This window comes from Adiantum capillus-veneris, chromosome 25 (genome assembly GCF_014529385.1).
Source record: "Adiantum capillus-veneris isolate H3 chromosome 25, ASM1452938v2, whole genome shotgun sequence".
NCBI lineage: Eukaryota > Viridiplantae > Streptophyta > Polypodiopsida > Polypodiales > Pteridaceae > Adiantum > Adiantum capillus-veneris.
The window spans coordinates 58,597,499-58,741,677 of NC_140955.1; the positions used below are offsets into that span (position 1 = coordinate 58,597,499).

General features: G+C 42.7%; 2 protein-coding genes and 1 pseudogene across 4 annotated transcripts; all 3 read right to left on the reverse strand.

The window, feature by feature from the left end:
* Positions 1-9,087: 9,087 nt before the first annotated feature.
* On the reverse strand, positions 9,088-10,843 carry LOC147424950 (zinc knuckle (CCHC-type) family protein). Its single transcript, XM_086500483.1, has one exon. It carries the CDS (start codon positions 10,729-10,731, stop codon positions 9,559-9,561), a length of 1,173 nt encoding a protein of 390 aa, XP_086356609.1. The 5' UTR covers positions 10,732-10,843; the 3' UTR covers positions 9,088-9,558.
* Positions 10,844-62,821: 51,978 nt separating this feature from the next.
* On the reverse strand, positions 62,822-109,415 carry MAG1 (Calcineurin-like metallo-phosphoesterase superfamily protein). Of its 3 annotated transcripts, none has more exons than XM_086499679.1 (4): positions 109,100-109,415; positions 108,874-109,011; positions 65,228-65,543; positions 62,822-63,156 (listed from the first exon to the last, which is right to left on the reverse strand). In XM_086499679.1, the coding sequence occupies exons 1-3, from the start codon at positions 109,229-109,231 to the stop codon at positions 65,250-65,252; spliced, it is 564 nt and encodes a 187-aa protein (XP_086355805.1). In that variant the 5' UTR covers positions 109,232-109,415; the 3' UTR covers positions 62,822-63,156; positions 65,228-65,249. The 3 variants fall into 3 exon arrangements, with proteins under 3 accessions (XP_086355805.1, XP_086355804.1, XP_086355803.1); XM_086499678.1 differs by having other exon boundaries at positions 62,822-63,203; XM_086499677.1 differs by lacking the exon at positions 62,822-63,156 and having other exon boundaries at positions 65,015-65,543; positions 109,100-109,413.
* Positions 109,416-114,090: 4,675 nt separating this feature from the next.
* LOC147424952 (uncharacterized) lies at positions 114,091-115,235 on the reverse strand (annotated as a pseudogene).
* Between the last annotated feature and the right edge of the window lie 28,944 nt (positions 115,236-144,179).

Here is a 144,179-nt window from a genome sequence, read left to right on the forward strand (position 1 = left end):
GGAGCATGATGCCTTCATCCTATTTGATCATGGCTCTGCTCACAACTTCATATCAATGGAGCTAACCACAAAGCTGGGCATACAAGCTTTCAAGATGGGAGATATTGTAACTGCCAATGGGGCTTTCAATGGACAGCAAGCCTTCGTTACTCCCTTGATTGGGAAATTGAGGCTTCATGTCCAAAGCTATATCGACAAAGAATACTTTTTCATCCCTCCTCTCCGACATGAGGATGTCATCCTAGGGGCACCACATTTCAACAGCATGGCTGCCAACATGAAGTTCCCTTAAAGGAGAATCTACTTCACCTACTACAGGGAAAAGAGCATGTATATAGATGCTAATGAGCTTGGTCGTACTATACCACTTGTAAACTCACTTGTTTTTTATAAGTCAATGAAAATCTTGATTTCCTCGTACATGATTTTTGTCAAAGAGCCTCTAAATGATGCTAATGTTTTAACAAAACAAAGTGGTAGAAATCGAGAAGAATTAGACTTGTCTAGTTTTCTAAATAGATTCCAAGATGTATTTATCGATGACATCCATATGGATTTACCTCCAAAACGAGGGGATGGTGACCATAAGAAAGAGCTTCTACCTGGGAGCTCACCGCCTAAAAAAGTTCCTCAAGCTCAACAAGAGGAGATTATGAGGAAAGTGCACGAATTGGTAGATAAGGAGATGGTGAGGCCTAGCTCCTCTCCCTTTTGTTCACCATTTCTTTTGGTGCAAAAGAAAGATGGTACATACCGTATGTGTGTTGAGTTGCAAAGCTTTATTGGTATGTGTGCATACTCTAGACGCTTCATAGCTTAATTCTCCCAAATAGCAAGATCACTACATGACTTGACCAAGAAAAATGTTAAGTACATATGGACTCCTAAAGAGAAAAATGCTTTTGAGAAGCTTAAAGAAAATCTTACCTCTCAACAAGTGCTTACACTACCAGATCTCTCAAAACCATTTGAGGTCCAATGTGATGCTTGTGGAGATTGCCTTGGAGCAGTTTTCCTTCAAGAAGGGCATGCCATAGCATATGAGAGTCAAAGACTCAATTTTGACGAGCGCGTATTGGGCATCTACGAAAAGGAGCTACTAGCTATCCTACATGCCCTCGACACATGGAAGCACTATATTTTGGGAACTCCATTCATCCTACGCACGGATCACCAAAGTCTTAAGTACTTCATGATGCAAACCAAGCTTTCTGATAAACAAATAAGGTGGGACAATTTTCTTTCGCAATTCAATTTTCATATTGCTCACATTGCTGCCAAGCACAATCAAGTAGGCGATGCACTATCACGACGGCCATGTGCCAATGCGGTGTCCATAGAAACTCACAATGATCTATCTTCTATGATAGATGAGTACAGATGTAATTTCAACGCTTGCCTTAGGGAAGAAAGAAGAATCATTCACCTTGCAGGATGGTTATCTTCTCCATGGCAATAGGCTATGTGTTACTCACTCTCTTTGTGAGAAAGTGATGTATGAATCCCATGCTCCTTTCTATGTGGGGCATAGAGGAATTCAACCTACTCTTTGAGGAGTAGAGACATACTTCTATTGGCCTACCATCAAAATGGACATACAAGACTATGTGTCAAAATGTGTGGTATGCCAAAAGACAAAGTATGATAGGGGGAAGCAACTTGGATTGCTCGAGCCTTTGCTAATTCCTAATTCACCATGGAAGAGCATATCCATGGATTTTATCTTTGGATTGCCCAAGTCTATCCATGGAATACGGGAATATGGACTTGATAGTAGACAGTTTTAGCAAACAAGGACATTTTATACATGTCAAAAAGACTATTAAGGCACCCTCTTTATATCTCAAATATTTAAGCACCATGGCTTGCCAACATCAATAGTTTCGGATAGAGATCCTCGAATGACCAGTAATTTTTGGAAGGGTCTCTTTGAGAATCTAGGTACTAGGCTCAATTTCTCTTTGGAGTATCACCCACAAACGGATGGCCAAAGTGAAATAGCCAACCTTACGATTCTAGATCTACTTAAGACCTTTGTTACAAAAGTAGATCAACTTTCACAATGGGAAAATTACCTACCTCTTGTAGTGTATGCTTACAATAACATTGTCCATACTACTACGGGGAAGGCACCTTTTGAAATTATTGAAAGAAGACCTAAAAGTTCCTTGCTACTTAAGGTACATGGGAAGATCTTCAATGCCAATTGGTATAGCCGAGACCTGCAAGAATATTTCCAAGAGAGTAAGGAGGTTATATCCATCTTGCAATAAAGGCAAAAGGATGCTTCTAACAAGCATAGAAGGGCCTTAGCTTTCAAGGAAAATGATTGGGTCCTACTTAAATTTCCCAAGGCTCAATTGAGGCAAACTAGGGGAAAAAAATCCTACGGTCCACCAAAAGTATTATGCTAAACTAGCAAAAAGATACGATGGTCCTTGTCAAATCCTAAAACCAATCAATGATATGGCCTATCAACTCAAGTTGCTCAACCATTGGCTCATTAACAATTCTTTTCATGTGAGCCTACTCAAGCCTTACAAAGGAGAGCCACCACAACAACCAATCATTGAGGACCCGACCGAGATCAAGATCAAGAAGAGGTGCTTCAGCCCGAATCGATACTTCGACTAAGACATGGTAAGGTTATCTAACGGTATCTAATTAAGTTTAAAAACTATCCTTTTGAAGATGCTAAATGGATGCAAGGAACACAGCTTAAGGATAGTATGAACCTTGTCAATGCTTACAATGCTACATTAGAGTAAGCAAATGTAAATACTTTTTAAATGAAATTTTTTTGTCTTATAAGACTAGTTCTCTTTTTATTGTGCATGAATTTAAATAGTATGCATGCTTAGTATCACGTTTGTGATGACGACGTTCTCTCAAACACCAAGTAGAATTTGTCACTCTACTTTGGAAACGTGATATGGACTCAAGAGCAGACATGCTTGCAACAGCTAAGTCTCCCAAGCACCAAATGGATTATTCATCCATTCTAGAATGCTTTCGTAGAGTAAAAAGGGATTCTCTACCCGCTAAGAAACTCCGACTAATGACTAAGACTTTTTCTCTACCTCATAGTCAAGGACGACTATGATTTTAAGAGAGAGGTAATGTCATAAAATCTAATATCCAACTAATCTAACTGATTTTCTCATATTGAACTGATCATTTAATGTGGGAGAATAAATGGGAACAAGAGTTAGAATATAGACATGTGCTTATGGATCTATCTCAGCATGAGATTAAAGTCAATGGGTCCAAATGGGAGATGGTCTGTCAAAGAGCATTGCTAGCTAATGGAGCTTGAAAGACCTTAGAGTTAGCTTCATTAAAGACCTCCAAAGGTTAGAGTTAAAATTCCTTAGACCTAGGACCTTAGGTTAAGCTAGGCTCATGTTTTAGGTGTTAATAATTAAGGTTCTTTGACATGCTTGATAGCTAAGGTCCTTGGCCAAGCTGGCCCTGTGCGAGGTGTCCAAGTCCAAGTCAAAATTGAGCCCTACAAAGAGGAGGGTGAGCCTACAAGCTAGGGATATGAGAGAGAGAGAGAGAGAGAGAGAGAGAGAGAGAGAGAGAGACCATGCTCCTACTAAGTCTATGCTTCCATGCTGACTAAGGTGCTTGAGAAGCTTCCCCATGCTTGGAAGGTAAGGGCTTGAGGAGCTAGGTTCATGTTTTAAGTGATAATAATGAAGGTGCTTGACATGCTTGATAGCTAAGGTCCTTGGCCAAGCTGGCCCTATACGAGGTCTCCAAGTCCAAGTCAAAGCTGATCCCTACAAAGAGGAGGGCGAGCCTACAAGCTAGGGATGAGAGAGAGAGAGAGAGAGAGAGAGAGAGAGAGAGAGAGAGAGAGAGACCATGCTCATACTAAGTCTATGCATGCTGACTAAGGTGCTTAAGAAGCTTCCCCATGCTTGGAAGGTAAGGGCTTGAGGAGCTAAAGTCAAAAAGGGGCCCTACAAAGGAGGGGGCAAGCCCCAAAGCTAGGGACATGCTCGACTTAACCTTCCACTCGCCCAAAGGGCACCCCTTCTTCAAGGGGCACAAGGACACATGTCAGGTTCTCCCTATGCTTAGCCACATGGTGTGCTTGAATCCTATTGGCTAGGCTAAAGAGGGGTCCAAAGAGCATTTAGATTAATTAATCAAATATCTAGGTATTATCAAGCCCCCTCGCTCAAAGGGGTAAGGAGGACACTTGTCCTAATGCTACCCTTGTTGCTTGATATGCTTTATGCATGTGATCGGCTAGGCTTAGCTTCAAGCAGAAGAAAGTCATGGATTTCACTGATATCTATTCTTGTGTGTCATGCAATTTGTGATTTGGGAGATGCAAGTCATTTTTTTGGTATGCGTATCAAGAGGGATAGGAAATGTGGAATATTAGAGTTGTCTCATGAAACGTATATCCGCAAGGTCTTGCAACGTTTTAATATGCAGAGGGAGAAAGGCTACATTGAGTACCCCAATGCAAGCATATATAGAACTTATCAAGCATGATTCTCCCAATTCTGATGCTGAGATAGCAAAAATGGCCAAGGTGCCATATTCTTCAACAGTTGGCAGTCTTATGTACGCCATGGTAGCCACAAGACCGGACATTGCTTTTGTAGTGGGAGTGGTCTGCAGATTTATGGCAAATCCTGGTAGAAAGCACTAGGAAGCAGTGAAGCACATCTTGAGATATTCCGCGGTAGACAATTGGTTATGCTTTGGGAACAGTGATGCATCCACTATGGGTTACACAAATGCAGATTATGCGGGTTGTGTGGATAGTCAAAGATCCACATATAGCTATGTTTTTATGTTTGTTGGAGTAGTCGTGTCATGGAGATCATGTCTCCAGAACTGTGCGTCATCTTCCACCACTGTGGCAGTTTTTTATGCTAGCAAGGAAGCTATATGGTTAGCTCGCCTAGTGGGAGATCTTGGTGTTACTCAGACACTAGTCTTGCATTATGATAGTCAGAGTGTGATTGCATTAGCAAAGAACTCAGTGTTCCACTCCAAGTTGAAACACATAGAAGTCCATTATCATGTGATACCTGACATATTGATTACCAAACACATTGACCTAGTCAAAGTTCATACGGATGACAACCCTATAGATACTCTCACACAAAGAGACTACCCTCAAAGAGTTTCGCACATTGCATGGAGATTATGAGTGTAGGGTGTAATAGAAATGATGAATTGTTGTATTTATTGTTTCTTGCAGTTGACAAGTGGCAAAGGCATAGATGCTTTATGGAATGTACAAAGGATACCCAATTATTATCATTGTATTATTAAAGTGCTCTGAATGAGCTATGGCCAATTAATGTCCAGCCAAACAGTGTGTATTCATTTTGAGCATTTAAAAATCTATAAAGTAAATACGTGCAAGAGAAAAATGGTCACTCTTGCACGAGGAGAGATTGCATCGTGTGTCTGCGTTGTTCTTCTTTCCTCTCCACTCTTCTCTCTCGCCGTGTCGGCATAGCACTCCGCTCTAGGAGGTGCACCTACACGTGCTCTCGATCGCTCTCTGTCTATCTCTATTCACGTATAGTATCTTTTTATGGTTTGTATTGTGTTATTTTGAGTATTTGGCAGGGCCACCGCGTTCTCCATTTGTAGCAGTGGCATCAGAGCGAGGTGACGGCGTTCCTAAGGATACAAGACAATCTATGGAGAGCTTCGAGAGCTAAAGCTAAGTCAATTCCTAATTCTTATGCATTAATTTGTTTCTTTTTTCTGCCTAGCATGGTAACTTGCTTTTAGAGAAGGGACTAAGATATATTTGTTATGAATTGTTCTTTTTTCTTTTCTTCTTTCATATTTATTATATAGATCATCTTGCCTCTTGTTACTTGCAATAGCATATTGAGAATTGGTATCAATGTGTTTAATAAATCCCAATATCGGATTTTATTATGTACCAATTAGTACAATTTAGTATGAGAAATGAAAGATGTATCTTGAATATCGGAAAAACAAGGGGATGCTTATAGTATATATATACTAGAAGAAGAGATTTTGGGTGAGAAAAGATTCAACAAATTTCTATCACCAAAGATACAGGAAGAAGAAAGAATTAGGAAAGTTCTGTTTTTCACTGTCATGGGAAAAGCACCACTTGACTGCATGGAGTACTTCCAAGCAACATGCCCAAAGATCTTATTAAGATGGAATAGCAGAAAGCCTCCATACGAACGACCCCCTTTAAACTTCCCACAATTGTTTTGAATAATAATAACAATAAATACAATAATTTATCATTTCCATTACATAGGTTGAAGCCACAGGATTGCTTCACGATTGTACAGATGTACATACTTACACCTATAACCACTTGGGCCATGTTGGCCTTCAAGTGGGAGATTGTTAGGGTTCATGCCAACTAGTCGGACACCCATCGTACGAATCGTACTAATTTTATCTCTATCCATTAATAACGTAAATCGATAAGGAGTAGTGAGGGATTCCAATCTTCACCAAGAGCTCCACCCAAAACTCTCTACGTTCTCCTTCCTCGCACAGCATGTCGAGCATGCATGCATCCGTGCACGCACTCTTCAGGTTGTGCATGAGTTTTTAATTTTCAAGGAAAAAAAATCGCTTATATTTTGTTGAGGAATGTGAGCCCTCTAAATGGTTGAAAAAAAACACTACCCATTGGACATGCCGAGTGTAGCCGCTAATATGGAGTGGGGACTCTTTTTTGACACGTTGCTAATCTTTGGGTAACTAACTAAGTTGTAGGGTCTATGGACCATATAATGTAAAGAGGGACCCAAGGCTACACCAAAACCTACCTACATACTCTTTATACTACATGCTGATCTAATGAAAATCGTGTTGCCTTCTGGTTTCTCATTTTTCTTGCGTACAGCAACTTCTAACTCAAACATCAAGTACTATAGTTTTGTGTCTATTTGTAGTTAGTAGCTTTGCCTTTGCTCATGTATAGTGTTGCTCATGTAGTTAGTAGCTTTGCCTTTGTTCATAGGGTGTATATACGCTTTCACGTGACCAACATGGTAGTCTAGATGGCTAGAGTGGTTTTCCATAGATTGAGGTTCACACCCAACTCTTTCAATGATCCTATGTAAATGTAACTTGTCTTTGTGGATCTCATGCAACGATGGGAAATTCAAGGATTTGAGGTCTCAAGAGGGCTCTCTAGCGAGATCCTTACTTGTCTTTGTGGATCTCATGCAACAATGTGAAATTTAGGGATTTGAGGTCTCAAGGGGACTCTCTAGCATCTTGTAAAAATTTTGGCAAAAGAGCTCCAAATTTGCGGAGATTGAAGATTTAAATTTTACTAATAAAGAGATATCTTGTGATATTTGGGTTGATTGGATTAGGATTGTGGGGCAAGGAAGAAAAAATTCCCTTCCTCTACACATGTTGAAGACTTTAACTGGATTTGTTTTATGATTTGAAGAATGTGTTCAAGTTGTGCAGGTCTTTCACTCTGAGATTGCATAGGCTTTTGTAAATATAAGAGCATTTGTAGTCCTCATCCAAAACCAGCATTCTCTCTTTACGATTAGTGTGGATGTGTTATTTTTGTGCTTTATAGAATTTTGAGCACCGTGAGGAAATAAAAATCCTCTAACTTGTTTATCACAATGAGCTAAAGTTTTAGCTCTTTGGACATAAACTCGAATTCCCTCATTATTCTTGTATGGTGTCATATCAATGCCTTGATACTATCCACCATGTGCTTCACTCACTCATTCATGATGATATTTCCCTCTATGATGATAAACTTGAATTCCTTCATTAATTCCACCAATGCCATGATACTATCCACCATGTGCTTCACTAACTTACTCGTGATGATATTTCCCTCCGCAACTTACTCATTTTCAGCTATTTACTAGTAAGTGGTATATGTACATCTTCCTTGTTATCTACTGTTGATCTACTAGTGACAATTAGTCCTTTGGAGATGCTATGAGCCACGAAAATTTGAACTTTAACAAATAAATAAATAAATTCCCTAAAACACAAACTCAAGACACAACAGATAACAGGCAAGACTAAATCCTTGCCTACCTTATCTTCAAAACCGAAAAAAATCCACAGGAAAAACTTACTACCATACCTTCATAGGGTTTATATAGTCTGGACGTACGAACTAGAGGGGAACTCAAATACTTGCACAACATCAAGGCATGTGAAAAAATAAAGGTGCAAGTTTGTATAGTCCATCTATACTCGCTCTTGGCAACTAATCCTTGTATCAGTAATTTTATTCCCCACGATTGCAGCACCTACTTTATTTCCCTCGCAGGTTAAGATGGATTACCCCAATTGTAGCTCTTACTTTGGACTTCTTAGATATGAAACTATGTCCTACCAATTTCATTAGCCACCGGCCTGTGAAAACCTCCTAAGCCTGACTCGATAAACAAAATTCGGGGCTGGATTTTGTTACTGGAAAAACGTATACGGCTCTTGAACCAAATTATAAATTATCCACCAAAATGGATGTCAGCTAAGTTAGTGCAAGGGGCAAGGGGGGCTACCCACTTGTAGCTGCCAAAGGAGAATCAAATATTTAAGCCCCAATAGTCCTCCTTGGTAATTGCCTTCTATCAAACCCAACATAATTTACATGGCTACTAACACGATAATGCCCACTAAAATGTGAGGCACAATTTGTTCTTTGGCTTCAGCATTCTAGCCCATGTAAAGATTCAAATTTTCACACACACTCCTTATCCAAGACCTTACGCTACCTTATGCACACAACCATGTGTTTCTTAGCCAATCAGAAAACACCATCAGTTAAACGAATAAGCTATAATTCATTTCCATGCTTAACAAGCACATCATACAACTATACCATACAAAATTTGCTTTATGATCATCATATTACACCTAGAAGGAAGTGCATAGCGTGTAAGAGCATAAAAACAAAAACAATAGCACCAAAATGTCAAAACCTACAAACCAGTTTATAAATACAACAATCCATTCGCAATTCACATGTATCCTAAGAAGAAAAGTATATCCTTGCACAAATAGGACCAAACCCATTCAGGCCATGACAACAAGTGCCCCTAGATGAGGCTGATAAGAAGAAAATTCAACGTTTCTGTCCGATCTGCAATCTTTTTTACACATTTCGGTCCGTAACATTTGCATGTAACCGAGCTCTTGGGCTTTCCGGCCTTAACACCGAGGTTTTACTTTACTGGAAATGTCATCACAAACCCCTGAAGTGCATCCCTGTCATAAGTACCACAAAATACCCTCAGAGGGCCAAGGATTGCCAATAAAATAAATTGACAATAATTTGTAAACAAACTTTTGACCACCGTACAGAGTAACATCATCAATCTGAACCAAGCATACAACAATACACCCTGCCATCGTAAACAGAGCCACGCAATTATTGTGGTTAGAAAACGGGAGGCATCCACACACATGTAGCCAGCTTCTGAGGAGACATACAACAACCGGAGAAATATAGGCTATCTTCTCATGACTTGAAGTTTATGATACACATGTTCTTCCATTCTAGCGGCATGAAAGGAGCAATGATAATCATCTCTTTCGATGGCCATTCCTGCCAGAACCTGAAAATTTAGTCTTGCCATTCACCTTATTGGCCGCATCACGATGTCCATTCCTGCCAGAGCCTAAAGATTTAGTCTTGTCATTCGCCTTACTGGCATCATCAGAGCTATACGAATCTGAGGAGGAAGACGATGAATCAAACACTGAGGATGAGCTCGAGCTTCGTGCTCTTCTGGCCGTCTTGTCCCTCTTCCTGTTCCTACCTCTATCCATGCTATCTGAGCTGGACTCGGAATCATAATCTGACTCAGAAGAAGATATATAACCCCTTTTCTTCTTCGACTCTCGCCGCTGCTTCTGTTGCCTTGATTTCCCCTCCGAATCTGAACTAGTCTCCGAATCATAAACACTGCTTTCACTGTCGTATGAGCTGCTGCTCTCTGAATCATACTCAGAGCTTGAGAGAGAAGGAGATCGAGAGGCTTTTCTGCTTGAAGAATATTTTCGCTTCTTGCTTGTGCTGATCCTCTTTTTCCGAGGGGCATCTGACTCTGAAGAGCTGGCATCACTTGAAGAATCCTCACTTGTTGATGATGACGATAAGTCCTCAGAATCGGATGAGGTTTCTGTAGACTCTGACTCACTTACGCTTTCGTGCTTCTTGCTGCTCCTGCTTTTCTTCTTCTTTCTCGAGGAGCTTTTCATCCCCTTCTTTGTCTTAGCTTTCAGCACAGCCTGATCACGGAGAGCGTTGCGATCAAGAACCCTGTGGTCAAGCTCCGATGCATCCATGAAGGGGGAGCGCAATTTTGGGTTTTTGAGCTGTTGGGTGCGGGAGGGCCGGGAGACATAGACCTTCTCGTTCTTACATTCATAGGTCCAATGGCCAGACTGCAAACATTTTTGACATTGTTGAAGGCCACCAGCAAGCGTACCTGGTTTGGAGTCATCCTTGCGTACGCCGAGCTTGACAGCCTTCTCTGTGCTCATGAGGTACATCTGGCGCTTGGCCTCCTTGCGTTCCTGCCATTTGCTAGGGCCTTCCTCCTTCTGGCCATAGGCGTTGACGTTGCGGGCAGCAGCAGCCGCAGCTCGCTCGGCCTGAGCACGGCTCAACCCCTTTGCAGCATTCAAAGTCGCGGCTTTGATGCGATCTGCAGCAGCCGCCGCGGCATCCGCGCTCTCCTTCTTGGAATCCATCAAGAGCAGGCAGGCTATGGCGTGGCTGCGAGGTTAGGGTTTAACAGCAGGCTCGTCGGTTACTCAGATTTCTCAAACCTCTCTTCTATTATTGTGACACGGAAAGTCACCCGAAAGCTTTAAGTGCTTTTCCCAAAAGCAGATTACCAAAATACCCATGCATTTAGAAATTCACAAGTAGGCCTAAAGCTTTGGGGGTGAGGATTTTGTAGGGTAGCTTCAACTCACTCCTTTGAGTGAGTATGGCCCCCAAAAAAAAAAAAACACAAGTAACCCTTGAAATTCTCAAAAAAATTAACTAGTAGCGCACGGGATGGGACATTGCGTAGAGAGAGAGAGAGAGAGAGAGAGAGAGAGAGAGAGGGGAGCCATGACACTTTGTGCCATGAGGTCTTAAATGAACCTCGAGTTGTGGGATCGACGGTGGGTAGGGCTTGGGGGGATCTCGAGGAGGGACATTGAGAGAGAGAGAGAGAGGGGGGGCGGGGCCATGACGCTATGTGCCATGGGGTCTTAAATGAACCCCGGGCGGTGGGATCGATGGTGGGCAGGGCTTTGGGGGGATCTCGGGGAGGGTGGACAACCTACAAAAAAGGGTGAACTGCCTACAAAAAGTCTGCCTTGACTTCTTGGCTAGCGACTCGAGCCTCGAACCCACAACCCCTATGATGGCAAGCAACTGCTCTAACCATGCGTCTACATGGGTTTGCTTGTCCAACCTTCCAATTCACATCTATATAAGCTAAACCGACGAAGACAAAGTAAACAAGGACATAAAAAGTAAACATGGACCCGATCCAACGACGTCCTTCAGTTCTAAAAAATGTGCCCGAGTTCTCGATCATCAATCCCATTGCTCAGTCTTCATTGAAGACCCCGTGGTATATAGTTTTGAGGGAAGGGGAGTGGGAATGTCACATTAAGCATCAGCTTAAAATACATACTACATATTGTATATAAATCAAATTGTGATGTTTCAAAAAAGAATACTTCTTTGTGTGTGAAGACCCGCACAGTTTTTGATTGAGCTGACACAAAGTGCTTTATCTTTGTTGTGATGTAGAGTCGTCCCAAACAACTATAATTTGAAGAACTTATCGAAAGCAATTTATCTTATTCATAATTACATCAAGTTGATCAAGTTGTTGTTTCAAAGTAGGAGTTGCATGTAAAAGTGATAACATAGAACACTTCATTAATGGAAGATTTAAAAGATAAGTAACGAAAAGGTATGATGTTGTCAAAAGGAAGTTGACCTAATGGTAAATGCGAGGGCTTTAAGCGCACCCACTATGGTTCAACCCTTGGGACAGAGGGTGTGGGCAAATGGATGCGATCCCATAAAACTAGTCGAAACTAAGCTTCAAACGGTTAAAAGGGAAAAGGAAAAGAAGGAGATGATGTACTTACAAATTAAATATCGATTGGCACGAGGTTGAAATAGTGCTAGCTGTAGGATGGTATCATTGTCTCCTCACTCCTTTTTCCTCTCACACAAGTAGGAGAAAAGTTTCAAAAGCTACTTCATGTAAACATTTGCATCAAAACACATTAATGCAAGGCACATTCATGCACATTCTAAACTACAAGTGATCATAAATCGGACACACCGCAAAAACAATCATTAAATGAGTGCGGGGGGAGGATTCTCCTCGATTTTATTAATCATCACAAAAAGGCACACCCTTCTTTCCATTGGTGAGAGGGACTTCTATTGCTAGAAGCTGGATTGGGGCTTCCAGTGTTGGAAGCCCCCAACCCATTGGCGAGAGGGACTTCTATTGTTAGGAGCTGGGTTGGGGCTTCCAGTGTTGGAAGCGGGTTTGCATACAAAAAAAAAAAAAAAAGAGGATTGCTTATAGCATATACGAGAGGCTTTGATTTTGTGGTGTGCTAATATTTCTTGATGAATCTTCTTACGAGCGTTAAGGGAACACCGTAGCTGGAGGTACTAGTCTACCAATCTACAAGAAGGAAATGGAGAAGTTAACATTAAGCTCATGAATGAAAACACTCAGCACAACAACATAAATCATTGAAAAAAGTTAGCTACACTCTATTGTTTTAACATTTTGGAATTTTTGTTGGTTACATGCTAGCGTGTATGGTTGTATGTGCAAATCTACTAATTTTCTCTCTCTCTCTCTCTCTCTCTCTCTCTCTCTCTCTCTCTCTTTGTGTGTGTGTGTGTGTGTGTGCGCGCGCGCACTAGTTTTGCCAAATTATCACAAGCTTTCGTGTACCTATGTTATACCTCTTGAATCCTGATGTTGTTTTGCTAGCATTCTCTTGCAAAGAAGATCCATAGTTGGCCATTGCATAAGCAGGTAGTTAGAGTTTGACAAAAGGCCTTGTGGGATTATCATCACATATGAGAATAAAAATGGCTCTTCTAGGTAGCCTCCAATCAAGAGAATGAGTTCACTTTAGAGATGGGAATCTAAGTTGCTAATAGTGTCAAGTGTCTTGGACATAAGGGATTACTCCAACTATAATGCTGATGGATTTGGACTCTTGTATCAAGACGAACATTCCATTGATGTGTCACTGTGAGAATCGTGAGAAATCCAGATTATTCACGTCAAAGAACGACGATGACACATTTTGCTTTAGCCAAAACAAGGAGGGAGCTGCAAGGGCAACAACAAAGGATTGTGCTAGATTCCAACCCATAGGAGCGGAATCATCCTTGGGAAGATCCCATGCCACAAACAAGAGATCGGCATCTCACTCAGGACCTTCAATGGTGCAAGGCTCCCTACATAAGAAATGTCGAAGTGGAAGATGGATGCAAATGGTTAGGCACCCACATACGGCCAGCATTCAAGGCCTTCTTAAAGAGACAACAAGCCACTCCATTGATGTATCACCTATGGAAACTGTAAGAAATCCATATGTGGTTCACTTCAAAGAGCTACGATGGCACAATCACTTTAGCAAAAAAGAGGAAAGAGTTCCCATCGTTGTAGCAAAGTACCATGCTCGAGTCCATCCGTAGGAGCTGAATCTTCCTTGAGAAGATACCATGCTAGAAACAAGGGAGGAACATCAGAGTCAGGATCTTCATTGTGCAAGACTCTATGTGTATGATGTGTCGGAGTGGAAGAAGGCTATAATTTGTGAGGCATCTGCATTTGGCCAACAATCAAAGATATCAATACACATACAAAGACATGTCTTCCCACTTACAAGCTGAAAATGAGCTAGTCAAAGTAGCTTTCTAGGATTATCATCTAAGAGGAAGATCAAGATAAAATGGCTCTTCTAGGCTACAATTGATGAGAATGAGTTCACATGAGAGATGGGAAGAAAGTAGCTAATAGCACCAAGCGTTTTCCAACGTGAGGGATTACCCCAGTTACGATGATGTTGCATCTACACTCTTGTATCAAGATGAAAGCACTAAAGAGGAGCTTGAAATTCATCTCAATGAGGATGAACCACCTTTCTTAAAAGGGAAAAAAAGGTACTATGTTGATGCCTCACATGTGGAAATCGTAAAAAATCCAAATGGTTCACTTCAGAGAATTGCAATGACATAAACTACTTTAGCCAAGAAGTTGGAGAGAGTTGCAAGAGCAATAGCAAAGGACCATGCTTGATTCCAACCCATTGAAGCTAAATCGTTCTTTCAAAGATCCCATGTCAAAAATACTTACCTTTTTTCCCTTCTTCTTCTCCACACATTTAGGCTCCTTGACTTATCCATCGAACAAGCTAGTGTCCAAGTCAATGGCAAAGGAGTCTTACCCTTCTTCTTGTCCTTGGAAGACTCCTTCCTTGTTGACTTGGACATCGACTCGTCTGTTAAATAATTCAAGGAGCCTGAATGCAATGGAGAATCCTTCCTTTGCATGTTCCATGAGCTTCTAGATGTGCTTGGAATTTTGCTTCAAACAAAATCTCCAATTTGCTTTTTGTAATTCGCAGCAAAACCGGTCTATCTACTCCAAAAAAGGGATCTTCTGAAAAGAAGCAGCTAGCAAAAAAGGTATTCCAAAATTTTTGACAATCAGTAGCCAAGGTATCATCCGTTGTCGTCCTCAAATGGTTCTAAGTCGTGATGATGCCATGTTCATACTCCTTGGACAACCATGCCAAAGTGAATAGTTTCTTGAACTTCACCCGCATTCTCAAAGCTTTCTTATGCAAGATCAGGGCCATGCTCGACCACCATGTTCGAGCATGGCCCTTCAGAGAAGATGTTGGTATGTAAGCAAGATTTTATTGGATGTCCTTAAAGTTTAAAAAAAGTGTTAAACTTTCCTGCTTGACACCCATCCTTGAGCTCTTTAGGCTTCTTTTTCTTCTTCTCAAAGTTGTCATAATGATCGGCTCTCAATAGGTGATTCTACTTCTTACCATAAATGGTGCCAGATGTGTGGGTATCACTGTCTAAAATGTTAGAAGTGGATGAACTTTCCTTTGAACTGTCAGAAGTGGACGAGGTCTCCTCATTTGAACTGATAGATTCCTTTTGTGCTTTCTAGAATTCTTCTTGGATCTAGTCATTAGGAAAAGTATGAACCTTCTAGGAGCCCTTTGGGATTAAGGTTAATCAGAGGTTAATCAGAGGCCAACCAATAGGGAGAGGGTGGTGGACACACTCTATACCATCAAAAAGCAAGGGGACAAGCTAGCCTTACACCTCTTAATGGCCTCTTACCTAGTGAGAAGGTAAGGGAGGTGGCTAGGGGAAAGGGATGTATGGGGGGGGGCGACACGCTCATGACTCTTTAACACCCCCTTGTCAGGTGGGATCAACGGTCCACGATCTCTGGATGATGTGGACCGTCCGTTTATTCCCAAGAATAAAAAGATTTCAATTGAGTCTACCTCACGACTTGAACCCGCCACCTCCCACATCGGAGGCAATGGCTCTCCCATTAAGCTATCGTGCGCCACTTGAAATGGAGGTGAGAACGTAAAATCATATGGCAAAAGTGACAGGGTGGGGATCATACGATGTTCACTTAGAGATCATTTTGGAATGGTTGGGGTCACACACTGATCACTTTGAAATAGTTGGGTTCACAAGGTTATCACATCTCGACTGGGAATCACACAAGGATCACTTGATGTTCACATCGAGTTTCTTTGGGGTTCACTTCGATCATGATCACATGATGATCACTTGTGGATTAATCCGCCATCAGATGGTGCAAAACCAATTCCGCCCTCCCCTATAATAGGGACCATTGATCGCACCTGACACAAGGGGTGTCAAATAATCATGAGGGAGAGGGAGAGACCAATTTGACCTCGTTTCCCTCACTTTTTGGCCCGGATTCAAATATACACTAAAACTTTGAAATTTTCAAAAAAAAATCAAAACTCATATTTTCCCTCCTTAAAAGCTCCCCAACCCTATTTTACGATCAAAAAAGCATTTTTTGACCTTTAAAAGTAAAAATGTGCACTTAAAACACCAAAAAATAAAAAAATTCAAAACATTAGTTTCCATCCTCCAAATTTTCCCAAACCTATCCTATAGCTAAAAAGTGATTTTCTCTCTCTACAAGCCTTTCCCCAAACTCTCCATTGCTTCAACAACCACATGCACTCTATAGTCACACATTCTCACTCTACTAGCTTTCTTCCACCTCCATTGTAGCACCAAGCAAGCTCCTCCCCCTTCTCTTCCCCCTATCCACCACATATTTTCACACCAAGCTAGCTCCTCCCCCTTCTCTCACCTCCATTGCAACATGAAACAAGATCCTCCTCCTACTTTTATTCACTCACACTACATGCGGATCTCTACTCTCGAAGGTAGCAAAAGGATGGGCTCGAAGGACTTGTACGCCACAACAACAAGAGGTGTAAGTGGTGAGTGGGAATTGTAAGGGTTCAGCTCCAACATAAGGATAGAATGGTAACAAAAATGTCCTTGTAGCTTACATTCAGAGCTTGATAGCACCTCCATCTCTAACTTTATCATGCTAGAGACAAACAACCTCTTTATGGCTTTGAACACCTAGGGCTTCACACCTCTATCATCAAAAGTAAGCAAAGTTCCTCATATCATTAGGGTGTGATATTTTGTTGGTGGTTGTGGTGCACCTTCTAGTGTTGCATAGCATGCGATTGAGTCTTACAATGCAAGTAAGACTCATTATCTATGGAGAGTTGTCCAAGCTTCTCCTTCTAGTTTCTTCTTTGTATCATTGTCATTAGATTATTAGAATGATATCATTTTTTACTTTTCCCTTTGTGCTCACAAAATCCCTACAACTTGTTTTGAGGGGACATGAGCAAGCAACCATGTGCAGAGATGGACAACACTCTATTCTTGGTTTATGAGGGACCTTGCAATCCCTCCATTGCAATACCAAGCAGCCGCATCCCCTTATTCCATCTCTATTACAGTACCAAACAAGATCCGCTTTCTCCTTCTACTTCCCTTTACTCCTATAGGGAAATCTATGTTCTCCAAAGAGAGCCAAAGAATGAGATTATTGGCTATCAAGGCCACAATAGTAAAGGCGTAGATAGTGAGTGGCTACCACAACGGTGCTTTGGTTTCCAAGGTAGATGATGATCAAAACTTGCAAAGAATATCAATTCATTGTATAACTATCCTTACCTTGCTATCAAACAAGTACCACACGCCTCTCAAGAATGCCTTGTTATTCCTAATGTCCCCGAGCCTCTTTAATTGAAGATTTTACATCATGCTGATGATGATGCTATATAAAATGTGTAACACTATAATTGATTTATTATTTCTAATCTCGTCTTGTCTTTATTGTGAAGATCAATTCTATGTTTCACACTTTATTTGGTTTGTAACAAGGTATGTGCACTATTGGTGTAGATCTTTTCAAATACAAAATGCTTCCTTGCTTCAACTTTCAAAAGTATACTTTTGGTAGCCAAATTAGAGACATTACAATCATCAACACTATCTTGGATAGTTTACTTAACACTATAGTATCTTCACTAAGTTCATTAGTACTCAATGATTGGGTGTAGCAAACCATACCATTATGCTAGGAGATGAGCAAACTATACCATTTCGGTAGGAGATGGAGCATGGTCCCTTTTCTACCGCATGTTTACCTTGGATCCCATCTCTTGACTATTGTTGCCATGGGGGATCCCCTGAAGGCCGGAAGTAGATGCATTTTGGGATATGATTTTGTATGTATTTTTAGTCAAAATTGGATGATTTTCACCATGTGATTAGGAGTGTCTCGACACTCACTTTTATATAAGAGATTGACACACATTGCATTGCGTCTGTGGTAAAAAAGCACTCTGCTTTAGCAAAATTTCTCCATGAACATAGCTTTCTTCTTTAGCACAAAGAATTATTCTTTAACCACCATGGATCGATTTAAGAACCATTTACCAATTTGTAAGAGATTATAGTATAGCAATAAAAAGAAAATCTTCTTTTACACAATAAATTCATGATAGATATGGGAGCCAATTGCATGGCTTTAAAAAAAAAGGGTTCTAGGACCATGCTAGGGCCCTAGGGACCTCAAAAAGAGTGGCCACAAGGTTGTGCAAAACTACCAAACAGGAACCCCTATTTGGCCAGATGGTGCTCCCTTGTGGCCCCTCTTGTTGAGGGCCCCTAAGGACTTAGCATGGCCCTAGGGCCCGTTTTTTCTTCTTTAGCACAAAAAATTCTTCTTTAACCACCATGAGGCAATTTAAGAACCATTCACCAACTTGTAAGAGATTACAGTATAGTAGCAAAAAGAAAGTCTTCTTTTCAACAATAAGATCATGATAGATATGGGAGCCAAGTTTCTAAATTTCAAAAAAATGGTTCTAAGACCATGCTAGGGCCCTAGGGACCCTCAACAAGAGTGGCCAACAAGGCGTGCAAAACTGCCAAACAGGAACCCTTGTTTGGTTAGATGGCACTCCCTTTTGTGGCCCCTCTTTTTGAGGGCCCCTAGGGACTTAGCATAGCCCTAGGGCCCTTTTCTTCTAGAATTCATGGACAAATCAATGAACACTTGAAGACAAAGTCGTGCTTATGAATACCATTTGAAAATCATACCTCAAGAAGTCTATACTAGAAGAGCTTAAAAATGCAACATACACAAGATTGGGATACTTTAAGTCACCCCTAAGGTCTTTGAAAATACCTCAGGATTATAAATTTAGGCCTTACTTATCAAATATTGAATCTTACCTTATCATAGCACAAGTTGTTGCTTTCTTGTTTTGAAAGAATACATGATTGGGTAGAGCCTCACCTGAAGGTTACTTTTGAGAAGATTAGCTCATTAAAGCTTCTAATTCATTTTATCGTCCTATTTGCCAAATCTCAATCCTATTAGAGTTCACCAACTTATAACAGACTACTATATATAAACCAGCTTGTATATCTCTCTCTCAATCTCTCTCTCTTGCTCTCTAAGAAGGAATCAAGTACTAACACAAGGAAATTTTTCTTTAACACAAAGTAATTCTCCTTGATCCGTAATCAAGTAACACAATTATATTAAAATATGTTAAGTTTTGGATGGCACAAGTGCATGGTGGGAATTCTGCCAAGGTTTAGAGATTGGATTATGATCTATTATACCTTCTTATGTACAAGATAGCTAAAGCAAGAAGCAATTTACAGTTAAAATGTTACAAATCTAATTTAGGTTATTGACAAAAATCAAAATATGGTAGAGATAGGGTGCTCTTGCACAACAACAAAAACAATAGAGTCCAAATTGCTTCTTATTAATCTTGATCAAGATATGGTCATGAAGAGTATACAAGGGGAAGTGTAGTCATAGTTATTGCATCCATTCCATGACATAGTGTACTCATGGTCACCTATTACATAAAACTATCTCTTGTGGGGGTTTCCTTGTTAGGAAATAATTTCTTGCTCATGAAAAGCTTTTTTATTTCCTTGCTAAGGATCCCTCTCCTGTTAGCATAATGGTTGTTGTGGTGGGAGCTGCATTAAAGTATACAATTAAATTGCTTGAGGAGAGCTTTGTGCTACCAGAAGTGAGTCATGTTATGTCAGTAGCTTGAGTCATTGTCACAAAGACCACCACTCAACTAGCATAGTAAGAGGTCACCTTGTACCATGACGGTTTACAGACTCACTCAAACAAAGAAAAACATGAGTTCTACATCTGCAAGTTGTATAATAAACACACTTTCTAAGTATAAGTTGTACAAATTTGCAAGTATTTTCATGTAACTTGCACTAAACAATGCTAAAATATACATTATTATGAGACTACCCACCTTCAATGAGCATGGATTTGAAGAACCTACCTACAAGATATAACAAAGAAGGTTGGTTTGGAGGAAAAGTGGTGTTTAATCTTTATTATGTCAAAGATTAGAATGTTATACAAGCTTTACAATGAAATCCAAGGAGATAAGTGTGTGTGTGTGTGTGTGTGTGTGTGTGTGTGTGTGTGTGTGTGTGTGTGTGTGTGTGTGTGTAGTTGTTTTAACATAATTAATAAGAAATAATTGAACTTTTCCATTCAAAAGACAGCTGACTCCAGAATAAAGAAAATGATAAGTACAAAAACAACTCAGTCTTAGAATTATCTTTGTACAATGTTTGTAAGAATGAAGCCTCATTCCAGTATACAAATAATAGAAGTACTTCCCTTGCAGTAGGTGTATGTGTAATCTTGTATTGGACAACTGCTAAAAGCCAAAAAAACTTTTCAAGATAAGATAGAGTCCTTACCTGCATCCATCCAAACAAGACAATAGATATGTTAGCCTTGGATGTGTTTTACAGGTATCAATGGACTATACCAGTTGTTATCCATGTCCATCTTACAACTTTTTTTTAATATTCACAAGCTTAGTCCTAAGTATTTATGTGCTCAAAAAATGTTTTGTTATCCCAAAGTTAATTTTTAGTATAAATATACTATTATTTTGATTAGAAGGCCATAACCCCTTCTAATCCAAGTGTCTTATCCCCCCCATCAAACAATTTATTGAGTTTTTTTCCCAGATTAATGAGGCTCCATTATATGAAGCCATAAAAGAAGCCTTAAAAATTCCATCAATAGTTCAAACTTGTTTATGTTTATTCAAAATAGATACAGTTTATGTTTATATGGAATCCAATCTCTTGGCAAACCAAGTGGTATCCAATCAGTTCTGAACTAAAAAACCAAGAAACTACACCCACCAATGTGAATGCAACAAATGTATTACATTATGTCATCCAAACTACCAAGTTAATGAACCAGTACAACATCGGTATGCCATCGGGGCAAACTCCCCCACAAACCCTAGCAAAAAATATCCAACACTAGTGCATAGTAGGTCAAAAGAACCCTTTATATTCACTTATCCAACCCACACGGTGGGCCTTACCAGGCTTTATTGTGATAGTGATCAATATATCATGCTTAAGCGACAGTACCAAGTCAATCCCAAAGCTTTTTTTCAAAAAAAACCAGAAACTACACCCACCCATATGAATGCAAATCATGTATTGCATTATCTCATCCAAAAAACCAAGTAATGAACAAGTACAACATTGGTAAGCAACCGGGGCGAACACCCTTACAGACCCTAGCAAAAAACATCTAACATCAATGCACAACAGGTCAAAAAACCCCTTTATATTCACTTCGCCAACCCAAACGATGTGCCTTACCAGGCTTATGTGACAGTGATCAATGTACCATGCTTAAGCGACAGTAACAAGTCAATCCAAAGCTTTTTTATGAACAGTAAGCACCATCAATCTGTCAGGTTTTTAACGACAGATTACTGCCTTGCCAAGCCAAGCGGTGTTGGGGTGTAGGCCAGGTGGCCGTGGGAAACCACCCTTGTACACTTGATTTCACCTAATCAATATAGGGAGAAAAAGAGGAAGGGTTGACCTCTCTTTCTTCTCCACTAACCCAAGACAGTGGCTGCCTGTGTATCTCCCCCTTCCCCATTTCTCTTTTTCCCCTCTCTTGCACACACTCCGTACACGCACACGCGCACTCATCAATTGGTATCAGAGCAGTGGCATCGAACCACCCGTGCAACCGCTCTCCGACGATCGACTCGAAAGCAACGGAGCTCGCCGGCTATGGCAGAGGTCGAAACTCGTACTTGAGCTCGGCGGTGGAAGATCTAGCAAGGTGGGAGCCGGATCGGAGCGCATCGGAGGCGGATCGGGAAGAGGTCTTGGAGCTCGAAGGCTCGGCACACGAATAGAGGCTTGCACACAGCAATCATTGGCCATGATTGGGGGAAAATGAGCATTCTGTGAAAATCGAGCTCTGTGAATCAGGAGAAACAGAGGGAAGATTTCTATGAAGTCGGTGAAGCAGGGGAAGAGGTTTTGCTCTGTGTGAATCTGGAGTGCAAAGAGCACTGGAAATAGAGGAAGTCTGCTAATCTTGCAAGCAAGGAGAAGTTTAAGACTGTGTAGATCAGGTCAAGGCGGTAGAGCAAGCTTGCAGGAGTGGAAGGTGGAAGGAAGCATTGCTTCGAAATGTGGGGTGAGCAGCCCGGATCTAGCATACACAGTTGAATCTCTGAGTTATATAAGGTCTGGGAACATAGGAGAGTCTGCAAGGAGGTAGACCGGAGAGCAGTTGAGCTACAGTCTGGAAGGAAGCATTCTGTAGTGTGTGTAGTCTTTTGGAGCAAAATCAGGAAACAGAGCAGGAAGTTCCATGTGTGGTCAAGTCTTGATAGCAAGAGGTTGTGCTACAAGATGAAATCAAGCACACACTGCTTCGGGTTGATCAAGAGAAAAGGAACATCTGAACTTGGCATGTACACTTGGAAGGACTGCCAGCAATCAGGCTGTTTTGAGCATGTTTAATGCGGGGCTGATTCAGCCGATTAAGGAAGTATGGCGGGCTCTGCAGCGGATTGTGAGATCCCAACATAGCGGGCTGATCCCAATCGGGACAGCATCGTGAATTTTTCTTTTTCTCCTTTGAAGAGGAGAAGTAGGCTGCAGCACCCACATAGTCAAAGCAGGCTTTAGTGAAGATTGAGGCTTAGTTCCATTAAGCAAGCCCAAACGTTGCAGCAGGCAAAAGCGCAAGCCATGCGGCACTAGTGCACACATATTTTTCAGCTCGGCAAGAGGTCGCAGATGCGAGCACACAGCCACAATCAATGGCTATGCAAAGCAATCGGTCAAGATAGGGTGGTGACAACAGCAAGCCAAAGACTCGTACATTGGCTAGTAATTCTGCTGCACTACGGAAGCATCGGCCAAACTACATCGCGGTAGCGGCGATTACCCACCATCGGCACGCCGGAGGCGACCTTTTCCCGGCGGCGCCCACTTCTTGATCTTGATAGTTTTTCGACATCAGCGATTCTCCGATTTTGACATCGACTTCTTCAACATCGTCACCCGACTTCGACGTCCGCACACCGAGTCCGACAAGCTTGAGAGCGATCTTGACAGATCAAGCGAGATCTGCGATCAATACTGATTCAACTCGGCATTGACCGTTCGATATTGGTTTCGAGCATTGGTGTTTTACGGCTACTCGGCTAGCCACTTCCGCCCGGCGGCGGAAGACGACATCGACATCGACACCGCTCATGCGCACCGGCTCGACACTCCTCATTGCGGCGGATCTCCGACATCCGACCTAGACACCGGGCGCTTCCCCACACGAGCGTGTTCTCGCGATCGACGACCGTGCTTGCGACATGCGTAGGTGAGGTACCTCTATCATAGAGGAGTGACACCCGGCATCGGCACCGAGCGCACCGATCGCCTTCTATGACACAGTTTACGGATACAACACCTTTGGCGGCTATTCGACTAGCATATTTCTGCCCGGCGGCAGAAATCGGCACATAGCGACACCGACACGCAGGTTACCAGACACAGCGCTTTCACAGGCGATTTGGCAATCATTTCAACAGCAAATTCTCTAACGACACATGCGTTGACAGATGCATTTTGTTGTTGAGCACACCTAGTGCTACTGAGCTCTTTTGAGAGCAAATATCCCCGCAGGGATCACTTTCACTGCATGCAGCAGTTCTTGGCGCCTGTTTGAGTGCGATTTTACTCATGTACGTTGAGTTGCGGACACTGCCCATTGTACTATGTGTGGAGCCATTTTTGGCTATTTTGGCAGTTTTTCCCGGCCGTTTCTGAGACTCGGACCGGAAGAGCCCTTTCTGAGACTGTGGCTAGTCCATTTGTGTCTGCATTAGCTTTTTGGAGGGTCGATAGCGTGAGGTTTTCTTTGAGCTGGGGTGTGCTCGAATGTTGAGACACCTTCGGTGATACAGGTAGGTGGAGTTCCCCTTTACGGTACCCTCGCCATAGGATATGTATCTGGACGGTTATTTATGCTTTTGACGCCGAGTTGGCACTCACATCGCAGTGGTTTTGTGCAGCAGATGCCCAGTTAGTGCAGTTGGCACATTTATATGCATTTTGAGTTGAGTTTTGACTCCTCATACAAAGTAAACTCTACCGGATTTACTTCCCGCGAGTTGTGACTTCCATTGTTGGCACTTTCGAGTCTATTTCGGTTGAGATTTTACTCCCGATACAAAGGTTACTCTGTCCAAATTTCTACAGCTTCTCGCCATAGTGTGGCACCTCTCAAACCCTCTTATCAGCAATGGCTTCTTCTTCAGAAAAGGAGGAGTATTTCATTCGGAAGTTCGATGGCAGCAACTTCACCATGTGGAAAGAGCGCATGAAAGATGTTTTGATAAACAAAGGCCTCTCAGAACCGTTGAAAGAGCGCACAGAGGATGATGATTATACACAAGCTCAATGGGAGATTTTGGATGCACAAGCCATGGCTACGATACGTCTACATCTAGCCGAGTCAGTCTTCTTCACTATCATAGGAAAGAAAACAACCAAGGAACTTTGGAATAGCTTATGTTCAGCATGGGAGAGCAAAAGTGCATCCAACAAAGTTTTTCTCATGAAAAAGCTTATGAAGCTCAACATGAAAGAAGGTAGCACAGTTTCCAGTCATTTAAATGAGTTCAACTCCTTGTACAGTTAGCTGACATCTCAGGGCTTTAAGGAGTTTGACGATGAACTCAAGTCTATCTTCTTATTATGCTCTCTACCCAGTTCATGGGATATCTTTTGCACAGCCATTAGCAATTCGGCTCTGAATGGCAAGTTAGAATTCAATGTTGTCACAGATGCGTTGCTCACTGAAGAGATTCGTCGTAAATCTCTCAATAATGCTAGTCATGGAGATGCATATATGGCTGGCAGTTCAACAAAGGCAAGAGGCCGTGACAGGAACAAATACAAAAGCAAAATTAGAGAGCGAAATCCTCGTAGTCCTAGCAGATACAGGAACCAAAGTAGAGACCGCAATACCAGAAATGTCGAGTGTTACTACAATTCTGGCAAAGGCAAAAGTACATTAAAGATTGAGGAGCTCAATATTGTTGAGTCTCCCATGCCTACCATTGCAGTAGAGGATGCTCCTCCTCCAGTGATGCTCATTATGCCCACAGAGATTCATGCCGAGGTGACAACAGATGCCTCAGATGTTCTCATTTTCACTTCAGATCTCACTCCAGATGCTTTGGTTGCACAGGATGAGGGTTATGCACAGAATTGGATACTTGATTCTGGTGCAAGTTTTCATGTCACACCGCATAGAGAGTGGTTTTCCTCTTATGCATCCATGCATGGAATAGTCAAGCTTGGTGATTACTATGAGCTTAACATTATCGGCATCGGTGATGTGAAACTTCAGATGCATAATGGCACTACTTTTGTGCTGCAGAATGTCACACATGTGCCCAAGCTTACGAAAAGCTTGCTTTCTATAGGGCAATTGGATGATCTTGGCTACACTACAGTTTTTGGTAATCGTTCTTGGATGATCCGCAAGAACAACCTTATCATGATGAAAGGCAATAAAAACGGATCCCTGTACTCTTTGTTTGTTTCGAGTGTCGACGAACACTCTATCTATGTTGCCGAGCTGCCGTCTCCTGAGTTGTGGCATAGCCGGCTAGGGCATATTAGCCAAAAAGGAATGAAAACACTTCAGCATTTTGGCTACTTACCTGTGTTAGATTACACGGACTTTCCATTGTGTGAGCATTGTCTGTATGGCAAACAGACTAGATTGACATCTTCGCCATTGAATAAGAAACTAGGCGAACCTCTAGACTTGGTGCACAGTGATTTGTGTGGTCCAATGCCACATAAAACTCTAGGGGGAGCGAACTACTTTCTCACATTCATAGATGATTCTACCAGAAAGGTGTGGGTGTATCTCCTAAAGCGTAAGGAAGAAGTCTTTTCGACATTCCAAAAATTCCTCGCCATGGTTGAGAACCAATCAGGAACAAAGCTCAAAGCTTTTCGCACGGATAATGGTGGAGAATACGTCTCCATAGAGTTCAAGGATTTTTGCAATAGAAGAGGCATTCGGCGGCAGTTTACTGCTCCATACACACCTGCACAAAATGGGATAGCTGAAAGAATGAATCGTACGATTCAAGAGCGAGTTGTCTCTATGATGTCTATGGCGAAGCTTACTCCCGAATTTTGGGGGGAAGCTGTTCTGACAGCAGTGCACATCATCAACAGGTCACCTAGTTCTCCTTTGAATTTCAAAATTCCAGAGGAATTATGGACTGGCAAAAGGCCAAGCTATGAGCATTTACGTGTATTTGGATGCGAGGCATATGCACATGTGCCCAAAGAACTTCGTCGGAAGTTAGATCCCAGATCACACAAATGCATCTTTATTGGCTATGGTGCAAACGGAGAGATGGGATATCGTCTCTAGCACCCAGAATCAAACAAAGTCATTCGTAGCTCACATGTGATTTTCAATGAATCAAAAATGCACAAGAAGCCTATCAAAGATGTTGAGTACAGACGTGTTCATTTTGAGGATGTAGCCTCCGAACCAACTCAGTTCAGTAGTGTTGCACCCACTCCTCAAGTGCAAGACACTACTATTGCTCCGGAGAGAGCGGAGTCCATTAGTCAGGCACTGAGACGCTCTGAGAGAGTATCACGTGCGCCCGAGCGGTTTGAGCTGGGTATACACCACATTTTGGTCACTGGCAGTGGAGAGCCAACCTGCTACAAAGAAGCTATACAAATGGAGGATAGCGTTAAGTGGGAGCAGGCTATGCAATCAGAATACAATTCGATTGTGGCTAATGAGACATGGATTTGGTTGAATTACCAAAAGGCAAAAATGCTTTACCTTGCAAGTGGGTATACAAGAAGAAGTATACAGCGGAAGATCCCGAGCCTAGATACAAGGCTCGTCTAGTTGCCAAGGGTTTCAAGCAGCAAAAAGGTGTGGATTTTGATGAGATTTTCTCTCCAGTAGTCAAGATGACTACACTTCGCACCGTGCTTGGCTTGGTTGCTATCCAAGACATGGAACTTGTCCAAATGGATGTGAACACAGCATTTCTTCACGGGGATCTAGATGAAGATGTCTACATGAAACAACCAGAGGGATTCGTATGTGAAACCCAAAAACCAGTGAGGACAGAATTGGTTGTAGACTTAAAAAGGCACTATATGGCCTCAAGCAAGGTTCCGGGCAATGGTATCAAAAATTTGACAAATTCATGCAGTCTCAGGGTTACATTAGAAGTCAAGAGGATCACTGCTTATACACCAAAAGGTTGAACGATGGTTCTTTAATCATCTTGATCTTGTATGTAGATGATATGCTTATCGCAGGCAAATCAATTGATGAAATCAATCGGTTGAAAAAGATGCTAAGCACTCAGTTTTCCATGAAGGATTTGGGAGATGCCAATCACTTTCTTGGTATGCACATCAAGAGAGACAGGTTACGTGGAATTCTTGAATTATCTCAAGAAAAGTACATTCACAAAGTCTTGCAAAGTTTTAGTATGCAGGGGGGGAATTCATTGAGTACCCCAATGCAAGCATACTCCAAACTTAGCAAGGAAGACTCTCCCAAGACAGTGGCTGAGAAAGAGGAAATGGCGAAAGTACCATATTCTTCAGCAGTTGGCAGTTTGATGTACGCTATGGTTGCCACAAGACCAGACATTGCACATGCGGTGGGAGTGGTTAGTAGGTACATGGCAAACCCTGGCAAGAAGCATTGGGAAGCAGTGAAGAAAATCCTCAGATATTTGAAAGGTACAGCTAGCAAGTGTTTACGCTTCGGAAACAGTGATGCATCTATTGTAGGTTACACGGATGCGGATTATGCGGGTTGCGTGGATCGTAGAAGATCCACATCTCGCTATGTGTTCATGTTTGCTGGAGCAGCTATCTCTTGGAGATCGTGTCTCCAAGATTGTACGTCTTCATCTACCACTGAGGCAGAATATGTTGCTGCGTCTGACGCCAACAAGGAAGCCATATGGTTGGCTCGTCTAGTGGGAGATTTGGGCATTCACGAGGTTCCAGTACTATATTGTGATAGTCAGAGTGCCATTGCTTTGGCAAAGAATCCAGTGTTTCACTCAAAGTCGAAACACATAGAGGTCAGATACCATGTCATACGAGATGCATTGGCTGGCAAGCGTATCGAGCTTGTCAAGGTTCACACTGACGACAACCCCGCAGATGCTCTCACAAAGAGCCTAGCCTTGGAATGATTTACACATTGTATAGAACTTATGGGTGTAGGATGAAGCCTCGGCAATGCTTCATCAATTTTGTATAGACTAACTATACTAATGCCACTATTGGCCACCACGACCTTCAAGTGGGAGGTTGTTGGGGTGTAGGCCAGGTGGCCGTGGGAAACCACCCTTGTACACTTGATTTCACCTAATCAATATAGGGAGAAAAAGAGGAAGGGTTGACCTCTCTTTCTTCTCCACTAACCCAAGACAGTGGCTGCCTGTGTATCTCCCCCTTCCCCATTTCTCTTCTTCCCCTCTCTTGCACACACTCCGTACACGCACACGCGCACTCATCAAGCGGCAGCAACCCCATTTTTTTTCCAAAAACCAGTGATCAGTTAACGTAGATCAACAAAGAATCTGAGTTAAAGCGACAACAACTAATATGCCATACCCCAATTTCTATATGCCATACCCCAATTTCTAGAGAAAAACCATAGGATTGTATTATGTTGAGCTTACTGAAAACCAAAACCCAGTAGTGGGGTCAAAGCTTTGCCAGAAAAACCATCAACCATAAGCCATGTACTTATCCAACCAACTTTAAGCAAGTATTGCTACGCTGAGTAAAAACCACACAATGTGCCATACCATTAAACTGATAGAGCAACACCAATCCAGTTATATTGCCCTAAACAACATGTTTGCAATCAAAAATATGATAACAAGCAGAATAGCCAACCTCTGTTGTTTGTGTTGCAAGCTCCATATTTCGGTGCAGTATAGAAAAACACAGTCTCTTACGATTTATGTAAGCAAAAACACATACAAAGCTGAGTGAGGGGCAGAGATGCGCCCTCACCTCTTAAATAGAAGGAGGATGAAGACCGCCATCACTGTGTAGCGTGCAGAGTAATGAGTGGAGCGATCGCATCCTAGGGATCCAAGACAGCGAGGCCGCCTGTGATGCGGTATGCCAAGGCAAAAAAACACCAAAGTGCCTTCACGGCCAGGTTTACAAAAGGCAGTAAACCACTTATTAGGTTTTTAGTATTACTTATGATTTATAAGGGCCATATCCCATGGTGGATACCCTATATAGTAAAACTATGAAGCGTGTTTAGTAGAATCCAAGATGTTAATGATGCTAGAAAATCTTATAGGCAAGTAATACACTGTGTGTGTGTGTGCACGTGCGCGCACGTGTGTGTGCGCATTGTGTATACACATACACACACACCCTGGAGATTTTGATGAAAAATGGTTCAAAATTGAATTAAACATTTTAAAAGGAAGAAAAGCAATAGAAAACAAATTAGAGTGCATAGAATATTGCTTACATTATCCCAATAGACATGCCTTCCCTCTCCCAACATATTAAAGAAACTTCGAGAGACTTCTTAAAGTAGAATGGGAGTGGCAATCGCATGGGTACAAATGTCAATGGTTGACATTGGTGTCAACTTGTAGCACGGCATTGTTGTCATAATATTTGGTCACCCACGTGTGACACTTTTGATGCAAACTCTATGGGCAAGCAAATATACACGCTTGTGGTGTGCAGGGTACATGGTTTTGTTGGAATTAGGGTTGCAGGAAAACACACACAACTTGGAAAAGATGAAGGAAGCTCAAGGCACACAATAGAGAGTGTATTGCTTAGTGTGCAATGGAAAGATAGATAGCCCTAGAGTGATGGGCATATATACAATGCACCGAGGGGGGGGGGGGGGGGGAACTCCTAGTGAAAGAAAAATTGCCCCAGCGGTCCTAAGCGTGTTCACACACATCACTACCACATGTATATTGTAACAAACCCCCCTTGGAGTGATGCGGTGAACAAGAGCTGGCACATAGAGTAAAGGGAAGTGCCATGCCCTGAGGACTTCATCGATCCACAAAGGGGAGTAAGCCCAAAGTTTTGTAGAGAGCTGCGTACTTCTCACGAGATAATTCTTTTGTGAAAAGCTATGCAAGGTTGTCTTGTGTTGGCACATAAGCCAAGCTGATCTCTCTGGCTAAGAGCCTCTCCTACACCTCAATGTGCTTTGTGCGAGCACGAAAAATTGGGTTCCTCGCAACTGCCAATGCACTCTGACTGTCTGTGTAGATAGTGTTGGCAGTGTCCTGTCCAACACCCAAATCAGCCATAAGGTGTCTAAGCCATACACACTCAACCGTAGCTATGAAGACTGCCTTGTACTCAGCCTCACAACTAGAACTGGCCACAGTAGGTTGCTTCTTGCTCAACCATAATATACATGAACTGCCAAGCATGAAACAAAAAACACTTATGGACCCTTGCGTGTCAAAACAACCAGTCCAATCTGAGTCCAGAAAATCCTGTAAGTCTGGCGGTAATGATCATCCCTTGGGATCACCAAGATCCAAAGTGCCACTCAAGTAGCAATGATCATCCCTTGGGATCACCAAGATCCAAAGTGCGAAAAATCCTCTTGACAGCCTGCCAATGCTTAGACCATGGGCTATGCATAAATTTGTTGATCTGTGAGATTACAAACTGAATATTTGGCCTCATGTTGCATACATAAATGAGGCATCCAACAACAATTTGGTAAAGAGTGACATCTGTAGGATCACCAACATCATGACGAATCAATTTCAAACATGTTTCCATGGGAATGGCAATAGGTTTGCAATCCTCAAGTCCAAACTTACATAGCAATGTCTCTATGTAACTTTTCTGACCCAAGGAAATACCACCATCACATTGCTTAAATTGTATACCCAAGTAATGATGCAACAACCCTAAATCTTTCATCTTGAAAGTAGCATCCAAATCAGCCTTAAATTAAGAAATATGTCTCTCATTTGGTCCAGTGATCAGCAAATCATCAACGTAGAGGATCAGAATGAGAAGTACATCACCCTCACGCTTTACATACAATGTGCTTTCTACTGCAAAAGCCTCATTTGACCAAATGAGTGTCAGCCTTCTCCTACCAAGCACGAGGAGAGTGCTTCAACCCATACAAAGCTTTGTTACATTTGCACACTTTATCCTCTTGTCCTTTCTTGACAAAACAGTGAGGCTGCATTACATAAACTTCCTCAAATACGTCACCATTCAAGAAAGCAGTAACAATGTCTGATTGACATACATCCCAACCAAAATGAGCTATCAATGCACATAGAAAACGCACAGTAGTCATACAACAAGTGGGAGCAAAAGTCTCTTCATAATCTATGTCTTTTTGTTGTGCATAACCCTTTGCAACAAGTTGAGCCTTATAGTGATCAATCTCACCATCCGGCTTGCATTTCAACTTGTAAACCCATTTTGCACCCTTGGCCTTTTTGCCAGGAGGCAAATCACATAACTTCCATGTGTCATTTTCTATAGGTGCATCATATTCTGATTGCATGGCAGCCATCCAATTTTTTGAATTTTGTGCTTCATCAAAAGACTGAGGTTCCTCAACATCACGTAAGCTAGACACAGTCAAAGCATAACAATCTGATGCATAAGATGCATGGCGAGATCCTGAACGAGTGCGACTAGTCAAAGGTGCATCCAATTTATTGTCACGCAATGTATGTACTAGCCATTTTGGCATACCTCTAGCCTGCTCATTTTTAGCCCTTTCCTCATCAAGTACATCATGTACATTTGCATCAGTAATAGGCTGATCTATAACATTTTCAAAAACCCCCATAGACTGTACATTTGTCTCCTTGGAGTTTAATTTCGAACTTCCACCACGAAAAAGAGGAAACAAAGTGTCATAAAGGTCATGTAAGCTTACATTACTGTCTCTAGTACATGATAGCAAGGATTGAATAGAATCTTCCACAAACACAATATCTCGTGAAACCAGAATACCCTTTGTTTGTGGATGATACAACCTGTAACCTTTGTTGTTAGCACTATAACCAACAAAAATACATTTGATAACCTTATCATCCAATTTTCTCCGTTGTGTTTGTGGCACCAAAGCATATGTCAAACAACCTAAAACACGCATGTGCTCAATAGAAGACTATCTATCATGCCATGCTTCATATGGATTCATAGATTGCAAAGCTTTTGTAGGACACATGTTAAGTACATAAGTGGCACACATGATGGCCTCAAGCAAAACGAATGCGGCAAAGCTTGACTTTTGACCATACATTGTGCCATTTTCGTAAGTGACTTGTTTTTCCTCTCAACAACACCATTTTGCGGAGGCGTATAAGGCACTGTACATTGGTGTTTTATCCCACAACTAGCCAAAAATGCATTAAATTCATGAGACATATACTCCCCCCCTTGATCGAAACAGAGGGTGCCCATAGTACATGTTGAGACATTTTTAGTCATAGCCAAAAAACTTTGAAGCACATAAATACTTCGGACTTCGCTTTAAGCGAAAATAACCATGCATACCTAAAATAATAATCAATCAAAGTCACGAAGTAAAGGTAATTGCCCAAGGACGGAGTTTGCATGGGCCCATAAAAATCACTATGCACAAGCTGCAACGTGCATGTGGCCCTATCTGAACCATCCTTTGGAAACTTTGAACGTTGCATCTTACCCAAAGTACAACCTTCACAAACATGTCTACAGGTGCTTCAAGAGGTGGACAAGAAGCAACCATATCAGCTTGCCAAAGTTTCGCATCTAAAATAGCCTTAGAATCCACAAGTGCATTTGTAAAATTCTGCCTACACTTTTCATACAAAGTGAGCTTATACATCCCACAGCATAAAATGCCAGATGCAACAATTTCATCACCAAATCTGAGATCATGTACTGTACATCTATCATCCACAAATTTGACTACAAGACCAAGTCTAGCAAGTGCAAATACAGACAAAAGATTATTCTTGATACGAGGTACATAAAGTGCATCAACAAGTGAAGGAGTACGAGCGGAAGTGCGACGCGAGAGAGAGTGCGAGAAGAAGAGCACGACGATATGGTGAACTCACTCTAGTGTAATGTGTAGAGCATAGTGAGTTCTTATTAGGTTTTTACAAAAGAATATGTGTACATACCTGGCGGCCCGCCCGCTTACCTGGGCGACCACATTGGGCTTTATACCCCAACAACCTCCCACTTAAAGTCCAATGTGGTACTTTAAGTGTGAGAGAAGCTACTATACAAGCTAATATACAAGAGATGTAGAGAAGTGATGTACTACCCTACACCTAACTGCTTGCAAAAATGCGCAAAGCTCTCTAAGGGAAGTCCTTTTGTAAGTAGATCAGCAGGATTTTCTGTGGTGTGAACTTTGACAAGCTGAAGTTGCTTATCCTCGAGCATTTCCCTGATGAAATGATACTTCACATCCACATGCTTTTTCTTTGAGTGATAAACTGGATTGCGAGCCAATTGTATAGCACTTTGACTATCACAATATAACACAAGCATCTCTTCTTTGATTCCCAAATCTGTTACTAGTCGATTAAGCCAAATTGATTCTTTGCATGCCTCTGATGCTGCAACATATTCAGCCTCTGTAGTAGACTGAGTAACACAATCTTGTAATCTAGAACGCCATGATACTGCTCCACCAGCCAATGTAAAGACATACCCTGACGTAGACCTTCGGTTGTCTAAGTCACCTGCATCATCTGAGTCTGTAAAACCCTTTACACTTACCTCTTGACTCCCATAGCATATACGCATACTCTTTGTAGCTTTCAGGTATCTCAATATTCCTTTCACTGCCTCCCAATGTTTCTTGCTTGGGTTTGACATGTATCGACTTACTACTCCCACTGCAAATGCAATGTCTGGGCGAGTAGCAATCATTGCATACATCAAACTACCCACTGCAGACGCATATGGAATCTTATCCATTTCAGCCTGTTCTTCCTCAGACACAGGACAATCTTGTTTGCTAAGTTTCACATATGGTGGCAATGGAACACTCAGTGCCTTTCCCTTCTCCATATTGAAACGTTGCAAAACCTTGTCAATATACTCTGTTTGAGATAACCAAATCAACTTCTTTGAGATGTTGTAAGAAGAGTTGAGTCCATTGTATTCTTCAAGAAGTAGATGTCTCCTAACACTAGACTGTCATCCTCTGCAACAGTGTTTGTCACATTTATTTCTTGAATCTTCACTGAGGACTTGTTCTTCTCACCATGGTCTTCAGCTTTCTCTTTGCCTTTTTCTGCTTTCCATTTTCTGCAGTCTCTTTTCATGTGACCCTTCTTGCCATAATGGTAGCATTCTATGTCACTCTTGCCTTTAGCACTGCGGGACTTGCTACGAGACTGATTCCTCTTTCCACCTTTGTACTTTTCTTTGGTCCTTCCCCTGACAACTAAGGCTGTTCCTTTGCCTTTGTCCATTGTCTTTCTATTGGTTTCTTCAGTAAGCAGACTTCCTTCTACACCTGCTATGTTCAAACCATCTGGAGGTGCAGAATTACTCAAAGCTGTGTGAAAAGTGTCCCAACTTTCCGGCAATGTGATCAATAGGAACATAGCTCTAACAGGTTCATCAAACTTGACACCTTGAACTGACAACTGACTATAGATTGTGTTGAATTCATTCAGATGATTGGACATAGGTGTCCCTTCTTTCATCTTCAAGTCAACAAGCTTCTTAAGCCAGTATACCTGTGAAGCTGCACTCTGCTTCTCATAAAGATCACTCAGCTTTAACCATGCTTGATAAGCCGACATCTCGTCTGCTACATTGAAGTTAACGCTTTCTGCCAAAGTCGGCATAATGGTAGAAAGTGCCAATTCATCCATTTTGCTCCATTCATCTTTGTCCATATCTTCTGGTTTTATCCCCTTGAGCTTTATAGGTTTTATCTGCTTCTTTTGTACCAACACGTGCCAAATCTGCTGCTTCCACAATGGGAAATTGGTTTCATCCAGCTTCTTGGTATTGTAAAGAGCAATGTCCTGTGATCCAGCCATAGCTACGCTTCACAGTAGTTTACTTTCCTGGGAAAAATTCGGCAGAGTTTCCCCTGTAAACTGACCTCTGAACCAATATCAACCTGTCAAATGAACCAAGAAAGCTTCAGATTCTGCATAAATTTCGACAGAGTCTCCTTTGTAAAATGGCTATGGTGTACTCAAAAACAGACCAAAAAACAGCTCAAAAAACACTGTCTCTCTGACACTGTAAGTTGCGGGTAAACCTGTCCTGCACCTGTACTGTCTCTGACTGTCCTGTCACTGTCCTGTAAGCATAGACTGCGACAATGCCTCAACGGTAGTAAAGCAAAGATGCAATCCCAACTGTCTAACTCACAGTCAATACATCCTAGCTGCCTATCTAAGGGTGCTCGAGGGATCGCTCCAAGACCTGTATCACCGAAAGGATCTCAACATTCGAGAATGCCCCAGCTCAATAAAACCTCACTCGACCCTCAACAAAGGCTGCAGTAAATCTGACAGTACATAGACTTCCCACAAAGTCATACATCCACAAATTTCCCACTATATGCTGTAACCGTTGCGGCGGTTGTTTGCGGCGTGACTCACAGTCAGCAAACCCTCAACAAACATACATCATCTCTGACAATACATCCCATGTGGAAGTACCTGCAATGTCAAGATGAAATCTGGAATATCAAGCAGTAAACACAAGCTACCTGATGAACTAGTGGATGTCGCCTACAGTCTGTGTGTAGATGCGCCCGTGTCATATGTGACACGCCTCCAAGAACTGTGAGCCGTCCTTCGATGTGTAGATAGCCACAAATCAACACTCTGGGAGTGTCGATATCCTTAGCACCTACAGTTGTAGGTCGAAAACCCCAAATTTGCAGAGTCGGATCTGCACCCGCTGAGACCACGTAGTCGAAAATGGCCTGCGCAGAACTTTGTCGAAGCCGAACGGTGACCGAGATGACCTCAGAATGAAATTCTGAGCACACCAAGCCCTAAGGGTTGTCCCACAAGATTTGGGGCCGTGTCTTTGCCTGTCGAATTTCACTCCAATCTGAGCTGGTGACTCTAGGCTCCTGCAGTGCTGCCCCGAGCCTCGATCTGAGCTCTGATACCAGTTGAAGGAGTACGAGCGGAAGTGCGACGCGAGAGAGAGTGCGAGAAGAAGAGCACGACGATATGGTGAACTCGCTCTACTGTAATGTGTAGAGCATAGTGAGTTCTTATTAGGTTTTTACAAAAGAATATGTGTACATACCTAGCGGCCCGCCCACTTACCTGGGCGACCACATTGGGCTTTATACCCCAACAACAAGTGTGAAAGAACTACCATTTGCAGTAGTAAGCACAATCTTTCCAACTCCCTGAACCGGATAAGAGGCATTGTTAGCACAAGTAACTGAATTCCCATGAGGGACAGACTCAAGAGAGGTGAACAAATCACAATGTGAGGTAATGTGCGTTGTAGCACCACTATCAAAATACCACACATGTGAATCTGCAGTAACAATTGACGTGCATGTATCATGGACAACATGATTATAAGTGCACTCTGCACTAAAAGCCCATTCTGCATCAACATCAACATCACTGTCTCCTTTCACAGAAGACTCAACAATAGCTGCATTTGTAATGGAACTAGCATTAGTAGTGGAACCACCCTCTTTCTTCTTAGCCTCTTTGGCCTTTAACTTAGGACACTGCTTGATCAAGTGATCATTAGCTTTACAATAATGGCAACGCATCTTCTTTTTGCCCTTATCACCAAAATTTCTAGACAAATTGCTGCCAGCAGAAGCATTAGGAACATGTGATTTTCCACTCTCGCAGAAGAACCATGAGAAGTGGATGCATTATTGTTACCACCTTTTCTTTAAGCAGCAATAAAGGCATGTTCAATTGCATGATGTCTAGTCCTATTTTTTTGTGGAAAGCGGCTCTTGCAAGAGCAATGTGCATAATGCATCAAACTTGACAACTTCATGATTTCCTTGGGTCATAAGTCTCCAAGTACTAGCAAAAATCTAGTAAGAATCTGGCAAGGCATCAAGAACAGTCTGCACAAGGGAACTGTCTGAAATGACTTCACCTGCAAAAATAAGTTGCTCATTGATATCCTTGACACCAGCAAGGAAAGTGTCCATATCATCTTCCTCATGCATAATCTTCTACGCAAGCTCTTTACGCGCAGCAATGTAATTTTTGCCTCATTGCGACTTGCATAAAGACCAGCCAGAATATCCCAAGCCTGTTTTGTAGATTTTCTTAACGAATGTGAGGAGTAATAGTGCACTTCATAGACAATGCAATCAATGCATGATCATGTGAATCTTTTACATCCCAACAAGCTTGTTCTATTGTAGGCAAAACAACTCTAACAGCAGCAAGACCTGCAACGTCCTCAACATTGCCTACATCCTCATAACCAATACGTGCATCAATGCCCTACACAATATTCCAAACACCCTTTGACACAAGAACATGTTGCGTCATGTATTCCACATAGGGTAATTGTCCCCATCCAATCTGCCCTTAGCAACAAACATCTTGAACGCATCTGTGTTGTTCTCCGCCATGGCGAATGCCCGCACCTGATGTGAAATCTACCCCAAAAGAGGAGAAACAAAGCAGGAACAACACGTGCTATATAGCACAAACCGTAGCAGACTGTAATGGACCTATTATCCAGAAGATGGCATTGACAAAAATTTCGCACAAAATGACAAAATAGCTTGCACAGTACTAGTAGCTAGTAGTGGAAACGGAGGCTAAAATAAGCCCAAATCAGAAATCTGAAATGAGCCCAAAACTAGAATATTTGTCGACCTATGAATGCTTGCCAACAAAGCTCATTGAAATCGGAGAAAATGAGCAGGCATGTGTTGGAGATGCTGGCGACTAAGCCCGGGAGGATGCAACCTACCCCGATACCAATTGTTGGAATTAGGGTTGCAAGAAAACACACACAGCTTGGAGAAGACGAAGGAAGCTCAAGGCACACAACAGAGAGTGTATTGATTGGTGTGCAATGGAAAGATAGATAGCCCTAGAGTGAGGGCGTATATACAATGCACAGGGGAAAAAACCTCCTAGTGAGGGGGAAAATGCCCCGATGGTCCTAAATGTGTTCACACACATCACTACCACATGTATATGGTAACACGTTTGTGTTATTGTTGAGCACTATGGCTGCTCAAGTTCAGGATAAAATGGAGGAAGGCAATAAAAAGGAAGAAGAGAGAGGGGAAGAGGAGAGGGAGAGGGAGAGGCAAGGGAGAGAGAAAGGAGAGGAGAGAGTTACTTTTTGGAGGGAAAAGAAAAATTCAAAAATTGACCTTTTAGTGAGTGTAATTTTAAAAAAAGGTTTAAAAAAATGCTTTTTTTGATATGTATATAGGTTGAGAGGGACTTTTGAGTAGAAAATATGTGAAAATGGAAAAAAATTAAAAATAATATTTTAGCTTGGATTTATGCACCTTTTGTTATTATGTGGCATGGGAAAGGGATGAAAGTAGGTAGTTAATGCCACAACACCTTTTTCCTTTCACTTTCAATGAGGTAGAGAGAGAAAGGGACCTCTAGAAGGACCACAACCTACATGGCCCTAAAAAAGGCTAGAGAATCCTAGTCAAAAGTAGCATATTTAATGCACTTGTCCCCCAAAGTCTACACAAAATTAACATTAATCCCTTAAAATTAGGGATTCTTACAAGGCCCATGCAAAGTTCATGATTTTGCAATCATTTTCTTAGTCTTTCGTCACTTCTTCTAACTTTTCTCATCCTCATTGGAACTAGAGGAGAAGGAATTATTTGAATTCTCTAAGGGAAAAGATGAAGAAGAACTGGGGTCATCCTTGAAGCGAATGTCCTTTGAATTCTCTGAGGACAAGGATGAAGAAGAATTAGGATCATCCTAGAAGCAAACATGCTTCTTAGATCCACTGGCCATCTCGAAATTTGATTTTCAACCTAGGTAATTGGGGTAGTCTTTTGACTTGGTTCTCTTCCAAGAATGCTTTTTGGCTTCCGTCATCCGATTGACCTTCTGCTCAAGAGCTTCGTCAAACTCTTCTTGTAAGTACTGTTTTTGCATTTTTACACTCGGCTTTGCTTTAGTTTTCATGGCCAACATAAGAGGTGAGTGAATGGCATCTCGCCATCAAGAGAACCTCATCAAGTAAGTGATTCTTCAAATACTTCACTTAGTTTGTGTCCTTGGAGTACTTAATCATTCATTTGACACCTGTGTCAAATGGAGTTCATGTCGGTACTTTATCTTGTCAAGATATCCTGCTGGAAACTTGCCATGGCCTTCTCCCAAATTTTCAAAAGGAGGCTTTCTCTCATTGGAATCTCCGTTTGTTCTCTCCATTCCCTTATTGGGATTGGAGTACTCTTCATCTTCCCAAAGTCTGATAGTCGGTGGAACACTGTCCCTCTCTAACAAATTCACTGCTAGAACCCATGTAGGCTGCAAGAGATGGATCAACGAATCCTTTGTAGAAGAAAAATGTTTTAGGCCCTTATACCATTGTAGCAAGGTTGGACACCCAAGAGAGATACGAATAGCAGCACATGAAGAGAAACTACAACAAGTGAACTTGAGAGAGAGAGAGAGAGAGAGAGAGAGAGAGAGAGAGAGAGAGAGAGAGAGAGAGAGAGAGAGAGAGATGTAAGGGGGCGGGCCCTACTAGCCGGGTGTTAGACGCCGCCCATCTTTCATTAACCTTATTATTTAATACATAAAACAATAAGGGGCAATGACACTACAGCTCCATCCACAGTGAGTGCTCACTCTCCTGCACACGCACTCTTGCACTTGTACTCGTGAGTGACGCATCCGCTCGCCTCACAAGTGGTATCAAAGAGAGGCGATTTCTTGATCCGGCTTCGATGATGGTGCGTGCGCAAGCTTTGATGTGAGCTAAGTCAAGGGAGGACCTTGACACTCTGTAGAGGAGGAGTTTTTTTTTGGAGCTCTGTAGCAACTTGGTGCTGCAACTGGAAGTCCTCAATACCATACAGTAGCGCTAAATTCTAAACGCTGCCAAACTTTTTTCGAGGCACGCTAGAGAAACGCTGCATCAAAGGCTACTGGTGATAGCATTTAATTTTTTTGAAGACTCATAAAAAAAACCAACGATGGTAGCATGGCTAAGGTAGCACTACAAGCTATAGAGAGAGTGAGAGAGAAATAAAGATTGGGGCAAATCAGACACTGAAAAGGTAGAGATGGAACAGGTGTCATATTCTTTGGTAGTTGGTGGTCTCATGTCCACCATGGTTAGCATGCGTCCAGATATTGTATTTGTAGTGGGAATGGTCAGTAGGTATATGGAAAATCCGAGAAAAAAGCATTGGGAAGCAGTGAAACATATCTTGAGATACATCAAGGGTTCAGCCAACAAGTGCTTACGCTTTGGGAACAGTGATGCATCCAGAGTCGGATACACTGGTTCAGACTATGTGGGATGTGTGGACACTAGGAGATCCATATCTGGCTATGTTTTCTTGTTTGCTGGAGAGACAGTCTCTCTGAGATCATGTCTCCAAAATTGCACTTCGTCTTCCACCATTGAGGCTGAGTATGTTGCAGTTTCTAGTGCTAGCAAGGAAGCTATATGGTTATCTTGTCTAGTGGGAGATCTTGGTATATACCAGACTCAATGTTACATTATGACAGCCAGAGTGCGATTGTGTTAGCAAAGAACCCCATGTTTCATTCCAAGTCAAAACACATTGAGGTTAGGTATCATGTGATACGGGATATTTTGGCTAGCAAACACATTGAGTTAGCCAAAGTTTGCATAAATGACAACCCTACAAATGCTCTTACAAAGATCTTAGCCACATAACGGTTTGCTATTGCATTGAGATGATGGGCGTAAGGTGAAGCCTCATGATGCTTCACATCTATACAAGTTCGTACTAACATAGGCCACTTGGGCCACTATGGCCTTCAAGTGGGAGATTGTAAGGGTGTAGGCCATACTGGCCGGGCATCGGGTACCGCCCATGTTTCAGTAACCTTATTCTTTAATACATAAAACAATAAGGGGTAGTGGTCACTATAGCTCCACATGCACTGAGTGCTCACTCTCTTGCACACACCCTCTTGCACTCGCACTCATAACACATCTGCTTGCCTCATGCGAGAGAGAGAGAGAGAGAGAGAGAGAGAGAGAGAGAGAGAGAGAGAGAGAGAGAGAGAGAGAGAGAGAGGAGAATTGATACAAAGCGGTGGAGTTCCACTTCTAGATGCACTAGCCCCAAAGATTGGAACGCCTTTCAATAATGTTTTCTTTATTGTTGTTCAAAAAAGTACAACTCTTGAGGGTCCTTCTCTTTGCAATCTTCCACAGTTTCTCTCGTAAAGAGTTGGCCTAAGGCACACTTATAAAGATACATGAGACCCCAAAGCTAACCGCCCCAAAAACAATTCAATGCTAAAAGCACCCAATCCCCAAAAGCATAGCCAGAATTTGCCCAAAAGCTGACCTTCCATGCAAATCTAGCACATCATCATCAATTAGTGCAATTTGCAGGCCACCTTGCCGCATTAGCATATTAGTATGTGTTGTGACACCACGCCACATCAGACTTTTGCAGGGTTCTAGTCTTCTATACTTTTATAGGTTGCCTTCACTTATAGGGCCCCACCAGCATGCCACATCAATAGCTTGTGACACCCAAAAATATGACCGCTCCATTGATGTGCCATTGTGAGAATCATAAGAAATATAGATGGTTCACTTCAAAGAGCTGGAATGACACAATCTGCTTTAGCCACAAAGAGAAGAGAGTTGTGAGTTTAGTAGCAAAGGACCACACTTGATTCCATCCCATAGAATTTGAATCATCTTTGGGAAGATCCCATGCCACAAACAAGAGAGCAGCATCTCACTCAAGAACTTTGCGGTGTAGGACTCTCTATGTATGTTATGCCATAGTGAAAGATGGATGAAAATGGTGAGGCAATTAAGGTACTCCATTGATGTCATCATCTATGGAAAACTTCAAAGACGTGCAATGACATCATTTTCTTTAGCAAAAAAGAGAAGAGAGTTGCAAGAGCAGCAATAACGGACCATGCTTGATTACATCCCATAGGAGATGAATTGTCTTGGGAAGATCTCATGTAAAAAAAGGAGGAGCGACATCAGACTCCGGAGCTTTGTGGTGCAGGATTCTGTGTTGTTATAACATGTTAGAGTGTCAAAAGGATGAAATTAATGAGGCACCCACATTTGGCCAATGGTCAAGGCTATCAATATAGGAGCAAAGACAAAGTCTTCCCATTTACAAGCTGAAAAAGTTGGTTATAGCAGTGTATGAGAGCCAAGCAAGAGTGCAGGAAAGGGTTTTTTGGGATTATCATCAAAGAGGAGGATAAAAAGTTGAGGAAATCCCTTTCTAGGATTATCATCAAATAGGAGGATCAGGATGAAAATGGCTTTTTAGTCAAAATCCATGAGCAAAACGATGGAAGAAGCAATATTCACATGCAATTCAAGCATAGTAGGAATAACATGATGAAGTCAAGCATAGGCTGCAAGAGCACGATGACCAATCAAGATCCATGAGTTTTATGTAGATGGAGTGGTGACAAATCCATAGAAAAATCATGTAAGCAAAGATATCAAAGATATCTAGGGCAAGTGGTCAAAGCTATCAATACAGGAGCAAAGACAAAGTCTTCTCATTTACAAGTTGAAATGAGCTGGTCAAAGCAGCACATGAGAATGAGGCAAGCATCCAAGAAAGGGCTTTCTGTGATTATCATCAAAGAGAAGGATCAAGATGAAAATTGGGTTACAACAAAAAAGAATGAGTTCACCTAAGAGTTGGGAAGGTATGTAGCTAATCATGCCAAGCGTTCTTCAACGTGAGGGATTACTCCAATTATGATGTTTTTGGAGATGGACTCTTGTATAACGACAAAGGCTTTGAAGAGGAGTTCAAAATTTAGCACAATGAGGATATACTAGCTTTCTAAAAGGGCAAAAGAGGTAATCTATTGATATGTCAGCTGTGGAAATTGTAGAAAATATAGATTGTTCACTTCATAGAGTTGCAATGAAACAATCTACTTTAGCCAAAAAGAGGAGAGTGTTGCGAGAGCAATAGCAAAGGATTGTGCTTGATTACATCCCATTTGAGTTGAATCGTCCTTGGGAAGATCCCATGCCAAGAATAAGAGAGTGGCATCTCACTTTAGAACATCGTGGTGTAGGACGCTTTGCATATGACATGCCGGAGCGGAAGAAGGGTGTATTTCATAAGGCAACCACATATGAATGCTCCATTAATGTGTCACTGTAAGAATCATAATAAATCTAGATGTTTTACTTCAGATAGTTGCAATGACACAATCTGCTTTAGCCAAAAGGAGGAGAGAGTTACAAGGGCAACAACAAAGGACCATGCTTGATTTCATCCCATAGAAGTTGAATCATTCTTGGGAAGATCCCATGACACAAACAGGAGAACAGTATCTCACTCAGGAACTTCATGGTGTAGGGCTCTTTGGGTATGACACACAAGAGTGGAAGAAGGATGCAGATGACGAGGCACCCACATATCACCAGCAGCACTTAGATCCCTCTTAAAAGGGAAAATAAGGTACTCCATTGATGTGTCGTTTATGAAAATCATAAAAAATCCAAATGATTTACTTTAGAGAGCTGCAATGACACAATCTACTTTAGTCAAAAAGAAAAGAGAGTTGCCAGAGTAGCAACAAAAGATCGTTCTTGATTACATCCCATAGGAACTAAATCCTCCTTGGAAAGATCCCATGCCAGAAGCAGGGGAGTGACATTAGACTCAAAAGCTTCGTGGTGCAAGACTCTATGCATATGACATGTCAGAGTTGAAGAAGGATGCAATTAGTGAGGTACTCACATTTGCAATACAGGAGAAAAGCCAAAGTCTTCCCATTTACAAGATGAAAATGAGCTAGTTAGAGTAGTGCATGAGAAATAGGCAAGAGTCCAAGAAAAGTCTTTCTTGGATTATCATCAAAGAGGAGGATTAGGCAAAGATTTAAGGAAACTGCTTTCTATGATTAACAGCAAAGCTTCATTGTGCAAGACTATGTGCGTATGACATTCCATAGTGGAAAAAGGATGCAATTATTGAGTCACCCACATTTGTTCAATGGTCAACGCTATCAATACATAATCAAGTATTCCAGTTTACAAGGTGAAAAAAGCGGTTAGAGAAATGCATGAGAACTAGGCACGAGTCACCAAAAGCACTTTTTGGGATTATTATCAAAGAGGAAGATTGATCAAAGCATAGGCAGCAACAAGAGCATGATGAGGAGTGAAATTCCATGACTTTTATGTTGAGAGAGGGGTAGCAAATCCACTAGCAAGTCTACGAAAGAAGCACGGCATGCCACTGCACCATGCTCAAGCAATATTCACACACAAATCGAGCATAGGCAGCAAGCCTTATCCAAATCCAAAACTTTTATGTCAACAAAGCGGTGAAAAATCCATTGAAAAATCCAAAAAAGCAAATATTCAAATACAATTCATGCATTAGCATCCTACTTAAGCAATATTTGCACACAAGTCAGGCATAGGCGGCAAGAGCAAGATGAAGTCAAGATATTCACACACAAGTCAAACATAGGTAGTAAGAGCATGATGAAGTCTACCACCTAGGGTTGGATCAGCTTTGGAAACACAAACATTGCACTCCAACTTGCAAATTACTTTGCCAGCAAGAAGTTGTGTCGTGAATGACACAAGCAAGGAGGGGGAGTGTCAGCTGCTTAGATAAGTAGAATACCATTTGCATCACTTATCTCTTGTAATATGATTCACTTATTGGATGAAAATACCTTCAAGTCCAGTATTGTTGTATCAAAATTCACATTTAATTCAAGCTTAGGCAACAAGAGCATGATAAGGAGTCAAATCCATGAGTTTTATGTCGACAAAGTGGCGGCATCAAATCCGGGAAAGCAAATACTCACACACAAGTCATGCATTGGCATCCCACTCAAAAAATATTTTCACAAAATTCAAGAATAGGCAATAAGAGCATGTTGAAGTCAAGATATTCACACACAAATCAAACAATGACATCAAGAGCATGAGGAGGAATCAAAATCCACGAGTTTTATATCGATAGACTACCAAAAAATCCATTAACAAATCCAAAAAAGAAGCAATATTTGCACACGGCCAAGCAATATTTTCATAGATGTCATTTAGTTTGAACAGAGGATAGGCAGAAAGAGGATGATGAGGAGTCAAATTCCACAAGTTTTATGTCAATAGAGTGGCAGAAAATACTCTGATATACCTAGGAAGAAGCAATATTTGCACACAAATCAAGCATAGGTAGGAAGAGCATGAGAAATTCAAGCAAAGGGAGCAAAACATGATGTAAAATCAAGATTCGTGAGTTTTAAGTTGATAGAGCAGTGACAAATCCATAGAAGCACGTACAAGTCAAGAATCATCATCATGTTGAAACAATACTCACAAACAAGTCAAGCATAGATAGCAAGAGCATGATGAATAGAAGAAGTCAAGCATTTGCATCATGTTGAAGCAATGTTCACACATAATAAAGGATAGGCAACAAGAGCAAGCCAATTTTCAACAAAAGCATATAGGCAACAAGGTGAGGTAGCAAGATTACGATGGAAAATCAAGATATGTGAGTTTTATGTTGACAGAGTGGTCACAAATCCATAGACAAATTTAGGGAAGCAATGTCCGTGTACAAGTCAAGCATCGCATGATGTTGAAATGATACTCACATAAAAGTTGAGCATTGACAACAAGAGCATGATGAACAAATAAGTCAAGCATTAGCATCATGTTTAAGCAATGTTCACACACAAGAAAGCATAGGCAACAAGAGCAAGCCAATTTTCAACTAAATCATATAGGCAGCAAGAGGATGATGAGTCATCTAGGGAAGCAATATTCACATACAAGTCAAGCATCACCAACATGTTGGAAACAATATTCACACACAAGTTGAGTAGAGACAACAAAATCATGATGAACAAAAGAAGTCAAGTTTAGCATCATGCGGAGGCAATGTTCACACACAAGAAAGCATAGGCAACAAGAAAAAGCAGTTTTTCAATTGAAGCATATAGGCAGCAAGAGGATGATGAGTCATCAAATGCCATAGTTTTAATGTCAAGAGAGTGATCTCAGAGCGATGGAAAATACTATGATATATCCAAGAAGAAGCAATATTTTCACTCAAGTCAAGCATAGGTAGGAAGAGCATGATGAAGTCAAGCAAAAGCAGCAAGAGCATACAAATCATGATTTGTGACTTTTATGTTGATAGAGCGGTGACATATCCATAAACAAATCTAGGGAAGCAATATACGCATGCAAGTCAAGCATCGGCATCATGTTGACACAATACTCACACATAAGTCAAGCATAGACAGCAAGAGCATGATGAATGGAAGAAGTCGAGCATTGACGTCATGCTAAAGCAATGTTCCCACACAAGAAAGCATAGGCAACAAGAGCAACACCAATAGTACGTGTTACAAAACCTACTAATTACACTAGTGTTCATAGGGCTGCCACTTAATGTGTTTTGTGTGTGTGTGTGTGTGTGTGTGTGTGTGTGTGTGTGTGTGTGTGTGTGTGTGTGTGTGTGTGTGTGTGTGTGTGTGTGTGTGTGAGAGAGAGAGAGAGAGAGAGAACCTAAGATCCTAAAGCTTGATGGAGACCAACTTGTAGCAATGTTGTAGGTAGGCTTTGAAGGAGAAGCTTGACGAAGACCAACATTGTGTGTTGGCTTTGAGTGACATATGGAGGTTGAACATATAGCAGCTCAACCTTTGCATGTACATCCTTTTATACACCATAGCTTTTTGGCTTTTTGAAGGTGAGTGGTACAATATAATTATGTCCACGTGGGATAGGTTGAGCAAACAAGATTTGCAAAATGGGTGTAGTACTTATCGTGTAGACACCTTGGTATCAATTTTGGGTAAATTGATATGTTCCTCATATATTTGATTCTATGGACCATAAATATCACCCTTAAGTACCTTCGACAAAAAATTTCACCAGCAATGAGTGCACAAATAGTGTCTATGAACAATGAACTATTTCAACCCATGTGCCCACAATCATCGAAATCCTCAAGCCCCGCTCTTTTATAAAACAAGCACCATTTTTAATTAATATTTGCAAAATAAGAAAATCTTTTGTGCACAATATTATACTAAGAATTTTGGCAAAATATAAGGAAATTTTGGAAGTTTTGACTTTGGAAGTTTTCTTTAATGAGGGTTATTTTGAAAATTCTCATAGTTTGATCATTATAAAAATCTCTAAATATCCCAATTGTAAGGTGCACACACTTTTTCCCAAAATACTAACCTAAAGCTCTTGCAAACAAAGATTGAGTTAGATGGATGGAATGTTATTTGAGTTCATCCAATGGCATATAACACCATGCTCACTCCCAATTACACAAAATACTGGGCATACACCCACCCATGTCATGGGGGACAAGGGTCTAAAGTTTCCCTTTTCCTTGTCATCATCACATCAATCACCTAATCATCCTCCTCCTCACTCTCCTCCATGACATGGTAACAAATTCCCAATGGGAGTGATGCGGTGAATGAGACCTGGTACATGGAATATAGGGAAGTGACATGCCCTATAAATATGATCAGTCCATAAAGGAAAGCAAGCCCAAATATTTGCGAAAAGATTCAAACTTCTCACAAAGAAATGCCTTTCTGAACAAATCCACCAAGTTGTCATGTGTCGGCACATAAGCCCAGCACATAAGCCAACTAACCGTCATTGGGGTGGGGTGGGCGGGGGGGGGGGGGTTACTAAGTATAAATTATGTATATCACGTGCATTGAAGGACTATTTTTAAAACTCCTTCTCTATGAATTTTTGACAAATAAAATACACCCTTTTCTTATTCAATCTATAAGTTTTTTCTCGAATCCATTTTATGGTGCCTTTCTGTATGTGAAAATGTAAGAAAATTTAAATTTAATCATTCCTTTTGTTGCACTCACGTGATAGTCACATAATTATTAAGTGACCCCCCAAATAAGCCAAGCTGATCTCTTCAAGTGAGAGTCTATCCTAGACATAGTGATAATGCATCTCAATGTGCTTTATTCGAGAATACAAGGACCTCGCAACTACCCATGCGCTCTGACTATCAGTGTTGATGAGAGTGTCAGCCAACTCTTAAATTATCCATAAGGAATTTGAGCCACACACACACACACTCAATTGTAGATATGAAATTTGTCATGTACTCAACTTCACAACTAGAGGTGGCCACAGTAGGTTGCTTCTTACTCAACCATGATATGTATGAACTATCGGGCATGAAACAAAAACCAATTTTGGACACTTTGTGTCATAGAATCTAGCCCATCATCAAGTCAAAAAAGGCATGTAAATATGGTGGCTATGATTCCCTCTTGGGATAAAACAACCCAAGATGTATAGTGCCACTCAAGTAGCAAAATATCCTCTTAACTTCCTGTTGATGCTTAGACCCTAAGCTATGCATGAATTTGCTCACTTGTGAGATTGTAAACTAAATATTTGGCCTTGTAATGCATACATAAATGAGGCAACCAACAATTGTCTCGTAAATGGTAACATCCACAGGATCTCCAACATCATGTAGACTTAACCTCAAACCTAATTCCATAGGAGTGGTAATTGGTTTGCAACCACCAAGTACAAATCTACTAAGTAAAATTTGCATATACTTTGCTTGAGATAGTGAAATACCCTCATTAATATTGCTTAAACTGATTGCCCAATCAATGATGTAAAAGCCCAAGTTTGACCTCTCAAACGTGGCAATCAAATCAACCTTAAATTTACCAGCATTTGCCTCATTGGGACCAGTCAGCAATAAATCATCCACATATACATCAATAACATAGATATCATCCACATGTTTCACATGTAAAGTGCTCTCAATTGGACTATTTTGAAAGCCACATGAAATCAAATGATTATCCATTTTCCATACCAAGCACAAGAAGGTTGCTTTAATGCTTTATTACATTCGCACACTTTCTTTTCTTGTCCTTTTGTGACAAAAACATGAGGTTGCATTACATACGCTTTCTCAAATAAGTCAACATTTACGAAAGTAATTTTATTGTCCAACTAATGTACATCCCATCCAAAAATATTTTCCCATGCACAAATGAAATGAAGACTAGTCATACGACAAGTGTGAGAAAAAGTTTTTTCTATAATCAATGCCTTTTTGTTGAGCGTAACCTTTTGCACAACAAGCCTTGCCTTGAAGTGATCAATACTACCATCTGGCTCATGCTTTAGTTTATAAATTCAATTCGTACAAATGGCCTTCTTGCCACGATGCAAGTCACATAAAGACCAAGTAGTGTTCATCATATTCATTGTGCATAGCAACCATCCAATTATCTAAATTTTGTGCTTCATCAAAAGTCAGAGGTTCATCCTTGTCACACATACTTGACACATCCAAATCATAACAATTTGATGCACAAGAATCATGATGAGAACCCAAATGAGTACAATTTGACAAACATGCATCCAATTTACTATCACTCAAAGTATGTACTAGTCATTTTGGCATACCTCTAGCTTCTTCATTTTCACCCCTATCCTCATCAAGTGCATCATTTACACTTGCATCAAAGATAAGATCATTTGTGACATCACATGAAACCTAAATAGGCTAAATAATTTCCTCATTTGGACTTACATTTGAGTATAAGGGTGTGTTCCCACCCTGTGAGTTAGTGCACATATAAAGAGAGAGGAAAGGGCCCTTACATACCCACCAAACTCCCACTTAAAGGACTTACATTTGGACTTACATTTGAGTACAAGGGTGTGTTCCCACCCTGTGAGTCAGTGCACATATAAAGAGAGAGGAGAGGGCCTTTACATACCCACCAAACTCCCACTTAAAGGCCCAAAGTGGTACCTTTAAATTTACCAACTCCCACTAACTATAGACAATGCTCATGTTGAGCCTTTTCAAGACTCTTAATGAGAGCATATGTAGGGTTATCTTGGGATTTGATCTTAGTCAGTGTAACAAGACCATCATCCAAGCCTTGTCATATGAAATGGTACCGAACATCTATGTGTTTGGTATGAGCATGAAACATGGCATTCTTAGCCAGATATACTACACTCTAGCTATCACAACCAAGCACTAGAGCACGTGTAGGAAGACCAAAAAAATTTATTAGACAGCCAAGCCAAATAACTTCTTTAGCGGCCTCTGTGGCTGAAATATATTCAGCCTCTATAGTACTCAATGCCACAATCTTTTGTAGTCTTGAACACCAAGAAACAACCCCACCAACAAGTGTAAAGACATATCCACTTTTAGATTTTTAAGTGTCAAGATCTCTTGCCATGTCTAAATCACAGAATCCCTGCAAGTCCAATGTACCCTTTCCATAGCATATACATTTCTCATGTGCACCTTTTAGGTACCGAAAAATGCATTTCACTGCTTCCCAATGTGGTTTGCCAGGATTAGACATAAATCTTCTGATAACTCCCACTCCATGAGAAATGTCAAGCCATGTGGCAACCATGGCATACATCAAAGATCCACAAGCTGATGCATAAACTATACCCTTTATAGACTTTGCAACTACATCATCTTTTGGGCAATCAACTTTGCTAAGATTCATATGTGGCGGTAAAGGCACACTAAGAGGCTTAGCATCAACAACCATATTACACCTTTCAAGTACTTTGCCAATGCACTTGTCTTGAGAGAGAAATAACAAGCGTTTCTCTCTATCCCTTCTAATCCGCATGCCCAAAATGTGTTCAGCTACCCCCAAATATTTCATTGAGAAGGCTGAATTCAACTGCTTTTTAAGAGCATTGACAATGCTCTTATGCTTGCATGCAATCAACATATCATCCACATATAAGACTAGCACAATAAGGCCACCATAATCATCCTTTTTTGTGTATAAGCAATAATCTGAATGGCTGCGTTTAAATCCATGGTTGAGCATAAAGGTGTCAATATTTTTGTACCACTATCTCAGGGCTTGTTTCAGCCCATACAAGCTACATTTAAGTCCGCATACCAAATGCTCTTTTCCTAGAATGACAAAACCTTCTGGTTGTTCCATATACAACTCCTCATCCAAGTCTCCATGATGAAAAGCAGTGTTTACACATCCATTTGATCCATCTCTAAATCAAGAAGAGTAGCGAGAGAAAAAAAAACACGGAGGGTAGTCATCTTCACCATCTGTGAGAAGACTTCCCGGAAGTCTATGTGTTCCTTCTATTTATAACCCTTGGCAACCAACCGTGCTTTGTACTTGGGCTTCCCGTTAATACATTTCACTTTGTAAACCCATTTGTTAGGGATAGCTTTCCTACCCTTAGGCAAAGTACAAGCTCCCGTGTATCATTTACATACAGAGAATTCATCTTGTTTTGCATAGCAATCTCCCATTTACTCTTGTGTTCACAAAATTGTGCCTCTTTATATGTCAGAGGCTCATTTTCATATGTCAACAAAATGGAATCCAAAGATGGTTGAAACCTCAATGGTTGCCTTCTAACACATGTAGACCTTCTTACCTAATGGTCCATGTTTTGTGGCAAAGGACCTACATACTCAGGATTGACCACACCATCAGTAGTAGGTGGCCAATTTTCAGTATTTCCTTGTTGATATAATCTATTTTTAGCATGTTCTTCATCATTTCCTACCCCATCATGTGCATCCCTTGGCTGTCCATGATCTTCTGGTAGTAGCACAATAGGTTACTTTTCATTTTCAACATCAATAGGTATTGACTATGTATTGAAAGAGGAGAAGTTTGACACCATGATCGGGATGTATGCGACATGAAAAATGTATGCACAAACAAGCCTTATGATGATATATGTGGTAACAATGTGGTTCCTAATTCCTCCCTCATTTAATCTGTCTCAAACAAAGAATGTTGAGAATGTGGATGTAGAGGAGTTGAAGGAACGGGAGAGATGTTCCAAAAACATTGCTATTCACGGAATCCCCAAAGAGAAGTTAGAGAGACCTCCTTCTCTTGCCATTGTTATCAAAGATTTCTTCAAAACCCACTTTGGCATGTCAAGAGTTATGGTTTATGGAGCACATAGAGCGGGCAAGAAAGGAGCTCCTCGCTCAAGAGAACGGCCAATTGTATGCACCATACCAGATGAGATCAAATAAAATTATCCTTGCTAATAGTTGGATCTATTTGAGGGATACAAATATGTTTTGTATGTGAAGATTTCACTATTAAGCAACAAAATATGTGTTGCCAGGCATATGAGAAGAGGAATAAGAAAAACAAGGAGATCTCTCATGAAGAAAATGTGCCCAAGGAGGAGGCAAGTCCCTTGAGCAAATAGGAATGTGCGACCTATGAGGCCGAGTTACAATTGAAAGTATGATTTTGGATTTGCAACGGATACCCATGGAATGCAGAATTTGGCATAGATGAACTAACAAGCAAAGCCGATGTTGTACTTCTTGGTGAAACTGGGAGCATGATACACAAAGGATTAATGATTTGGAGGATTTTAATGTGCATTCATTGATGTGATCAAAGAATCTCAAGCAACAAAGAGGGCAAGGAGGGGTATCATGTGTGGTTAAGAAAGGATTGGACGATTTAATATCAATTGTGAAAGATGACAAGCACAAACATTATGTATGGCTAAAAATTACGACACCAAAAAGAGCACCCATTTTTGTAGTTGGTTGCTACATTCCTCATGATTCCCCATTTTATGCTTGCATGGATAGAAGTCATCCATTTCTTGATTTAGAGGAGGACATTCTTATTTTAAAGGTAAAGGTGATGTTATTGTCTTTGGGGATATAAATGCTCACACAAGAACAATGCAACATGATACTCAACAATTTGATACGCCATACATTTCAAGGGAGTTGGAGGAAGTTCACTTGTATGATCATATTTCAATGGATGAGAAAGAGTTGGATCACTATGGAAAGTTACTTTTACACATGTGAAATAGCACGGGTATGCTCATTGCCAATGACGTATCTTTGTGGAGTGAAACCGATGGATTTACATGTAGAAAACATAATGGGAATAGTGTGATTGACTATATGCTACTCTTCAAAATCATCATGCATCGCAAAAAGAGTTTTACACTTGGCCAATGGAGTCTAAGTCTCCTACATAATATGCATCCATGTAGCCCATTACACATACTTCCTTTCTTCCAAAGCAAATGCACATGTCTTTTGTACCATTAAAATATAGCATAACCGCTTTCACTAACGTTGAATTTCTCTTGCTTGGATGTGATATATATCTATTGATGACTCCCACTCTGCTAAAGCAATGTCAGGAAACGTAGCAATCATAGCATACATCAAACTACGGGGGGAAAAACCTCCTAAAGAGGGAAAAAATGCCCCGGCGGTCCTAGTGTGTTCACACACATCACTACCACATGTATATGGTAACACATCTTTGCCTTCTTCCTCCTCTTCCTCTTCCTCTTCATCATCATCACCATTTTTGACTCAGAGGACAGTGTGTTGCCACACAAGAGAGAGAAGAGAAGTGGTAAATAGAGGAGCTATGTGGCATGCCAAAGGAGTCAAAGCCAATGGAAGCTAAGGAATAAACTGAGCCAAAGGGGAAGAACAATGCAATGCAAAATTCTCCCAAAGCTAACAACAATAACAACAAAGGAAAGGCAAAAGAAAAGTGCTAAAAGGTAAAGATAAACGTTATCCTGAAGATGTTGGACTTTATCCCAAAGATAACAAGTGTTTCAAGTGTGGAGAGCAAGGTCATATTTCTCGTGTATGTCCCAAGCGAAGTGAACATAATGACCCTCCTAGAGCCACCCTGGTGGAAGCTCTAAAAGAGGAAGGCCATTGCAAAGGAGAACCACTCTCTTATGCTTGGGGAAAAGTAAGAGAGCATGATGCTTTCATATTGTTTGACCTCGGATCTACTCACAACCTCCTTTTTGTTGATCTAGCTACTACCAAGCTAGGAATTCATAACTTTGAGATGGGGGATGTGGTACAAGCAGATGGAGCTTTGAAAGGGCAAGAGGCCTCAATCACTCTATTGATTGGGAAGCTAAGGCTCCATGTGAAATTTTATGTTGATAAAGAAGATTTCTTCATCTCTCCACTCAAGCATAAAGATGTTTTCCTAGGGGCACCATGGATTGATCGCATCGCTGCCACCATGAAGTTTCTTGAGAGAAAAGCCCTCTTTTCCTATCGAGGTAAGGATGTTACACTGGATGTTAATAGTGCGGGCAACACTATACCTCTTGAACACACTCAAACTTTAGACAAAGTAATGAAAAGCTCTCTTTCTTGTTACATGGTTTTTGTCAAGAGTCTAAGAAAGATGTATGTGTTCCTAATGAAGTTAAAAATGAAACTAAAGAGGAGTTATAACTTTCTAGCTTCCTGAATGAGTTTCAAGATGTGTTTACGGATGACATTCCCAGGGAGCTACCTCCCAAAAGGGAACAAGATGATCATACCATAGAATTTCTACCTCGTAGCTCACCTCCTAATAAGACTTCTTATTGGGTCTCATCTGCTTAGCAAGAGGCAATTATGAGGCAAGTGCAAAAAAGGGATCACCAGGCCTAGTTCATCTCCATTTTATTCACCATTCTACTAGTACATAAGAAAGATAGGACTTATAGAATGTGTGTGGACTATCGGACGCTTAATTGGATAACCTTAAAGAATAGATTTCATGTTTCCAGAATACAAGATCTATTTGATAAGCTACAAGGGTCTACGTACTCTAGTAGAATAGATCTCAAAAGTTTCTATCACTAGATAAGGATAGTGCCTGAAGGAATTAATATGACGGCCTTCCAAACAAATTTTCGCCTATATGAATTCTTAGTATTCCCTTTTGGACTTACCAATGCACCAGCCATCATTGATCAAATGATGGAAAGGCTCTTAAGACGTCACCAAAGCTTCACGGGAATGTTTTTTTACAATTTTTTACATCTACTTGAAGACAATTGAGGAACATAAGCAGCATCTACACATAATAATTCAAGTTTTGAGAGAAATCAAACAAAAGTGAGTTTTTCTTAAAAGAGATTCAATGTTTTTAAGCCATATTATCTCTCAAGCAGGGATCCAAATGGACCTTGAAAACTTGGAGGTAATAAAAGAATATCCTATACACAATGAATCTACATGAATTGAGAAGCTTTATAGGAATGTGTGCATACTATAGACGCTTCATAGAAAAATTATCATTCATAGCACGCCCATTGTATGATTCGACTAAGAAGAATGTTAAAAATTTGTATGGTCTATAAAAGAGAATGAATCTTTTGAAAATTCAAAGGCAAAGCTTATCTCTCAACCCGTGTTAATATTACCATACCTTTTGAAGCCTTTTGAGGTTCAGTGTGATGCTTGTGGACAATGCCTTGGAGATGTTTTGCTTCAAGAAGGGCATGCCATAGCGTACAAAAGTAGGAGATTGATGACCAAGAAAAGAATCTAGGTATATATGATAAAGAGCTTTTAGCTATCTTACATGCCCTAGATGCTTGGAAGCATTATCTCCTAGACACTCCATTTATTTTGTGCACAGACCATCAAAGTCTTACATAATTTTTGACACAAACTAAATTAAGTGATAAACAGATGAGGTGGAAAAATAATATTTCACAATTCAATTTTTATATTTCCCACATAGCTAGTAAGCACACCCAAGTGGCCGATGCACTGTCATAAAGGCCAAATGTGAATGTTGTATCAATAACTACTCACAATGATATATCCTCTATGATGATAGATAAGTATGCTACAAATTCATACTTCAAAGATGTAATGTCTACTATTGCACTAGGGAAGAAAGAAGAACCATACAATGTCCAACGTGGTTATCTTCTCTATGACAATAGGCTATGCATTACACATAATTTACGTGAAAAAGTAAGTATGAATCTCATGTTCCACCTTATGCGGGACATAGCGGGATTCAAGCTACTATCAAGGGAGTAGAGATGTACTTTTATTTGTCAACAATGAAGGTAGACATAATGGCCTATGTTGCCAAATGCATTGCATGTCAAAAGACAAAGTATTATAGAGGAAAGCAACTTGCCTTGCTTCAGCCATTGCTTATACCTGATTCTTCATGGGAAAGTATATGCATGGATTTCATCTTTGGATTACCCAAGTCCATACATGGGAATACGAGAATATGGACAATAGTAGACCGGTTTAGCAAGAAAGTGCATTTCATACTGATCAAAAGACTATTAAAGCACACCATATGGCAACCCTCTTTATCTCATAGGTCTTTAAGTACCATGGATTACCAACATCTATAGTATCCACCAATAGAGATCCAAGAATGACCATCAATTTTGGGAAGGGTCTCTTTGAGGATTTGGGTACTAAGGTGAATTTCTCTCTGGCCTATCACACACAAACGGATGCCAAAGTGAGATAGCAAATTCAACTATCATTGATCTACCTAAAGCCTATGTTATGGAAGTAGATCAAAAAGATCAATGGAAAAAGTATTTACCCTTAGTAAAGTATGCATACAATAACATTTTCCATACTTCTACAGGAAAGGCATCCTTCAAGGTAATTGAAGGAAGACCCAAGCTCACATTGATAGTCAAGTTGGGAACATATTTGTTGTTGATGAGTATAGCAGGGATCTTAAAGTATCTTTTCAAAAGATCAAAGAAGTTATGTCCATCATGCAACAAAAGCAAAAGGTTGTTCCTCATAATCATAGGCAAGCCTTGACCTTCAAAGAAAATGATTGGGTATTGCTCAAGTTTCCAAAAGCACGCCTATGTCACACTACTGGCAAGGGAACAGATGGACGCCCGAACGGGTCACCAAAAATATTATGCTAAATTAGCAAAAAGATATTATAACCCATTCAAATTCTTAAGCCTATCAATGAAACAACTTATAAGTTAAGGTTACCAAATACCTGGCTCATTCATAATGCCTTTCATGTGAGCATCTTAAAACCTTATAACGGTGAACCACCCAAAGAAGAAGTGATTGAGGAACCACCTGAGTTTGAGCGTCAAGAAGAGGTTTTACATCTAGAGAGCATTTTACGACATGAAGACAAGGTTTTAAGAAGTGGTAAGACTATCAAACAATATCATGTCAAATTTAAGAATTATCATTTTGAAGATGCAAGGTGGATGCAAGACATCCAACTAAATTATAATGTAAACCTTGTAACTACTTACAATGACTCCTGTCAAAGGGAGGAATCATGTATGAACAAAGTACATTTTATAAAATTTAAGTGTATGCATATCATGAATCAAGCTTGTCGTAGCTTAGTCTCTCAAGCTTCTAGTAGACCTTGTCAATTTGCAATGAAAGATAATTAGGGCTAAGTAAAGACATGCTTGCAGTAGATAAGCCTTCCAAGCACCAAATGGAATTAGTCTCACCATTCTTAGGACTAGTTATGACTTTTTTTTACCCTACCCCATACTCGAGGACGGTTGTGATTTTAAGAGAGAGGTAATGTCATGAATATTAATTTCTAACCTTCCAAAATTATTTTTCAACTTAAATTGGCCACTTCAATCAAAAGAAAATGAAAAGAAAACATGTGAAATTAATTAAGTGCTAATAGACCAAGAGGTCAAGGCTTGAGACCAAAAGGGAAAATTCCATAAAAGAGCAAGTGTAATTGCTAACTAGTTATCTTAGTCATAGGTAAAGGTCAAGGAAGGATAAATGTATCCCACGCATTCTTGATCAAAGGTATAGGCCAAAGGAGATGATGGAGAGCAATCATAGGGGTCTAGAAATAGAAAGTGATTGTGCTAAGCTCAGGTCCTTAGGATAGCTCTTTAGACTTCAAGTATGAAGTCTGGGAAGCCTTAAGGTGAAATTTTAATTTACCATAAATTGTCTAAATTTAGCAGGTCTAAAATTAGCAGGTTTTTGGAGCAGCTCGGAGGCACCTCTAAAGCATTGTTCTAAGGTTTTGCACATGAGGTAAAAATTTTAATCATGTGCAAAAATTTTAATGCCCAAAGAGAGTTCTATTTTTACCAAATTTATCCTAATTTAGGAGGTCCTTAATTAGCGGATAAGTTGTAGCCTCGAGTCAGCTTCATGAGCCTCCAAGGTTTGTGCAAAGGTCTTGCACCCGAGCTAATTAATAACAGGGTAGGTTTCTATTAAATGAAAGGAAAAAGCTAAAGACTACAGTTAGATCAGCCCTTTCTCATTTAGCAAGTTGGCTCTAGTCTTTATTTACTAAGCTTGACTAGGCCACATGTACAAAGTAGCACACACTTGATTTGAGTGAACTTAACAAATGTGTACAAGTGTGTGTGCAGGTGTGTGTGTGTGTGTGTGTGTGTGCGCGTGTGTGTGTGTGTGTGTGTGTGTGTGTGTGTGTGTGTGTGTGTGTGTGTGTGTGTGTGTGTGTGTGTCCACTTACCAAGATGAGTGCCAAGGGGGGGAAAGGAGGGGGAGGGGGGGGGGGACAGGGGTCAAGTTCTAGCATGCAAGGCAAGGTGGACAAGTGTGTGTCATGCTTGAGTTGCATTATGAGGTGTTCCCACCTCATTGGTCAAGTGTGAAGCATTCACTAGTTGCACAGTTACACATAAGCATATAAGGAGTGGCTCGTGATGGTTTTTGGTTCTTCTTTCTCCTCTCATACGCTCTCTCAAGTGCCCAAGTTTGCAAAGCAAGCTATGTCTCTCTCCCTCTCTCATGGGAGCTCTAGAGACTGACTCTATGCTCAAGCTCTTGGCTATGGATGCAAATCCAAGCCATTTTTTTCTTCTTCTCCATCTCTACTATTCTATTATACTAATGCTAAAATTTTTCCTTGAGAAAACGTATATAACAATCCATTCTCTTGCTTGAAAAATACTTCTTTTTACCCTCATCTTCCTCTTTCCCCTCAGTTCCTTTCTCCCTGTTGGGGTGTTTAGGGATTGGAAAGAAGGGTTCAACATGGAATCTTGAAGAGCATCATCTTCTCAATCAAGAAAGGCTCCACAAGAGCAAAAACATGTATTGTAACAAAACTCTCATCTGACAAGATAATAATACAAGCCTTTGAGGGGTGATTGGCTCCAAACAAATCCGGTCCTCATCGAGTCATCAATCTTAATTGTGTATTCTCTTTGAATTATGTGCATGATTATAGTGTCTTTAATGTGTGGTTGTGTAAAGAAATCAACCCGGCACAACATATATTCTCCTTCTGCTATCTTTGTCTTAAGGAAAAACTCTCTCCTTTCATAGCTAAATTTTCATAGACTTATTTTTATCTAAGGTACAACCATAAGCATCATCAAGTATGAAAGTACTACCACCTACAATTACTGAAGCAAAAACTTTCCAACCCCTCTAAGTGGATGAGGCATTGTCGATATCATATTTGATAGTTTTCTTATTAGGGCCAGTCTCAAGAGAAGTGAGTAAATTGTGATGAGACATAATGTGTTTGGTTTCACCACACACATTATCCACAGACTTTGCAATACATGCATCATGAACAGATGGGTGATATTGAAATTGTGCATCAAAAGCCCATTTTGCATCCTATAACAATATTTTTTGAATGTGCATTTGAAGAAGCATTTGTAATGGTTGCATCTGCCACCTTTTTACAAGCCTCTTTAGCATTAAACGTGGGATGTTTCTTGATGAGATGATCATTTACCCTATAGTAATGGCATTTCATCTACTTCTTGTCTTTCTAGACTTCTTAAACTATTGATGCAGCAGCACCTACAGAGGAAACCTCGTTACTTGAATAAGGATTGGAGATGGTAGTAGTGGTATACTTCTTTTGCTTGTAGCCACAAACGAGCATGTTGCTTAGCCCTTTTTTCTCTAGAACGAGCCTCTTGCAGCATTCCACAAACAAGAACATCAAACTTGGCATCATTAAGATTGTTCACTATCACAAGTCTCCAGCTAAAGGCAACTATTTGAGAAGAATTTTGCAAAGCATCAAGAACTATAATTTCTCATTGATATCTTTATCTCTTCAAGAAATAAATCTATATCATCCTCCTTGTGCTTTACCTTTGACTCTAACTTCGTACATAAATAAGCAATCTTTGCTAAATTAGGTCTTGCATACAAAAAACCAGTGTATTACATGCATGTTTTGTTGTTTGTATTGAGAAAATGTGTTGGTTTTTTCAAAAAGCTAAATAGCATATAAGTTAGGGGTTCTAAACTTATTAGGGAGAGGATATAAGTTTCACTAGAGGGGAAAGGGGATGGAGAAGAAATAGAGATGTATTGAAAGGAGAGGAAACATATATTCCTTTATAAAGTCTATCATTAACATATATCCCCATTGGCATGTGTAGATAGAGAGTTTTAGGAACACATCAGATGCAAACATTGCTAATACAATATTTATACACCTTATGTGGCATCAATTGAAACTTGGTCTTTGATTTTACAAGATCTAAACTCTTGTCACTAAAATCACCTCAAGTTTATTTACACACATGCATTGCCATCAAGGATTACCAAATAAGCACTTCTTGATTTTTGTTCTCTCTTATGGCTTAAGAATAAGGAGAATCCCACCATTGTTTATTGATATAAACTAATGCTAAAAAAATGAAAGAGAGCTTTACTACACAATAAATTTAGCCATAATGTGGTTTCAGAGAACCATACAAAACCTTATATATAAGATATATTTTTTCATTACAACTATAATAAGTGTAAAACGAGGGCCTAAATTACTATATACTAGCCGTAACTAGGGGATTTTCTAAGACTCTATGCTCACAAGTGGCATGCACTTTTCTATAAGGAGTGGATCCCCTAGGCTTAACAGTAGGCAAAACAAGTCAAGCAATGGAACTGTAGACTTCACCATCATCCACAAAGCCTAGTAAAAAATCGTGGAATTTGCTAAGTCCTACACCATCATCCGCAAACCCTAGTCATAAATTGTAACCCCGCACAGTATTCCAAGCTCCCTTTGCAACAAGAAGATATTGCATCATATATACCCAAGATGAGTAGTTGTCCCCATCCAGTTTGTCATCTAAAGACATCCAAAAATCATCATTGTTGTTAGCCATGGCCGTTGATGGCAAAAAATGCAAAAGTTACCTGCATAGAGAAAAAATTGCAAAAAACTAAAATGTGCTATATGTATCACAACCCATAGAAGTCTACAAGGTGCTTGTTTTGCAAAAATTTGCACTATTAGAAAATATGCACAAAAGGGAAAAATTACCTACGGAGTACTACTAGTAGCAAAATCGAGGTTGAAGTGACTCTGATTCAAAACCCTGGCAATACCAAGCTCTACAAACTTACGTGAAGGTTATGTTGTCCTAAAAAGTCTCATTAAAGATCGCCTCAATCTAAGAAAGTAATCCAAGAGGGTGCTCACGACGTTGTTCGAGGAGACAAAGCACACTCTGATACCAATTGTTGTAAATATGGGTTGTAAATATGGCCACACGATTGCACTCAAACATGGAGAAAATGGAAGAGAAGCTCAAGAGAAAAAATTCATTGAATGAATTGATTACACTACCTTATGTAAGAAATTTTGTCTTCATTGCAAATGTACACACATAAAAGTAAGACTCGTTGCTATGTTCCAAGTCCAAACACTAGCATTATTAGTTTGGCTATGCAAAATATATACTCACTTTTATCTTACCAACTCATCATCAAATCTTCAAAATATCTAAGGTCCTCTGTATTTTTTTGAAACACCTCAAATTATATTAATAAATTCAAAGTGGTTAGCATAGAGTACTATCATTCGCGGGAAAACATTGTCACCAAGCAGGCACACAACAAAGAGGGAAACAAAAACAAGTAATGCAGCTCTACTCATGTTATTCCCCTCTTATGCAAACACGGAGCTTCAAAATTTATGTGTCATTATATCCATGACAATAGCTTGCACATGTCTTGATTGTCTTTACATAAAACATAGAAGCTTCGCATAGATTGAGAATAACCATTGTCAAACCTGAGTTGGTTAGACGTATTTTACTTTTGCATGACCAATACTCTATGATATGTAGAAACAAAAATGGACTCATCAATGTACATAAGTTTTCATCTAGGGGTTCAACGAAACATAATACGTCATGCTTTTTAATATACATAATAATTTTTTTAATGGGTCACTCTCAAATTCTTTTATTGGTGCAAAATTAAGTTGTAACATAAACACACATTACAATATGTATCTTGGAGCTTACTAGAGCCACTTAAAACTAGTTCTTTATCTAATCAAAGTCAAATTGGGTGGGAGATGGAGGAAATATATTTGTCTCAATTATAAAAAAGTTATAATGAGTAAACACATGCCCATAGACTGGTAGAGGCCAAAGGAATGGAATAAAAGAAGTATTTGCCATTTATTGAGGATAGATATTACTCATTATGGTGGAGGGAGACACTCGGTTTTATATGCCTACCATTTATTGAGGATAAATATTACTCGTTATGGTGAGGGAGACACTTGGTTTTAAGGTGTGTCAATACAAATTAAACTAGTTGGTAGTGCATAGTTGCTCCCATTGTCAAATTATTGTTAATAGTGGTGGGTAGTTCTTGCTATTTGTGCAGAAGGCATGTCATCACATAGCCATATTGACACGTGTGGTCAAAACCTATTCTGAGAACGTGAGAAAACAACTCAAAAGTCTCACTTTTATCAGCACAACTTACAAATTCTTATGAGTGCTTTAGAAGAGCAATAAATCAAGGGTGAATATACATAGTCATTGTGTGGTTGGCAGCTTGTGGGCTACCAAATCAAACATGGAAGGATTGTGATGTGTCTCCACAAATAGAAGTCCTAGCTGATTAACATGAGTGGAGAAGAAGGTTTCATGCAATGATGATTAAATGCATCAATAGAGTCAATACCAAAGCATCATTTTTTGCGCCATAGCTGCATTGATTTGTACATGTGCCTTCCTTGCGATGTAGAGCTTCTGCGCACATTACCTCCTCACATCTGTTGAGCCATCCTTCCATAAGAATGTTGCATATGAGGAAGGCATCCTTCAAAACCACAACATACACATTCACAACCGCTTATTTATATGCACAAATCACATCCTTCTACCCACAAGCCTTCAACACAAGAAGTATTGGTCGAGGAAAACAATGCCCAATGTCAACTAACACTAGAAAGAATTCAGATTTTGCTCTTCTTATTCATATAAAGAAGAAGAAGAAGAAGAAGAGAATTTTAATGTCGTAGGAAACTATCCAAAGAGACCTTAAAGATCTATCTGACGAGGAGAGCTGAACTCAAAACATGTTATTCAAGAGGGAAATGGCATAACCAATCCACCACACTTGGGTGATTAACCCATTTTCCTCTTCTTATTAGCGCACACCCCCCCCCCCCCCCCCCCCCCCCCCCCCCCCCCCCCCCCGAGAAAAAGAGAATTTTAACGTCATAGGAAACTATCCCAAGAGACCTTAAATATCTATCCAACAAAAGGAGTGTTGAACTCAGACTTGTCATTCAAGAGGGAAATGGCATAACCAGTCAACCACACTTGGGTGATAGAAAGGTTTTCCTCTTTACATTACCGCACACACACCCACACCCGAGAAGAAGGGAGAGAGAGAGAGAGATAGAGAGACTATACTTTTTAAACACCAAAAAAAATGCTTGCAATGCTAATGGAAAAGAAGACAAATCAAGCCCATGTAAGAAGGCAAGGCGTTAATTGGAAGCAAAATGCAAGGTGAGCAAGCAAGTGTCATGCAGACAAGATGAAGGGGGGCGTGCTTTGAGGGTTCACAGAGAGAGAGAGAGAGAGAGAGAGAGAGAGAGAGAGAGAATCTGCAAAAACATGTACATCTATTTATGGCACTTTCTATATCTTCTTCTCTCCATCAAAGGCGCTGGTCGCCTATTCTACAACCAACCACCTGCTACAGCAGGTCCTTCACTGGCGAAATGTGCGCCCCAATGTTCCGTGCGCTGAGGTGGCAGGCTAGCGCAAGCTTTTGAATTCCAGCTGCTGATGGGTCAAGCTCCCAGAGCCTTTGACAGCCGGGAATGGGCCCTGGTCGACCCATTCCGCAACAAGCTCCCGGTTGCCGCCAGTCGCCTGACCTGCAGAATAGGCCTCCTAGGGTCCATTCGCTATACCATGAACCCCCAAGAGAGATAATTGTTGTACCCCCTAGACTTACTCTAAGAACAGGCAAAGCGCAAATGAAGTATGATTGCCACAGGATCACTACACTTGCCTTGCTTTCCATTGCGTATGACGAGGGACGTGTGCTAATTAATATTAAGCCCCTAAACATTCCCAAAAAGCGTGCACATGAACTTTACGCATTGGGATTTCATCAGAGCCTCATCATCAATTATGAATAGAGTCTTTCTGCAGCACAGGCAGGCACAATGCTTTCCCATAGCCCACTATTCTTATCATATGGATGGTTACCATGACAAACAAAGCATAGACAGCTACTTGAGGACGATCAACACGAAGTCCAAGTTTCTTGAAAACTTGTTTGGACAGCATTTTGTTCATCACTAACGTGTCGCATGTACTCGTCTTCGATACTTGCAAGCTGAAGGTATGAATAATGAACGTCTGCCCAAAGTACACTCTGCTGTAGTCTATGAGCTCGTGCTAACAATGCACACACAAAGAGAGAGAGAGAGAGAGAGAGAGAGAGAGAGAGAGAGAGACCATTATTACGACAATTGCAACTGTCGTACATTGAAATGGAACGACTTGTTTCACCAAGACTTAAAATGATCTGGTCAATTCTGGTGTACATTGGGATGGAGAGCATTGGAGACGCTCTTTTTGTCAAGACTCAAGAGCAAAGTACGCTGCTTGGCTCTCTCTCTCTCTCTCTCTCTCTCTCTCTCTCTCTCTCTCTCTCTCTCTCTCTCTCTCTCTCTCACACACACACACACACACACACACACGCACGCACGCATGCACGGACACCCAAAAATCTGCACAAAAAATGTCCAGCACATAGCCAAAGAAAAAGCTGCTACAGCCCATTACTTATTGAATGTGCCAAAAGTGGAATACGCTAACCTATTGTATAGTAACAGACCACCTAATTGACTGGTTGTGCCTTCTTGAAGTCAATTTTGTCCACCTTCACTTCACCTTCAATAAGCTCATACACATAGACCACCACACGCAGCCCATCAATGTCCATCAAGACAAAGCTCGGATTCACGTTGGACGTGATGCTGCTGTAAGCACCTGTGCCAGACCCAGGGTTGATGATAACCCCTCCCTCGTGTTTGTACGCTTTGAATTGATGAGTGTGTCCGGTGATGAGAATATCGACATCTAGCTGGCGCTGAAGCATGGCAAGAGAATCAAGATCTCCCCATGGGATAACCTTCACAAACACCAGAGAAGTGTTAATATAAAGTATGAAGCGCATGTGGCACGAAGTGAACTTTACATCAATATTTCTGAAGATGATTACAATTTTCTTCGATGTGACATGTATATAACTGAGCGCCCATCGACACACATGCAAAACATGAGTATTAATTAAATAATTGGCCTGAGCAAGGCAACAACATCACCACACATACTTCCCTCCTCTTGATTCAATAATGAATAAATGTACATAAGTTTGACAAACATAACGCTCGCTGCTGTAGCATCCCCCGCCCTCGCTGCCTCAGCCTCCCCCTTGCGCGCAGCCTCAGCCCGCCCCCCTGCGCGCTGCTCCTGCCCGCTGCCCCCCGCCGCTGCCTAGCCCCGCCTAACGCCGCCCGCTGCCCCCCCCCCCCCCCCCCCTTTTTTGCTCACAAGAGTCTGTCCCCACGGCCTATTGGGAGCTTCGCGTCCTTCCCGTCTTCTTCGACTCAGCAGTAGACACAGATGGAGGCTCCAGCTCCGCCACAGAGGGACTCTACCGAAGTCCCCCTGGCCCGACCCCGCTGAGCCCACCATTCGACTTGCTCTTTCACTGACAGAGCAAGCGAGCCTAGCCGCAGAGGTAGAGCGCTTGCAGGCGACTTCTGTCATCTGCAAGATTCTCGGTACCCGACCTAGCAGAGAAGAGCTGCGTGACCTTCTCCACGCTCGCCTACTTGCAGAGGTAGGCAAGATCTTGGACGTACAGATACTTGGACGAGGCTACTATCAGATCGAGTTTGAGACCTCTGAGATGGCGTCCAAGGTCATCGCCATGAGTCCATTGACCATCCCAGCAGCTCAAGCCCACTTTCGACAGTGGAGACATGGTTTTGACCCTGCTTCGGATGTTCTGGTAGAGGAGGCAGACATCCCCATCTCCGTCTGCTTTCCTAGTTTGCGGAGGGAGTACTTACCACTTTTGTCCAGGATAGGCTCAGCGATCGGGACTGTCCTGAAGACACCTCGCACGGTAGCCTCAGTAGCTGCCAAGGCAGCCGGCATTCCCTCAGTTCGCATTCTGGTTAGGGACACTCACACGCTCCCGAAGGTCATTCTTTTGCCTCGGGTGAGTAGGGGTTTGGTTTAGACAGAGCGTGCAATATTCGGGTCTTCCGAACCAGTGCTTCATTTGTCAACAGATGGGCCATCTTGCGAAGGCTTGTCCACGGAGGAGGCCTCGACCTACACCACAGACTCAACCCCAGCCTGCAAGGGCTGGCCAGCAGCCACACAGGCAGAGACACAGTGCACACAAGCAAAGCCTCCCTCCGAGCCTGGGGCTCCAGCGGAGGAGGGATGGAGGCAAGTCCGTGGTCAACGACAACAGAGGCCACAGCGACAGCCTGGCACTCAGAGTGGTCCTCAGGCGCATGCCCAATAGCAGTGGGTTCCCACGGGGAACCATTTCGGTCCTCTTGAGCAGGATGAGGTCCCTACTCCAGCCCCCACCTCAGCTTCACCCTCGACAACCCCTCCCCCCCCCCAAGAGTTTCCCCCCTCCTTATCCTCCTTCCCCTCGCCTCCTGCTCCCGCCGCTCCCCCCCTCCTCCCTCTACCTCTGCCCCCTTGGCCCTTCTTCTCCACCTCTTACCCCTACTCCTACTCCCCCCCCTCCCGCTCCAGTTCCGCAATCGACCCAGGGGGCAGGGCCATCTCCGACTGCTAGGAGATCTCTTGGCAGCGCCTTTGCCACGAGTCGCTTGGCGGGAGAGGGACAGCCTTTCTTGTGACCCCCTCTACAGGTACAGACGTCTCCTTTTGCAGCTATCCCTCGTGATCTGACGAGCATCGACCTGCGGCGCCGATGGGACTTCTTCGACTACGACTTCACTCGTTTTCTCGGCGACCCATCAGCAGACCATGAGGCAGCCTGCTTCAGGGTCCATGTTCTGTTCCTTGCAGCTAGGGGGATAGAGGCCTTGGACTCAGCGGTTGGCTTCTCTTTTCCCCTTTGCGGTAGGGACCAGACTGAGTGCACTCTCGACTCAATGTTGGGGTGGTTACACACACAGGTCCTAGAGTTCTCTCACCACATGGGAGAACTAGAAGTTAGAGACATGCTTCGGACTTTGTGGCCACTGGCCAAGTTTGCGGTGACCCCTCCAGATACAACACGATGTAGACACATTGTGGTCTACTTCTTTGCCGATGCACAGTGCTTGCCATGCTATGTACACATCCATGAGGACTCCTGGACATAGGAGGTTGCTTTACGGACGGCTCGCTCTACTTGGGCTTGGGTCGGGCACTCGTTGCAGTCACGCCTATCTAGAGGATGCTCGGATGCGGATTACTCCCCATCCAAGCCAGCCTCGAAGATAGCACGTTTAGCTGCTGCGACAGCATCTGTTCTCTCTCGCTCCCCATGAGGATTGTCTCATGGAATGTGCAGGAACTTGGTGGGCCTCAGTTTCAGCTTCAACGGGGCCAACTGTGTCAGGAGCTTCAGCGCTGCCTTGTGGGAGGAGAGATTGATCTCCTTATGCTTCAGGAGCACCATCTTTGTGAGAGCCGCATTAGACGTTGTGGTCAGCTCTTGCGTGGACGATATGATACTTTTTGGTCAGCTGCTTTTGGACCTGGAGGCATCCAGGGTGGGGAATGTATGACTATTGCGGATTCTTTGCAGCAAGCCATTGTGGGCAGAGGGATTATTGTGCCAGGCAGGGCTCAGTGGATTACTATGCAGGTTCAGGGTTGCCTTGTGGGCTTCCTGAACATCTATGCGCCCAATGTGGCGAGTGCACGAGCAGAGTTTTGGTCACAGATAGTTTAGGCTCTGCCGCAGGCAGAACACTGGCTCATAGGGGGGGGACTTCAACATGTTGGAGGACCCTTCTGGCAGGATTGGTAGTAGCCATGCTACTGTGCATGGAGTTGAGCTGGCAGCTTCAGAGAGGTTTTGTATGACTCTGAGGGTCTCGGATGTGTGGCAGCACTCTAGTTTTGTGAGGTCCCTCAGACAGCCTTGCCTTCTCTCATTCGGACCACAGAGTGGGAGGAGTGAATCTATCGCGGATAGATCGCTTCTACAATAGTGACCACTTCAGTGACTTGGAAGGGATAGTTCGCATTCTGGCAAGGACTTCCTTCTCGGACCATGCACCAGTGATCCTCACAGTGGCAGACAGGCAGAGGAGGGGGAGCACGATGCTTCGCATCCCAGAGAGGGTCTTGCTGGACTCTGCACTCAGAGAGCGAGTAGAGGCTCTCTAGGCAAAGAGCTTGGACAGGCAAGATTCTCTTGCTGACAGAGTGGCCTCAGGACTAGCTCAAATTAGTCGTTTCTTTCTCCAGGAGTCTTTGGCTCTCCGGGCTGTAGCGAGAGAGGAGCAGCAGCGTCTCAGATGGGGCATTGCTTCGTTGCAGAGGATGCAGGAGCAGCATCCAGACAGTCCTTGGTTGGAGGAGCAGCTTCAGCAGGCTCGCCAGGAGCTTGTTAGCACAGAGGAGCAGCGACATGAGTTTGCTTTCCATCGACAGGCATCTCAGTGGAAGCAGGTGGGCGACAGAGTGACTAGAGCTTTCTTCGAGGCAGTGGGACCTCGGCATTTGCATGCCAAGGTTAGTCAGTTGAGGAGGCCAGACGGGTCAGTTGCTTCTGAGCCCGAGGATATGCATGCAGTTGCTACTGACTTGTACCGTGAGTTACTTCTGCAGAGCCTCAGTCAGAGCGTCAAGATGCATGCAGTGAGCAAGTGTGGGCTCAGATACCTTGCCTTGTGACTGAGGAGATGCGTCAGCGGCTTGAGCTGCCACTTCAGCTTGAGGAGCTGCACACGGCTCTTAGTGCCCTCCCCCGTGGTAGCTATCCAGGTGAGGATGGGTTGACTCCCAGTTTTTTCTTGGAGTACTGGGACTTGCTTGGCCCAGATCTCTGGAGTGCCTTTCAGTATATCTTGCACACAGGAGTGATGCCTGACAGCATGAGTGAGGGTCTGATTTACCTCATTCCCAAGGAGGGTGGCTCCTTACATGAGATTCGACAGTGGCGCCCCATCACCATCCTCAACTCAACCTACAAAATTATTGCCAAGGCTCTGAGTTTGAGGATCCAGCCACTTCTTGAGAGCCTTATACATGGGACTCAGTCAGGTTTTGTCAAGGAGCGCAGTATCCTTGACAACATCTTTACTTTTTGGGAGGCTTTTGCCCTAGCGCGGCTACGTGGTGAGGACCTCGTGATTCTTCCTCTCGATTTTGAGAAGGCATACGACAGAGTTGACGGGGACTTTCTAGAGGGCACTCTACGCAGGATGGGCTTCTCAGATGCTTGGATCAGAGGAGTGTCAGCTTTGTACAGATAGGCACACAGTCAGGTACTTTTGGCAGGAGGTAGAGGTGATCGCTTCATGCTCACACGTTCGGTCAGACAGGGCTGTCCTCTTGCCCCATTCCTCTTTCTATTCTATGCTGAGGCGATGAGAAGGTTTTTTTTAACTGGCCTGTACAACGTAGAGGGCGGTACTATTTCAATTACCTATTAACTTTACACAGAGCACTGAGAAGGGAAGAGAACACAGTTGCGTCCAACGACTAGAATGTCACTGCGCACACGAGACCGACACCCTGTAGGCCCCAAAGACTGGCGCCCCTTTCGGTATTTCTTTATTCAAATTAAGGTAGACGATCTGACCACTTAGCACAAGCTTTCACAAAGCTGTCCAAACCTGGCGAGGGCTGAAAACGCAGGTTTTCGACCTGATTTTGGCAACATAGCGGCGCAAAAACCCCTGTAGGTCAAAAGCACCTGTCTAGGACGGATTCCCTCGCTATCTGGAAGCTTTCTGGTGAGCTGTCACAGAAATTCAGCGGGCTGTAATTCCCTGTTTTTCACTGCCGGGTGCCCAAAAGCCTGTACACGCATCCCGAGGCTCTCACGAGGCTCCCCCGGGGTTCCCTTGCAGTTTAGGTGTGAAACCCTAAACCTGCAGCCTGTAATTCGCTGTTTCGGATCGTTTTTAGCAGAGCGAACACGCCTACGCGTGTCCCAAGGGCTCATGCACGCAATGGGACAGTTCCCCTGTGAATTGGACGAGTTTTCACACGAGAAAACTCTCCGAACTCGCAATCTTTCGCGATGGAACTGTGCGTACCTGTGGGGGATTAGCAATTAGCTAATCCGGTTCCTATTCAGAAGGCTCTTGCCTTGGCAAACGCGCATAAACCCCAGAACTGTACATGTTCATCTGAGTAGCCCAACTAGTGGGGCATTACCATATGTGCCAAAGGGGAGAGAGAGAGATGCACGAGAGCAAGTCATCGCGCTACATGAGACAGAAGAGAAGGCAAGCTTTCCATTAAAGCTGTAGACCTGCACCCACTACTCACACACACACACTGTAGGTCACTTGTGAGTAAAAAATCAGCCCCCTCTCTCTCTTGGGCGCCTCCTCTAGCTGAGGTGTCCTGCAGGCAGCTCTCCTCCTGCCAAGTGTCCAGTTTGCCCCTTTGAGTTAATTCTCTAGTTCCCACTGACTTATAAAGTTGTAAGTGACTTTCCGAGTGGCCCAGACTTCGTTTCGCTGGCACAGGCTTCCATACTCATCAGAATTCAATGCTAACTGGAAAAACCAGTCCCAGACTGACCGACCCAGACTCCCGATGTGAGAAACCTATTCGGCCGCAGCCGTTTCACATTGGCCATGCAATGTCCACTTGCACCTTTTCAAGGGTCTCGGGGAAACAAGTAAAAATAAAAATAAATAAAAATATCTAGTACTTATTTATTGAAGGCAACAAGAAAAATACACCTCCTGGTGACACACCCCACCCTTGAAATACTGCAAGCGACCTCGCTTGCATGCCAATAATACATGCGGTATCTCCTAGTATCACATATATTCTATGATGGGAGTCCAAGATATACATGCTTCCGGAAATGTAGCATTGGACGATTAAACAATCCCACGAACCTGGCTATGACACATATATCAAGCATAGAAGCCTTCTAGTGTACTCTGAAGCACAAACTTCTCTAGCTAAATTCTGTATGGAAAGAGTAGATACAATTGCTTAACTACTCTCTTGAGCATCATGAACCATGCTCTTGCCTTGCTCCAAAAAGGCTACATCAAGTCACTGTGGGTTCCATCTGAAAGGCTTCAAGATACAATTGCAATAGCTGAGGTGAATCAGGCAATTCAGACTCTTCCATCCATTTGGCATCCAACGATGGATAGTTCTTGAACTTCACCAAATAGCGTCTTGCAACTTTTCCTCTAACCTTTCTTTCCTTATGTGCCAATATCTGTTCAGGAACAAGGATCTCATCCAATTCTTCCACTTCGGGTTGTTCCTCATCAAGCATATTCTCTGGCACATTACCAACAAAGGGTCTTAGAAGGCTGACATGAAAAGCATTATGTATTTTTCAACCTTCTGGTAGCTTTAACCTGTAAGCTACATCGCTGATCTTTTCTGAAATCTGAAAAGGACCATAATATCACATACTGAGCTTAGGAAACAAGTGTTCCTTGCCTTTCCTTTTCCTTAACCTAGCCTTTTCCAAGCGCAAAAGCACCCAATCACCAAGTGAGAATACAAGTTCACAACGGTGACGATCAACAGCTTTCTTTTGCTTAGCCTGAGTCTTCTCAAGAGCAATCTTTATCTTCCTGTATGTTTCATCCATATCTTGCACATACTTGTCTACCTTAAATATCTTGTCCTTAATCTGCAAAATGAGCGGGACTTTCTTCCCTCCTTCCACTATCTCAAATGATGCCTTACCTGTTGACATATGCACAGTGTTATTGTAAGCATATTCAACCAATGGAAGGTGGTGTTCCCAAGTTGCCTTGTGCTCTGACACATAACATTTGAGCAGGTCCAAGACAGTAGAATTTGCCTCTTCTGACAATCCATCAGTTTGCGGATGAAACGAAGAAGAGAACTTTAGCGTAGTACCCATGTTCTCAAACAATGCCTTCCAGAAAAGACTCGTCATACGTGGATCCCTGTCACTGACAATTGATTGAGGCATGCCGTGATATTTAAAGATATTGCTCATGAATATCTTGACCATGTGTTCTGGCTTTATCTTCTTCCTCACATGAATGAAATGGACATGCTTACTGAACCTACAAATGATAGTCCAAATCCCATCATTGCCCGTTTGCGTCCTTGGAAGATCAAAGATAAAGTCCATTGCTATGCTTTCCCAAGGCCTATCTGGGATCGGCAATGGCTGCAACAATCCCAGTTGCTTTTGTCTGTCAAATTTGACTTTTTGGCATACTAAGCATGATCTTACAAATGTGTCAACATCTTGACGCAAAGCTGGCCAATAGAAGAATGCCTCAACCCCTTTCACTGTCGCATCAATTCCACGATGCCCAGCATAAGGTGGAGCATGATTTGGCCGTAACTGTTTAGTAACGCATAACTTTCCATGCATCATGAGAAAGTCATTCTTAAGCATATAGTGCTCATGATGTTGCCCATCAACAAGCTGGTCATAGATCCTTGCAAAATCTGAATCTTCAGCATATTGTGTCTTCATTTCGTCTAGTTCACAATGGTACGGAATTGACACTGCTGAAAGTTGGGGCTTTCGTGACAACGCATTAGCCACCACGTTCTTTTTCCCTTGCACATGCACAATCTGAAAATGGAACATTGACAAGATGTTTGCCCATCGCATGTGCTTCTCAGACAACTTTGTCTATGTGAGAAAATATCGCAAGGTTTGATGATCCATTTGGACAACAAAATCAGCCCCTAGCAGATAGTGTTTCCAACTAGTGAGAGCATGAATTACTGCCAGCAATTCTTTCTCATAGACTTGCAAGTTCCTTTCAGTCTTCAAAAGAATTCTGCTCTCATATGCGACTACTCAGCCATTCTACATTAGAACTGCACCAAGACTATGGCCACACGCATCACACTGAACCACAAATGGTTTCGAAAGATCTGGCAAAATGATTACCGGATCTGTAGTCAGCTTCGCTTCTCTTTCAAGTGTTTGAACGCTAAAATTTCCTTGGCTCTCCACTTGAAAGTAACTCCTTTTCCTTGTAGTGCATGGAGTGGAGAAGCAACCTCAGCAAATTTCGGATGAACCTCTTGTAGTAGGAACATAAGCCTAAAAAGCTTTGAATGTCATGTACGCACTTCAAGTCTGGCCATGACCTAATTGCTTCCACTTTAGCGGGATCCATGCGTACCCCATCCTTTGAAACAATGTGCCCAAGGAAGTGAATCTCTTGCAAAAAGAATTCACTCTTCTTCGCATCAATGAGTGGCCTGTTCTTACGTAACTCATTGAAAATTGCAGTCAAGTGATCCCTATGCTCCTGTTCAGACTTCGAATAGACAATCATGTCATCAAAGAAGGTACCCACGAAGTTTCTATGTGGTCTAAAAATTATGTCCATCATTCTATTAAACGTGGCAAGAGCATTTGTGAGACCAAATGGCATGACTAGAAACTCATAGAGACCAAATGTTGTCTTGAACGCAGTCTTATGGACATCTTCTAGCCTAATGCGTATCTGATGGTAGCCACTCTTTAGGTCTATCCTTGTAAACAATGACGCTCCCTCAAGCCGATCAAAATGTCATCTATCCTCGGTATGGGGAACCTGTTCTTGATGGTATTTTTATTCAAGGCGCGATAGTCAATGCACATGCGCCATGAACCATCCTTCTTCTGCACTAAGAGTACAGGCGAACCAACAGGGGATGAACTGGGCTGAATCAGCCCCTTCTCTAAAAGCTCGTTGACCTGACTCATAATCTCTTTCTGCTGGGCTGCACTAACCCTGTATGGTGGTCTATTCGGTGGACTAGAACCTGGCACAAGATCTATGGTATGATCCTCAGGTCTCTCAGGAGGTAACTCCCCTGGCAAAGAGTCCGAAAAACAATCACTGAAACCACTCAAAAAAGTTGACCTGTCTTTATCTAAGGTAGACAAATTAGATACAACTTGAGGTACTTCTTTTGCAAAGATCAAGTACGCATAAAGATGATTCTTTATTACAGATGAAATAGCAGAAGCAAAAACAACTGGAACAGACTCGCCTTTAAGCTTTACATCAAGGACATGAGTCTTTCCTCTATGTACAAGGGTAATCTTTTTGTTGTAAGTATCCACCATAGCATGTAGCCTGTAACACCATGGGATACCCAGTAACACATCGCAGCCCTCAAGTGGCATATTATGAAACTCTTCCGCATCCACATATCTCTGAATGTGCATACGAAGCTTCCCCAAAATGGGAGTAACGGGCTCTGAATGACCTGGGCATGCCAAACCTGCTTCCCTTGTCATACCCATCTCCTCTGCACGAATGCCCAACTTTGATGCCAATTCTGGTGATATGAAATTTGCACGGGCTCCTGGATCAAAGAAAACCAGCACTATCTGGTCTCTAACTTTGCCCCAAGCTCTGCACAGCTTCGTGGCATCTGTGTTTGGCTGGTCTCCAACCAAATCTGGAACAAGTCCTGCACTTGGCTTTGGCTTCTTCCCTTTATGGTCTGACTTGTCATCCTTATCCTATGACTTCTTCTGTGGGCATTCATTTGCAAAATGTCCTTCCTGTTCACAAATGTAGCATTTCTTGGCCTCCCTAAGAGCTTTCCGTTCTTCAAAAGTTTTGCCAGAAAAATGCCTCTTTTGTCCTTGATCCTCGTCCCGAAGAAGACTTAATCTGCTTCTTGGACGTATCACCTTCTTCAGTGGAGGGCTTCTTTGTGGGAGGCTCAGAAGGCTTTGCTACGACATTGCCCTTGGCTGAAAACTGTTTGCCTTGGGACCCTTTCTTGTGGCTATTAAATCCATCGGAATCTCCCTTCGACAGATTGCTGGCCACTCTTGCATTCTCTATCAACTGAAACATATTCATGACAGTAGTCTTTGTGCAGTAGTCCCTGATTTTCTTGGGCAATCCGCAACAGTACTTCTCAATCTGTTCTGACAATGGCACAAACCTGTAAGAGGTGACTGGCAACAGTGCGGCCCAAAACTATTTATTGTACTCTTCCAGATTCGCACACTATTTAGCATTCAACTCGTGCCATTATGTCATCACATCCACTTCAAAAGTGTTTGTCAACCATGCAGGCGCAAAAAGCTGTTTGAATTGGACCCACGTTGTTGGGGCTTGACCGTGGTTAAACAATGCGGTCCACCATTGAAGCGCATTCCCTTTCAAGAAAGTGGCAGCCTTGCATATCTTTGAAGATTCCGTGAAGTTTCCTCCAGCATAAGCTGCATCGAACTGCTGTATGAAGGTCAAAGCCTTCAATTGATCCTCAGTTCCTCTGAAAGTTTCAAACTTCACTCCCTACCCACCTTCCTTGTAATCATTAAGCTGACTCAAAGGAGCCACATTATCATAAGCAAGTGCCTGTAACAGTGGTGCTCCATGATTTTTCATTCCAGCACTCACATCAACTGTTTTACCTGTCATATCTGCATTTTGTACGTATGGCTGCGAAAAACCAGCCATACCAAATTGTGTCCGAGCACCCTGAAAACCTGGTTGGACACCCATGTTCGCGTACATAGGGTTACCCATGCATGTTTGCATTGTCCCGAACACATTCCCTGGCATATAACCTGTGGAAGGTCCAGCCATAGCTTGAAACACTGAACCACCTCCAAAATAACCAGGATAAGTATTAGGTAATGGAAGGGTCTGACGCATAGCGTGTTCATTACTCCCTTGACCATTCACAAACGGTTCCTGTCCAGCTAAAGCAAGTTGCTTTGGATCATTGGACACCGCTAGTTGCTCAACCACATGGGCTTTCGCACGAGCATCATGAGTCCTCTGCACATTGGAAATCTCTTTTTCCTGCAACGGCTCAGTCATGCCATGTGTAGGAGGCTGAAAACCCTGTGTCGGAGCCTATAAGAACTCCTGCATCCTTGGGTTGTTAGCCAACTGCTAAAACATGTCCATGCAGCAACGCAGTTGAGTTCTAAACAACCTGTCCTCTTCTTGAAGAGTTGAAGGAACTTTCTCCGTGCCATGTGAGGAAGATCCCTCTTCAGGTACTTGGTCTCTCTTCTCTGCCATCACAACAAGCTCTGTGTTGCTTTCACCCACAACAATCCACGTTGCACTTTTTGAAGAAAAAGTGACTATCCCGTCGATGGAACCATTTAACCGGCCTGTACAACGTAGAGGGCGGTACTATTTCAATTACCTGTTAACTTTACACAGAGCAGTGAGAAGGGAAGAGAACACAGTTGCGTCCAGCCACTAGAATGTCACTGCGCACACGAGACGACACCCTGTAGGCCCCAAAGACTGGCACCCCTTTCGGTTTCTTTATTCAAATTAAGGTAGACGATCCGACCACTTAGCACAAGCTTTCACAAAGCTGTCCAAACCTGGCGAGGGCTGAAAATGCAGGTTTTCGACCTGATTTTGGTAGCATAACAACGCAAAAAATCCTGTAGGTCAAAAGCACCTGTCTAGGACGGATTCCCTCGCTATCTGGAAGCTTTCTGGTGAGCTGTCACAGAAATTCAGCGGGCTGTAATTCCCTGTTTTTCACTGCCAGGTGCCCAAAAGCCTGTACACGCATCCCAAGGCTCTCACGAGGCTCCCCCGGGGTTCCCTTGCAGTTTAGGTGTGAAACCCTAAACCTGCAGAAAAACACAGCAGGCTGTAATTCGCTGTTTCCGATCGTTTTCAGCGGAGCGAACACGCCTACGCGTGTCCCAAGGGCTCCCGCACGCAATGGGATAGTTCCCCTGTGAATTGGACGAGTTTTCACGCGAGAAAACTCTCCGAACTCGCAATCTTTCGCGATGGAACTATGCGTACCTGTGGGGGATTAGGAATTAGCTAATCCGGTTCCTGTTCAGAAGGCTCTTGCCTTGGCAAACGCGCATAAACCCCCAGAACTGTACATGTTCATCTGAGTAGCCCAACTAGTGGGGCATTATACCATATGTGCCAAAGGGGGGAGAGAGATGCACGAGAGCAAGTCATCGTGCTACATGAGACAGAGGAGAAGGCAAGCTTTCCATTAAAGCTGTAGACCTACACCCACTACTCACACCATAGTAACAAGGAATGGCCATTTTCAGGTCCCCCTTCCTCGTTCCCATCCCAATTTCCCGTTCCGAATCCCCGTTCCGTGTTTCATACGTGAGTATTCGAAACAGGGAATGGCATTTCATGCATGTTGCCGTTCCCCGTTCCCCGTTCCCCATTCTGATTTCCCCTTCCTGGTAACTATGACTCACACACACACACTGTAGGTCACTTGTGAGTAAAAAATCAGTCCCCCTCTCTCTCTTAGGCGCCTCCTCTAGCTGAGGTGTCCTGCAGGCAGCTCTCCTCCTGCCAAGTGTCCAGTTTGCCCCTTTTGAGTTAATTTCTAGTTCCCACTGACTTATAAAGTTGTAAGTGACTTTCCGAGTGGCCCAGACTTCGTTTGGCGGGCACAGGCTTCCATACTCATCAGAATTCAGTGCTAACTGGCCCGACCAGTCCCAAACTGACCGACCAAGACTCCCAATGTGAGAAACCTATTCGGCCGCAACCGTTTCACACTGGCCATGCAATGTCCACTTGCACCTTTTCAAGGGTCCCGAGGAAAGAAGTAAAAATAAAAATAAATAAAAATATCTAGTACTTATTTATTGAAGGCAACAGGAAAAATACACCTCTTGGTGACATTTTTGGTGTCGCAGCAGGTTGGTCTACGGGGCTTAGCACTCCCTATTCGGGGGGATGAGCTACTGGACGTTGAGTTTGCTGACGACTCAGCCTTGTACCTAGATGGCCAGGAGGCCAACCTTCACAGGTGTGAGCAACTTTGGAGACCTCCTGTTGTGCATCTGGCGCACTGATTAACTGGAGAAAGATAGTGGCTTTCTCGGTTGGTAGTGCTCCCGTGCTCGATTGGATGCCAGGAGATGGTTTTAGGTGGATTCCCCCAGGGACTGCAGTTCGGTACTTGGCTGTCAAGTTGGTTTGGACTTGTCTCCCGAGCAGCAGATTGCTCCCCCCTCCTGTCTATCAAGAGAAAGTTGTTACACTGGAGCTCAGCACGACTTTATTTCGCTGGCAAAGTAGTAGTGGCCAACCAGGTGTTGTTGGCGACTATGTGGTACATCACTTCTTGCTGGATCTTCTCGAGTTCTTGTATCAGCCAGGTAGAGAGGCTGATCGGGAACTTCCTTTGGTCAGGACGTGAGACTCAGATAGCCCGAGCCAAAATGGCTTGGCAGGTCATCACTCTTCCTTGTTCACAGGGAGGGCTTGGGATCATTGACCCAGCACAACAGAGCAGAGCCCTTCTTGGGAAGTTCATAGTCAGAGGACTTCTTCCAGGTGAGGAGCCCTGGAAGGAGTTCTTGCTACAGCGGCTTCGTGCTAGGGTGCCTCAAGCTGGAGGCCCCTGGCGACCTTCGACCAGATGGATCTTCATAGAGATGCACAGAGTTGGTTTGAGCAGGAGACTGGAGGGCTTCGCTGTGAGTTTGCTTCGATCTTGGGATCACTTGCGGCAAGGCCTGGAGCAGCGACAGCCTACTTACACGAAGGAGCGCCTACGACAGCCCCTTGTTTGGAACCCCATGGTTAGCACTCAGAGAGGCCACTTGGTTGGTAGTCGGCCTCATGTTTCCTGGGGTCCCATGGCAACGGGTCCAGCGCGCTCTTTAGATGACTGGTTAGAGTTTTCACGCTTGTCAGAGGAGTTGAAGGGTTTCCAGCTACAGGGCATGAGAGGGGTGTAGAGCATGTGCCGGGACATCTCAGAGGCAGTTCCAACTGAGTGGCTCACACCTCTCGAGCCAGTAGCAACCAGGTGGATGGGAGCCTTCACACGACTGGAGATTCTCATCTCAATCCGGGTCTGCTCAGAGACTATTCCATCCCTTTTTTTCGAGTTGCAAGGTGAGGGACGCTTACGGTGAGTTGCAGTAGAGGCCCCGCAGGTGGCAGAGTGTTGTTTTCAAAGGATCCGAGTGGTGGGCATTTGTGGGAGGACTTGTGTCACCGATCCTGACCCAGCAGCTCTTGAGATTGGACACTGGAGACTATGGGCTTGGGAGTGCTGTCCACCGGCACGAGTACAATGGGATTCTGGAGAGTGGCTTTGGAGGGACCCTTTCTCTTCTGCAAACCACCCAGGTGTCCCATTCTTTCAGTACACTGTTCGACTAAGACGTCACATACTAGCAGCACAGAGAGAGGCCCGCCCCGCTGCAGCACCTCATTGGTAGGAGGAGGGTCTAACAGCTGAGTTCTTAGCAGTCTTCTGAGAGAGGTTGTGGGATTCTAGACAGCCAAGGCGAGTCAGCTTGTTTCAGTGGCTGGTCGCACACAGAGCTACAGCAGCTAGGAGCTGGCTAGTGCATGGTGGTCTCTCGACCACATGTGCAACTGGTGACCATGTTGTGGAGAGTCAGCGTCACTGTCTTTGGGACTGTCCTTTGGCACAACAGGTGTGGCTTCGTGTTCTTCGGCTGATGCCTGCTCTCTCCACGGCTTGGCAGTACACTTGGGGAGCAGCAGCTTGGTCCACCCTCACGGGCCCGACACTTCAGTTTGAGCTATCTTCCACCAGCAGGATGATAGTGATGCAGGGGGGGCGACCTACACTCCAGCCTGCCACAGTCTCCCACAGAGCTTACTCCACAGGAGTGGTGGAGTGAGAGAGAGGAGTGTTGGGAGCTCATCAATGGCCTGACACTCTGGTTCATCTGGCGGGCCCGTTGCTTCCGCATCTTTGAGGCTCACCCTGTGCCACCAGCAGAGACTGTTCACGATCTTTGGCTAGAGCTAATCCACACTCTCAGAGGACAACTCAAGAGACTACAGGGCAGCTCCGACCGCATGCGGGAGCGCAGAGAGGCTTTCCTTCGACTCTGGCGTCCTGGGCCTTTCTACACCATGGTCCAGGGTGTACTCCGATGGCACTACCGACCACCTGTGTGGCTTTTCCCTCCTCCCATCTCTTGATTTAGCCTCATTGTACATATGCTGTTTTTTCATTGGGAGTCTCCTCATCATGGTTGTTGTAGCCCTCTCTTGAAGAGGTGGTTGTAGCCCTATGGGCAGTTTCATTAACTAATAGAAGGATCTTTTTCTCGGAAAAAAAAAAATGTACATAAGTTTGGCTTCAACATGGCCTCTACGCAATTCACGTTTGCAAAAAGCTTGCTTAGTTCTAGATACCAACATGGTGATTTTCCAAGTGTCCCAAGTCAATCACTTGAGAGGAGGAATAAAATACTTGGAGTGACATAACAGTAAATGTCCTTGGATGTGACCATCCACCACTTAATACATATGACCATATACATATCAAATTCAAAAAGCTACAAAATTCATTCATAGTCTTTATGCCAATAGTTGCAAGTTGTAATCAACGCTTCATTCTACAACTGACGTCTTCTTCACGTCTCAGGTTACTACATTCTTCTCATCCAATTGGATTTCTTTGTTCTTGTGTGTCAAGATAATTCAACCATCTCAAACTCAGAGAGCAGCATCATATCAGTGGGAACAAGGTATGACTAATAAACCATCACATCCAGCCAGCCCCATGCCGTTAGAATCCACTGGATCCTTGAACCCTTCAGCTCGTGTTCAAAGATAGTCAACCAATGGAGTACTATTATTGTGGCTGGTCCTAAGGTTGTTTTTTGATGTGGGAAAGATGTAACTAGCAAGCCACTACCTAGGCGGTGAACCACTGCAACAATATCAAACTGAACCGAAACTGCACACACTTGACCTTGACGAGAGAGAACATCAAATAGTAGACAAGAGACACGAAGTGGCAGAGTTACACTCCCAGAAGCATTCACCCCTCAACTAGGCACCCCTCACCAGTATTTCCTTATTCCATTAATCCATTAAGACCAAAGTTGATGTATACAAACCCGAAAAGCCACGCTCTCCTTTGAGTCTTCGCAGACAACACAACAATTGGCCGATCTGCTCTAATGCCATCTCTTTTGTAGCCACAGGTCCAAAAGCAATCCCTAAAAAGCACTTTAAGATCCCAGTTAAATTGGCAAGTGCTGAAAAGCACTACCATCAAAAACTGAGGCTCTAAAGCAAGAAGTAAACGCTTTCATAGCTCACGCGACGAAAGCGGTCCCTGTAATAGACTTGGACACTCCAAGCCGAAGATCTATAGCAACACACGTGAGAAAACCTGCAAACAACTGAACAGGTCTTGAAAAGAGGGAGAGAGAGAAAAGGAGAGTCGACACGGAACGGCAGAGTTCCGTCCCTAGACGCATTGCCCCAAAGACTGGTACCCCTTCTCGGTAATTTCTTTATAATTAAGCCCCCCAAAGTACAATGTTTGGGGGTCCACTCTCTTTGGCGATGCTCCCAAGCTAATCTACCAACAGTGAGGCCCTGGACACACTTATAAAGGCCCGTGGCCAAAAGCACTTACTGAAAAGCTCTGTTCCAAAAGCATTGGGTCCCAAAAGTTGGTGCCCTTGGACTGATCTTGTAAAACGCAAAAACCCGTACAGTGCCACGTCAACAGTCAGCCCGAAAGCGGAGCATGTTTGTACAATTTGCCACGTCAGCAATTTCTAAGCAAATTGGCCCTTGCTTTACTTTAAAAGAGTTTAGGCTCCTCAGCCAGGTTCTGTTAGCTTGGGAGGGTTAGGTTTTTAGGCCTAACCCTCTTTGGGCCACTCGGCCGGAACATGTAAGTTGGACCAACTTCTGCTTCTTTCTAGGCCATGCCACGTCATCACTTTGTGACATAACCCCCTCTTGAAAGAATTGTAACCACCCTCGATTATGTCTGCAAAACAAACATAGGACAAACACTAGTTCAATAGACACTGACTCTAAGTACCGATGTACTAGACGCTTGCACAAAGACGACAGGCACTGAGCATTCACATCACTATCAATCACAACTAGACCGCACTAATCTTTTCACGGATGTCTTGATCTACTAAATCTCGCTACTATCACATTCACATCACCCATCAGGTGGCTAAGATATAATGTTGCAGTCATTTCACTTTTCAAAACACGAACTGAAACAATACACACATGAGAGAGCACATATAATAGATTCATTTTAGGAATTCCCATTTCAAAGTACTTCTTTACATAAATTCATTCGGCACAATATTGTCAGCCTATCAGTATCCCTAAAATCTCAAAGGAAATTAGTGACTTTATTCCCGTCGAAGTAACATGTATCAAAGGAGCGGAGTAACTCCCTTCTTATGCAGTTCGCACCGCCCAGATTCAATCTACCGATTCATCGGTAACTCTTGGAATAGTCAGTGCTAACCCAAAAGCCTCAAGGTAAAGCTCTAGTATGTAAGGGGTATCTTCTAAGTCATCCTCCTCCATTTACTTGGCATCAAGAGCCGGATAATTCTTGAAGTTAACCAAATATCGCCGTGTCAACTTACCTTTTACTTTCCTTTCCTTGTGAGCCAAGACCTGTTTTGCATTGAGTATCTCTTCCATCTCTTCCACTTCTGGTCGCTCGTCTGGCTCCCTATTCACTGGCACTTCATCTTTGAAAGGTCTCAATAGACTCACATAAAATGCATTGTGAATCTTCCAAGTATATGGTATCTTCAGTCAGAAGGATGGATCATTTATCTTATTCCATATCTAGAAAGGTCCATGGTATCGCAAACTTTTCCTATATCTGAAAAGGTTCTTTGGAAAAAGCCTCTTCTTACCCTTCCACTTTCGTAGTCGTGCTTTCTCAAACCAAAGCAACATCCAATCATTTTCCTTCACCTACAAGTCACGTCAATGCTTGTCTGCTACCTCCTTATGCCGTGCTTGAGATTTCTCCAAAGCCTCCCGTACCTTTGCAAAAGCAGTGTCCAAATCCTGTGAATAGTGATCTGCTTCAAAAATCTTATCTTTGGTGCTCAGATTAGGTGGAAACTTTCTGACACCCTCGACAATCTCAAATGGTGCCTTCCCCATAGACGTGTGAACTGTGTTGTTCTAAACAAACTCCACTAAGGGGAAAAACTTTTTCCATAGAGTCTTTTGGTCAGAGATGTATAACTAACAAGTCTAAAACCAGTGAGTTCTTCAAATTCCCATTTGACTGTGGATGAAACGAGAATGAGAATTTAAGCCGTGTGCCTATATTTGGCTACAGGCTTGGACACTCCAACAAGAAATCCATAGCAACACACGAACAAAAACTACAAAATCACTGAACTTGACTACAAAGAAAGGAGAGGAGCCGGAATGGCATGGCGGAGTTCCGAGTCAAGATGCACTAGCCCCAAAGACTGGCGCCACTTATAAACTTACAAGGGATGCCCAAAAGCAGAGCCCCAAAAGCAATGTACCCAAAAGCATCTGCTCTCAAAAAGCCCACGCAACTGTCAAAAAGCATCGAGTGCAAATTACAGAAATCCGTAGAGCGTGCCACGTCAGCACTGTCAACATAAATTGTGAAATTCCGTACAACCTACCACGTCAGCATGTCAGCACGATTTACGGAAGTGCAGCCAAGGTTCAAGCTTCTATAATTGTAGGATTTTGCATCCCTCAGTCGGTACCCCTCAGGCCCAACTTCTTCCGTTCTTTTGGGTTTCAGTTCCTCTTGTCAACTCGGCCATTTCTCTTCCAGTTAAGCACGCCACATCATCATTTTGTGGTATTCTCCCCTCTTGAAAGAATTGTAATCACCCTCAATTACGCTTGAACTTAAGAGTCTTCATTAGACATCTATGTATCCATGCACCAGACTCCACCAATCTAGCACTTCTACAAAGACATCAGTCACTGATCAATTCACATTTCTATCGAGGGTCTCAGATACAAATCACGGTCATTGTAACCATTTAGCAATCACATCTAGACCGCATTGATCTTTTCATGGATGTCTTGATCTATTAAATCTTGTTACTTATCAAATTCATATCCTTTCTTTTCACATTTCAATCAAGCAAACCATGCCCATGACCATCCCACATAGCATGTAGTTCACAAAGCATCACACTTAGTTCACAATGAACAGCGTATTTCAATCATTTAATCTAGCCATCTCATTCCATACAAAAATCTTGATGTGCAAACATCTCATCCTTCCAAAACCCTTGATGCACTCACAACACGATCCAATCATCTCATCCAAATAGACATCTCGATACACTAGAATCACATTCAATTCTCATTTACTTAGCCATCACATCCAAATCTCGTTGATCTCTAGCAAATGTCTAGATGCACTAAATTCAAACATTTATCAGACGAAATGCTACAGACATTTCATCTTTCTCTACATGTCTCTAACAATACACACATGAAAGAGCACATGTCCACTCAAGGAAATTTTCAATTCAATGTACATCTTTCTCTACATGTCTCTAACAATACATACATGAAAGAGCACATGCCTTCACTTCACTCAAGGAAACTTTCAATTCAATATTGTTAGCCTGTCAATATCGCTACAATCTCAGTATCGCTAAAATCTCAAAGAGAAGTTAGTCACCTTATTCAATCTGGGCAATCAACTTGTTAGTATCCCTAAAATCTCAAAGAGAAATTAGTGACTTTACAAATCTAGGCAATCTATGACAAAGGAGTGGAGTGGCTCCCCTCTTGTGCAGTCTGCACCGCATTATATTCAACCTGCTGATTCATGGAACTTTTGGCATAGACACTGCTAATAATCCAGAAGCTTCAAGGTACAATTCTCTCTAAAGAGAATTTGCAATGTTCTCCTCCTCCATCCACACTTTGCATTCAGGGCCAAAAAGTACCCTTGACCAAATTATGCAGTGGACCTAGCTTACCTTCTCTTCTTTTATTTTGCCCTGTGACTTGTTGGTAGCCATGCTAGCCTCTCCTGTCCACTAGCACCTTGCACTATCATTTGATTCCCTTTCTTCTCTAGAATCCTCTAATGAACCCAGATCTAGTTCCTTTGAGTCGTGGGAAACCTCAAATGCACTATCATCTGATTCCCTTGCTTCTCTAGAATCCTCTAATGAACTTTCATTTGGTTCCCCTGGTTCTCTCTCTTTATCGAAAGACTCTTGTCTTGTTGAGGTGGACAAATAGCTTGTCCATAGGATAAGTCAATGAGCACGTCTGCATTCAAAAACCTTGCTTGGCATGTCCCATAAGTCTCTGAATAAAGTCAGACTTCTGTTGCAGACAAAACTATCAAATCTCTTTTAGCAAAACCGCTCGATCTGTCCCTCGAAGTGACCCTCCAAAACAAGGACACTAGCAAATAGATATCCCAAAACCTCTAGCAGTAATCATCCAACGTGTCTTTCTTCGGTGCAGCGGAATAAATGTTGAACTTTGCTCAAGATAAGTGCTCCAAACTGTGCTCAAGGTTCCTTTTTCTTAGGGAAGGGAGAGCCCTCCGTTCTTTAATGAGAGAGTGCAAATGATCACAAACAAAGTGAATAGACACTGTGCGTGAAGGTGTTGAGACTGAGAGATAGAGAGAGAAGAGAATACGACACCAGGGATGTTGTAAAACCCTTCTCAATGGGTCCCACTCTCGATGGCGAGAGTGATCTACTATTGATTGCACAATCTGATACAAGGGCTGATGCAATGAGTCTAAATGCTACGATGTCGACGTCGACGGTGTGGACGACGAGGACGAGTGTAATGCTGAAAACTGAGTGCTTGAACGCTGAATTGCTCCTGTTGCAAAAACGCCACCTGCTGATAGCAAAAACGCTGCTGAAAACGCTGGTTTATGGCTGAATTCTCTGCTGCAAAACGCTGGTTATACTGCTGTAAAAACGCTGGTTCCTCTGTTGTAAAAACGATGGATCTGAGAGTTCTAAAAACGCTGATCTTCTGTGTTGAAAACACCACCATGCAGGCTGAAAGAGCTGGCTTTTAGGGCTGAAAAACGCCAAGTCTCCAAGGCTGAAAACGCTAGGGGTTCTCGGGTGAAAACGCTAGGTTCTTGGGGGTAGTCTTGCTTGAGAAGGTGCCTGTTGAGCAAAGCTCCTGCTACCTCTTCTGCCAGAAAGTGCTTGCTCTGGTTTCCTTATACATTTCATTAACAAAATTGCCCTACCTAGTTCCCAACAAAAGTCACTTAATAAATAAGTGAAGATTGGCTAAAATAGGGAAAACAGGTCTATGCACTGTAAAAATGCTCCTGATGGGTTCTGACTAGAATCTAATGATCATGTTGTGTGCAACCAAAGGATATGCATCTAATCTAAGTGTCTGGGCATGCACGGTCTGCGAACAGACTCACAAAAGTGCTAGATCACTTCCTATTCTAGATTGACTTGACTGAAATGAACCCTGGTCATGTTGTAGCTTGTCCACGGACACATAGGGTTGGATGTGTCACGTGACATTCTTAGTCATTCTCAGATGATGCCAAACCGTGATGACATCTTCTACTGTAAGGTGCAGCGGAAGTGAATGTTGAACTTTGCTCAAGATGAGTGCTTTGAACTGTGCTCAAGGTTCCTTTTACTTACGGAAGGGAGAGCCTTCCGTTCCTTTAGTGAGAGAGTGCAAATGATCACAAACAAAGTGGTAAACACTGTGAATGAAGGTGCTGAGACTGAGAGATAGAGAGAAGAATACGACACCAGAATGTTATCAACCCTACTCTCTATGGCTGATTGCACAAATCTCTACAATGCTTTGGACTTGCCGACGATGTCGACGACGATGAGATGGGCTGAAATCTGAAAACGCTAAGGGCTGAAATCTGCAAATCTTTTATCTGCTGAGTTCTGACTCTATGTCGGTGATGACGGCGATGACGACGATCCAACGACGACACGCTGAAAACGCAGATGCTGAAATCTGCGAATAGCGGGCTGATCTGACCATGCGGCGAGGATCTGCTGCGGGAAGGTGAGATTTGCGAGGTTTGGAGGCTGCGGTACGGAGTCTGACTCCTAAAACTGAAAACGCTACTGCTAGGGCTGGTTCTATCGCCGGGAATCTACAAAACGCTGAGGTTGGTCTACAATTGCAAAAACGCTAGGCCTGTTGCTGTGATTCTGCTAACGCCAGGGCTGAGCTGTAATCTGCTGCAAAAACGCTAGGGGATCTGTTGTTGCCAAGCTGATCTGCAAGTGGCAAAACGTTGGGGCTGATCTATACTTGGTGAAAACGGCAAGCTGATTCTGATGGCTGAAAACGCTAGGTGTTCCGTCGGGAAGTCTTGCTGAGAAGGTGCTCTGTTGGACACTTGGTCCCTGCTGCCTCTTCTACCAGAAAGTGCTAGCGCTAGGTTTCTTATATACTTGCTGAGTCAAATTGCCCTACCCAGTTTCCCAACAAAAGTCATTTAATAATTAAAAGTGAAAAATGGCTAAAATAGGGAAAATAGGTTCTCTGCACTTTAAAATGCTCTTGATGGGTTCCGACTGTAATCTGGTGGTCATGCTGTGTGCAACCAGAGGATATGCATCTACTCTAAGTGCCTGGACATGCACGGTCTGCGAACAGACTCACAAAAGTGCCAGAACACTTCCTAAGCTAACTGAACTGAACCCATGTCATGAAGTAGCTTGTCTACGTACACATAGGATTAGATGTGCACGTGACATCCCCTCCTTTTCAAAGTGAGGTACTAGTACCGAACTGTATGGCATCGAGGGAGATCATCAACAGCGTCTGGAATCCTGAACAAGACTCTTCGCCGGCCCACTTTGATGTGTGGCTCATGCGATACTTGAACTTCATAAAGGTCTGCAACACTTGCTTCTTCGGGCCGCGCCGAAAGCGACACAAAGTCATCCGTGGCTCCTTCAATGCTCCAACTTCGTCTATAGTCATGCGTCTACCTTCTTCAAGGATCTCCGAGGATGATAATTCCTGAAACCACTTCCAACACAAAAACATGAGCATACCCATTCCATGTAAAGTGACTAGAAAAAGACTATTCTGTCGAAAAAATTGTGCAGGCAATACAAATGAACAAAGTGACGGAGTGCCAAACCATTCATAAAACACACACAAACAATGGGTTCGAATTTTGACTTTCTGATCTACATCAATCAACTGTGGCAAATCACAATGGAAATGCCGATCCTTGATGCTCAATCCTTCTTGTGCTCTTTCGGATACTATGTCATGCCAAGGAAGAGACATTGAATGTGAATTCCTTGAATGCAAACATCTCTTTTTTTCATGAGTAATCCGCATACATCTGTGCTCATTCATGAGTGAATCGTGTTCATTGTACGATATGGCATGCCTATGAAAAGGGATCACATAAAGTTGGTGACTAAAATACAGGAAAGCATCACGAATAAAACACTCGAACAATTCGTGCTGACTAATCATTCGAACATAGAATACTTCCTGTGGGGATTCTTTGGAACTTGTTTCGAGAGCCAAGATCAGTTCTTCGTGATTGATCGAATCTGCAATGAGGTTAGCTTCACTAGACAACGTATCAACTCAACTATCACCCTTGTGAACAATCACATCGTTATCTTGCAAATTATAATGCTCGTGAATAATCACATCTTGATCATGCAAATCATCATGCTTATCATTATCATGCAAATCATGTGTGTCGAGCTTTGGAAAAGAAGAGACTGAGAGAGTCTCCTTCTCCTGATTCTTGTCAATCTTCGCTTGCATATTAGAGATGAGAGATGAAGAATGAACAACTTGCTCTCCACGAATGACAATGGGAGAGTCCCTTTTAGCATTAAAGTGAACGTATTAGTTGCCCAATCAATGAGAGGGTTATGCTCACAAAACCATCGAATGCCTAAAAGCATATCACATCCTGAGAGAGGAGAGGCTACAAATTTTCTGTAGAAGGACGCTTGTTGAACAGTGAACAAAACATCAAGGCACTCTTGCGTGATGAGAGAGTCCATACCGGGAGCGAAGCCCGACACCTCGAAAGGAGATGTCTTGCTAACCTCCAAGCAGGCTCTTTCGACAAGAGAGTCACTAATCACATCATGCATACTACCTGGGTCAAATAATATGACAAAATGATGACCCTTCATATGACCATAACACTTAATGAGAGACTCATCAATGGGAGGATCGTGAGAAACTTGGTTCACACTCGTGTTCTCATTTATTGCATTGACAGAGGAAGTGGGTTCTGTGGGTTCTTTAAATTCATTCGAGTCAAGCTTAGGACATGTTCTATTTATGTGACCCTTGATGTGACAATGATAACAACGACCTTCCTTAGAATCCTCCTAAAATTCCTTTTGCTGCCTTTTCATCTGGAGTGAGCTTAGATGTAGCAATTGTGTTAGCTTTACCCTTAGATTCATTGTGAGTGTTCTTTTCCGAGAGACTAGAGGAAGATTGGTTAGAAGAGTTACCATTCTTACCATTCTTACCGTTCTAAGGGTTCTAAGAAGTCTGAGTGGTACTTGAGGAAGTCTTGCTTTCCTTAGGCTTTCCCTTGTTGTGCTTCATTTCCTGCGCGAGAGCAATCGCTACCGCCTTGTTGAGATCGATTGGATCGAGTACTTCGACATCATACTTGATATACTCGTCTAACCCATAAAGGAAGGCCTCCTTACACTCATCATCCGATTTGTGTAATTGGTTGCCGAGCTACAAACCACCATTAGAGAAAGACATAATGGGCATACCATTTTGCTTGAGACCGCGCCAATCATCTTTCAACCGTGCTAGGTATTGTGGTGGCATAAACCGTGCCTTGAGCTTGTCTTGGAAGTCGGCCCAATTGAAAGAAAGGGATGCGCCTTCCTCAGCTTCCTCTAGGTGCACGGTCAATTGTCTCTCTTGCCATGCGTGGTACCAATTAATGGCATCACTGGCAAGGTACATAGCTGCCGTCAAAACCTTGCTATTTCATGTCTTCTTAGTTGTCGCAAAATAAGCATTAAATTGATGCAACCAAGAATGAATAATAGTAGCATCCATCTTACCATCATACTTACTGAACGTGATCTTCCTGCGACGGGGTTGTTGGAGTCCAAATCTCGGCTTGCGCCACTTGATGAACTACCAACATCTTTGACCGGCTCGGGTTTCGAGGTGAGTACCTGTCGGACCAACTCTTGTATGCATTGGTCTCTCAACGCGTCACGCTCTAACTCCAAGGGCCGCTCTTCTTTCTTTGCGCTCGCGATTCAAGATTACCTTTCTTTCTTTGCGTGCTTCGCGCTTGCGATCCAAGCTTGCTTTTCTTTCTTCGCACCCGCGCTCCAAGGCAACACCATTCGCTACTTGTTGTGACATCATGTCCATCATCGACTTGACCAAAGCCTCCATCGGATTTGGTACAAACCGTGGCGAAGATGGAGAAGGTGGAAGGTCAGAAAAACCTCCTTCATGCTCATCACCTTCATGCAAAGTATCCATTCTGCTTCGGGTGATGACCATACACTGAAGTCTCGAGTTCTTAAGTTCACGAGGAACTTGGGTTCTTGTGGGTCTTGGGTTCTTGGGTTCTTGAGTCTTGAGGTTCTGGAGGGTCTTGAGGTTCTTCTTTAGCTTGCAATCTGTGTTAGAGAAGGATCTTCTCTTACCCGAGCTCTTCTCTTTCCTACGGGCGCACCCCTTGGCCCCACTTTCTCGGACACATTGTGTCAAAGGATGGTGTCCGAATGGATCCGGCGAAGGTAGAAGCAATCAAGACATGGCCAGCTTTAAGGACTGTGCACGATGTCCGTAGCTTCTTAGAGCTATGTTCTTACTACAGAAGATTCATTCGCAACTTTGCAGAGATTGCTTCACCTTTACACGCTTTGCAAAAGAAAGAGGTCACTTTCAGATGGACCCAAAAAGAGATTTCAGCTTTTAATATCTTAAAGGAAAAGATGACTTCAGATCCACTTATTGTTTTACCAGATCTCAAGAAGCCATTTGTGGTCCAGTGTGAACCTTGTAGCAATAGCATTGGTGCAGTGCTAATGCAAGATGGCAGGGTAGTAGCCTATGAGAGCAGAATCTTGCAAGGGCCAGAGATGACCATGCAGGTCTATGAAAAAGAGTTGTGATTCATGCGCTCTTAAGTTGGAAGCACTACCTGCTAGGTGTTGATTTTGTTGTCCAAACGGATCATCGGACCTTACGATACTTTCTGACACGGTCAAAGCTATTGGAAAAGCATATGCGATGGGCAAACATTATTTCCATGTTTCACTTCCAGATTGTGCATGTGGAAGCAAGAAGAATGTTGTGGCTGATGCGTTATCAAGAAAGCCACAAATTTCAGTTGTGTCAATTCCTTATCATCATGAGCTTGATAACATGAAGAAACAGTATGCGAGTGACGAAGATTTTGCAAGGATCTTCGAACAGTTACCGGAAGAACAACGTCACGAGCACCACCTCCTCAGAGATGGTTTTATGATGATGCATGGCAAACTCTGTGTCACTAGGCCATTGCGACATAAGGTCATGGTAGAGAGTCATGTCCCACCGTATGCAAGGAATCGTGGTATAGATGCTACAGTGAAACGGTTGAGACATTCTTTTATTGGCCTACCTTGAGGAGAGATGTCACGAGGATGTGGCAACTGCTAACCTTAGTTGTTGGTTTCTTTCCAATGATTTTTGTTTAATTTTTGAGACCCTCTTTTTGAAGTTGCAAATGGTCGGACATTGTATGGCCAATGTGAACGGTAGTTTCACCCGCAGACAGGAAGTTGATCGGCACTAGAACTCGTAAAGTAAAAGGATGTCCAGGCTCAGTTCAAGATCATGTAGGTCCCCCCGTCGCACTTAGCAAGTTGGTGGATACTAGGAAGTGAACTAAATAAAGGCATAAAGTCAAGGTGGGATCACCAACACAAAGTATCCGACAGTTGGGCCACATTGCACTTTTGGATGCGGTCCCAATGAGGATAGATGTTCAGATGACCAGTGGGAGCCAAACGGAAGCATCTCCTAAAAATTAGGGAACTGCTATTTTGGGCCGTGAAATGTGTTCGCGTCATTACCTTCGGTATGACCAGGGGAACATTTTATTACTTTGCAGCAAAGTCAACTGATGCACCAGTTGAGAGATTTTTAAGCAGGAAGCCCAATGCGGGAAAATTGCATGTATGAGTGCCAAGTGGCACTTTTTGGTCAATTTACCAAGTTTGGGAGAAGAGAATCCGTAACCGACTTTCTGGAGCAGTTTTGGAGGCTGATAACTGTGATTTTCAGCCATTTCTCTCCATTTTTTAGCTTCCCATGACTTTACCTAAGACTAAAGAGCTCATTTTCAGCATTGGAAGGCATAGATGCCTGTTTACTTGACTGTTTTGCTGCGTTTTCAGCGATACGCAGGTTTTGGCAGCCATGGAAATCTTCCCCTTTTTGCATCTATTTGTTCACAGATGCATTACAGGTTAAGGGCAGAAGAGGGGCGCTCGATTTATGCTTGGGGGATGCTTCATTGAGAACCTGTCACGGGTTAAGAGCTATGGAGTGCTCTCTTTCCCTCCCATGTACAGTGTGGTGCTAGGAGTGATGCCTTGCACGCTACACACTGCTCTCTCTCCCCCCTACGTGCAGTTATGTGATGCCCCACAAGAGGGCTTTTCATTTGACCAATGTACAGTTATGTGGGTTCATGCGCGATTGCCGAGGCAAGAGCCTCTTGCACAGGTACTGGATTAGCTAGCGGCTAATCCCCCGCAAGTACAGGTGAATTCGGAGAGGTTTCACGTCAGAAATCTCGTCCGATTCAAAGGGCAAGTAGCCCTACATGTGCGGGAGCTCGAGGTCTTGCTACAGATGCGACCGGCACGCGAAACATGGCCCAAAACAGGGAATTACAGCCTGCTGTGTATTTTTGCAGGTTTAGGGTTTCGGCCCTAAACGGACCCTAATATCCCCAGGAGGTTCGGGGACGCGAGGGGACCGCTGTAGAGGTGAACTGGCGCATTTCTGGGGCAGAAAACAGAGAATTCAGCGTGCTGCAGATTCTCACCAGGTTTTGCAAAGTGTCCGTATGCGTCGGGAAAGTCACCTATTGCATGGGGATACTGACTGTGAAGCATCCTAGTACAGTTATGTTGTCGAGATCGGGCCAGAACAGGTGTTTCTTCACCTAGATTGTGCGGGGCAGCTTGTAGGAGATCACAGGTTTTATTCCCTCTGTTAAAGAATAAAGAAATACCGAAAGGGGCGGCCTACAGGTTATCGGCGTCTGCTCGGAGCATTCTAGCTTCCGAGCCGTGTGTGTGATTTAAGTGTTAATTCCCGTCACAGGTTACCTTTGCAAAGTATTCTGTGTGTGTCTAAAGTAAAGAATTTCAGGTGAAAGCCAAAGCCTACCGCCCCACGGGCCGGTTTCAAGAGATGTGGATGCCTTTGTGCGAGCATGCGTGATTTGCCAAAAGGCCAAGTTTGACAGGCAAAAGGCACTAGGGCTATTACAGCCATTGCCGATTCCAGATAAACCATCGGAAAGCATAGCTATGGATTTTATCTTTGATCTTCCAAGAACATAGACAGGGAATGATGGAATCGGGACCATTATTTGCAGATTCAGCAAGCAAGCTCATTTCATTCCTGTTAGGAAGAAGATAAAACCAGATCAGATGGCATGTCTTTTTATGTGCAATGTCTTTAAGTACTACGGTATGCCACGGTCGATTGTCAGTGATCATGACCCACGGATGACAAGTCTATTCTGGAGAGGCATATTTGAGAATATGGGCACTACGCTTAAGTTCTCATCGTCGTTTCATCCACAGATAGATGGCAGTCAGAAGAGGCAAATTCTAATGTCTTGGATATGCTTAAGTGCTATGTGTCAGAGCACAAGGCGAAGTGGGAGCAGTATTTGCCGTTGGTTGAGTATGCGTACAATAATACAATGCATTCTTCAACGGACAAAGACCTTTTGAAATTGTCGAAGGTAATGTGAAAAGTTCCTCCCATTTTTCATACCAAGGAAAAGATCTTTCAGGCAGATCAATATGTACAGAATATGGATGAAATGTACAAGAAGATAAAACATGCCCTTAAAAGCTCACAGGCAAAGCAAAAAAAGGCTACTGATCGTCACCGTCGTGAATTGCTGCTATCACCTGGTGATTGGGTATTGTTAAGGTTCGAAAAGGCAAGGTTAAAGAAGATGAAGGGCAAGGAACGGTTGTTTCCTAAGCTCAGTATGCGTTACTACGAGCATTTTCAAGTCCTTGACAAGATCAGCGATGTGGCTTACAAGCTGAAATTGCCTGATACGTGGAAGATTCATAATGCGTTTCACGTGAGTCTTCTAAGACCCTTCATGGGTGATGTGCCAAAAGATATGCCAGATGAGGATCAGCCAGAAGTTGAGAAACTTGATGAGATCCTGGTACCTAAGCAAGTTTTGGCACATAAGGATAGAAAAGTTAAAGGACAGGTTGCAAGACGCTATTTGGTGAAGTTCAAGAACTATCTGCCTATGGATGTAAAGTGGATGGAAGAGAGTGAACTGTTAGAGTCACCAAATGTATTGCAGCTTTACCTTGAAGCCTTTGGTTTACCACCTACGTATTCTCCAACTCAAGTAGAGCAAAGGTCAAAAGGAAAGAGACCTGCGCTAGAGGGGGGTGATCCAGGAGCTAGCACTTCTAATGTATCCATGGATTCAGTGCAATAGAAGTGTACCCTGCTTGGTAATTGCCCTTGGGGAATAAAAGTTTTGTCCAAAAGTTTGTTCGGTGCTATAGAAGTAAGTATATCTTGTCAGTTGTCAAGAGTACAGTAATTGCTTCTAATGAGTACATGTTGCCGCATTTTTAAACTGCTGGTTTATTATGCTTGAAAGGATTCCAAGTGTACTAAAAGTTATGGACTCTATTAAAGCCAATGGCACAGTATGAAAGCTATCCACTATGTCAATGGAACAGTCTCACAGGTAGACCATACATGACTTAGCAAGTGTTGAATACACAAGTGTTAACTATGAGCATGTATGTCTCGTACCATGTTGACCAGGTGTGTACACACAAAAAGGTTGACAACCGTGAAAGGTGTCCATGAAGTGCTGTACACACTCATGGAGACCAAGTGTGTACACACAAAAAGGTTGACAGTCGTGATACGGTGTCCATGAAGTGTTGTACACACTAATGGATTGATATTCATGCAAACGAGGACGTTCACGATTTCAAGAGGGGGGTAAGTCACGAGTCTGTGGTAACTAACTTTACTTGTTGATTTCTTTTTGGGGGAAATTTTATTTGACTTGTTTTAAAGCACCCTCTGGAAATGTCAATGCCCGAGTTGCATGGTGTGAGGCGGACAGTGAGAGTCTAGGCCGGACGGCCAGTGAGCACTAAAGTTGGACAAATGGATTAAGGTTAGCCACGGTGGGGCTACGAGTGTAAATAGCTAGCCGACATTGCATTTTTTGATGTGGTTCCAATGGTGATTGATGGTCAAACGACCCGGGTGAGTGCCATGGAAGCATCTCCTAAAATTTAGGGAACTGCTATTTTGGACCAGAAAAAGTATTTGCATCATTAGCTCTGGAATGATAAGGGGAACATTTTATTGCTCTGCTGCCAAGTCAACTGACGCACCAATTGAGATATTTTTAGCCAAGTTGGCCAAAGTCGGAAACTGGGCGAGGTGTCACTCTGTGAGCAATTCTGCCACTTTGGGAGAGCTGGGCGAGCTGGTTATGAGCAAAGGGGGCACCATTTTCAGATTTTCATGTGGACTGTAACAGGTTAAGAGCTATGGAATGCTTGCTTGCCCTCTTATGTACAGTGCGGTGCCAGGAGTGATGCCCTGCACGCTACGCAATGCTCTCTCTCCCCCCTACGAGCACTTATGTTATGGCCCTCAAGTGGGCTTCTCATTTGACGAATGTACAGTTGTGTGGGTTCATGCGCGATTGCCAAGGCAAGAGCCTCTTGCATAGGTACTGGATTAGCTAGTGGCTAATCCCCCGCAGGTACAGGTGAATTCGGAGAGGTTTCACGTGAGAAATCTCGTCCGATTCAAAGGGCAAGTAGCCCTATAGGTGCGAGAGCTCAAGGACTTGCTACAGATGCAACCGGCACGCGAAACGGAGCCCAAAACAGGGAATTACAGCCTGCTGTGTATTTTTGCAGGTTTAGGGTTTCGGCCCTAAACAATCTCTAATACCCCCAAGACACTCGGGGACGCAAGGGGACCGCTATAGAGGAGATCTGATGCATTTTCGGGGCAGAAAACAGAGAATTCAGCGTACTGCAGATTCTCACCGGGTTTTGCAAAGTGTCCGTATGCATCGGGAAAGTCATCTACTGCGTGGGGATACTGACTGTGAAGAGTCCTAGTACAGTTATGATGCCGAAATCGGGCCAGAACAGATGGATTTCAGCCAAGATTATGCGCAGCAGCTTGTAGGAAACCACATGTTTTATTCCTCTGTTAAAGAATAAAGAAATACTGTGTCACGTGACACATCCCAACCCTATGTGTCCGTGGACAAGCTACACCACAGCAGGGTTCAATCAGTCCGATCAAGTTAGATTAGCAATGATCTGGCACTTTTGTGAGTCTATTCGTAGACCGTGCATGCCCAGTCACTTAGCATAGATGCATATCCTCCGGTTGCACACAGCATGACCATCCGAATTCCCATCAGAATCCATTAGCATCAGTTAGGGGAATTTTCCAGTGCATTTAGCCTATTTTCCTATTTTCACGTATTATTTTTAAGTGACTTTCCTGCAAAAGTAGGCAGGGCAATTTTGCTAAGTTTCTATATAAGCAAACCCGAGTTAGCACTAAATGGCAGAAGAGGCAGTAGGAGCTCCCCGCTCAACAGGCAACTTCTCAGCAGAAACCCCCCCCCCCCCCCCCCCCCCCCCCCCCCCCCCCAGCAGTAGATCCTCGCCATCCTCCCATCTCTCTTGGCGTTTTCATCCACAGCAAAACCTCAGCATTGCTGGCGTTTTCCCAAGTCAGTCATCGCCCTCCATGCTCCCTCATGCCTAGCGTTTTTGCTCTTCACTAGCAGCAGCCCAGATTTACTAGCGCCAGCATAGTGTTGCAAATTTGCATCGTGTTCAGCACCTCATCACTGCAAGGGATTCAGCCCCTTAGATCTGCAATAAACCAGCGATTTCAGCCATAGTCTCATTGCTGCTATCCAGCGTTTTCAGCAGGGAATAGACCCCCGGATTCAGCAGCGTTTTCCTTCTCCAAAACGCCAGCAGATCTCTGTTTTGATAGCGTTTTTACAGCAGGACTTTCAGCCTTGAAGAAAAGCAATGTTCAGCCTATGAATCGATAGCAGAACCACCCCATTCAGTTGTTGCAGATGATCCCCCAAGTTTAGCCATAAAAACACAGCCCAAAACAGTCCATTTTCAGCCTTGAAACAGTCCCAGAAATTCAGCATCTAGAAGATCTCAGATTTCAGCCCAAGTCACCGTCGTCGTCATCGGCATAGTACCATTGCATATGCATTGTACGCATTTGTGCAATCAAGTAGACCACTCTCGCCGACGAGAGTGGGGCCTTCGGAGGAGGGTTTTACAAACCTCTCGGTGTCGTATCTCTTCTCTCTCCTTCTCTCAGTCTCATTCATTTGCACGCACAACATCCACTCATTTTGTTCGTGACCACAGCACTCTACAAGACGGAAAGCTCTCTTTCCCTAAAGAACTAAAAGGAACCTTGAGCAATAAAGATCACTAATCTTGATAAAATACAACATTCATTCCGTTGCACCTAACATTTGTATCAGAGCTTTGGAAGTGTTCTGCATTACTCAAGGAAAGAACCACAAGAATTTTTTTTTGCTTCTTGTGATCACACGAACCCAAGTTTACTTGGGCGTGGCGATTCCTAATCGAGTTTTGTTGAAGAGTGACAAGAATCCCAAGAAAGAAGGGCTTGTCCAGCCTCCCCTTGTGTCTCTCTTCACTCATTGAGAGCGGACCGTGCACTTAGCGGCCGGCCAATCGACATGAGGTGGGAAAAAGCAACCTTGGTGTGAGCGCAAGGCCGCCAAGGGGTGCGCCCGCAGAAAAGGGTAGAACTCGGGTGAAGAGAAGATCCTTCTCAACGCGATTTGCAAGCGAAAGAAAACCTCAAGAACCCCAAGAACCCAAGACCGTCAAGCACCTCAAGAACCCTCGATTCTCACGAATCAAGGACCTCAAGAACCTCAAGACCCTCAAGAACCCAAGTTCCTCGTGAACTTCAGAACCCAAGATTATAGTGCATGGTCGTCACCGGAAGCGGAAAGGATACTTCGCATACAGGTGATGAGCATGAGAGAGGCGGCGAAGATTTTTCCCCACCAGAGACTTTTTCGACCCTCCCGCTTCGCCATCTACGCCACGAGTTGCACTCACTCCTATGGAGATGATGGTCCAGTCGATGTTGGACATGATGGCACAACAACAAGAAACGAATCGAGTTGCATTGGCACAACTCGCAAGCAAAGCAGAAGCACAAGAAGCCAAGGCCCGCAAGCGCGATGAAAATCACCTTGCTCAAGAACGTGAGCGCATTGCTCTTGCCGCACAACAAGAAGAAAATCGGCTTGCTTTCGAACGCGAGCGCGATGAACGAGAGGCTAAAAGGGAGATTCTTCATCAAGAATTTATTTCCCAGATCTAGCCTCGAAGAACGAACCACCCAAAGATCGTGGAAGTTCGTCAAATGGTGCAAGCCACGACGCGGATTCCAACCATCCAGTCACAAAAAAGTTGACTTTCAGTAAGTATGATGGTAAGATGGATGCTACGGTGATTCATTCTTGGTTGCATCAATTTAATGCTTATTTTGCGACAACTAAGAAGACAAGAAATAGCAAAGTTTTGACGGCAGCTATGTACCTTGCCGGTGATGCCATCAATTGATACCACGCATGGCAAGACTCAAGAGGCACAGCTAGCCGCGCACCTAGAGGAAGCCGACGATTTCACGCCCCTCTCTTCTAGTTGGGCTGATTTCCAAGACAAGCTCAAGGCGCGGTTTATGCCACCTCAGTACCTTGCACGATTGAAGGACGATTGGCGAGCTCTCAAGCAAAATGGTATGACGGTCATGTCTTTTTCTAATCGTGTTTTGCAGCTAGGTACCCAATTACGCATGTCGGATTATGAGCGCAAAGAGGTTTTTCTCTTTGGATTGGACGAGTATATCAAGTACGATGTGGAGGTATTCGATCCAATCGATCTCAACAAGGCGGTAGCGATTGCTCTCGCGCAGGAGATGAAGCACAACAAGGGAAAGCCTAAGGAAAACAAGACTTCCACAAGTACCTCGCAGACTCCTCAGAAGTAAGAACGGTAAGAATGGTAAGAATGATAACTCTTCTAACCAATCTACCAACAGTCTCTCATCAAAGAATTCTTCCAATGAATCTAAGGGTAAGGCTAACACAACTGCTAAACCTAAGCTTACTCCAGATGAAAAGGTAGCACAAGGAATTGTAGGAGGTTACATCACGTCGGAAGAACAAAGCAGTTATTCTAAAGAAGGTCGTTGTTTTCATTGTCACATTAAGGATCACATAAAAAGAACATGTCCTAAGCTTGAATCGAATGAATCTAAAGAACCCACAACACCCACTACATCTGTCAATGCAATGAATGATAACACGATTGTGCCCACAGTTTCTCACGACCCTCCCATTGATGATTCTCTCATTACATGTTATGGTCGTACGTCGGGGCAGCGTTTTGTCATATTGTTTGGCCCACGTAGTATGCTTGATGTGATCAGCCCCTCTCTTGTTGAGAGAGCCCGCCTCGAAGTTAGTCCGAGATCTCTTATCGAGGTCTCTGGCTTTCGTCCTGGTATGGACGCTCTCATCACGAAGGAGTGCCTTGATGTGTTGTTTGCAATTCAACAGACTGCCTTCACTATAAGATTTGTTGTTTCTCCTCTCTCAGGATGTGATATGATTTTAGCCATGAAATGGTTTCGTGAAATAAACCCTCTCGTTGATTGGGAGGCTAGCACTTTAACTCTCAATGTCAAAAGTGATTCTCCTACTGTCTTTCATGGAGTGGATACTTCTCCTTCTCCATCGCTCATTGCTAATATGCAGGACAAGATTGAAAGGATTCGGGATAAGGAGATTCTCTGGGTCTCTCTTTCTCCACAGCATGGCACACAGGATTTGCATGATTATGCGAAGCATGATGAATTGAATGATAATAATTTGCATGATGATTTGAAGCACAATGATAAGCATGATGATTTGGATGCCAATGATTTGGATGACAATGACAAGCATGATGATTTGCATGATCAAGATGTGATTTCTCACAAGCATGATGAGCTGCATGAACAAGATGTGATTGTTCACAAGGATGATGTGTTAGTGGATGCTTTTTCTAGAGAAGCTAACCTCATTGTAGATTCGAGCAGTCACGAAGATCCGATCTTGGCTTTCGAGTCGAGGTCCAAAGAACCCCCACAAGACGATTCGATAATTCAAGAAGAAGCGATCTTGGCTCTCGAGCCTTGGTCCAAGGAACCATCACAGGAAGTATTATGTGTTCGCATGATTGACACGCACGCATGGTTCGAGTGTTTCATTCGTGAAGGTTTCCTGTATTTTAGTCAACATCGTTATGTGATCCCTTTTGCTAGGCATGACATACTGTATGTTGAGCACGTTTCTCTCATGGATGAGCACGAATGTATGCGGATTGTTCATGAAAAGTTGAAAAGTTTGTATGTAAGGAAGTCGCATTGCATGTCTCTTCCTTGGCATGAAACAGTTTCTGAACGAGCACATGATTGTATGAGCACCAAGCATGGGCATTTCCATGGTGATTTGCCACAGTTGATTGATTTCGATCAAATAGAAAAGATTGGAACGCATTGTTTGCATGTGTTTGATGAACGAGTTGTCACTCCGTCTCTATGTTCATCGACATTGCATACACAGTCTTTAGAGAAGACAATATTTATTTCCTTCACGTTACATGGAATAGGTATATTCATGGTTTTGTGTTGGAGATGGTTTCAGGAATTTTCAGCCATGGAGATTCTTGAAGATGGAAGAAGCACGACTCTACACGACGTTGAAGCAAGGAAGGAGATTCAGAAGACTTTGTGTCGCTTTCGGCGCGGCCCAAAGAAGCAAGCGTTGCAGACCTTTATTAAGTTCAAGTACCGCACGACCCACACATCAGGGTGGGCCGGCGAAGAGTCCCTTCCAGGATTCCGGACGCTGTTAGCGATCTCCCTCGACGCCATACAGTTCGGTACCAGTACCTCTTTGAAAAGGAGGGAATGTCACGTGACACATCCCAACCCTATGTGTCCGTGGACAAGCTACACCACAACAAGGTTCAGTCAGTCCGATCAAGTTAGATTAGCAGTGATCTGGCACTTTTGTGAATCTATTCGTAGACCGTGCATGCCCAGTCACACAGCATGACCATCGGAATTCCCATCAAAATCCATTAGCATCAGTTAGGGGAATTTTCTAGTGCATTTAGCCTATTTTCCTATTTATTGGGATTTTCACTTATTATTTTTAAGTGACTTTCCTACAAAAGTAGGTAGGGCAATTTTGCTAAGTTTCTATATAAGCAAACCCAAGTTAGCACTAAATGGCAGAAGAGGCAGCAGCAGCTCCCCGCTCAGCAGGCAACTTCTCAGCAGAACCAACCCCCCCACCCCCCCAGCAGTAGATCCTCGCCATCCTCCCATCTCCCTTGGCGTTTTCATCCATAGCAAAACCTCAGCATTGCTGGCGTTTTCCCAAGAAAGTCATCGCCCTCCATGCTCCCTCATGCCTAGCGTTTTTGCTCTTCACTAGCAGCAGCCCAGATTTACTAACACCAACATAATGTTGCAGATTTGCATCATGTTCAGCACCTCATCACTGCAAGGGATTCAGCCCCTTAGATCTGCAATAAACCAGCGATTTCAGCCATAGTCTCATTGCTGCTATCCAGCGTTTTCAGCAGGGAATAGACCCCCAGATTCAGCAGCATTTTCCTTCTCCAAAACGCCAGCAGATCTCTGTTTTGATAGCGTTTTTACAGCAGGACTTTCAGCCTTGAAGAAAAGCAATTTTCAGCCTATGAATCGATAGCAGAACCACCGCATTCAGTTGCAGATGATCCCCCAAGTTTAGCCATAAAAACACAGCCCAAAACAGTCCATTTTCAGCCTTGAAACAGTCCCAGAAATTCAGCATCTAGAAGATCTCAGATTTCAGCCCAAGTCACCGTCGTCGTCATCGGCATAGAACCATTGCATCTGCATTGTACGCATTTGTGCAATCAAGTAGACCACTCTCGCCGACGAGAGTGGGGCCTTCGGAGGAGGGTTTTACAAACCTCTCGGTGTCATATCTCTTCTCTCTCCTTCTCTCAGTCTCATTCATTTGCACGCACAACATCCACTCACTTTGTTCGTGACCACAGCACTCTACAAGACGGAAAGCTCTCTCTTTCCCTAAAGAACTAAAAGGAACCTTGAGCAATAAAGATCACTAATCTTGAAAAAATACAACATTCATTCCGCTGCACCTAACATACTGAAAGAGGCGCCAATTTTGGGGCCTACAGGTTGTCGGCGTCTGCTCGGAGCATTCTAGCTTCCGAGCCGTGTGTGCTTAAGTGTGAATTCCCATCGCAGGTTTCCTTTGCACGTTCTCTCTGTGTGTGTCTAAAGCAAAGAGTTTCGGGCGAAAGCCAAAGCCTTCCGCCGGTTTCAGCTTTGGCCCGCATCTCTCGCCGGTAAAATACCAGAGAGTGAGCCCTTGTACATGCCCTCGGCCATCCAAAAGCAATTACATGAAAAGCATGAAGTCTAATAGCATCTGGTTCCAAAAACTAGCGTCAAAGGTAGACAATGTAAATCACGAAAATCCATAGGGCTGCCACGTCAGCATGCCAACGCAAAACGTGGGTGTTCTACAGCAGCTTGCCACGTCATTAGTTTTTATACATATTAGTAGGGTCCTGATTTATTTATTTAGTTAGGCCCCATTGGACGGGGTTCCATAAGTTGTTGAGGGTTGGGATTTTTAATCCTAACCCTATTTGTTATTTGCGGGCCACTCGGCGAGAATCTGTAAGTTGGTAAATCCTTCTGCTGCTTCTACTTCTACTAGGGTTTAGGCCCCTCGGCCGGGATCAACAAGTCAGCTTGGGGTAGGGCTAAGGTGACCTAACCCTCTTGAGTCTTCAATAGATTGACATATCAGTAGTTTGTGACATCCCCCCTTCTTGAAAGAAGAGTAATCGTCCGCGATTATATCTACAAAACAACTCAAGTTAGATCAAAAATATCCGAGGGTCATTCAATTTTCTCATTCCATATCGGAGCTCTTGATATTCTAGCGTAGCAAAACTAGCCATCACATCCAAATTGAGCTGATCTGATCTGGGCAATCTCACCCAAGTAAGATGGCACATCACGATGCAAACACACATGCTTATATATGCATGTTACAAGACATAGAAACATATAGTTACCGATGAACACTCCCCCCATAAAATAACCATCCACGTCTTGCCATGAGATATAGAGGCCTCTCGCAAATACCCTAAAAAAGTCCATGCCATGAGATATAGAGGCCTTCTACAACCAAACGCTCTCCAGACCACAACTTGCGTCGCTTCAAGGTCCCAAGAGAATACTTTTCATACTATATCCGACTTTCTTTTCATATTCCTCTCCCACATAATTAACAAGGTCCAAGCCATGAGTAACGCACCACTTTTCAATCACTCAATACTCCTCCCGAGAGAGCCCAAGCTATAATATATTCAAACTTAGTATTGAAACTAGCATTAAAACTTGAATCAAGCAATCTTAAATCGGAACCAATACAAGTTCAAAACAAATAAAATCCATTTCGATCAAATTTCAAACAATATTTACAAACAAAGTTCAAAAAGTATCTAAATACAAAGCAATTATAAAATTCATTCTAGGTTTTCTTCAAACATTCAAACTTTAAGGACGCTTGGCTTGTCTTTCTACATCTAAGTGATGGTACTGTTTTGGATCTAGATTGTCCCATCATTCTTGTCGTGCCAAGGCATGCCCAGTGGCTTCGAGATCAAAGAAGATAACTGCTTTGAAGCCGTTGATTTTTCCATAGGCTCTGCATAATTCATTGAAACTTTCGAGATTTATTTCATAAATGTTAGAAACAAGTCCAATTGCAATTCTATCTCGCTTAGCCGGAGATGATTTTGCAAATCCGTTGGCTTTCTCAACAGGGGTAGGCTACACATGTCTATCTGTTCTTTGGGGAGAATTATAAAAATTATGCCCTGAATCCTGATTGAAAACATCCAAAACATCAGCCTTCTTGTAATAGAGTTTCTCGTTGTTGTAGCGTCAAACAAGGCCTTTGTTGTTGACTTTCACAAGAATCCAGGGAATTTGTTCGTTGTGGCCAAGGATTTTGATTGTTTACCATGGAATCTTCTGTAGTAAATTCAGCTTCCCTTTCATAAGCTTGTATCCGACCGTAACATGGTCCATAAGTTCTTGTATTGTTGATACTCTAAAAAGCATGACCCGAAGATATTCAGACATCATTGAAATCAACATCAAAACCAGAATCAAGCAATCTCAAATTAGCACCAAAACAAGTTCAAAACACATCAAAACCATTTCAAACGAATTCCAAACAGTATTCTCAAACAATTTCTCAAGTAAAATTTCAAGCAAATGGTTCTCTTCATTGCAACAGAGTGGAAGCCCAGCTTCATTCCAAATGCTTTATGATGCATGTTCCTCGCTCCTATTGCCTGTTGTCTGCACACATGCTAAATTTTCTACAAAAACCCTAATATATTGCTGCAAACCCTAATTTCCACAGTTATCGAAATATAAATCCGATCACGTCAATGCGTAGGGCTCGTCGAGAGGATCAACTTTGACTTCTCTTGCATATCAAGCCTCTCAACCATTGAAATGATTTCTAGAGGCCTCTGTAAAACAAAAGAACAACATCAAAAAGCATGTTTTTTTTGCGCTTTTAGGGCAAAAACGAAATCCTGCCTCTTCTCTCCTCGTCGTTTCTCTTCATCCAGCTCCATAGCTTCCATCTATAGGTAGATGTAGGTCTGGTTTTCTCTTGAGAAAAGGGGAAAAAATTATATAGAATCTAGAAGCGCCATCTTGCTCTATCTCCTCTTGAAGGAACAGTATGCTTTCAGAAAAGCACACGACTACAACTCTGAAACCGCTGTAACGGGATGGGCACCACGTGCCAATTGAAAGAGCACACTTTAACAAACGTTTAGCAATTCAAAACAATTGAATTGAAAGAGAGAATTCACACGAGATACGGAGCGGCCAAGTTTCACTCCCAGATTGCAAGCCCCAAACGATGGCGCACCTTTCAGTATTTCTTTATAATGCTTCAACAAGGTACAACTATGTGGCTTTGCTTTGCATTTTGCATGCCAGGGAGAGAGCCCACAGCACATATTTAAAGGCCCTAGGCCCATCCAAAAGGAATTACATAAAACACGACAGTATCTAAAAGCATATGAGTCCAAAAGCTAACACCCTAACGTGTTGTCCATACTAGCGCTACCACATCAACAATCCTCAAGCAAAACATGAAAAATTATGTACAACCTACCATATCATTAGTTTCTACGCAATTTTGGGTATGTGAGTATCTCCTACTATATTTTAGGGTTTAGGCCCCTCTGCCAGTTCCTGTAAGCCATAAATTTGGGCCACTCGGTGGAGATCTATAAGTTGCTAAACCTTCTGTGCTTCTCCTTCTTCTGCTAGGGTTTAGGCCCCTCGGCCGAGATCTGCACGTGGGCTAGCTCAAGGAGTTCTAACTCTCTGGGTCTTCAGTGGTTGACACATTAGTAGTTTGTCACAATAAGAGTAGCAAATGCACTTACACTAGGTCGTATGAATCTCCCGGCCACCAATTCGTTTAGTTGCCCCTCTTAACTCCTCTTCTTGAGATTTGTTCAATTGCTAACGAGCTGCACTCCTTCCATAAGTTTGATGCAATGATCCTCCCAACGCTAAGGAGGGACTCGTGGTAAGGATGTATGTCCGTTTTAAACAAACTTGAGGACCATTCTGTATTCTTAACATCCTAAGCCATTGGAGTGGCATAAATGAACGCCGCTTGAGCTCCTCAACGTAGCTCACGCCTAGCCTGCACGTGAGAGATTAGGGGCAAAGAATGGATGCATTGCTCACCACGAATGACCACAGGAGAGGCACCCACCTGAAAAATACTGAAGGTGTTTTCATCCCAATCCATTTCTGACTTAAGCTCATGAAACCATTTAATCATATCACGTCCAGCTAGAGAAGACACAACAAGCTTGCAACGAAAAGATGCTTACTGAACACATACTACACACTAGGGCATTCACGCGTAATTGAAGAGTCCATGCCAAGAGCGAATCCGGAAGCTACAATGGGAGTTGCTGGAATAGCTTCCAAGTGTGCCCTCTTCACAAGAGAATCACTAATCACATCATGCACACTGTCAGTCTACATAATAACAAGGAAGATTTAGCAGATCTTTCATCACGTGTCAACTTAGGGGTTTCCTGAGCTTTAGCCTTTCCTTTATTATCATTATTATTATGTGCCTTAGGGTAGAGGAAGATTGAGAAGAAGAAGTTCCATTGTTCTTACCATTTGCCTTACCATTATATTGGTTCTGAGAGTTGTGTGGAGTACTTGAAGGTAACTTGTTCTTTGTAAGCATGCTTCATTTCTTACGTGCGCAATCATGACGGCGTCATTGTAGTCCTTAGGGCTCAAGACTTGCACGTCGTATTTGATGTACTCGTCGAGACCAAAGAGAAGGGCCTCCTCTCGTTTCTCGTCAAAATTACGCAATTGGACATTTATCTGCAAAACATGTCATAACGGGAGTCTCATTTTGCTTAAGCGCTCTCCAATTCTCCTTAAATCGATCAAGATACTAAGGTGGCATAAAACGATCCTTAAGCTTGATCTAGAAGCCGACCCAATTGTACGATAGTGCCATCATCAGCATCCTCAAGATGTGCAAACATTTGTGCCTCTTGCCAGGCTCGATACCAATTAATGGCATCACCCAACAATTACATGGCGGCTGTCAAAACTTTATTGTTATTTTCTTGTTAGTAGCAAAGTAAGCATTAAATTGATGTAACCAATAATACACAGATGTATCAATCTTACCATACTTACTAGAAGTCAACTTCTCAGTGCGTGGATTGTTGGAGTCATCTTCTCTACCCAATCTTCGTGATGACTTGCAAGCCTCTTTGGATAAATCTCCCTTCGATGAGACTTGAAAAACAAACTCTTGCATGTGGGGTAAGTCCATGATGGAGATGATGCTATTGCAAGAGGCTTAGCGAGCTGAAGTCGAGAAGAAAAAGGAGACTCAATGGGCCGCAATCTAGAGGGGAAAAATGACTCTAGAAAGGAAACGCAAAACTTTGATGAAGAAAAGAGGGTAGCTATAAAGCCAGAGGGTGAGGCGTAGAGAGATTTAAAGCCTCCATAGATTTTGGTGCAATCCATGGCGTAGATGGGGACAGAGGAGGATTCGGAAACGGTCCTCTTGAGGTGGGGATTTCTTCTCCAATTCCACTCTCATCACCTTCATGCAAAGTATACATTCCACTTCTGGTGATGACCATGCACTAAGTACTGGATACTTGCGTACTTCAAGTACTTCAATTCTTGGGTGCCCGGGTACTTGGGGTACTAAGGGTCTTGGGTACTTGGGCTATCTGCCACTACTTAAAAACATAGATGAGAAGGATTGACACACCCAAGTAGCCTTGGGTTAAAAAGAAATTAAGTCGTACATCATGGCTTAATGGCCCCTAAGACCGCTGAAGAGGGGAGCTCACCCAATGCGCGATGTACTAAGGGTGGGAGTAGCTAATATTTGTGGGCCACAGGTATTAGTCCCCAGGAAGGTGCTTCACATGCAAGAAAGCTACCTAGGCATGGTACTATATTACTAGATGGGAACACTCCCAAGTGCCTACACCTCACAAACACTGGCAGTGCTCTTGTGCAATCAGAGGGTATGCAACTAAGCTAAACTGCCCGGATATGCATGTCTTGCATACATGCTCAAAAGGGTGCCATAACACTTCCTAGGCTGTCCCTAAACCCTATAAGTGGGAGTTTCAGCTTGTCCGCATGCACATAGGGTTAGATGTGCACGTGAAAAATCCTGGAATGATGTTTACTCATAAAAAAGAAAATTCAATCAGCACAAAGTTGCTGAACTTCAGCCTATTTCTGCAAGGTTGATTGGTAAATTTATCCATAAGAAGACAAGACAGAGCCATGTTGTTGCTAAAATTAAGCGCCTTTGTGCGAAATTTGACTGGTCGATTCATCCATAAGAAGACCAATCCCTGCCATGTCGGATTGCTTGGTACAACCTCATGTCTGAGCAAGGTGAAGCGAAGTTGTACAAACGGAACAAAGGCATTCAGTACATACCTGATGCCCATGGCAGATGCCCAACCTGAAGGAGCCGATCGTTAAAACTTTGGTCTCTGGATACCTTGAGTCTTCGTCATATTCCCCTTTTGAAACATTAACATCCGCACACAGACTTTTCAAATAATCGTGAACTTCCTGCAAATCAACATGACAACCCTATTGTAAAAGTAGGCTAGAGAATCTTCCCACAGTGTGCGTGTGAGCGAGCGTGTGCACACACTACCTTGATGCAGAGATTTCCTGGGCTCACAATGTGCTGAATTTTTCCAGGAACCAGCATGGACTTGAACTTGGCCGGCAGATCTGGAGCCCTGTGAGGGATATGGAGATCACCGAGAGCTAGAACCAGCACCATCTTCGCGTATTTGATGCTGCATGCACAGTTAAGAACACGTAGCCCATGATTTCATCGCCCTTGTGAACGCGTTACCCATGCTCAGAGAGAGAGAGAGAGAGAGAGAGAGAGACCGGGTTGAAAGAGAATAGCTCAGAGCCTAAGAGAGTCACAAGAAGACATATGCGGTGGGTGCGAACAAAGTTGAAGCATTGCAAAATAGGGTAGAGGAGCCAGTAGTGGGAAGGGGTCCAAAAGATGTATAAAAATTAGGACCGTTCAAAGGTTAGAACAGGTAATAACTTGCGCTATTAAAAGTACAAATTATCACGTGGCATGATGAGCACGACAAGTGCCTGCGTGGTCCTTGACTAGACCCTGGCTTCGCCTCCACTCACGAAATCCCAGCACGCCATAGCCTGTCCAGCGTTCCTCTTATGATACGCGATCTTCTTTGAACACAATCGTGGCCTGCACATGATAACAGACCCGTCAGTACTCATGACAAATGACTGCCATTAGAAGCGTGAAAATTAACAAGCATGCAGCCTTGCACTTACAAAGGTTATTCTCAATCGCAAGAACATAAACCATCCACGACCTCTTACAATTGACCTTCTCCTACTGCAATCTCCTTCCTCCACTCTCACCTTTCCACAACTAGATATCACTGAACTTCCTACATGGTATAACATCACATAACCAGGAGAACCAACTACTGTATGCAACAATACTCCCCCAACAGAAACAGAAAGTTTTATGTGCAGTACATCCATTCAGCTCTTCACACAATAGGCCTCTTCCTGCACTAATCCATGGCAAAGGTGTAGAAGTGCAGCAAACAGAATGCAATCAACTCCTGGCAGCAACAAGCCAGTTCCCACACGTTGAGTTCAACAACATAAAGCCTCCTTAAAGGTGCAATAGCAAAGCAAGACACATCCTATCTATCAAAACAGGACCAGATGTTCTTTTTCACCAATGGCGAGCAATGCCCCTTGCGAGTGCAAGGCATGTCTAATCGAAAGACACCCACAACTAGAAGGTTTGTTATGCACAAGTCTCCTTCTTCATAAAAACGGTGGAAGGGTTTGTTGTTGTGGCAAGGTACACATCGTGCCTGTTTTTGCTTGTAGAATACCTAGAAAGAAAGCTCCCTTCATAAATCCCAAAGCTCCTAGTATATCCACTCCCACCTCATCCACATTATTACACAAGTGATTGCCTAGCCTTGAGAAGTCCACTCAGCCCACACCCAAGAGAAAGTTTTCAGTCAAAGAGTATTCTCATCTTCTCGAAACCTACAGGGACTAAATCTTCAATCGTAAGAGTGCTTTACATCAAATCACTTACTATCCCACTGTGTCAATGCACTTATTATCTTTGTGACTTTTTCATACAAGTACCATGCTTCTAATGGCTGTTTCATTTTAGGAACAACATGGCAAAGAGAAGAGATAGAGCACAAACCAATAGAAGTGGAGAAGACAAGCTGGGAAAGTCCATTCCACCAGGTAAATGCACAAAGACATCACCTCACCCCATCAACAAAAAGAAACAAACCAGCAGATCTACAACCAAAAGTCCTCCACTTGCAACGGTGGCCAAACCAACTTTCCCTAAGCCTAGGTATTCACCAATTGCATCAAACCCTCCAGATCACAACGCTTTTGAAGAGTTCCCACCAGCAACAACGAAACCTCGCATTCAACGTAAGTGGACAGAAGAAGACATGGCTAAAGCCCTTCAAGCACGGGAGAATGGACTCTCATTGGTCAAGTGCTCCATGCAATTTGGGATAAGTAAAACATCAATTGCAAATTGGGAAGAAGGAAGAACTCTCAAGAAGAGAAGAGGACCACAAACAGTTTCGACAGAGGAAGAGGAGACTGCTCTGCTGCAATGGATATTTACAAAGTGCGATTCAGGTCATGGCGTCTCAGTGTTGGATGTTAAATTGAAAGTGGCAGAAATTTGTCAAACAAGGCACACACTCTTTTCCGATGGAATCCCCGGGAAAAGTTGGTGGGCTGGCTATCGAAAGCGGCATCCAAATCTAGTTTTCCGTGTTGGAGAGAGCTTGGATCAATCAAGGGCAACCCGCTTTCGACCCGATATTGTAAAGTCTTTGCATGACAACCTTCACTCATCATATCAGAAGCACAAATATCCACCTACACACATATGGAATGCAGATGAAACTGGATTTCAAGGATCAAGAGACAAAGGTATGAAGGTTCTAGCAAGAAAGGGGATTAAATCTGTGTATAATGTTACGTGTGATTCACGTGAGTGGATGACAGTTTTATGTTGTGTGAATGCTGCTGGTCAAGCTATTCCATCATATTACATTTTCAAAGGTAGCCGAATAATGGGAAACTATATTCAAAATTGTGAAAAAGGAGCAGCAATGGCAGTGCAGAAAAAGGCATGGATGATGGGTGATCTGTTTCAAGCATGGCTGGAGCACTTCGACAAAGCTATCACAGAGCTGGTCGGTAAGGAAAATAGGCATCTTCTGATTCTAGATGGCCATGGCAGTCACGTATCCTTGGATGTTGTTGAAAAGGCTCGAGACTCGAGCATAGATATTATTACACTACTAGCACACACATCACACAAGCTTCAACCTTTGGATGTATCCGTATTCAAGTCCTTGAAGACTCACTTTCGCAAAGAGCGGGACATTTGGCATCTACGAACCAGCTCTAGGCAAGCAAGCAAGTTAGAATTGTCTACAATTGTGGCAAAAGCCATTCGCTCCGCTCTAATAGAGGACAATATTAAAGCAGGTTTCAAAGCAACCGGAATTTGGCCATTTAACCCTGATGCAGTGAAATTTGACAACATGCCATGCAATCACATCAACATTGTGGAGGACACAACAGCTGAAGAAGAAGATTTATCACAGGTACCAAACACACCTCTACCTCCAAGTAGAGATGATGAAGCCATTCATGCACTCACTACCATGGCAAGGCAACTCCTAGATGAAGATTCACTTCTTGAAAATACTCCCACAGTAAATGGGGTCACGTACACTAGGCTGATGGAAGACGATGATACAACCCATTATTTTGACAGTCTTGAACAACAAGGAGCATCTTCTCACCCAGTATGTGACACCCCTCATCCATCCATTTCAACAACCAGCCATTGCCAGGTGCAGCAAAGAAGTAAAGCAAACCAAACTCTCCCTCAGATGATGCTGAGTAACATCAGCAATGAGAACAGAAGTCAGACTGCTAACTCCACCCTGAACATGCAACAAAGAAGTGAAGCAAACCAAAATCTCCCTCAGATGATGCTGCAAAACAACAGCAACGAGAACACAAATCAGATTGCTAATCCCACCCTGAACATGCAGCAAAGAAGTGAAGCAAACCAAACTCTACCTCAGACGATGCTGAGAAACATCAGCAATGAGAACACAAATCAGATTGTTAATCCCATCCTGAGTATGTAGCAAAGGAGTGAAGCAAACCAAACTCTCCCTCAGATGATGCTAAGAAACAACAGCAATGAGAACACAAATCAGATTGCTAATCCCACCCTGAACATGCAGCAAAGAAGTGAAGCAAACCAAACTCTGCCTCAGATGATGCTGAGAAACAACAGCAATGAGAACGCAAATCAGACTGCTAATCCCACCCTGAACATGCGGCAAGATATATTTGCAAATGAGAACACAAATCTCAACATCAGCCAGCAAGGCACTTCAACGCAGTCTAGTAGCATTGTAAACATTCTACGAGTGCCAATGATGGAAGTTTCCGTGCGGCAAGTAAATAGAGAGGCCTTTGTAGATTATACCAACAGCTTGATACTTACTTCCAATCAGTACATTGAGAGTATGAAAGCCAAAACAGCAAAAAAAAAAAGAAATAGCAAAGGCAAGAGAGCTGAAGAAGGTGGAGAAAGAGAACAAGCGGCTACAAGCATTAGCTGATAAAGATGCAACCTGACAACGAAAACTTCACATGCAACAAGCAAAGGCTTTGAGGAAGAGCTGGGAGGCACAACAACAACTCTTTGAAAACAATCTACGCTCTATTCTTTGGGATCAAGGTTCTACTGAAGGGTTAATTCTTAAGCCATTGCATTTAGATACGCCATATCATGCCTATGCACGAAGGCAAAGGATGGAGAAAATGCGAAGAAAGCGACGAGATCTTCTTTCTTGATATCTCACTTTGTGGGTGACTTTTATTGGGAGCAGCTTGTCATGTTTTATACATGTTTGGCCCTAGCACTTCCTCCCATTTTGACAACCTTTTCTTTCCTCATATCTATTATTTTCGCGGATGTATCGGTTAGCAAACCTACTAGATAACCCTCGTTCATAGCTTTCCAAGAAGTTTTGTACATGCTAGGGTACCCCTAGTGCGCATTACCCCTCATCCATCCCCTCTCAAGAGGATATATTACCTTTTCTCACACTCCTTTTCAGATGTGCTTTCAAGAAGCATTGTACTAAGGTTTTGTCAACAATATCCCCAAACTTGCCAAATGTACTCCCCAGCAACAACAATCTCACTTTTCATGTCTTAATCCACAAGAGTTTAACCTATTTCGGACAATAAGGATTTATGTGTTTGTGCATTTTCACTGCCTATCAAGCGCCACACCACAAAATCCCCTCTTTCAATTATGCTTTATTGCCTACTTGCGACAGTCACCCAATTACGTTATTCACAACCAACATAGAAGGTTACAACACAGCCATTAATGTAGAAGGTTTTAACAACCATTGCATAATGCAAAATACACTAAAGTAAAACCTGCGTATACCACAATTGACACTAAAGATCAACACCAACACTACAGTACAATTGACAAAGAAGATCAACACCAGCACTATAGTAGAATTAACGCAAAGATCAACACCACAAAACCCTTTGTTTGCCCCTGTCATGAGTACTGAGTGAGCTCAGAAGCTCACCAACATCCATGGCGTCTCGTCCATGCACTTGTAGCGGGGATAGATTTGATTGTTGTAGGAGAATACAATCTAAACTTGATGCCTGCGACCAAAACCAGGAAAACATCAACCAGCAGGTAGAAGAAATTAAGGGGAGCACAACTTGGCACACTGTGTTTTGAAGGATGAGCCATTGAAACTGTGTAAAGCTATTGTAATTACCTTTTCTATAGCTATTTCTTCATGCCTCAATACAACTGTGAGCTTTTGAACGAAGAATGTCCTGGCTTTCTGTACATCACTAGAAACCAAAAGCAGCATCACCTGCAATGTCACCTACAACAAAAGGAATTATAACCAGTCAACTCGATCTCAACTGCCATCTGAGAAATCATACTTGCTAACGCCAAGAGTCAGAAAAGCATGAGGGTGTGCCCAGTTGCGAGGATCTGAGAGCTCTCGTGACTTGGTGGCTTCCTGTTGGTTTATATAAAATGGCATCTACCCACAAGGCATCCTCCAGCTTCCGTCCCAGATTCTGATGAGAAGACATACACTACTCTCTACACTTGCTCCAAGCACAACACCTTTCTCGGTCAACAACATAGGCCTTCAAGGTGAAAGCACATGTGATTACGTATGGGGCAGGCTGAGCATACTTATGCATGAGAGAGAGAGAAGAGAGCTGACAGCGCTATTTTTTGAGGAGGAGCAGCCTTTGAAATAGGTAGCATAGATAGGAAAGATTAAGCAAGGCGAAAAACAGTACAAGCAAGGTGAAAAACAAGGCGAACGACAGAGATTACTTGCCTGCGTAAAACCTAAAGTAAAACCTACGTATACTTGCCAAGTCTGTGGCGAACAAGCTTCCCTGGCTGCTGTCGATTCTTCGATGCTCGGCATTTTGCTGCTGGGTTGCCCACCGCTTTGCAAGTGCTTCAAATCACTTGGCATGCACTGAGGAAGAGGTTCAGATTGATGCCATGTGGAGAGGGCATGAGTCCGCACAACAGGGAGATAAACTCGGGACTGCGCGGTCGCTTCTACGAGGTCGCTAGGAGCATTTAATGTCATGCATGGGAGTCCACCTGGTGGACTACACATGGTACGTTATCAGTTGGGGTAGATATAACCACTAAACCCGACTGTCCCACTTATTGGGGTAGATAGGTATCTTCATTGGATACCATTTTTGATACACACAAAACAATATATCTGTTTAAATTCTCATCTGACCTGCTCAAAATAGCATCATTCCACTGGCACATGCTCAGAAGACCTTGTCGAGCTGGCCAATACCTCCCCATTCAAAAATTCCCAAAATTTCCACACTAAAATTCCCTCCCAAGTTACCCGTCCCACTATTGGCTCCTCTACCCTAAGTAAAGGTGATTTCGAATGTCAAAATCTATGTTATACTGGAAAACATGAAGAATGAGGTGCATAATGCGAGGGATCATGATGCAGAGAGTTCTACCTTGAAAGAAAAAGAAGGCACCGATGATGAAGCCGTGTATGATCCTTGTGCGACTGTTCCAAGATGGCATAGCCACGCATACAATATTGACAAACTATAGTGTCGACCGGTGCAACCCAAGCAGAGCTTGGGTTGCACCGGTGATGAAGCCGTGTATGAGCCTTGTGCGACTGTTCCAAGATGGCATAGCCACGCATACAATATTGACAAACTATAGTGTCGACCGGTGCAACCCAAGCAGAGCTTGGTCGCAACTCACATAGAGAGCTATGGAGAACAAAGAAGAGGCCATGTTGGAATAATGGAAGCTCAAAGAAAGAGGACGTAGAAATGCCAATTGTGACTTCCTCTCCTCTACTTCTTAGAACCACACACAATTTCCTACCAACTTTCTACAACACACACCTCTCTTCACAAGAGAGCATGTGAAAGTCATGGTCTTCTAATGCACACATTTCTACTTACTCTATACCTACACACATGTTTGGAAAGAGTGACCATAGTAGGAAAAGACAAGCATGCTCGCATATATAATCCAGGGTAAATCTCCTTGTGCACTCTAGCAAATGGTTGCATGACCCAAGATGATAGTCATTTAGTGGCAAGGGATCAGTAGTAGGAAGAGTTTGTTGCCTTGTGGTTCTTAGTTGTCATGATTATCTTCATAGTTGATATCTAAGGCATTTGTCGATATAGAGCTACTTGAGATTTTCCATCGACGAGCATTTGGAAGTTCACTTTTTATTGTTGAATCTTGGTTATCAAATTGTTGGAGAGCCTAAGGTGTTTATCGAAGAACCTAAATTAAGGTCTCAATACCTGGATTACCAAAGGAAAAAAGTCATGAGGGATAAATGTGCCTTTGATATACATGCACATGGGATTTTTTACTCGGAAAGGAGTTGAATTACAATAAGAGGTATATATAGACAAGTTGGACTAGGCTATAGTTGGGGATATTGCCTAGAAAAGTGGAGTACTCGCTAGATGTAAGAGGTCGTGATGTTAGTGGAGAATGTGGAACCAGTATTTGAAGGAGCTAGGGGCTTGCTTGGTTAGGGTGCTAAGATGGATGAGGTAGTGTATAGCTTCGTTGTTGAATCATCCTACGAGGAGAGTGCATGAGTGAATGCAAAAAGGAGTGTCTAATGCATATTTTTTTTCATGGGACATGCAAAAATGTACAAAAAACAAATGTTGTGCTAGGAGAGGGATATTTCTTGCTTTACGAGCTACCATCGCTCTACACAAGGTTTTCATTGTCAAGGATAGATGCCCCCATCTCATATCTCATAGTTCACTTGTGCGTGAGTGTTGGACTTTAGGATACTCTACAAATAAAAATAGACTAGACTTCAACTCTTATGCTCACCTATGCTAGCCTGAGTGACACACTTAAATAGCCTAACTCTTCTAGCTTGACCACAAGCCTATTGACTATGATCTTTAGCATAGAGTTAGATTAGAAGCATTGAGAATGAAACTTCACTCTATTAGTGGCTTTGTAGCTTGACTCTAATTTTGCCAAAGGCTTCACTTTTGCACCCTAGAAACTTGGCTTTATTGTTTCTCATGCAGGGCTTGTATCATTTGTGGAAAGAAGAGCCGTCCTCCTTCAAAATGCTACAAGAAGAAGGGTAGTACAAGTAGTAGCTCAAAGTGTAAAGCTTTTGTTCATGTAGCAGATGAAGACCAAGAAGAAGAAGAAGAAGTCAGTAGCACCAATTGTGTTTCATGACTATGATAGTGATAATCATGTGCTTAGTTCTTAAGTGTATATGAGGATAGGTGACTTGAATTTGGAGCCTATTTAAGTCCTCATACTTCTAGGATCGACCCCATGACTCTAGGGTGATATTGAGGTTAGCTTGGGTCACATGCACTTGTACCACCTACTTTGGCCCTATTCAAAGGTGCAATCATATACTTGCTTTGTGTCTATTCTCTCTCTTGGGGAATGCTTTGATTAAGTGTGTGATTAGTTGCTAATCTCCATTATGCTCAAGTGATGAATGTCTCTTTGCTCTATCAACCATAGCCATCATATGACCATAGCCATCATATGATATCAACAAGGCCCAAGAAACTTTTTTTCTATTTTTGGAAAAGAAGAACATTAAGAGAAGGGTGGAGGGAAGCTAGAGGGGATTATTCTTGGTAATTTTGGAACGTAGTATGACTTGGAGAAGAAGGGAGAACAGAAAGGAGTGTTTTTTATGACCCGACAGGGGACCTCTCACCATTGGCTACTTCATGTAAGATTTTGGAGTCCGATTTGGGGAACAGAGGGCATCAAAGCATTATATCTTCTGCTTTGATTGATCAAAGTGGAAGAAGAAAGAGGGAAATATATTATTCCAAATAGAAGTTTCCTTCTCATTGGTGTGTATTCACCTGAGTCATTACAATCAAAAACATAAAGTGTGGCTAAGGGTATGAGGGCACCGAGTGTCCAAGAACCTCATTTTCTCACCATGGAAAGTTGTAGCATGTGCAACACTAGGCATCATCTAGCTCCTCCTCATATTTGGCCAAATGCTTTAGGCCATTCAACACATAGCCCAAGAGGTAGGAAACCTTGTTCTTACGTCTTCTTTTATGGTTTCTTGAGTGAAAACAATGGGTAGCACTGATGAAGCTTGATAAATGCTCAAAAAATTGTGACATCTAGCTCGATGTTGATGCAATGTCTCTAAAGAGGCATACGCTACACTAACAAGACAATCTATCACTGCATCACCAACTCTAAGGAACGTCCCAAGAAGCCACCTTGGCAACAAGAAAGCATGCCCATTACAATTTAGAATATTAGATATTTCTCATGAGGGTGCTAACCAACTCACCAAGCAAGAAACTCTCTCTTCTCTTTTTTGAACTAAAATGTTGTTCTGTCGTTGTCAAGTGTCCATGGAGAATCTCAAAATGACTCTTGAAGAATGTCATCGTCGATGCCAAATCCCTCCCCATTTGTAGTAGTCTCTTTGACTTCACGATCATAGAAAGAAACAAGATAATGCCATCAAACACTACAACACTACATGAAGATATCGACACGTATATATCGACGGCCATGCTTTTCCACATGTATATCGACGTAATTAATGTGCGTCGCTATACGCGTCGATATACGCATCGCAGTGTGTGTCGATATACGCGTGGAAAGGCTTTATTTGCCACGCGTATATTGACGTGTATATCCACGCGTATAGCGACGTAGAAAAAAATTGGGGGAAAAAAGCGAAACCCGCGCGCAGGGGCCATTTTCGCCTGCTCAGATCTTGGCCGAAACCTGCTGCGCAGGTAATATGTCCATCTCCGCCCCCCCCAACCCCTCCCTCTCTCTCTCTCTCTACATCGTGTGTGTGTGTGTGTAGGAAAGAGAGAGATAGAGAGAGAGAGAGAGAGAGAGAGAGAGAGAGAGAGAGAGAGAGAGAGAGAGAGAGAGAGAGAGAAAATTAATGTATGCTTAGGAAATTAAAATTAAAGAAAAAAAATTAAAGAGAGAAATGAAATGAAATGTTATATTAACGTCTTCGAAAGGCCAAAGTGACCTGTGAGACATGAGACAAGAAAGTTACAATGTGATGGATCTGATACAAAGTCAGAGTAAGAAGATGACAAAATAAAATATTATGGAATCCTAAACTGTTGGGTGTGGACTAAACGGCTAAACCAGCTAGCTGGGATAGGTAGATCATAGGAGATCCAGCATCTATCCGCTGGCAGATCTCATCAATCTCCTCCATGGTCAGTAGTCTGACCGGGCGTTGTGCATGTCGAGCCAAAGTGACCTAGCTAGATCCTCTGATGCAGCCTCTGTCGATGTTGTGTAGTCCTCCGCAGTCGTGGGCGTCTAGACCTCCTTAGCTCAGTCGCTCGTTCGATCAGTAGAGAGATAGGGAACTAGAGAGAGAGAGAGAGAGAGAGAGAGAGAGAGAGAGAGAGAGAGAGAGTTATATATATATATATATATATATATATATATATATATATATATAGAGAGAGAGAGAGAGAGAGAGAGAGAGAGAGATAGGGAAGTGGAGAGCGAGACAGAGAGAGAGATAGGAAAATAGGGAAATAGAGAGAGAAAGAGCGAGATTGAGAGAGAGAGAGAGAGAAAAAGAGAGATAGCGAGAGCGAGATCGAGAGAGAAAGAACGAGAGATAGGGTACGTAGACAGAGAAGAAACTATGGAACTAAAAGAGGCAAAGGGGTTTTGCCTGCTACATGCATTGCCATGTACACTGGGGAATTCCAAACTCCGAGCAAAATTTTTCGAGCAATCATAAAACCGAGCAGATCCTAACATGATTGATATTGAAAAAAACATAAAAGGCATACAATAGTTTAGCTATCCCTAAACACCTCTCACCCCCTTTCTGTCTCTGCCCAACCACAACTTATTTGAAAATTGGAATATCCAGCTTTACTCTAAGGTATCCCTACATCATCATTTTAGATTGGCCACTATGGCTATCGATTTGTCAATCTTGAGCTTCCCCACTATTGCTACCCATCCATGAGTGTCAATACTAGTAGGAATGGCAGTAGCACCACCCATAGCCTCTTGGCTCTTTTCTCATGAGGATTTTCACTAGCACCAGTAGTGAGATGCTGGTGTCCTATCTTTGCTTTTCGCTAGCGGTGGTCTCTTTTGAAATGTGTGCGAAACAACACTTGTTGCATCCACCCTATCGCGTTCATGTATCCACCACCTCATTAGCTTTTGTATATATGCACACATATTCCCTTGCAAGGGCGATAATTGATTGCCTAACTGTTACAAACAACCAGTACAAAACTAAAGACTAATAGGACTCACCACCTTATGATACTCTTTGTTGAGAGACATATTTGTGAAGATTTTAAGGGCACCTTGAATTTTTCCTCTCTCTCTCTCTCTCTCTCTCTCTCTCTCTCTCTCTCTCTCTCTCTCTCTGCCGCAGAGAACAACAACACATATCGTCTTTGCCACCACTCCATCTTTATTCCCATTCATGCCTGCTTAGTAGAACACATGTTCTTGTGTCTCTTTTAAGCTGCATACGTCACAATTGGCTGTAGTTGAAACCAGTGTTAGGAAAAACCGGGGTCTAATGTATTTTAACCGATTGAATTTCTTAAATCCTGGTGCCTTGTATTGAAGAACAACCGATATAATTTCAAGTTTGTCCTTATTTTCTTTGGTTAGCAAAAAGGTATTTTTCTAGCCCTAGTTGAAAGCCTCTCTCTCTCTCTCTCTCTCTCTCTCTCTCTCTCTCTCTCTCTCTCTCTCTCTCTCTCTAAAAAAAGCTCTTGAAATAGTCTGCGCCAATGTGGATTGTTTTGAAAGTTTTTTTTATAGTTTTTAGACGTTTTTAAAGTGCCTCTACCCTACCGAGTCTTGCCAACACTCTCTCTGTCTATAGTATGTACCTTGCCGATTCGACATCAACTGCATATCTAATGCATGCATGGCATCTTGCCATGATTCGTCTCCTATTTATTTTTTAAAATTGGGTAACACCTATGAAATATTAGGAAATAGTGCTTCTTGTCCACGTCTGTCTATTGTGGCGACGTGCCGAGAGCATGAGAGATTCCTAAAAATGAGCTTGAGATTCCCCAGCATGTGAGGCTATGGAAGCTTGCCCTGCACGTTGTCTTCTTCTTCTGCTCCTCTCTCTCTCTCTCTCTCACTTGCTCTCTCTCTACGGGCTTTTGACACCCCCTCTCTCTCTAATTAATTAATGTGCAGCCCTATCTCTCTCTACTGAAAACGAAAAAAAAACTACTGGAAACAGTCCACGCCGGCGTGGACTGTTTCCACTAGTTTTTTTCTCCCCTCTACACCAAATCTCAACGCTGAATTGGCTTCTAGAGCCCTCTCGTCGTGGACTGTTTCCAGTAGTTTTTTTCTCCCCTCTACACCAAATCTCAACGCTGAATTGGCTTCTAGAGCCCTCTCGTCAGCATGGCCACCCATGCTCTCTTCACCTCGGCCCCTAGTGATCGTACCCTCTCGTCAAGGAGCCTGCATGTTGTAAAGTTCTTCTGCTCCTCTCTCTCGCTCGCTCTTGCTCTCCGGCCTTTTCACACCTCCTCTCTTTCTCATCAATTAATGTGCAGCTCTCTCTATTCAAAACGAAAAAAAAAACTACTGGAAACAGTTTGCGCCGGCGCGGACTCTTTCCAGTAGTTTCTTTTCCCTCTATCTCTCAACCAAGCTTACCTTGTGTAAGAGCATCCCCTCTTTTGACTGCATAGCACGAGTTACAGCCAACAAGCTAACTGCCGCTGCATGCATTTCTCTCTCTCTCTCTCTCTCTCTCTCTCTCTCTCTCTCTCTCTCTCTCTCTCTCTCTCTCTCTCTCTCTCTCTCTCTCTCTCTCTCTCTCACACACACACACACACACACACACACACACACACAGAACGGCGTTGTTGGCGGGTTTCTTCTCGCACCTGCTGCCTAGATCCCAATACCCACCTTCTGCAAGAAAAAGAAGGCATCTGCCTTGCTAAGACCTTCATCCATGATGCCACAATAAGTAGCAACATCATCAAGAAGGCAAATAAACTTGCGTTGATGGGTAGTGTAACTGAATCGGGCATGCAAAGGGGTACATTCTCCAGACCAGCGGCAGCCATTCCAGGTGCGCACATGCGCCAACAACAACCCACTTTGCATGAGTCTCCTTCGTCAGCTCTCTCTCTCTCTCTCTCTCTCTCTCTCTCTCTCTCTCTCTCTCTCTCTCTCTCTCTCTCTCTCTCTCTCTCTCTAGTAGACAACACGCACGCCCACCGATCAGCCCTCTCGTCAGCATGGCCAGCCGTGCTCTCTATTAAAAACTAAAAAAAAACTACTGGAAACAGTCCACGCCGGCGCGGACTGTTTCCAGTAGTTTTTTTTAATTTTTAATTGAGAGAGAGACGTTTCTGAAGAGAATACACACGGGGCAAGCAAAGTAGGGAAGGTCTGAGGTGAATTTTTGATAATTGAAACTTCTTTGTGTCTTGCGGACAAGCATATTTGTTATGGCAGCTATGCTTACAACGCAGCTTGCCAAGGTTGTCGTCGAGGTATTTGAACACGCTTTGGTGGGGGGATAGAGAAGCTAAGCTAAGTAAGCTCAAGCAGTGGATGGAAGGAAGCTCATGGTTATACTACACCGTACTTTGGCTACCATGTCGGTCCTAGTGATCACACCCCACTTTACTATGGACCAACCCGTTTTAAGCATCTATATGACATCTCCAATGGCGTGTTCCCTCATACTCAGATCTGCAAGAGAGCTAGTGTGAGAGATACACATTTTTTAATGAGATTGAGATGGAAAGGCTCTGGCTACAGAGGATGAAGCCCAACTCCCAGACGTTAGGGAGGTGATGTAATGCAACCACTTTGAGGAGATTTGCATGGTGCAATGCAATGGCCAAGCATTATTTCAGTTTTTGGTCGATAGCCTCTGCACAACTCAGACGCGCAAGGGAGGGATGAGAACAAGGCATTTGCACTAGAGTGCATACACGAGAGAGAGAGAGAGAGAGAGAGAGAGAGAGAGAGAGAGAGAGAGAGAGAGAGAGAGAGAGAGAGAGAGAGAGAGAGAGAGAGAGAGAGAGAGAGAGAGAGAGAGAGATCAATTTTGCAAACATACTAAATTCCCTTTATGGTAGATTCAAATAGGACTCTATTTTCATGAAATTTTTAAGCGAATTTTCTCCTTCTCCCCCTCCTTTTTATTGGCTATTTTGAGTTTTCAACATCCAATGCTCATCCAAAACATTTGTGATAAAATTGGCTCAAGGCTATGCTGAGGCACACTTTTCTGGAAGAGTGGTCGGCGTGGTAGCAACATCCAGATTCCAAGTTTTGAGAGAGAGAGAGAGAGAGAGAGAGAGAGAGAGAGAGAGAGAGAGAGAGAGAGAGAGAGAGAGAGTTGGCATGGTGGTTGCATCAAACCTCCAAAAACCAAAAAATTACCCTCAAAGAGTTCTCCAAAAACAAAAAATAAAATAAAACCCTAAAACAATCCACGTTGACTATTTCAAGGGTTTTTTTGGGAGGTTTGATGCCACCACCATGCCGCCTCTCTCTCTCTCTCTCTCTCTCTCTCTCTCTCTCTCTCTCTCTCTCTCTCTCTCTCTCTGCTCAATGTTTGTGAGAAAGTCGCTCGGTTTTCTCTTTGCTCGAGAATGTTCGCTCGCCGTTTGGTAAGACTCGTGTACACCTGGGAGTGCACGTATGTGTCTACCCATATAGGATTTGACCAATAAAGACGAGATTTTGACCCGGTGGTCCTGATCTCCGTACACCTCGGGACTGAGGTGTACAGAGATTGGGCAAGACTAGAGAATGCGAGGTAGTTTACATTGTGAGGAGTATATATATATATATATATATATATATATATATATATATATATATATATATATTAAAACAACATTCATAATCATTGTAGATGGCAATGGCATCAACTAACACGGAGGAAAAGATTGCATGCTCTGTGCACGCTCTGCAAGTATCAAATCCTGCGCAAGCGTAGGATATGTAATGAGCATGTGCACAAGTACGGAGAGTTTGCTAGATAAACCGTACATAATCTGCGATACGACTCCTACGGAACGGGCATTGATTTCTGCGACATAGCACCTACATTTGAGAGAGAGAGAAAAAAGATTATGCGTGAAGGTCCGACCAATATAGAGCCACGGATGGAAGCAAAAAAGGGCTTACAGACAAAAGACGACGGCATGGAGGAGATGCTGGATTCCTCTTCCAGACAAGCGAGGAGAACGTGAACGAAGCAGCACCAGAAGCGTGCGCCTATCTCCTGAAGACATGTTGAGGAAGTTGGCACGTCAACCAATCTATGAAGGCGCCAAAATATCTGTGCTTCATACTTGTCTGGTGTTTTTGAATCTTCAGTCAGTGTACGGGTGGTCAGATGCAAGCGTCACTGCTTTGTTTAGGTACGTAATTTACAAAAGAGATTTTTCGATTGCAACGGAGATGTGCTCGGAGAGCTTTTTAATTTAATGTGGCTTAAACAGGTTATTGCGGGAGCAACTTCTCCCGACTGGCAATGAAATGCCCCCCTCCAGGCCAGACGCAAAGCAACTTCTGACCTCAGTTGGCTTGGACTACAACAAGATTCATGCATGTCCAAATGATTGCATTCTTTTTCGCAATGAATTTGCAGATTGTCTATCGTGTCCTAAGTACGGAGCAATGCGCTACAAACAAGATGCAGTTGGCGAGACAGTGCCAGCTAAAGTGTTGCGGCATTTCCCTATTATTCCTAGGATAAAAAGCATGTTTCGTTGTGGTTCCATTGCAAAGTTGATGCGGTGGCATTCTACGAATAGATCCACTGACGCAACATTTAGGGTGCCTGCTGATTCAAAGGCTTGGAGGCACATTGAAGATACCTGGTCACATTTTAAGAGTGAACCACGCAATTTGCGTTTGGGCATGGCAATGGATGGAGTCAATCCATTTGGCTTGAGAAGTTCGTCATGGAGCACTTGGCCTATGTGCCTTATCAATTACAACCTCCCGCCGTGGCTTGCCATCAAGAAGGGTCATTTGATATTAAGCTTGATTGTACCTGATAAGTTCAAGGCAAAAAACATGGATGTTTATCTAGCTCCACTAGTTGACGAGCTCCAGGAGTTATGGCATGGGATCGACATAGCAGATGCGGTTGAACCAGTAGGACAACAACATGCAAGGATCCATGGACTTCTTATGTGGACTATGCATGATTGGCCAGGATACGGAGAAGCTTCTGGTAATGGTTATTGATTTACAAAATTCTCCCTATTCGCAAGACCTTTGCCTTGGCCTGATTCATGCTTTAATATATGCAGGGCTAACAACTTCGGGATACAATGCATGTCCAATTTGCGGGCAGTCTTTGGATGTGCGCTATTCTGCCTCTCTTCGAAAGACAATTTATCAAGGCCACCACTGTTATCTTCCAGATGGCCATCACTTGCGCGAAGGTCAGCTTGGTCGTCGTCCTATGCATGTACAAGAGTGGCGTCGCCGATGGGAGCAACATGAGGGGCAACTTGTTCCAGGAATGAAACGTTTGTCCATTCTCCATACGTTGCCGTACTGGGGTGATCTACTAATTAACCATTTGCTGGATCCAATGCATATATTCAAGAATGTGGGAGAGCTCCTCTAGAAGACAATCATGGGAATGAAAGACAATCGAGCTTCACGAGATGATTTGCAGTCAGTTGGAAAGATGCCAAAGCTATGGCCTTTCACCAATGCAGCTGGCCAAACAAAACTTCCAAGAGCGCCATGGGTATTGCTAAAAAACGAAGAGCGACAAGTGAAAAGGGTGATTTCAGAGTTCAGGATGCCAAAACAGGATATATGCGATGTCTCAAGACAGCATTCACCCGTGACGATCAACTGTCAGGATTGAAATCAGGATTTGGGGACAAAGTCAATTACATAGTGGAGACCATCCTGAGAGAGTACTAGTCTGCTCCGGGTTCTTCTGTTGTTCCGAGGAGGTGGATCAAGGGTGTTGTACGGGACACCGTGAAACATCGACGAGATGCAGCTCAAAAGGCTTTCAGGACCGGCTCGCCGAAGCCTTCGGGCATCCCACACGAGACGTGGCTGCAGATCAGGGAGGATGAGCGGACAGTGGACACGCGGTTCAGACAGTAGCGTGAGGCCGCGCAGGTACGACAGATGACCAGGGGGACATCTCATCTTGGCAGCGGAGGCCTTAAATCTCATGTGAGATCTTACACGGATAGCATGTAGGAGGCGTATACATGATATGGTTTTTTTTTGAAAAGTTTATGTAAAAACAAAGGGAACTCTGCCGAAATTTCTGCGCACAGGAGCATGGTTGATTTTGGTGCTGCTCGCTTTCTTGGGCAGAGGGCAGGAAGTCTGGCTGTGGCTGTGTCCATCTTTTAACTGGGTACAGGCCAGGCTACCTGCCCTCTGCCCAAGAATTTTTTTTAATGTTATGGTCGTCGCTATCTGCGTCGCTATGCACGTCGCTATCTGCGTCTATATCTGCGTCGCAAATAGCGACTGGTTCATAGGGACGCGGATATCGACGCAGTGCATCTATATCTGCGTCGATGACACCCTTTTTTGTTGTAGTGAAAATCATGCGTAAACATATCAAGTACTAGTGTCGTGACTTGGCAGGGAAAACAACAAATCATTGCTACATATTGAAGCGAACAATGCTAGGAACACAACTAAGGTCCAATATTTAGTAGATCAGTGAAATCGTCAATAGTGGCATACATGCGCCCTGGCATGCACAAAAAAATTGTGAGAGATGCCAAAAGCCACATGCCTAAGCCTCCCGTGTCACAATCAAAAGATGGTCAACGTGACAAGCTGCTACAACCGTGATATCAAGAAGGAGAAACTCCACTATCAATGTGAATACACTCTCCACAAGGTTTCCTTAGAATATGTTCCATGATGGTATGCTGCATATGTCGGAGGTGATTTTACAATGAAGTTGTAAGTCTACCCAAACTAGTCGCACACCACTAAGCCTTCAATCTACATTGATGTAAGAAAGCCATCCTAGAAAGTGACATATATTTTGTAGACTCCTGCGATTATACAACCATACAATAAGCACCACATAATAGCGTTAGGATGAAACCTTTATAGATTAACTACTTATGCAAGCATGCTTAGCCGATCATGGATGGTGTATCATAGATGGTTGACATTGGCTTTTACAACAAGATGCATAGGTCCTACTCTAGCAATCATGCTTGGGGACATGTCTAGATTTGAGTGTGTAGAAAGCTAGATTTGATAAAGAAATGCATATGATGCTTAGACTGCTGCTTACTAGACTTCCTCTGCATGGTGTCTCTGGAGCTACTATCCCTCAAACCTTGAAGCCTTTCTAGTGTGTCCAACCACCCTTGTTTACATCCATTCTTTTATCCATATGAATAACTATACTACACACTAACACATTTTCTATGTGTGAGTATCGCCCCATGTGCCTTCTCTTTCCTCGTACTCTGTGTATATGCCTACTTACTTGTCATTGCTTCCATTTCCTCCTTTCAACCCGTATAAGATCTTGAGTTTTTATTCTCTATTGGTGCATTCTTGTTCGCATCCATGCATGAACTTTCAAGGATGGTTTTGGTTTTGGTTGCTATTGTTGTACACTCACCATTTTGAGAGCATTCCCAATAGGTTCCCTAAGCTTTTACCCCCCTTTCAAAGTTCTTTTCTCCATCAGAATCTCCATCTGAGAAACACACCATAAGGTAGCTTTTGATTGCACATATAGTCTTCTCGTGTGCAAGTTCTGTTGCAGCATGTACGTAAGATGTGGCACTAATATGTGGAGGCTTCATTGGAGTTTTGGGCCACTTCTATATTGGTATAGTGTCAGTGTGTGCATCCAATACACATACATACATTATTTCTCTCTAGCTATAGGTATAGGTACCGATGCAGTGCATGTATAGGTACAAGTTGTAAAACACAATTTTATACAAGATTATTGCATGACATATAGGCTCCTCAAGTAGTTAGAGCATGTATATGTGAGTGTTGGGTAGCCATATATTGAATGACTTTGAGAGGGCAAAACTACTATTTTGCATTCACTTTTGATGTACACCACTCTTGCTAAAGGTTTTGCGTTTATGACGTGTATGTCAGTTAGTGTGAAATTGGTTGATTGATCATAGTTTCTATTTATGTATGACCTATTAGGGGCCTTTGGATACTATTTTGCATTTAGATAGTGATTTTGCTCTTGGTTCTTGTATTGCAATTGGAAATACATGCAGGTGTTATTGTTGAATTATTGCATGATTGTATCAAAAAATGCAACTTTGAGGTGATGAAAACGCTGCTATCCATCAATTTTCAGCATGCTCGTACGCTCCTGGTAGGGTTCAGAGCGGTGTAGAGGGTGTAGGGAGGGTTTATCTCTGTGTGCAGAGCCGTCGGAGGGCTGAAAACAGAGAAAAATTAGCAGTGGTATACGACTGAAATCTGTGGGAAATGAAGAGGAATCTCGTTCGACAAAGCACCAGCTGCCAAGTCAGACATGAGGCAAGATCCAGATGGGTGTGGCTAGCGCTCCCCCTCTCTTGCAAAAAAGATGGTGAATCAGCCAAAAACGCATATACTGCTGGAAAACGCAAATGGAGAGAGAGGGTTTTCCCGCAATGGAAAGGATCTGTAGAGGCCAACGCTTGCTGCCTTGAGGTGATCGCCATGTGGGAGAGAAAAAATGCAAGTGGAGAAAGGTTTCTCCGCAATAGAAAAGCTCCAAATTCCATAGCGTGCCTGGCTGATGCAAAAAACGCTGGTTGATCCAGCACTTGGGAGGGAGAACCTGATGCAGAAGGTGATGCACCCCTGAACATGAGAGCATGTGCTCTAATACCATGTGAGAGTGCACGTGTGTAGAAGTGTGAGAGAGGAGAGGAGAGAGAGAGAGAGAGAGAGAGAGAGAGAGAGAGAGAGAGAGAGAGAGAGAGAGAGAGAGAGAGAGAGAGAGAGAGAGAGAGAGAGAGAGACAATAGACACAACACTTGGTGTAGGGAAGAGGGGGCATCATCCCCCCACTGACTACCAGAACAAGTGAGCCTCGATACACCGTATCAATGTGTGTAGTGAGTGCCCCCCCTAGCCTCACATATATAGATGCCCAAGGGGAGGTTGAGCAATGCAAGAACATGCTCCACGACCCAACATAAAAAAGAAGGTGTGTGTAGGGCACCTTGACTAAAGACAGGCGGTTGGGCCTAGAAGTGGGCGGTCAGACAATGCAGTCTAAATGCATATGAAAAGGGTGGCCAACGGAGGCACACTAGCCTTACATGCATGCCCTAGACCTATGAAGGAGAAGAGTGGTGTAAACAAATTTGGGATTTCTTGGTGCAAAAGAAACAGAATCGGCCCATCAAAGTCAAGGCTGTGAAGTCCAAAGGCATAGAGTAGGATGATTGGGAAGAGTTAAATGAGATGGGCAAGTCTACCATCAGGCTCTCCTTTGTCAAAATCTGTTTACCATAATGTGAAGGATGCAAAGGTTGGAGCTTATCCTTTGTGGAAACATATTTGTTGTGTATGAAAAAACTTTGGTTGCCTCATAGATTTATTGGATTAAGAAGCTTTGATTTGAGGATGGGGAAAGGTGCCCCTATGGATTCTTATCGGAATGATTTTAATACTATTTTCAACCAACTTGCAGCTCATCTGATTGTTTTTGTTGATAGTGTGAAAGCTACACTCTTGCATGTCACCTTGTCTGAGTAATGGGGCACATTTAGGCCAGTCATAAGTAACTCCATTCTTGCAGATGAATTGACTAGTGCTAATGTTGAATCTAATATGCCTACATAAGAGGTTAACCAAAAAACAATGCAAAAAGTAGTAAGTCTTCTAGTGCTATGGTTGTTAGAGAGAGGTCTCATAATGGAAAAATTTTCCAAATTCTTGTGGGATATATCTTTGAGTTGTTTCTATGATGCTTGAAGCTCTCTCTCCCTAGAAAGAAGAGATAAATGCAATGCATAGTGAGAATAGTTCTCAAATTCATCTCTTGCTTGATGATGCTCCTGCTGATGTAGATATTGGAGAGCTAGGCGATGTGTTGCTTTTTTTTTTTGATGATGTGCTTTCTTCTCTCTCATGAGACGAGTTTTCTTCTCTCTCATGAGACGAGTATGCCTATGGATTGGGTCATTGACAATGGTGCCTACGATACTTCTCGCACATGTATGATCAAACTTGCAAATGGTAGATCCATGCAAATCCATGCCATTGGAAACATTCACTTTGCTAGACCAAATGCTACTATCTTTGTCTTGCAATGTGTTTGTCATGTGCCAACTCTTGCTAAGAGCTTGATCAATATGGATCAGGTTAACTCTCTTGGTTATCATGTATCTTTTGGTGATGGTCGTTGGATGCTCACTAAGGGTAACCTTGTGTAGGCTAAAGGCCTTAAGAGAAGCACTTTGTATTCTTTTTATGTAGCCAATGTTGTTGATCACAGTGTCTTGGCATCACTAAGCAGCCTCTTGTGTCTTTATGGCACAAGTGTTTGTGGCATATGCCATTGAAAATAAAAGAAAATATTAGCACATTTTGATTATTACCCTATTTTTTCTTTTAGTGTTTTTGATATTTTGAGCATTGTATTTATGTTTGTCATGCTCATTCTTCTCATAAGTAGAATGTTCCACACAAGAAACTAGAAAAGCTAGTTCTTGGGCATAGTGATGTATGTGGGCCTATGCCCAATGCTTCTGTTGGGAGGTGCTATGTACTTTGTCATGTTTATCGATGATGCTAGTAAGAAGGCATGGGCATTCCCATTCAAAAAAAGGATATGGTGTTTAATGTATTCAAACTATGGGTGGCTCTTCTCGAGGCACAAACAAGTTGCAAGTTGAATTGCTTATGTACACATAATGGGGGAAAGTATATGTCTCATGCTTTCTCTACATTGTGTGTTGAGGAGGGTATATGGCATGATCTTAGTGCTCTCTATGCACCTCCTCAAAACGGTGTTGCAAAGCACATGAACACGTTTATACAAGAGAAGGTGCATTGTATGCTTAGTATGGCTAGATTGTACGATTTTTGGGCTGAATTAGCGATTAGACTATTGTGCACTTATTATTTCTTTGGGATTTCCAGTGCATGAAAAAGTATGGATAGGTTCTCCATCATGTTATGGTCATCTTCGTGTGTTTGATTGTGATGCATATGTACATGTGCCAAAGGAAGAAAGCAGCAAATTGGATCCAAAAAGCAAGAAATGAATCTTCTTGGGATATGGTAGCTTAGGAGAGATGGGTTACAAATTATTGAATCATCCAATAGATAGGAAGATAGTGTGCAAGCATGATGTTGAATTTCATGATGAACATTTAAGGTTCGTCGTGTGATTTTTTAGGAGGAGGGGCATCGACGTAAGGGTCGTATTTGAAGAGTGACGTGCAGTGTGGAATGCGTCATATTGCGGTGTGTGTGGGAAGGGGAAGAAGGAGAAGGAGTGCAAGGTGTGTGGGTGGAGCAATACTCAAGATGAACTGCCCCTTATTCTTTGTATATGTACAAAGCAATTAGGTGGTCAGTGGACGGATAGCCTGGGCAGTCGGACAAGGCACATAGGCCTTTACCCCAACAATCTCCCACTTAAAGGAGAATGTATTGATAAGTGGGTCCTACTAACTAAACTACTAGTATGTACAAGAAAACAGGTGAGAGACTCTCTCAACCTATGCCAACTGGCTCACTCAATTGATCTACATGCAATTGTATTTGCTCTAGGAATAGAAAAGCATGCATATCCATGTTAGAGCTTGCATGTTAATATTGCAGACAACTTTGTATGGTCAGCAAAACTCCACTATGCATCATGCTAGTGTCAATCATCGTACGACTGAAAATTCCTATTGCAAATGCTCCCACTGCAGCTGCTAGGTCGGGCCTCGACACTAGTAGGTCGTACATGAGATGCCCAAACGTAGACAAAATCTGTGCAAATCTGGTTGTCCTAGCCTCCTTTGTGCTACATGCATGTACTACATCATCAAGACTACTCATCGTCAACATCGACACTGGGATGGCTACATCCCTCTCACCCATAGGTAGAAATGTGCTTCCTAGCACCAACTCATCAGCCTTTAGCATGAGCATATCAAAGAACTCCATGCCTGTCATCTTTGCATGTGTGTATAGGGAGCAGACCCGCTCTACCTCTGCCTGCACAGACTCTAACAACATGTGTTGTGTCTCACTAGAGAGTCTATTGGCATGTCTTGCACAACTAAATGCTTTGTCTCAAGAGCATGGTGGAGCTCACCCGCGAAGGATACACATCTTGTCTCTCGCTCAAAGCACACCAGCAACAAAATCGAGACCATGCTGCCTCGTACCTCAGACACATGCATAGGATATACCAAGCCACTACGGGCTCCTTTGGCAATCTCTAATGAACCGCATGCATCTAGAAAGACTGCTCTCTAAAGAGTATCTGCCACCCATAATCTGCTAACCGTCTTACTGAGATCAAGCTCCATCTTAGCTAAGGAACATAGTGCACATGTCTTAGCCTATATGATGCACCACTGGGCAATGACAAGCAAACATCTCCTATACTTGCAATGTCAAACATCAAACCATCGGCCAAGTGCACACAACCAAAGCTCCCACTAGGAAAAGTGTTGAAACACTCATGATGCGGTGTGACGTGAAAAATTGCATCCTCATCTAGCAACCAACGGGAAGGCGTGTCACCTCTAGAAGACATGCAAGGAGTAGGAATGATAAAGGGAGATGTGACATCACTATCACTGACATATGAAGCCACCACTCTAGGATGTGTCAAAACATCATTTGCATCTTGCATACATCTCTGCTGTTATCTCATATGTCTAAAACAATGACGCCTAATGTGCCCTGTGTGACCGGGGTGTGACCACAATGACAACATCGCAAGTATCGACAACTACAAGAGTGCCATCTCTCATGAGTCATCGTTGTCGACTCTAAATTATCACACAAATTTGTTAAGTGGGTGCAAAGAAACCAAACTATAGCGAGAAATCCTGAGAGAAAATTGGCAGTCTCCCTTGTAAACTGAGACAAAAACTCAAGTACAATCTCTACCATAATCCATGCCAAAATGGAAGCAAAGTGGGAGATCGCTCGACCACTACACAATCATGAGACCCATGATCAATTGCATCAAAACCATTGCTCACATATGCATAAAATTAGCTCTACAAAGATCCACAATTTGCAAGCATAAACAACATCACTAAACCAAGTGAGCCAAGTCTAGACAAACAACTCAAATGAGCATAAAGCGCATAACCATATGCACAAGTAGTGAGCAAACATGCTCAAAATGCATCCCACAAAATAAGTTCCTGTAAAAAACCTGTAGAACATGTGATTGCATGTAATCTGTAGCCACTTGAGCATATGCAATCCTCACTCCTGTGAGAGTGGATACAAGAACACTAGTCCATGTCCAAGGTGAGAAAACCTATCAAAGTGGGAGTCAAAACTCAACCACTAAACCATCAAAGAGTAAGACTGCAAATATGCATGAAACATGGCAAGAATTTGAAAAAAATCCGGTAAAGTACAGTGCAGTGCAAAATGCGTACGCGGTGCGGTGTTTGCGGGAAGGGGAAGAAGGAGAAGGAGTGCAAGGTGTGTGGGTGGAGCAGCACTCAAGATGAGATGCCCCTTATTCTTTGTATATGTACAAATCAACAAGGTGGTCAGTGGGTAGGCGCCCATAGCGTGGGAAGCCAAGCAAGGCACAAAGGCCTTTACCCAACACTATTCTTGCTCATACGCAACTCATTGCACCTTGTATGGGAGATCATCACTTGTTGGGTGATCATGGGGATGTAGGATAGCTAGATGTACTTTCTCCATAGATTTTGCAATGTTCAGAGCCTCGTGCCAAGCCACCACATTTCTATGTGGCTTCTATTGACTATGTCATGTTGACTGATTGCAAAGAGCCACCATGTTATGATGAGGCCATGTTTAGTGTTGAAAATCGCAAGTGGGAGCACAGTATGCAATTAGAGATGGACTTATTGAATACAAAATGGTACTTGGGATCTTACTCCGTTTCCTAAGGGTAAGAAAGAACTACCATGCAAATGGGTTTATAAGGTGAAATTGTCTCCAATTGATGGTATGCCTAGGCACAAGGTGACTTATTGCACAGGGATTTGGATAGTAGAAAGACATTGATTTTGATGCGATCTTCTCCCTAGTGGTGAAAATGACTACCCTTTGCATAATGTTCACTTTGGTGGCTACACATGATATGGAGTTAGTACAGTTGTATGTAAAGAAAAGTTTCTTACAATGAGACTTACATGAGGATTTGTACTTGGAGTAGTTGGCTGGGTTTATGCTCCTAATAGAGTAGACTTGATTGTGAGTGTGTGGTGCAAGAGCATGTACATCCATGTGTGATGAGGAAGGATATGAGAAAAGGGAGACGCTTGCTTGGTGGATTGCAATAGTGAGCAATATCTCCTTGGCTCCTTGTTCTATTGATAAGAAAGATATAGAGTTAGTAGATGAGTATGTGGTTTCCTGGCCAGACACTTGGTCATTACCCTAACAATTTCCCACTTAACGATCAATGTGGCCTAAGTTGACACTAAAAATATATGTACAAAACCTGTACAATTGTGAAGCATGACAATGGCTTCACCCCATACCCATCAACTCTATGCAATGTGCAAACTACTATGTGGCTAAGCTCTTAATGAGAGAATCTATAGGTTTGTCATTTGTATGAATTTTGACAAGCTCAATCTGCTTATTTGCGAACACATCTCCTATGAATTGATACCTCATCTCAATTTGTTTCATTTTGGAATGAAACATGAGATTCTTTGACAAAGCAATGGCATTGTGACTATCACAATGCAACTCTAGAATCGGTTGACCCTCATCAAGATCTCCCACTAAACATGCCGACCATAAAGCCTCCTTGCTGGCCTTTGACATTGCAACACACTCAGCCTCTATAGTGAAAGATGATATACAATCTTGAAGACATGATCTCCAAGAGATAACTCCTCTAGCAAATATGAAATATAAATCTCCTATTGTCTAGATTCTTTACATAATCTGCATCTACATTCCAATGACACATGCATCACATTTTTGAAGCGTAAGCATCTGCTTGTTGTACTATTCAAGTACTTGAGGATATACTTCACTATATTCCAATTTTTCTTGCCAAGGGTAGCCATGTAATGACTCGCCACTCTCGCTCCAAACACAATGTCTAGCCTTGTACCGACCATAGCATACATGAGACTGCCCACAAATGAGGAATATAGAATAATAGCCATCTTGGCCTTCTTATCATCCAATTTAAGAGAATCATCCTTGCTAAGTTCACATATGCCGACCGGCACTGGGGTACACAATGCCTTCCCCCTGTATATTGAAATGATGTAAAACCTTATGTATGTACAATTCTTGTGACAACTCAAGAATTCTATTTGACCTGGCATGCTTGATGTGCATGCCAAGAATCTTCAATGATAGATGAGTATGCTATTGATCCCGATTATAGAGATGTGATTTCAGCCCTTGCATTAGGGAAGAAAGAAGAACCATTTACTTTATAAGATGGTTATCTTCTCTATGGCAATAGACTATGCGTTACTAACTCCCTACGTGAGAAAGTCATGTATGAATCTCATGCTCCCCCGTATGCGGGGCATAGAGGGATTCAGTCTACCTTAAAGGGAATTGAAACATATTTCTATTGGCCTACCATGAAAGTGAACATACAAGAGTATGTTTCCAAATGTGTGGTATGTCAAAAGACAAAATTTGATAGAGGGAAGCAACATGGATTGCTTCAACCCTTGCCAATCCCTAATTCACCATGGGAGACCATATCCATGGATTTTATCTTTGGATTGCCTAAGTCTATCCATGGGAATACGGGAATATGGACGATAGTAGACATGTTCAGTAAACAAGCTCATTTTATACCTGTCAAAAAGACTATCAAGGCCCATCAAATGGCAACCCTCTTCATTTCACAAATTTTCAAATACCATGGCTTGCCAATGTCCATAGTGTCGGATAGAGATCCTAGAATGACCAGTAATTTCTGGAAGGGTCTCTTTGAGAATTTAGGGACAAGGCTAAATTTCTCTTCGGGCTATCATCCACAAACGGATGGCCAAAGTGAAATAGCTAACCTAACCATTCTCGATCTACTAAAAGCCTATGTAACGGAAGTAGATCAAAGATTCCAATGGGAGAAGTACTTACCCTTAGTGGAGTATGCTTACAATAACACTGTACATACTTCCACGGGAAAAGCACCTTTCGAGGTAATTGAGGGAAGATCAAAAAGTCCCTTGCTACTTAAGGTACATGGGAAGATCTTCGCTGCAGATGAGTATAGCCGAGACCTACAAGAATCTTTCCAAAAGATTAAGGATGCTATCTCTATCTCACAGCAAAGGCAAAAGGCTGCTGCTGACAAGCACAGAAGAGCCCAAGCCTTTAAAGAAAACGATTGGGTCTTGTTAAAGTTTCCCAAGGCTCGATTAAGGCACACGACGGGCAAGAATCCTACGGGCCACCAAAAGTACTATGCTAAACTAGAAAAAAGGTACTATGGTCCCTTCCAGATTCTTAGGCCAATCAATGACATGGCCTATCAACTTAAGTTGCCCAATCATTGGCTCATACACAATGCTTTTCATGTGAGCCTATTAAAGCCTTACAAAGGAGAGCCACCTCAAGAACCAACTATTGAAGACCCACCGGAGATCGAGGACCAAGAGGAGGTGCTGCAGCCCGAGTCCATTCTCCGACATGAAGACAAGGTATTAAGAGGCGGTAAGACTATCCGACCATATCTTATTTAGTTTAAGAATTATCCTTTTGAAGATGCTAGATGGATGCAAGGCATACAATTAAAGGATAACCTAAACCTTGTCAATGCTTACAATGCTTCCCAAGAGTAAGCAAATGTACAAAATGTTAAAAATGAACAAATTTTTTGTCTTATAAGACTCTCTTTTTCTTTATTTGTGCACAAAAATAAAGTAGTATGCATGCTTAGATCAAGTTTGTGGAGACGACGTCTCCCAAACACCAAGTAGAGCTTGTCACTCTACTATGGAAGACTGATAGGACTGATGTGCAGACATGCTTGCGGCAGCCTCAGGCTCTCAAGCACCAAATGGACTAGTCATCCATTATGGAATGATGTCGTAGGGTAACATAGGGATCCTCTACCCGCTAAGAAAAGGACTCATGAATATGCTTTATCTTCTCTACACCATAGTCGAGGACGACTATGATTTCAAGAGAGAGATAATGTCATAATAATCAATATCTAATTCTCCTAAATGATTTTCTCATATTAAACTGATCATTTAATGTGGGGAGGTACCAGGGGAGAAAAAGCTAGAATATTGGTTAAGCTAGCAGACCGGCCACAGTAGGGATCCTAAGGAGGGAAAATAGGGATCAAAAAGGGGGGGCTATCTGCAAAAGAGCCATGTGCAACAATGGGCTAAAAAGACCCTAAGGTTCAGCCCATTAAGACTTCCAAAATGCTAAGGTTCCAAAATTCAAAGGTTGTGTCCAAAGGTCAACCCTAGGGAAAATTGGATGCTTAGTGTGTGTACAAAAGTCTTCTTCAAAGCCTACAAAGGAGGGGGCGAGCCCATTTAGTAGGGGATAAGAGAGAAATCCACACACACACACAGAGGCTCCCTTTACACAAAGGGAATTAGGGACACATGTCAGCTCCCTAGGCCAGATGCCCACAAGGTGTGCCCAATTCCTATTGGAAGACCCTTGAAGTGGACCAATGAGAATTAAGCTAGAGTAAATTTAGTTTAATTAATTTAAAAACATTTAATAAAAGAAACCAATGAGAATTAAGTCTCCTAGAAGACTATTGGGCAGTCTCCCAAGGGGTCCAATGAGCATTCGGGAGCCCAATGGCTTGCCTGATTCCTATTGGCCAGGAGGCAAAGGGGTCCAATGAGAGTTTAGTTTAATTATTTAATTACCTAAAGCTCTCACAAAAGGGGAAAGGGGGACACATGTCAGAAGGCTATCACTTATGCTGCTTAACACCCATTGGCTTGACTTGGGGAGGTCCAATGAGGCAAAAGCCAGACCAATTTAGCAGGAAGGGCTCGCCCAAGAGAGAGAGGGGGCTGATTTTTGCTTGGCATTGACACACTCACACTCACACTTGACCATGTGTGAAGAAAGAATACTCTATCTCCTCCCAAGCTTTAATGGAGAGCTCATCACCTACTCCAAGCTTGTGAGATAGAAGCCTACATCAACACTCTCTTGGCATGTGGATGCAAATCCAACCAAGAGCGAAGCTTCAATGCATGCTCATCTTCTCTACTAAGCTAATTACTAAGCTAAGCTATGCTAATATGAGTGATTATGTGAGGAGATGTACATCTTTCTCGTAAGATACTCCTTCTTCCTCTCAATCTACTCTCATACCCTGCTAGCTCTCACCATCTTCGAAGGTGTGTGAGGTCTTGGGTCTGAGAATGGGGATAATTCAAGTTGTGTTTGATTAAGTGTTTTGCTTAGTGCATGAAGCTTCCATCTTCATTGCACTAGCTAGTCTTGAAGGAACACAAAGAATTGTATTGTACAATGTCTCTCTTGATGGGAGAAACCATAATACAAAGCCTTTTGGAGGGGGGACCGGCTCCATGCAAATCCGGTCCTCAACTCTTGTCAATAGCTTAATTTCTCTCTCTTTTGAAAGTATTGTTAATGCTATCTAACTAGGTGTTATGCTTTTTGTTGCTCTCTCCACCCAAGCACTCTTGTAATTCTCATTAGGAATCTATTCTAATGAAATGCCCACTATGTTCATGCTAATTTCCGCTACACATAAGTTATTAGGCCATTAAATGTTACACACGTGGGTGGTACAAAATTTATGGATGCTTTAGTGTTTTACTCCATAAAGTGGCACAAGTCTTGAGTGAAAGAAAAATCATGAGAGCTTTATAAGAACTACGTATGGCTGACATCTACGATGTCAATGTGGTTGGTCATGATATCTAATTTAGAAAGACATATCACGATTATTACTATTATGTTTCAAATCAGTAAAAAGTTTTGAGTCTAATTGTTATGATGATATTTATTTTTGGTACACTAATATATATTTATTGAATGGGTGATAGGTGGAAAGAAATCTCTATTGCTATATTACATCTCAAGGTCTAACAAATTGTTTAAAATGCACTTCGATAAGGCTCTATTGTTGAAAATGAGGACCACATCTCAAGGTCTAACAAATTGTTTAAAATGCACTTGGATAAGGCTCGCTGAAAATGAGGACAACTCTATTTATAGACTTTATACATCTCTTTCTTGTAGCAATTGGCCAATCATAACTTTTTATTGGGGCAAGATGAGCGACGCTTGCAATCATTGCTAAATGAAGTGGTTCACTCAACATTCTCCAAGTTTGAGGGGGCCAACATTACCACTATACCGCAACTTCTACTCGGTATCATTGGGAACATGCCAAAATGTGCCGCATACCTACGAGGTGACTTGCCAGAGGGCATAGACATGGGAAAATTACAACATTTAAGTCTTTCACTGTTGAGAGCAGTCTTGACCTCACCCATAGGGGTATTGTGTGTGCACTTGCATACACGCATCAATCACCATGGGTTTTTATATTCCCTCATTTTAACTACCCTTCCCTTGGCGATATCATTGAGTGCATACCCGTACCTTACGGAAGCCTCAACAAAATTTTGGTGGCACAAGGTGATGAAGATAGCAAGAAACCAATTGAACTGGAGCTACAATAATGCAGGCTTACCATAAGCCTTGCATCATCTTTGATTCATGCACTAGTGCAAGCTCTGGAATTTTCCCATGACAATGGTGTTATCCACAATGACAATGGTGTTATTTTCCCATGACAACGGTGTTATCCACAATGACCTTCACCCTTGGAACATAATGCTAGACTTCACCAGAGAAGGAACGCCACGAGCGGGCATTATAGACTGGGGTCTTGCCCTTTGACCACCATTTGAAGGCCAATTGATATTTGCAAGTGTAAAGAGCACATCGCTAGGCCTTGGCAAGCTGCTGAACTCCTGGATATCAAATCCCCATGCCCTTTGAGCAAGTCGACGGATGTGTATGCACATGCATGGGTCATCAATCAGTTTTGCATATTCTGTAGACAATTCTGTAACCATACAAGACTAACTTCATGCAGACTAGGACCTCCTTTGAAATTGAATTCATACAAAGCATAATCAATAGAGACTACCTTAAGAGCAATCCCTCTCAAAGAAAGACACTACTTGAATTAGATCGTGAGCTTCAATGTCTTGACGTGCACCCTAAGAAGTGTCTGCATCCCCTCTCTGAAATGAGTGTTTCTTTCTTCAACAATGTCTAGAGAACTCATTAATTCTTGCAACCTCTTCTGAGTTGTAGAAACATTATGCTTGGACTACTTGCCTGTGTCTTATCTCTTAAATGGGCATATCTTTCTTCAGTATTGGCTAAACAATCCATTATGGATTGCACCAGTATGTTCAATATTTTTGCCGCTCATATTTGATTACATAGGTCCTTCTTGGTTTCAAATATACTAATTTGATTATATTGCATCCACAGTTTCACACAATCCGAGATGCTCACAATGTCATTAGCGACTGCACTCTGTGCCAATTGCAAAAGACACCGACACAACAGGCCTGGTTTCAAGCTATGAGCAAGCAAAAGCAAATGATCCACCCTGTTGCTTCTTCATGGTTTGATGTTCGTAGCGTTCACAATGCATGGCCCACAATATTTTCATCTGTGAAGGGTGTGGCATTTGCAGCCTTTCCAAAAAAGATGTCACTTTCTTGCAAGCCTTTTAGTACTTTAAACCAAGATTACATATATACCTCCTTCATACAGCTCTTTGATATGTTAATCAAGGATTCCGCTACCCAAAAAACAGGCGACACAAGCCTTTTAGTACTTTAAACTAACATTACATATATACCTCCTTCATACAGCTCTTTGATATGTTAATCAAGGATTTCGCTACCCCAAAAACAGGCAACACAAGATATGCTACATGTGTATACCCAACATCAGCCAATGTCGTTGGAGAACCCCCTAGCGCATTCATTGAGGGATTTTGGAGCACCCATCTTTTGCACTCGTACATCAACAAATGCAGCAATCAAAATAAAGAATAGAGAAACAATGATATGAAATTGGCAAGATGTACTTCAAGTAGTATGCTTCTTTGCAAGAGTTGTCCACCTCATTTGCGTCCTATACTGAATCTGGTGGCTGTGTCTTCTTCTACATGATTGCAGAAAGAGATACTGGTGCATTTTGGGATTAACTTTGATGAGTTAGCTAACTTGCTCTGCTAGACATTGAAGCCTAGGAACTGTTGAACACTAAGACCGTTGGTATCTCAACGTACGCAATCAAAATGCTCCACTATGGTTATAAAATTGTCCTTGACAAGCTGGCCCTCCTTGACAAGAATACAACAATTCAGGTGCTACCAAGCATGGTGAAAGAGTGTGGCAATGAATTTAGAGGGAATGATAGAGAAATCTTGATCGAGGAGAAGTTCACATAGCACTTCAATAGAGAAATTTTCAATACTTGATTCAGAGAATCCACGGACCCTTTTAGAAAAATTGAACTTCCATGTGGTAAGTATTTGATTGACTTCACGAGAACAAACAAACAAAAAATTTAAAAACTAACCATGCACACTCACTGCAGTGTAAGACAACAATGTAGATGCCAATAAGGAGCAGATCAATCAAACAACAAGTCTGCAAGAAGAAATTATATGTCTTGACAGTGCTCCATTGCCCAAGAAACACAGACAGCAAACGAAGAGAGCTACCTACTTTACTCCATTACTTGCAAAATAAACAAACATGTTTACATAGGCATGCCAATTGATTTTGAATTCAGGAAAAGAGCACACATTGACAATCCTCCAAAACAAATGAGAGATGATGTGTCATCCTATCCTCCTTTCTCACTAGGGCTATTGTTATTGCATTAAAAACATGAGAAATTCTTTCACATGATGCAACCTCTACCAAATGATACAATAATTTAAAGGGTCATCCCCCTAAGTGTTCAAAATACAATTACTCAAAACAACAAAAAAAGATATAGTGTGCAATCATTCGCTCTATTCATGTACATTGCTTTCTCTTGCTCCTAGTTGTACTTACTTTCAAAGTGTTTTGCAGCTACTATCTATTTAATTTTTGGAAGTGTCCTAAGATTCTGTTATCTACTTAATGCAAACAACGTCTTTGCTCCTTTATAATTATTAATCGAACAATTTCATTCCCTACGACACAATTATTTTTGATTGTGCATGTGCTCCTACAACATTAGGGAGATTAACATCAACACCCATGGAAGGGGAGATCCATTTCAGCGGGCCATTCACTTGTTGGAAAACCATTTGCCAAGAAATCTACCAATTCTAATACTTAAGAAATACAAGTACTTATGGATGGAGGAACAAGCATCACGACTAGACCAAAGCGACTGGCTCACAACATGCTATCACTACAATTTTTGGATCCCTTACTATGCTACATGGAAGGAAGCTACTGCACATATGCATGTCAATGCCCCTCAAAAGGTCACCTTTTACTATTCATATGCATATTGGCAAAGCTGCATATCCTTGCACATATAGACTTCCAATTCCACAAACTAACTACACAAGAAAACATCGATTTAACAACATTCATAAAAAGGCATTGTAACTATGAAGAGCTCAAATTAGCAGTTGCAATGAACTTCAATTATGATTAAATGAATACTCCACTGCAAAGACTGCCTTCCACTAATTTTTTTGATAGGCAAAGGACATATGCCATATGGAAACCATTAGTTGGTTTTTAATAATTAATAATAGGCTTGAAATTTAGGAGGTCGCCTTCAAAAACAGATGCTTTTTCTTTGCTCTATTGGGTTCCACTTCCTTGTATACCCTACACATCCCCATCCATTTCTTTGCACTGCTCCTTCGCCCTCTTCCACTGTTCAATGCTAACAAATGCTCCATAGCAACAATCTCGTCCCTGCTTTTGTGTAACCATCAGAGACTTCTCTCACATTTAGTTTACTTGACTGTGTAATACTGTTCTTGAGAATGATCTTCGAAGAGATATACCGCTCAACAATCACAATAACCATACCATTTACCAAAAGCTGATGGCTTTAAAGAAAAAAGCTTCTAATGCACGACTTCAAAAAAGGCAACCCTTGCTTCCCTATTATTCCAATGCTTTTCATTACTTGATTTACCATCTACATTCCCTTCCATTTATGCTCTACTTCAATAAAGCTTCAAACATTGCCTTAAATTACTACGCATGTTCCTTTCTGCTTTGTAGTTGAATCAATCAAGGCATACTAGTCGTGCATATATGGTTTGTATACATGTTTTCACAGATGTTATTACACTATGGTGGGCATCTGGAATGATGTGCATGTAGTTCTAGGTTAGAGGAATCCAACGAGCCATTCCCCGTGTCAATCGAATTCTTGGGTGGCAAATGTGCGATAGTTTCACCCAAACGGACACCCCCTGGCTCAAATTTAAATAAACCATTTTTATGATTTATTTGGTGGGTGACCTAGTGGATAGTTGCCCTACCTCAACAACCTAAATAAATTCATAAGGCCTATACCTCACCTATAAAGGGAGCAATAGATCCCCCATTTGTCATAAGTTGCATAAGAATGTAGAAGCACTAGCGAAGCAACAAACCAACCAACGTTTTCCAGCCCCATGGTGTTTTCAGTAGAGACAGTGTTTTTGGGACTCCATCAGCTTGGCGATTGTAGATCCAACCTAGCGTTACCAGTTTTCAGCCTTAGCAGCAAATCAGCCACAACCCTTTTAGATTTCATCCCTTCTCTTCGCCGAGAAACGACTCGGATTAGTCTACGCGTGTGTGCCCGTTGCGGTCCGGTACTT

Bases quoted from the DNA above. Each gene is read 5' to 3' on its own strand.
- LOC147424950 (XM_086500483.1), bottom strand. From the start codon at position 10,731: ATGGATTCCAAGAAGGAGAGCGCGGATGCCGCGGCGGCTGCTGCAGAT.
- MAG1 (XM_086499679.1), bottom strand. From the start codon at position 109,231: ATGGTGCTGGTTCTAGCTCTCGGTGATCTCCATATCCCTCACAGGGCT. The intron at 109,012-109,099 runs GTAGTGTGTGCA...GTTGATTTGCAG, and splicing joins CAGGAAATCTCTGCATCAAG to GAAGTTCACGATTATTTGAA. The intron at 65,544-108,873 runs GTATGTACTGAA...GTGTTTGTGAAG, and splicing joins GCATCTGCCATGGGCATCAG to GTTATCCCATGGGGAGATCT.